Below are 132108 nucleotides of genomic sequence, written 5' to 3'. Positions count from 1 at the left end.
TTTGAGCTCCTTCGGTCACACCCTCCCTCGTTTGCTCTCTGTAGGTCACACCCTCCCTCATTTGAGCTCCTTAGGCCACACCCTCCATCCATATCACCTGATGTGCTGAAATCCAAAAAGCATTCAAGTTTGTACAGCTTGGAGTAGGAATACATAAGTAAAAATGATGATAGTCAAAATACCCACTTGCCTAATAATTGTGCACCCCTTGATACAGGGTGTTGGTCTCCTTAGGCCACACCCTCCACCCATATCACCTGAAAGGCCACACCCTCTTCCAGTATCACTGAAATCCAATAAGCGAAAATTCAAGTTTTCGAGTCAGAATACATAAATAAAAATGATGATACAGTCAGAATACTCACTTGCCTAATGATTGTGCACAGTGTAGTGCTAATTGGCAGCCTGTAACCATTAATGAGAGTTTGAATTGTCACGCAGCAGCAGCAGCAGCAGCCTGCCCATAATTGGAAAATAAGAAAAAAAATATCTGAGGTCACCCTTCTGAAGTTGTGACACTGAGCCCTTTACAGTATGGCGGCTCACACTGCTCTGCAGTGAACAAATGCTTTTGCTTACATCTGTTAAATGGTCTTTAATATTAGCAATATTGGACGTCATTGTCAAATGTATGGAGGGTCACTTATTCAAGGAGGTGCTCGTGCCATTGTCCAGCTTTTTTGACAAATTTAGAATATCCCAGTGGCTTGACCGTCAATCACAGATTCTACAAAGAAGGTTAGATGGACCTTTCTGATCTTCATGTTCATACAATGGCTTCATAAATTCTACTAAAGGGACGGCAGGACCTTTCCATAGTTCATGTTGTGTATATTCTTCAAGAATGGCCCAGTGGATTACAAATTTTACACAAAGGTCCAAGTCTTTAGAGTCCTGGTGCTTTCGGTTTAGGAGACACGGCCGTTCTCCAGTGACCTGAGATGATGACTCGACTCATCATGTGTGTCTCTTCAGAGAGTCCCTGCGTCCCGCTGGTTTGACTTTGTGTTGCTCGTGGAGTCCCGAATGAGGCACATGACCTGCATTGTGAGGGAGTGTCAGTTGTGGCACTGCGGCCGGCCGTGTGGTGTGATTACCCGAGGGTGATCCGACTGACTGTTGAGGACCCGAGTGGCTGGACACCTAATACCTGGCTTTCTGGAGGGCTGTGGACCAGAATCTCGAGCTGTTTGATCATATGGAGGGTGTACCAGTGCCTGCATCCCAACCTGACCAGTTAGATGGGCCTTTCTGCTCTTGATGTTCATGTCCTTGGTCGTACTATAAGGGGACTCCAGGGACTGCTCAGTGGCTTTGATATTGTGAAGATGACCATTTCTAAAGGGTCCAGTCACGTCCACGCGGTGGATTCTCCATCTTTGAGCTCTAGTGGTTTTAGAATCATCACACGGTGTTTTTGGGGGCTTGTTTAATTTTTGCTGAAGTCTTTCCTCTCGGCTCTTAGACCCCACGTGAGCCGTCCAGCCTGGCTGTGGATCCTCGTCCCGGGACGCGATGCTCTCGACATGCAGTGGTCCACGGAGGTCGACTCGCACCACAGGACTCCCATGGGCTCGAATGATCATCTTGACCGATTTTTTTTTTTTTATGATTTTTGTGCGCCTCTTAAAGTAAGGAAGAGAAAAACAACATCAGACCGAGTTTATTTGTTAAATCATTTAATTTCCTTTTTATATTAACATTATTAATAACGAGCAAAAAAAAAGAAAAATCGCACCAAAAACAAAATCTAATAAAAATCTGGGCAGCAATCAAGCATACGGTACACTTGGACTGGAGACCACAAACCTCGGGAGTTACGCACCCATAAAGCAAACTGGGAAGGGGGGGGAGCCATCCTTAACAAAGAAGTGAGCAGCGCGCCCCCCACTGGCGACCAACGGAGACACGGCACAGTCTGTAGAAAACGTGAACGTCTCGGGGACCCGCTGCTTCACTGGCAGTGACACGAGGGTCACCGGCCTCAGCACAGTTCCTCCGCCATTCGTCTTTTAATCGTGTTTGGCAAGTCCTCTTAAGGTTGGCAGTAAGACGAGTGCCACTGAGGGCAGAGCAGAGCTGGCAGATTGTTGTGGTGTCTGCCAAGGAGGATTACGGTCGACGATCTCCTTTGTGAAAATTCTACACCCACCGAAGTGAGGTGGGACTGCTGGGAGCGATGGCTTGTCTTCCCATTTCTTAGTTTTAGTGTCCTCTGTTCGTCAGGCACAGACGGGCTGGATGGCTCCTGATTAGTGCAAGTAGCGGAACTGGAATTATTTTTAAAAAAAATGGACAAAGTGGGTGGTAGAAAACTGGGTTCAAAAATGGAATTGCAGAAAAAATCGTGAAGAGGAGCGACTGGCTGCTTTAGAAATACATTGCAAATGGTCTAAAAACGAAGGGCAGTCCGAGGGTGGGCTTCTGTCGTTTTTGGAGTTGTTGTCCCAGGACAAGACGTTCACCTCCAGCCAATCGGGTTTACACCGAGTGCTCGAAAAGGGGGCTGGGGGGGAAAAACAAAAGATCTCGTCACCGGGGGGCCTTTGTAAAATCGTAACGTGTGTACCAGCTGAGGATGAAGTCCCTCCTGTGTGACGTCACAGCCTCAAGTCTGAAGCCGATTGGTCGAAGGTGAATGTCTGTCCTGGGACGACGAGATCAGAGCCACCTGACAACTAAGGCACAACGAAATTCGGACTTCGGATCAAAGCAGCAGGGCAGGTCCTTTGGGTGGTCGGGGGACACCGAGAGGGGAAGTCTGAGCGGTCAGTGGGTCTGCGCCATCTTCTCGCCGTCAGGCGTTGGGTCTCCCTTTTCCAGCCGTGACTGTTCTCAATGCCAGCAGCTACTGGCGGGTAACGTGGCCTGGGTGAGGACCTGAGCGTCCAGCCGTAGCGTTGCTGGGTCGTCTCTGATCTCATGGCAGCTGACGGACTTTAGGCTTCCAGGGCGTCACAATTGGGCTACCACCTCAAAGAGTAGGGAAAGCCCCCAATTTAGGTCCACTGAGGACTGAATTTCCTTTCGTAAGATGGAGTGCCCTGCCTGAACCACGGTGCCAGCTGGAGCCGCTTCACCCTCTCCATGGGTGGCGTCGATTGATTTCTCCCGCGGACTGTGTGTGCCTCGTAGCGACACCCATGGAGCCATCTGTGGAGTGGCTAGTTCTGTATTGATCGGGGGGGCCACTTGCACTTGTGTCGCTAATAGCGACGGTTTGATGGCAAGCTGGGGGACGTCGATATCCGCGAAACGTCGTGGCACCCCTGACCTGTTCACATCTGCGGATTTCATCGTTTCCACTACCGACAACGGTGCCAGGGTTAACGTTGCCTTTTCTCCGGGCGCCCCTCTAATCTTACAGGCCCTCCACTGGGGTCACCGCCTCCCCACCCAAACAGCAAACGTTCATACAGTTAAGAAAGTTCTCACAATGTTCATTTTGAAATTTGACAGCTAGGAACATCATAACCATTGGGGGCCGTACGAAGGGTCACACGTGGCTCGTGCTTAAAGTCGGGCCGACTCGGGATGAAGGTCTGAATTATCCCCAAATGTAGCAGTGACCTGTCCTAAGTGCCAAGATGGGCCGTTTACATTCCACGTCCACAATTCATTCATTTTGTTGCACTTCTTCGTGCGTTAAAGCTGTTGAACAAATCGAAGAAAACAAACGAGAAAGCGAATGTCCACTCCACGTGGAGACCCTCACTCACTTCAACGACGTACGCCAATTGGGTTTTTTTCCTTTTTTCTTCAGTTACTATCTGATCCATCTTATTGAAAGGATACGTGTCTGTCTGGTTGTTGTGTCTCTGCCATTCCAACAGGTGGCGCCTCACAAACATTAACACTGTTTTTACGAATGACATGTGACAGAGACGTTCACGTTGAGGGCTACGAGGATTATTTAGATTTCAACTTGTCTTAGACGGGTAGTGCAGCGCGTCCACCTTAATAAGAGGGTCAAGCGTGTGTCTGTCGTTCCAACAGGTGGCGCATCACAAACATTTAACAATGCTTTTATGAATCCCATTTCAAAAGGCATATAACAGAGACCTATGAATTGCAAAAATGTTAAGGCCGATTACTTAGATTTTAACCTGCCTTCGGTGGGCTTCACAGCTAGTTACCGTTAAGCGTTTTCTCTCAATATTTTGTCTTTGCTTTCGGCCTCCAATGCATTCATTTTTCTTTCAGTTGCTATGGAGATGTAAATTCAAATGATAATGCAAGGCCCACCGTTCTTGAAAATGAAGAGGACAAACGTAAAAGGGCGAAGACAATAAAATGAATGGTGCAGCCCACCCTACAGTATATGGGAGATGATATCTGCATAAAATGAAAATGCAACCCCCCGCCGTTTGCAATGTCGTTTTCAGCCTGAACTGCAATGAAGCGTGGCGCTGCTGCCCGTCTGAGTTCGCTTCTCGGGTCCTCTTTACGTGGAGTCTGCATGTCCTCCCCGTCTCTGCGTGGCTTTCCTCCCAAAGTCCAAAGACATGCAGGTTAGGTGGATTGGCGATCCTAAATTGTCCCTGCGGTGGGCTGGCACCCTGCCCGGGGTTTGTTTCCTGCCCTGCCCTGTGCCCTGTGTTGGCTGGGATTGGCTCCAGCAGACCCCCGTGACTCTGTAGTTAAGATCTAGCGGGTTGGATGATGGATGGATGGACGGACTGCAATGAAGCTGCAAAAATGAAACATTAAATGCAAGTAAGCGCTGGCGCCACCTGCTGCTCCCTGCATTTTCATATTCAAGTGAAGAGCGCGGGGTCAATGGGTGGGGCTTGGCACCTCGATTTCCCACAATTCTTTGTCCTTTGCCACTGCAGAGCCACTTTGATCGACAGAATTCTCGTCGCTTTCGAGAAATGAAGCTCCAGTTGAGAGCGACAGTTCAGGGGGTCTTGGAGGGCTCGATTTCCTAATTAGACGCCGATCCTCCTCCCTAACAGACCCTAATTTAATCGTACGGCGTGTTAATCCGATGTCCCATTAAGCGACTTCTAGTCCAACGTGACGACTGCAGTTGTGGATCTCGTTTGCCGGAGGGCCCCCGATTACACGACTCGAGTTTGTAGGACTTTCCAGCACAATTTCGCACGCTCGCCCTTTTATTTGAGAAGGGTCCGGCTGCAGACCTCCAGTGGCAGACCCCTCAGGTCCGCCTTGTGTTTGTGCGACGGGGGCTGCTGGACGCGGGAAAGCTTTATGGATACGAATTTGATCCCACTTTCCTATCGTTGCACATAAAACACGACACATCAGACAGACGACGGTCTTCTCTTTGGTTTGGGGGTCCAGAACCCCTTATTCCTCATCGCTGCATTTTACACATTGTGCTTTTTATTTGATTTGATATACAATCGTATTTCCGCGTGATGATTTTTGGGGGGTCGGCCACTCTACGGCGCCCCCTAGAGCTACTTGTGGGTGAATGCTCTTTGGCTATCAGCTCTTTGGGCACGCAGAACTCACCCCACCGAGTTAAGACCACCCGACTGGACGGCTGGGGACGTCGGACTATACGACCGTAAATCGTTAGTCGCCTGACTAACCCGGATTACGTAAAATGAGGTTTATGACCAAAAATCGCTGGATAATGTGGCGTGGGCTTCAGCGTTGTCAGCCCGCCACGTCGTACTTTGCTCGATGTTTTCCTCATTGAGGGTCCCTTATGAGTCGACTCTTCTGCTGCCATGACCCACTGTATTAACCCCCCCGTTTGTTGTCTTCACAAACCCACTAAGAGAATGAATCGAGCGCATTCGGCGGCCCACTGTCGTTATACACAAAAGCAACTCGCGACTTGCCAGCAGGGGGCAGCCTGTGACCCCAAAAGTGAGTCGACAAAAAATCTGACTTGTAAGCTGAAGAAACTCGAGCGATTCTCAGATATCTGAATAAACCCGACGGCTGCCGATGAGTACCCGCAGGTTAGGGTTTGGGTTAAATGGAGACCCCCGGGTCCTTCGTCATTTAGATCTTATTGCACAAAGAATATTTATGCTTCATAAAGTTGAGATCCCCACCAACACGACTAAAATAAGGCAATTTCTTAACGAGTGAGATGACGAAAATAAAGTATAAAAATATTAACGTGCACAGTATGGAACTTCAACTGCCAGAATCGACTTCTCGTGAAGAAACTGGCTTGGACCGGCTTTGCAGACCCCCTGCTACTGAAGTGGTGGGGACTTCTGCCCACCATGAAGTGTCAACAGTCGACATTTCCTACCCAAACAAGCTGTGGAAAGACGAGGAGCACAACTGCTGCCATTGATGTAGCCGGGTGACGACGAGGTGACGGGAGTCTCCACCGGGGGGCGCCAAGGCATTGCGGGTTAGGCTCGCTCACTGGGTGGTCTTGTTTTGGCACAACTTTGTTATTAACCCGTCAGGAGGCGACAGAGGTTCATATTGCATATGGTGAGTCCGTGCCAGGCAGCCAGTGCCCAGGTGACTTTTTAAATACGAAGCCTGATGGCCCAAATACTGGAAAATAAAAAGCTTGGCAAAAAAACACATTTACTTTTTGGGTGGTACGGTGGCGCAATGGGCAAGTTAGGAGACCCATGTTCTCCCCGTGTCCTCCCACAGTCCAAAGACATGCAGGTTAGGTGGATTGCCGTTCCTAAATTGTCCCGAGTGTGTGCTTGGTGTGTGTGCCCTGCGGTGGGCTGGCATCCTGCCCGGGGTTTGTTTCCTGCCTTGCGCCCTGTGTTGGCTGGGATTGGCTCCCCGTTACCCTGTAGTTAGGATATAGCGGGTTGGATAATGACTGACTGACATTTACTGTTCAAGTTTCAAAAACGCCCTCCACTGGTCAGAAACCTGGACATCGGGCACGTCACTTAAAGTCACCTGCGTGTCCCTCAGCACCACTCAACTCAATGCAAGGAGGGTGAGATCTGCACAACTTGGCGGGGCTGCGGCATCACACCACCCGGTCCTTAAGGCCTGGCAACTCGAAGAACGGCAGTCGGCGATGAGACGCCACTCGCTTTTTGATCGAGTAACCGAAGGAAACGATAAGTTAGCGAGACTTTGTAGAAGTTTCCTTTTTCTCTGTCTTCTCATTCAGTCCATTTCACTCTTCTGTATGACATTCATCCTTTCATGGCTTACACTGACGGTTACATCACGGCGTGTGTCCCTCCATCGTAACTCCAGCGACTTGATCTGAACTCGCAGGTCTTTGTACGGTCGAGGCCTAAAGTGTTGAGAACGACACAAATGAACGTCTGCTGCCTCGGTGTTTTCAGGTCTTTGTGTCTGATGTTCCTCTGGTGTACTAAAGTTGAATGACAAGCAGTTCAGAAGTTTCAAAGGCTTTGATTGACAATGACGTGACGTTTAAGCACAGAGTCCATATTTGCAGTGTCGGCCCTTCTTTCTTTTTCAAGACCCCTCTCAGCAATTCACCCTGGCAGGCTGGCAATCAACTTCTGGGCCCAATCCTGACTGGTGGCAGCTGCCCATTCTCACAGAATCAGAACTGGTGGGTTTGTGTTTGTCCACCTGCATCTCTTGACCACAAGTTCTCAATGGCGAGTATCCTGGCCATGGACCCCAAATGTCGCTGTTTTGTTCCCCGAGCCCCTCAGTTCTCACTTTGCCCTTCTGGCCCGTTGCTCCATCATGTTGGTCACCAAACAGTTTTTGGATGGTTGGCAGAAGTTGCTCTCGCAGGAGACCACTGGTCCCATTCTTTATTCAGGGCTGTGTTCTTAGGCCAAATGGTGAGTGAGAAGCCACCCCACGTGACATGGGTGGTCTCAGGATGCTTTACTGTTGGCCTGACGCAGGACTGATGGTAGCGCCGCTCAGCTTCTCTTCTCTTCAATTAGAAAGGGGATTCATCAGAGACGATGACTTGACCCGGCAGTCCAATCCCGTCTGTCCCTGATGTTTTTCTTGACTTCTCTGCTGCCCTTCTTGATGCCCACCAGGCCTTCCTCCCCAAGTCTTCTCCTCACTCACAACTGACCAAGCTCTACCCACAGCTGAATCCACTTTAGGAGACGCTCCTGGACTTTTCTTGGGCACCCTGGCACCTTCTTCACCCCTCTATTGTGACGCCATCAGTGTGACAGAGTGACCTCCAGCCTCGTCCTCGACTCCCCTGACTTAACAAGAGGACCACTGAAGTGACGTCAGCAAGTTCTTTGATGGCAGGGCTGGCATGCAGTTGGTTTTTTGGGGATGAAGTTCATTTTGAAGGCAAAGAGGGACTTTGCAGTTAATTGCAATTCATCTGATCGCTCGCTGCCATCATGAAAACTGAGGCAGCAAACTTAAATTTCATATTGGTGTCATTCTCCAAACTTCTGGCCACGAGTGAGTGCGTCTTCTCGTTCGTTCTTTCCATGTCTACATTGATGTGTCTGATGAGTGCGGCGTGACACGTCGCCGACTCCAAGAGAGAACTCGGAGAAATAGTTGGGGCACCAGCCGGGCAACTGCTGTCATCGCCAAAATACAAAGAACAAAATCTAAATTTTCTCGTACAAACAGCCGGGTTACGACCCAAAGCCAGCAGACTCCAGCTGTAGACCCCCCACCCCACTCCGTTGTCACTTTCTGTTACAAATCAGTGCTAAGACTCCCAGTTACACTTTGGTTAAGATTTGGGTTATCTGGCTCAAGTCAAGTCAACCATGTGACAAGAACCTGCAATCCCATTGGCTGTCCAGTGAAGCGGTGGAGGACTGCAGCTCGGAGGTCCCAAATCGTGTGACGGGGAGCTCCGCCTCCTTCGATAACTCGGCCACCAATCCTTTGGGGCCCACCTGCCTTATTAGTGCCTCCACCAGAAGGGGCGGAGCCAACTCGCTTAGGCGTCATGCTGGGGGCGGCCCTTCTGAGAAGCAGACAGTCTTACAGACACGCCCCCCCCCTCGTCATGGGGTGGTACTGCTTACCTAGCCAGAGCCAGAAGGGCGATCCCCCACCATACAAAGACACACGTCTGTGACAGCGTCTAAGGAGTGAGGAAGTCTGACCGATCAGATACAAGTGACGACGATAAGCTAGCGTGTTAGTTGAGGGAGCCGATCATCGTGACAGCAGTCGGTGGTCCTATTAGACCGTCCAGCACGATGTTATGTAACACCACAACTGTGACCTCGTCTGACTTTTATTCTGTCACATCACCGGCCATCGAGCCTCCCAGACTTGCTGTCTGGGGTTTTTGGTTTTCTCTCCCTTGTTGTCAACTGGCCACCTCACCACAATACGAGCCATCATTTTATATATATGTCTACGGGTCTTCACTGTGTATTTTATAAAACCCGCTACTTGTAGTTTACGTGTAAACTTGTTACAAGCCTCCGAGTCTACGCCGAGTGAAGAGTGCAATCCGAAAATAAAGTGAAATTGAATTTAGGGGCAAAGCAAGAGCTTGTAATCGAAACCAAAATGTGGACGAGGAGTCGACGTTCAGCACGAAGCCTTTAAATCTGCAAGTGACGAGTGAGTACACTCCTAGCAACCAGCTGGCATCATAACAACACCACACACACAAAAAAAAAAAAACCTAGCGCCACCCGTTGGAAAGAAATTCAGAAAATGACGATGCGAAGATGTCACCCTGCTAAGGAATACAAAAATATACAGAGAGTGAAAATCCAAATAAAAATGAAACAGAAAAGAAGCAGACCACAACCCGAGAGTGAGGACTTGCTCTGGCGCCCCCTGTGCCAGCTACGATTCCAGCAACAGAAAGAAAAAAACAGGATGAGACAATGCATGGATGGCTTAATGTATAATTACAAAATGATTTAATTTTTTTGCTTTCAAACAAAATATTAGTGTTGATGTGAGAAGAATGGCGTCGCGATGTCAGCCGTCACATTGTTGAAGCGAGCTGGCCACGTCGTATCATCTCGTTCCCATCATGCACTTTGTCACGGAATTCAGTTTTGTTCTTTGATTTCGCTCGTTTTCTGTTTAAGGATTCGGAGCCCACGTGGGCACAAGCTATGGCGTAAAAACAACAAAACGTGGTAATGAAGCCTTCCCCCCCACACTTTTCTGCGCGGTTCGCCCAACGTCAATCTTACGGTGAGTAACTGATTGACCTGCGCTCATCGATGACTTTAAAAACAGAATAACTCACAATATGCAGATTACCTGCGGCGGGAGCTTTTTCTTGACATCACTCCTCGATTAACGACATCCCGACTATAGATGTCACGCTTTAACGATGGAGCTTCCATTGAGATACGATAATTGAAATCGAAAGGATTACTGTTTACATATTTCAATAATTATTCACATGTGTTGTATGCCTTACGTTAACATTACATTAGGGTAGCTTAGGGTGGGTTACGTCAGGTCAGGTGTATACTTGATGGCATTTTCACCGCACACTCCACATGTCTTGCATCTAAAGACAATGACATCAGAGACTGAGGCCTCTGCGGTGGGCTGGCGCCCTGCCCGGGGTTTGTTTCCTGCCTTGCGCCCTGTGTTGGGATTGGCTCCAGCAGACCCCCATGACCCTGCGGGCTGAATAATGGATGGATGGATGCACTGAGACCCGCCCCTGCTGCCCTGTCACGCCATCCCCAAATTCTTCTCAGGTATGTAATACCACCCCAGGTCGACAGGGGGCCACGCTGATGCTAACAGCCTTGTCTTTTTGTCCCCCACCCATGGTCTTGAGTGCGGTCAACTAACTCCGCCCATTCCAGCCACAGAGCTTCAGAAGGATGACCTCCTGGACGGAGGTATCTTTGACCAGAGAGAGACAACCGAGGAGCTCCTGAGTTTAATGAGTAGTCCAGCGAGCCCACTTGGCTAAGTGTTTTATCGTTTTTGTTAATTTTGTTTTAGACTCGTTACCAAACGTGGAGGTCCGCATCTGCACCCCAGAGTACTCCCGTTTGGTTGACCCTTCTTCCCTCAACCACCGCACCCTCGCGTAAAGTCGAAATTGATGAACTGGGCGGGTGCCGTCACTGAGCGAGACACGACTGTAAATATTCCACTTTCATGCTTTTATATCTTGTGAAGACAAAAATCACTTCAAGTCGTTATCTCAATATTACAATATAAACCCATAAAAAAAACAATTTCTGCCTGGTGGGGTCTGCTTACCTCCAGATAGGTCTATTTGTATGTGGACCCCCCCATTAAGTGCTTGGAGTGAGTGGGCCGATTCACATTTTGGTTAAGCAGCACTCTGCCCAGGCCGCAGTGCTCTCCGCTTTTAATGGCTTCCCGATCGTCTTAGTGCTCCTTTTAGATGTAAAGACGAGAAAAAAAGGATTTATTAGGGGGTCCGGTGTCATGGGGGGTTGAGTCATCTAAAAGCAGGCCAGGCAGACGTTTCAAAGGAGTGACGTGTAAGCCAATGGCGTAAGAGGCTTTTGTCTCGGTGCGTGACAAGTTCAGGAGCCACTCGCTTTCCAGCAGATGCAGATGGCGGGCCGCGCCCTTCACAAAAGGCGACAGCTGCTCCCCCATGACAAATGTTTCTGGTAGGCTTGGCATTCTCACATGGTAAATCCACAGGATCCAAAATAAATATCGCTTGCTCAGCTTTAACTCCCTGCAGATCTTTCAGTGTGTAACAAGTAAGAAGGCTCAGGGAAGCACCCGCCAAGAGTGACCTGCAGTAGACCTCCTGCGTCGAATTCCCCAATACCACGTTGGCACGCCTCTGGCAGGACACTTTCTCTCCCCCCTCAGTGTTATCAAATAATTACAGCATCGTGAAATGAAAGACAACAGAACAATTCAAATGTACATTTCAGCCGTTTCGCCCCTGCTCTTTCACTGGGCTACGGACTTGCAGGGAAACTTCCCGGTCTTGCTGGCTTTCCACCGGAATCGAAAAATTCAGTTTACGTCGGGTAGGACCGCCCCACATGTCAAGACAACTGGCTTTCAGATGCGTCCCAATGCGTAATACCACATAGGTTAATAAGTGTGGATTACAAATCACTAACTGGAAAAATGTTAATAGCAAAAACATCGAGGAAATGTGAAGCGGTGGCCTCTGCAACTTCCAGTTCTTTTTCCGAAAAGCCAAACGTGTTCCTCTTGAGGGTTCCTCTAAAATGCACCCCACTCCAAAAGTCATCGATAATCGTCTTTCCTTCCTACGGCAGTTCTGATTTCACCTTGACGTAACACGTTTGGATTTGGAACATCAAAGGCTACGTGCAGCGGCTCTTTGTGCTTTTTCTGTCAGCCCTCCCCGCCTCCTCCAAAAAGGTGGGAGTCTACGCTAGAAGAAGGGTGTTATTGTCGGACGAGGTGGCACATTTCTAAAAATAAAAGTTGGCGAGGACCCTACCGACGATGATTGTTGTTTTTTTTTTTTTTTTTTTCGAAAGCAGGGAGAAATCTACTTGACGTTGAAGACCATGAGCGGCCGTTCTTCTCGTTTTTGCCAGGGGCTTTTCTTATTTTCTCCCTGGTCGTCTCCCCCTTCCGACTGGTCGTTCATTTCATCTTCTGGGCTGGTCATTGAATCTCTTCGGATCTCGCTGTTACTGCTCCTGGAACTGTTGCCCCGGCTGCGCCCTCTCCTGGGGATGGTGGCTCCTCGAGCCTCTAGACTTTCGTCCAGGAGAGGAGTTAAGGAGTTATCCTCGGGGGAACAAACTGCTGTCCTACTCTCACTGCTGCTTTGCTCCGTGTCGTCCATGTAGGCCAGCTTTGAGTAGGCCATGCTTCCATGGCCGTGTCTATCTCGCTCTTCTTTGATTCTTCTCTGGGGTTTGACCTCATTCACATCTACGCCCGAATCCAGACTGGCGTCATTGCTGCGGCTGCGCTCGTTTCCCTGGAGGTCAATGTAGGAGTGCCTGACGTGCGAATTGGACCGGCCATCCAGGGACACGAACCAGGCCCTCGGATGCGGTTTGACGCCAAGCTCCAAGAGTTTCTTCTCTGTCAGCGTTTGAAGTTCTCCGTTCATCTGAGCCATTGTGGAATCGTTAAAGAGCACGGGAATGCGAACAGGCCCAGTAGACGGATGAGGTGCCCATCCCCGGCCTTCGGGGTCTTCATTCGAATGACTCGCCTGATGTTGCATCTGCTGCTGCTGTTGTGGAGTCAGACCGTGAGCCATGGACATGCCAACCTGCACTTGTATTCCTTCCATCTCTTGCTGCTGGTCCATCGTCATCCCCACTGCCTGCTCTGGGTATTCAGAGGTCAGTCTTATATAATTAGCTGGTATGACCAGCGTTGGCATCATTTTTCTATACATATTGTCTTTCATGTGGTCAATTGATCCACAGAATATTAGCTGACCGGGATGAGACAAGGATGTCGGTCGTGCCAAATGATCGACGGACTGAGACATGGTGAAGTCTGGTGGCCGGCCGTCTCCCTTGTGTCCCTGGTAATTATCGAAGGGCGGCGGCAGCGGAGGAGGAGACGGCGGGTCTTGCGTGAAGGCCTTGTTGTCGTTGACGATGTGCCGATGGAGGGTCTCTGTACTCTTGTCCTCCATCGTCTGTTGGGATGCCATAGAGCTGTAACTTCTTCTGTAGTCGTCCAGCAAGGGGTGATCAGAACCGGAAGGGTCGAGGGTGCGCGCGACTTTCATGGGGAAGCTCTCGATGATTTTCTGCCGCTCGTCTCTGAAGACCCCTCTCCGCGTGACGGTGTCCGTGTTCACTTTGCAATGCCTGATTTTGTGAGTGGGGATCTGCTTGAAGAACTCCTCCCGAGAACTCTCAAAGTCCTGCGAATTGGAAAAGCCCGACTTGAGGATAGGCGTGTGGGTGTCCATGTCCCCGTTGGACGAGGCCGTCTCGATGTGGCCGCCGCTGATCAGGTTGATGTGCGAGGTCGACGTGCACTGATCTTTCTTTGAGGGGTCGAGGGTGGCGGATACCTGCATTTTACGGTGCTGCTGCCGGGGTTTGAGACATCTCCTCCTGCAAGAAACGAAAAAATGTAAAAGTGAACAAACGAGGACCCGAGGGGGTGAGCCAACCGACGCCAGTTCACAGCAAGAAGAATTTGAAACCAGATCTGTGAAGCAGACAGAAACGTGCAGCCGCAGTCAGTTGTGCTGCCATGTGTGTGATCAAGAGTTTAACTGACAGAAGAAACACACAATTACACAAGGAACCGAGCTGCCACCTCACTCAGGCCTGCCTGGAGACCCGCGTGGAGTTTACATGTTCTCCCCGTGTCTGCGTGGGTTTCTTCCCACAGTCCAAAGACATGCTGGCTAGGAGCTTTGGCGATCCTAAATTGTCCCTAGTGTGTGCTTGATGTGTGCCCTGCCGGGTTTTGTTTCCTGCCTTGCGCCCTGTGTTGGCTGGGATTGGCTCCAGCAGACCCCTGTGACCCTGTAGTAAGGATATAGCGGGGTGGATAATGGATGGATGGATGGACGAATAAAATAGTGTAAAATGTTTCATTTCTGGTTTTGACTATGCTTGGTTTTATCAAACAAAAACAAACCCAGACAGCAAACCATGAAGTGTGTTCAGCTTTCCACTAACAAGAAACTCCAATTATATCCAAACTCATCAAGTGTACAGTTGTGTCTGATTGGGACGCAAAACTGAACTCCACAGTAGCTCTCTTAACTGTACCATAATTACTAAAACGAAAACTGAAACTAATAGATATAAAAATGAAATAGAAATGTCTTTGTGAAGGGCAGCACGGTGGCACAGTGGGTAGCACTGCTGCCTCACAGTTACAGTTCGGTCCATAAATATCTGCACAGAGACAACCTTTTTTCTAATTTTGGTTCTGTACATTAATTACCACAATGAATTTTAAATGAAACAACTCAGACGACGTTGAAGTGCAGACTTTCAGCTTTAATTCAGTTGCATAATGAGAGGCAACTAAAGTATTTATTAACACAATCCTTTCATTTCAGGGGCTCAAAATAATCGGACAAATTAAATAACTGGAAATCAAATGTTCATTTCTAATACTTGGCTGAAAACCCTTTGCTGGCAATGCCAGCCTGAAGTCTTGAACTCCTGGACATCACCAGATGCTGGGTTTCCTCCTTTTTAATGCTCTGCCAGGCCTTTACTTTCAGTTGCTGTTTGTTTGTGGGCCTTTCTGTCCGAAGTTTAGTCTTCAACAAGTGAAATGCCTGCTCAGTTGGGTTAAGATCAGGTGCCTGACTTGGCCACTTCTTTGCTTTAATAAACTCCTGGGTTGCTTTGGCTGTATGTTTTGGGTCATCACGTATCATGAAACGCCCGCCGCCCAATCAGTTTGACGTCATTTAACCTGATATGAGCAGACAGGACGTCTCTGAACACCTCAGAATTCATTTCTGTCCTGTGTCACATCATCAATAAACACGAGTGTCCCAGTGCCACTGGCAGCCATCACACTGCCTGACTCCACCGTGTTTTACAGATGATGTGCTATGCTTTGGATAATGAGCTGTTCCACGCCTTCTCCATCCTTTTTTCTTGCCTTCATCATTCTGGTGGAGGTTGATCTTGGTTTCATCTGTCCAAAGAATGTTTGTCCAGAACTGTGTTGGCTTTTTTAGATGTTCTTTAGCAAAGTCCAATCTAGCCTTTCTATTCTTGAGGCTTATGAGTGGCTGGCACCTTGCAGTGCACCCTCTGGATTTCATGTCATGCAGTCTTCTCTTTATGGTAGACTTGGATATCGATACGCCGACCAAGCCCTGGAGAGTGTTGTTCACTTGGCTGGCTGTTGTGAAGGGGTTTCTCTTCACCATGGAAATGATTCTGCGATCATCCAGCGCTGTTGTCTTCCGTGGACGTCCAGGTCTTTTTGCGTTGCTCAGTTCACCAGTGCTTGCTTTCTTTCTCATGATGTACCAAACTGTAGATTTTGCCACTCGTAATATTGTAGCCATTTCTCTGATGGTTTTTTCTGTTTTCGCAGCTTAAGGATGGCTTCTGTCACCTGCATGGAGAGCTCCTTTGACCGCATGTTGTCTGTTCACAGCAAAATCTTCCACATGCAAACACCACACCTCAGATCAACTCCAGGCCTTTTATCTGTTCATTGATAAGACATCACGACGGACTTGAACACACCTGGCCATGAAATAGCCTTGGAGTCAATTGCCCGATTACTTTTGAGCTCCTGAAATGAAGGGATTGTGTTAATAAATGCTTTAGTTGCCTCACATTTTTATGTAATCGTTTTGTTCAACCAACTGAATTAAAGCTGAAAGTCTGTGTCTGAGTTGTTTCATTTCAAATTCATTGTGGTAATTAATGTACAGAACCAAAACGAGAAAAAAGTTGTCTCTGTCCAAATATTTATGGACCTAACTGTATGTGACCTGGGTTCACTTCCCAGGTCCTCTGCGTGGAGTTTGTATGTTCTCCCCGTGTCTGAGTGGCGATCCTAAATGGTCCCTACTGTGTGCTTGGTGTGTGTGTGCCCTGCGGTGGGTTGGCACCTTGCCCGGGGTTTGTTTCCTGCCTTGCACCCTGTGTTGGCTGGGATTGGCTCCAGCAGAGAGTTAGGATATAGCAGGATGGATAATGGATGTCTTTGTGAAATAAAAACTAAAGCAAAACTAAAAATACACGATAAAAGGAAAACTAAAACTAAACTGAATTTCCAAGCAAGGTCAGAAAAAATCAAGAAATCAAAACTAATATAAAGAGGCAAAACTCTCGTAGCCTTGGTCCACACCCTACCTGCAGTAATAGAGAAGTAAGCAGAGCAGGATGAGGACGAGGAGAGCCATTGACCCCAGGATGGCAAGCAGGAATATGGTGTGGTAGGTGGTAACGTCACGAAGTCCTGAGGTGTTCAGTGGCATACCTGCAAAAAAGAAAAAAAGAAACCCCCATTCAGTAAGCGCACAGCCCCGTGTCCTGGCGTCTGTCTGAGCTCCGAGATCGGTAAAGAGCTGCTGGGATGTTCTGATTCGTCCTTTACGTCTTTTCTGCATGTGCTCTGACGCGTCTTCCACAGACTAATAAAGACGCCGAAAAAATGAAATCAAAGAAGGAATGGGGGTTCGGCGCTGTAGAATAGGTGTCATGTGACCAAAATGTCTGCAATGCGCACTTTCATCACGATGTCCAAATGGTCAGATTTGTAATTTTAAACTGTGATGCAGAGGTGGAAACATCAAGTAAAACGGGGTCTTCTCTGTCCCAAACGTTACGCAGGGCACTGCAGTTGCTCCTTATTAGACGGAAATGACAAAGAAGCCAGCAGCTCTCCATCTGCCTTGTTTCCACTTCCACCGGTGGGGATTCACTGTGCACCTCCTGAGAATTTAGTCAAATATTCAGAAAGAAAGTGACAGACTAAGAATGACTCCTCCATTTTAGGCTTCAAATCATTTGGAAAAGAAAAAAAAGAAATCTATGAAGCAAGGACGACCTGATGTGGCTGGAGATAAAACCCTAACAAGCCATGAAATGAAATCATCGGCGAGGTCTGTTTTCTAATTAAAGTCACTGCCACCCTTCAGGACCATCGATGTTGTCCACCCCTGCTGCAGTCGATAAATGGCCACTTCAAGAGTGATATTTGAAACCTGAGGGAGAATATCTGTTATAAATTATACGTTATGTACAGGATGTCGATTGAGACGTAGAGAGAAGACCAGAAGGAGTTGCATTGCGTCTTTGTGGACCTGAAGAAAGAAAATGACAGGGTGACTGAGAGGAGCTGTGGTATTATATGAGGAAGTCGGGAGTGGCGGAGAAGTACGTGAGAGTGGCACAGGATATGTACGAGGGACGTGTGACAGCGGTGAGGTCTGCAGTAGGAGTGACGGAGGTGGGATTACATCAGGGATCGGCTCTGAGCCCCTTTTCTTATCTCCAGTGGTGATGGACAGGTTGACAGACGAGATCAGACAGGAGTCCCCGTGGACTGAGATGTTTACTGATGACATTGTGATCTGTAGCGAGAGTAGGGAGCAGGTTGAGGAGACCCTGGAGAGGTGAAGATGTGCTCTAGAGAGGTCAGTAGGACCACCCTGACAGAATACATGCGTGTGAATAAGAGGGAGGTCAGTGGAATGGTGAGGATGCAGGGAGGAGAGGTGGTGAAGGTGGAGGAGTTTAAATACTTGGGATCAACAGTACAGAGTAATGGGGAGTGTGGAAGAGAAGTAAAGAAGAGAGTGCAGTCAGGGTGGAGAAGAATGACAGGAGTGATTTGTGACAGACGGGTATCAGCAAGAGTGACAGGGAAGGTCTACAGTACGGTAGCGAGACCAGCTATGTTATATGGGCTGGAGACGGTGACGCAGGAGACAGAGCTGGAGATGACAGAGTTAAAGATGCTAAGATTTGCATTGGGTGTGACGAGGATGGACAGGATTAGAAATGAGGACATTAGAGGGTCAGCTCAAAGTCAGAGAGGTGAGATTGAGGCGTTGGTTTGGACCTGTGCAGAGGAGAGATGAGGGGTATAGTGAGAGAAGGATCCTAAGGATAGAGCTGCCTGGTAGGAGGAGAAGAGGAAGGCTGAAGAGGAGGTTTATGGATGTGGTGTGAGAGGACATGCAGGTGATGGGTGTGAGTGAGGACAGACAGAAAGATATGGAAGAAGATGATCCGCTGTGGCAACCCCTAATGCGAGCAGCCGAAAGAAGAATAATTTAGATCCAAATCGTACTCGGTAGTATGTATGCCCCCCCTCGCCCTATGCCTGACAACGTCCTAATGAGACAACAGATGGTGTCCTGCGGGATCTCCTCCCAGATCTGGACCAGGGCATCACTGAGCTCCTGGGCAGGCCGAGGCGTCGGATGGACCGAAACATAATGTCCCACCCAGAGGTGTTCTATTAGATTGACGTCAGGCGAGTGAGCGTGGGTGGGGGGGCAGTCAATGGGATCAATTCCTTTATCCTCTTGCCACATGAGGCCGGGCATTGTCGTGCACCAACTAAGAAACCAGCATAGAGTCTGACAATGGGCCCAAGGATTTCATCCCGATACCTAATGGCAGTCAAGGTGCCCACCGTTGTCTAGCCTGTAGAGGTCTGTGTGTCCCTCTATGGATATGCCCCCCCAGACCATCACTGACCCACCACCAATGTCACAAGCAGTATAATGTTTTCCACAGCTTCTCCAGACCCTTTTACGTCTATCACATGTGCTCAAGGGTGAATCTGCTCTCACCCGAGGACATGCAGGCGATGGGTGTGACAGAGCAAGATGATGAGGACAGAAAGATATGGAAGAAGATGATCCAGTGTGGCGACCCCTAATGGGAGCAGCTAAAAGAAGAAGAAAAAGAAGGAAGACTATCTGAGCGTGCATACGATGTACTTGCTCAGATGACACTTTCATCCAAGGTGACTTACTAGACATAGATTAATTTACTTGATGCCTTCGTCCAAGGTGACTTACAACATTTATGACACAATTGGTTACATTTCTTTTGGCTTTCCAACTGGAGACACTTGACCTGCTAGGTGTCACTAGCAGGATTTGAACCCACAACCTCAGGGTTTGAAGTCCAGCGCCTTAACTGCTACGCCCTCCCAGCCACACTCTTTACTTAGCGACGTCTTTGGGTGACATTTACCGTTTGTGTGTGTGTACACAATGTGATCAAGCGATGCACTGGGGGCTTTTCAGTGTCTGTCACTTTTTAAAGGGACTCATGAAAACGGAAAAAAAAAAAAACTCCACTGCAATGGAGCGACCTGCTGAATTTAAAGTAGACACCCGGCCAAGATGAAGTCTTGTGATTTGCCACTACAGATTTCTGAACGCTTGAGTTGAGGGGCTGCAAAAAAATTTTTAGATTCTGTTACGTAACAAGAGAATAGCAAAGGCGTCTTTTGCCCTTCGTTAACACTTAAAAAGCGCCAATGATGTGTGGGCAGCTTTACTCTGGGGGGCTCTGCAGTGGTATAACTCAGACCTGCTTCTCCTGATGTTACATATGGGCAGATTGGTGGCAGTTGAAGTTTAATGTCAGTAAATGTAAAGAATTACACATAGGAAGGAAAAATGTGAGGTTTGAATACACAATGGGCGTCTGAAAATCAAGAGTCCACCTCATGAGAAGGACTTAGGAGTCGTAGTGGACTCTACGCTATCACCTGCCAGATGGTGTGCAGAAGCCATTAAGAAGGCTAACAGACTGTCAGGTTATATAGCGCCTTGATGTGTGGAGTACAAGTCACAGGAGGTTCTGCTCAAGTCTTTATAACACACTGATGAGGCCTCATCTGGAGTCCTGTGTGCAGTTTGGGTGTTCATAAGGACATAACAGCACAAGAGAAGGTCCAGAGAGGAGCGACTGGGCTGATTGAGGACTACAGGGGATGAGTTATGAGGGAAGATTAAAAGAGCTGAGCCTTTAAAGAGATGAAGAGGAGACCTGAGTGAAGTGTTTCAAATGATGAAGTGAATTAGTACAGTGGATCAGACGGTGACTTTAAAATAAGCTCATCAAGAACACGGGGGACACAGTTGGAAACTTGTGAAGGGGAAATTCTGCACAAACATTAGGAAGTTTTTCTTCACACAGAGAACCACAGACACTTGGAATAAGTGACCAAGTAGTGCAGTGGACAGTAAGACTTTAGGGGCCTTCAAAACTCGACTTGATGTTTTTTTGGAAAATGGAGTGGACAGGACTGGCAAGCTTTGTGGGGCTGAATGGCCTCTTCTCGTCCAGATTGTTCTAATATTTGAGTAGAAGGTCTGTGAATTCTACATACTGACAACTAATTTCATCAGCATGTCAATCCTCCGCACTGCACCGACATGAATGACCATTTGGCTGATTTTAATAAGTGTGATGAACATCCAAAGCAGTTCTTGTCACAGAACAGTTGGCGAGTCCTGTGTGTAGCACCTAAACTAAAGTGTCAGCTATATTCGGTTTCAGAGTAAGTAATAGAGCCCCCCCCAATGCCCACCCCCAGAGCTCCTTACCTCCAGCTCCGGTAGAGACAGCGGCGACCCAGTAGCCAAGCTGTGGGGCGATGAAGCTCCATGTCAGATGCGTTCCTTCCTTCTTAATGTATCCCGTTCCATTCCTGATCCAGATCCCTGCAAGAACAGTCGGGTAAATAACGACTTCCCGTATCCTAGCGACGCTGATTTTCTTGCATTTGGCTGCGCTACTGGATGTCCGATGACAAGGCCGCCTGTAGGGGACGCGGAGCTTAAGGGAAAACCTTTGTGGTTTTAATGGCCACTTAGCCCACGTAACGCAAAAGAATTCAAAGTCGACTCACAAACATGGGACGTTTCGGACTGTAAAACCGATTAGCAGGAAATCTGCACATTGGCACAAAATAATAATAATAATAATAATCTTTTACATTTATATAGCACTTTTCATAGTGAGTGGTGAGCCACTTCAACCACCACTAAAGTGCAGCATCCACCTGCGTGATGCAACGGCAGCCATTTTTGCAGCCACACATTGAGACACAGGGGATGATTAGGGGGCCAGAATGGCCAGGACTTCTTTACGAAGGACCTTTTATGACCTGAACTCACATACAGAATACTCAGGATAAGCGCCCCCTACTGGCCTCACCGACACCTCTGCCAGCAGCAACCCAAGCTTTTCCTGGGTGGTGTCTCACATCCAACATACTGGCCAGTGCCTGAACACAGCTTAGCTTCAGGTGGGTGACCTCTTCTGAAGCGCAGGGGGTGTTTATTGGTATGAGGAAATAAACATAAAGCTGAGGAGAAGCTAACTGTAAATTCTGGTAATGCCTTGTCACACATGTCCCCCGATGAGCGCGACTTGAAGGGATGTGCACTACCAGTCTGGGCTGAGAGGGGGCGCTGTCGCTAATGGTATCCTCTCCTTTTAACAAGCCAAGTGAGGACACTCCTGTCCAGAGCCAGTTCTCACTTTTGTCTTATGGCCTGTTGCTCCATCATGTTGGTCACCAAACTGTTGTTGGATGGCTGGGAGAAGTTGCTCTCAGAGGATGTTTTGGTCCCATTCTGGCCTGACACAGGACTGATGGTAGCACCGCTCATCTTCTCTTCTCTTCAATCGTAAAGAGGATTCATCAGAGACTATGACTTGACCCCGGCATTCCAATCCCAGAATGTCAGTCTGTCCCTGATGTTTTTCTTGTCTTCTTTGCTGCCCTTCTTGATGCCCACCAGGCCATCCTCCAAAAGTCCACTCCTCACTCACACCTGCCTGCTGCCATTCCTGACCAAGCTCTGCCCTGGTGGTGCCCACCATCCACTTTAGGAGACGCTCCTGGCACTTGCAGGACTTTCTTGTGCGCCCTGGCACCTTCTTCACCTCTCTGTTGTAACTCAATCAGCGAGACAGGGTGACCTCCAACCTTGTCCTCGTCTCACCTGAGTTAACAAGAGGACCACTGAAGTGAAGTCAGCAGGTCCTTTGGTGGCAGGGCTGACATGCAGTTGGTTGTTTTTTGGGGATGAAGTTCATTTTCATGACACAGAGGGACTATGGAATTCATTGCAATTCATCTGATTGCTCGTCAGAACATTCTGGAATTGATGCAAGTTGGCATCATAAGAACTGAGGCAGCAAACTTTGTGAAAATTCATATTTGTGTCCTTCTCAAAACGTTTGGCTACGACTGTACAGTCACAAAATCTCGTAACAACCCAATGAGACAGAAAAAATGTGTGTTGTGTGTTTTTTGGGGAGCACATCACAACAGAACCTGACTTTCTGTAGCATCAGATTTGGCACCCGACGGCATCAGTGGACGAGCGGTAAACATGAATGGATTACATGTTGTGCCCTGAGTGCTCTCTGCGGTCCAGCGCTACCTCGAGAGCATCGGAGTCGAAGTGAGTTTGAAAGAACTGGCAGCTAAATTCATGAATGACGTGTCAGGAGGGCGGCCATTAAAGAGAGCGGATAATGAAGAGCCACGACAGACGCGGACTTCAGTACTCCAAACACCCAAATCAACGGGCAAACAGGGGTAAAAAGTGCACAGTCATATAAGCGCACAAGAAATAACCGCACACGGGAAAAACTGCACGTGGATAAATGTGCATACGGCAGAGGCATATATGCAAAGAAGAAAAAAAAGTTTCTATTATACATTGCAATAAACAAAATTGTATAATTGTTCACTAAACGTATTTATAAGCTTGTATGTTTTAATTTGTGCTAATTGGGGTTGTGGGCTGTTGGATGGTCCATAAAATAAAATAGTCATTAATCCTTTTATTACTGTCATTGTTGTGCCTATAGATAGATAGATAGATAGATAGATAGAAAGGCACTATATGATAGATAGATAGATAGATAGATAGATAGATAGATAGATAGATAGATGAAAGGCACTATATGATAGATAAATAGATAGATAGATGAAAGGCACAATATAATAGATAGATAGATATGAAAGGCACTATATGATAGATAGATAGCTAGATAGATAGATAGATAGATAGATAGATAGATGAAAGGCACTATATAATAGATAGATAGATAGATAGATAGATACTGTGAAAGGCACTATATGATAGATAGATAGATAGATAGATAGATAGATAGATAGATAGATAGATAGATAGATAGATAGATAGATAGATAGATACTTTATTAATCCCAATGGGAAATTCCCATACTCCAGCAGCAGCATACTGATAATAACAATATTAAATTGAAGAGTGATAACAATGCAGGTAAATCAGACAATAACTTTGTATAATGTTAACATCGCATAGTGTGGGGTCTCCTCAGTCTGTCAGTGCAGCAGGACGGTGACAGCAGTCTGTCGCTGAAGCTGCTCCTCTGTCTGGAGATGATCCTGTTCAGTGGACTCTCCATGATTGACAGGAGTCTGCTCAGCGCCCGTCGCTCTGCCACGGATGTCAAACTGTCCAGCTCCGTGCCTACAATAGAGCCTGCCTTCCTCACCAGTTTGTCCAGGCGTGAGGTGTCCCTCTTCTTTATTCTGCCTCCCCAGCACACCACCTCGTAAAAGAGGGCGCTCGCCACAACCGTCTGATAGAACATCTGCAGCATCTTATTGCAGATGTTGAAGGATGCCAGCCTTCTAATGAAGTATAGTCGGCTCTGTCCTCTCTTACACAGATCATCAGTATTGGCAGTCCAGTCCAGTTTATCATCCAGTTGCACTCCCAGGTATTTATAAGTCTGCACCCTCTGCACAGTCACCTCTGATGATCACGGGGTCCATGAGGGGCCTGGGCCTCCTAAAATCCACCACCAGCCCATTGGTTTTGCTGGTGTTCAGGTGTAGGTGGTTTGAGTCGCACCATTTAACAAAGTCCTTGATTAGGTTCCTGTACTCCTCCTCCTGCCCAGTCCTGATGCAGCCCACCATAACAGTGTTGTCAGCGAACTTTTGCACATGGCAGGACTCCGAGTTGTATTGGAAGTCTGATGTATGTTGGCTGCACAGGACCGGAATTACATAAATTATAAATATATATAAATTACCATTTCTAGGAAATTATTATAATTTACAATAGTTTTCAGAATTTATATTATACCTTCTTATTCCACATTTTGGCAAATTAGGGTTTAATAGTTTTGATTACGGCAAGTAAGTAAAGGTCGTCCTATTAATAGGCCACACAGTTAGACTTTTCTTTAATCTTCCCTAACTTTCGAGCAAGGCAAGTCGACATTTATTTTTTTGAATAAGCGAGATGGAGTTTTCGACCAGTCAGAAAGGCAAGCAAATTCTCGGTTACAAGGGATTTGAATATCTGCGTTTTTGCACAACAAATGGAAAAGATACTTGGAGGTACCGTGAGAATCGATCAACAAACTGCCATTCCTTAATGAAAACGAAGAACGCAGACACTGTACAAGAGCCAACCAGTCATTGTTTTATTATCATAAAAAATGTCTAGCAGTATAGGTGGAGTATATTTTATGTTTGTAATAGTTGCAAGTCGCCGCCGTGTGCTTTTTTCCCGTGTGCGCACTTTACCGTATGCGTATCCTTCCACGTGCGTTTTTTTCCCGTGCGCTTATATGACTCTGCGCTTTTTCCTGTGGGCTTCTTTCCGGGATTCGAATCAACAAACCGACATCAGTAAAGCACAGACGAGGCAGCGCAGCGTCTGAACAAACAGCTCAAGGATGTCCACACGAGTGTCTAACAGGAAACACAGACCTGCACTTCCAGCTGTTCACAACCTCTTAAAACCGTAAATACACTTCACGCGTCCGTGTTATCTTACTCCTCGAGAATTTTGTGATTTTTTTTTTTTCAATGAAGACCTAATTTTATTTGTTATGAAAATTGGCTCATTTCACTATCAAAAAAAAAAGGAGGCCCTGACGCCTGGTAACCCGGCTGCCTTTCAGGCAACTCCTTCTCGGCCTCTTTTCATCGCGGAGCTCTTCCTCATTTTTTTTGGGTCATGAAATCCCTTTTTCTTTTTTCACATAAAGTTTGTTTTGACGCCCTTTCTGTTCACAAGCCGAGGTTGGTGGTGACCCTCCTACTTGTGGGGCTTTTTTAAAATTTATTTTATTTAGGACTCTGAAGTTTCTTTGGAAGGCTTCAACACCTTTTGGGCCTGCTAGGCCTGAGGCAGGCAGGTGACTTGGAGTTGGGTTTAAAGCCCATTTGGGGTGAGGCCTATCCAGGCAGGCAGTGGAGCCTTTAGTGAAGCCTTCTGGAGACCCCACAGCGCTCATTCGCCATGTTGGAGACTCCATATCACAACAATACGACTGTGAAACGTCACACACTGTTTACAACTACATAGCGAAGCTTCTCATTTCACAAAATCACCATCTAAAAGTCGCCAGTAAAATAAAACACCAAATTAAGAGTAGAGGGACATTCCTAAACAGCAAATCCAGAACACTTCCTTTATGTTATCAAGTCTGTACTTTTTAAGGAGGTCACCATTTCTTTTATAGAAACAATGGTCTTGCAAACAAAGTGTGAAGTTGTGTTTCTAACCGACTTGACGAAACACTCCACACATTTCATAAGAAGGTCAGCCAATCCACCCTACTAAAAGGAGACGTGTCTGTCTGGTTGTTATGTCTCTGCCACTGCAAAAGATAGCACCTCTGAAACATTTATAATAATGGAATGTACTGCATTTGTTATTCCAACAGATGGCGCATCACAAACATTAACACTGCTATTACGAATCTCATGCAAAATGGCACATAACAGAGATATAGGAATTTCTTGGTACACTGCAGACATTAATGCTGAGGTCTACATTGACTACTTAATTCTCATCCTCTCTTAGATGCATAGCACAGATAAGTGTCTGTGTATCCAGCTGCCTCTGTCGTTCCAAAAGATAGAACATCTTGAGCTTTTATAGTAGTAAAAAGTATTGTATTTGTCATTCCAACAGATGGCGCATCACAAACATTAACACTGCTTTTACGAATCCCATACCAAATGGCATACAACAAAGATGTAGGCATTGCACTTTTCTTTCCAACAGAGGGCACATCACAAACACAAAAATTGCTTTAAGGAATCCCATACCAAATGGCACATAACAGAGACGTAAGATTGCGTGGTGCTCTGCAAACGTTAATGCTGAGGTCGACACTGAGACCGATTACTTAGATGTCAACCTGTCTCAGATGAGTAGCAGATACTGTAAGTGTTTGTGTGTCTGTCTGTTTGTCTATTCGGTTGCTATGTCTCTGTCATTCCAAAAGATGGTACATCTCACACTTTTATAGTGATGCAATGCATTGCAGTTTTCATTCCAGCAGATGGTGCATCACAGACATTTTAATAATAAAATGTTTTGCTTTTGTCCTTCCAACAGATGGCGCATCACAAACATCAACACTGCTTTTACAAATCCCATACCAATTGGCATACAACAGAGATGTAGGCATTGCACTTTGCGTTCCAACAGGGGGGCACATCACAAACACAAACACTGCTTTTAGGAATCCCAAACCAAATGGCGTATAACAGAGATATAAGATAGCATGGTGCGCTGAGGTGGACACTGAGACAGATTACTTAGATGTCAACCTGTCTCAGACGGGTAGCACAGATACTGTAAGTGTTTGTGTGTCTGCCTGTTTGTCTATCCGGTTGCTATGTCTCTGTCATTCCAAAAGATGGTACATCTCACACTTTTATAGTAATGCAAAGCATTGCAGTTTCCATTCTGACAGATGGTGCATCACAACCATTTTTAGTAATAAAGTGTATTGCTTTTGTCATTCCAACAGATGGTGCGTCACAGACATTTTAGTAATCAAATGTATTGCTTTTGTCTTTGCTTTTATGAGTGCCACATTATATGGCATATAACAGATATATAAATTGCATGGTGCATTGCAGATATGAACGCTGAGGTCTACGTTGATTTCTTAAGGTATTCCCACCCCAGCACCATTTAATAGTTCCTGTAATTATTGGCCTCAGAAGCTGTTTGCCTTGGAGCTTCACTTACCTGTCTTAGAGTCGAACCACCAAGCCGGGATGGTAGTGCTGGCTCTTACAGGACTGTCACCGGGAAGTGGGACTGAGATATGGATGGGCCCCGACACTTGGACCGTTGTGCCGTTACGTGTGAACACGTGAGCACTGAGTGCAGCTACGGGGGTCAAATCCAGCCAGCTGCTGTTCAAACCTGAGGGGTGGAAAGGAAGAAAAAAAAAAAACGTGAGGATTTCTCAAGCTCAGTCATTTCTTTCTCATGAAGAGGGGGATTCAGGTGCACAGATGCAGCTTGATTTGCTCATCCACATTAAAACGGGGTGGGGTGGGCAACCCCTTATAACCTTTCTCTGAAAATTTCAACATGAAAGAGTCTCGGATTACACTGTGAACTTTCCAAAATTCACAAAAATACATAAAACGGATAAGGAGGTTGACTGTGCTTCTGAATGTGAGAAGTCGTCAGGCTGTCCCAATCAGCCACAGGTTAGCGCATTGACAGCCTGGGAGTGTCGGGACGTTCCTATACGGGCCAAAGGAGAAATGACAACAAAAATAAGAAGCATTGTGTTAGAAAACGTTGGCAGGACATGACATCCGGGGACTTCCAGTAGTTAGCAGGTTTAAAAGTTCATTGAATTTTTGCTGATATCACATTTATGTTTAGTAAATACCTTTGTAACAATCAATCATATCAAAAAATAACAATAATAGTATAATGCGGGTGGCACGGTGGCGCAGTGGGTAGCACTGCTGCCTCGCAGTTAGGAGACCCTTAAGGGTTCGTTTCCCGGGTCCTCCCAGCGTGGAGTTTGCATGTTCTTCCAGTGTCTGCATGGGTTTCCTCCCACAGTCCAAAGACATGCAGATTAGGTGCATTGGCGATCCCAAATTGTCCCTAATGTGTGTGCTTGGTGTGTGTGTGTGTGCCCTGCGGTGGGCTGGTACCCTGCTCGGGTTTGTTTCCTGCCATGCCCTGTGTTGGCTGGGATTGACTCCAGCAGAGCCCCATGACCCTGTATTAGGATTGAGTGGGTTGGATAATGGATGGACGGATAATATAACGCAGTGTTTAGTAAAACTTTTATTTTCGTGACCCAATCAGACCTCTCCGAGTGCCTTTGTGACCCAGACCATGAGATATGCTGCTGACGTTCATCTGGAGGTTTGAGTGGATCCCCCTTGTAGAATCCTCACCAACAGACATCCCCGTCTTTGGGGGGAGCTTAGCTTGACAACCCCATAACAGTCATAGTGGAGTAATGTCAATTGCTTAAAGTTGCCATGGCAACCAACCACAAGACACTTCGCAAACAGAATGCGATGGTTTCCAATTCACTATGACGGTGAGTGACGACCCTGTGCGGCCCAAGGGGTGGGGGGGACTTACCTGGGACCCTTAGTTTAAGAAAGTATAATAGGCATTAAAAGACAAGTGGGGTATTTTTTGCAAGTCGAAGTTACTTCTTCACAGACATGCCACGTGAAATTGTAATCTAAAGTTAATTGTCTTCTATAAATTGTAAAAACTGCAACGTGCCCAACAAATCTGGAATCTCTTTACGTGCCGTGCACCTCCACGTGATATGCTTACCATGAAAGGTGCCATAAAAATAAACAGTAGTAATTTTTTTACTTTTATACCAAGTGCTCACAATGAAGTATCAGCGCTGTCTGTAATAAAATGCAACTTTCATGTTTGTAAAAGAAGGGTAAATTCATGTACGACTTATGGCGCTTGGCATTTGTGCTGGCAGCAGGGTGAGAGCCAAAGCAAGGACTGCAAATTCTGACCGCGCATTTCTAAAACTAAGAACACAGAATATCAACACTTAACGAACACTTGCTTTTGCTTGTTTTGCACACCTAATTTTAAACAGAAGATGGCGCCAGATACACAGAACGGCATGGCACTGCACTTCTGTCAGACTTCATTTCTTGCAGGGCAGGGGCTAGCATTGCTCTGATTATTTGGGTGGCACACAGGTTATATAACAGCACACTGGCACAGATGTTAGTCTGAATGCCTGTCTGCAGTTAGCATGTGCTGCCCCAATGTGTCCGCCTGGGTATTTTTCTTTCATGTCAACTTTTTACATCCCATCGATTTAAGTGTCAGGTTAAAACTGGCACTCTGTAAGTGTGGGTATGTGTGTGAGTGTGCCCCCTAATCGACCAGTGTGCCATCCTGGCTTCGTTTCAGGACTGGGAGCCTTTGACTTTCCATAATCCTGAATTAAAATAAGTAGATAGCAGCAAATCCTGGGACTACTCAAGCCTCGCGCCCGCCTTGCCTTAGCTGTCCTCGACCTGAGGGGTCTTGTGGTGAAGTTATGGGACTTAATTCCCCAAACTTGCTGGTTTAATTCTCCACGTGTGACCTTAAGCAAGTCCCTTAATCTGCCGATGCTTTAAGTGTGTGTAAACTGAACACTAGTGAGATGTCCTACGTCTTTGTATGTTGTGCTGGGTAACTGGATTTATGGAGTTATCAAAAAGCGTTAATTAAACATAATAAGAAAAAATCAGCAAGCACTTCTCATGCCAACGATACATTTAATGGTCTTCAATACTCCAAATCAGGGACGTGCAGTCGGCGGGGTTGGGAGGCAGGTTATGAAAAGGAAAAAAACTAATAATGATAATATAAAATAAATGTGTCCACTGGCCTGAGCTTTAAATTTGTTTTCTGTATGATTCCAATAACTTTGATTGTTTTTATAGTCAAAATCGCGGAATTGGCGCATTTCCTGTTCAAACACAGTGGAGAAACGCGAGGGGCGGCAGCAACAAGCCTCACTTCACCTCGGGCTGGCTCTCCCTCACCCAATGATGGAGTTAATGCCTGCAATTGGCGCGTGCCTGTCGCTGTCTCCCTGTATGTCACCAGTATAAGGTTTGCAGACACGTTTATTATACACCCTGACTCTCTAATCTCTTTAATGAATGTGTCTGACTTATTTAGTCTCGCTGATCGGACATCAAACTGCAGTGAAATGGCACAAGTTGAGGCAGACAGTACCGTGCCGCCCTGAAGGGGGCGCATGTGAGCCCAACAGGTGCTCGTGTCTGCTGTTCGTCTGCGCAGAGGCGCCAATAAGTTAGCGAGATCAGAAAGTCAAGTGCACTGCAGCGCTCCGCTTATTTTTAATTTTTTGTTTTCCGACTGTCTGCCAAAATGGAAGATTACGATTTTTAAAACTAAAGGAAAATAAGGAGGACATTGACGGAGATTTTCGTGGAAAAGGACAGGCGCATGAGGTTCATGAACTTCATTTACAAAGACGGTAAACGGTTTTCAATTTTATAAAAAAAAAAATGAGATCAGGCTAAGAAAAAAACAATCCAGTATTAAAAAAACAAAATTTTAACCTAAAAAAAATGTTGACTAAATTTTGAAATAAAATATTCTTTTGATTTTCTTGTTATCCTTTTATTTGTATTAAAATTCATTAAAACATCAGAATTTAAAAGCTTTTAAAAACAACTAAATATTTCAATTAAGGTCAAAATTAAAATGTGTTTTTTTTTTTTTGTACACCACTCTATGCTGTCATTTGTATTAAATGAGTGTGAATCGTGGAATTGCAACAGCAAATTTAGAACACGTGAAGGTGAGGAGCAAATGCGCTCTCTCTGCTCTTTCTCGCCGTTCTTATACGCCTTACCTGTGTGTGTAAAGAATGCTGATGAGATGTGAAACATAACCAGAAGGCAATGCGCATGTGCCAGTTGAATAGCGAATGAGCGACTCTTTTGGATTCATAGATTTGTAAATCTCACTCTGAAGGAGTCAGCGCCTCACCAGCCATGAACCTCACCGCACCTCACTGCTCCAAAGGCAGTCTAATGCTCCACGTGCCTCTTTATTTATGATGGCTGAACCGGTGGGTGAGAGCTGAACCCGCTCCTCAGGACGCTTTACCCATCCTGGGACAGCACGATTATAACATTTGCTACCAATGCCTAGAGTGGCAGAAAAACGATAAATAAATAAATGATCCCGAGTGCGAGTGACCAACTTTACTTCCCTCCTAACCACACAACAAGGACACAGCACATCAAACAGAACCAGAATGAGGACTGAAAACAGATGATTATTATCAACAAATAAACCGACAGAGATGTGGGACACGAGACCCCGATGAGCTGCAAAGCACCTTGAGCATGGGAAAGGCGCTATATAAATAAAATGTATTATTATTAACAAATGAATGGGCTATTTACACAAGTCCCAAGCTGCATGTTTTCCCTTAAAGAAAAAAAAGTTCCTCTAACTCAAAAAGACCTCTTGGCTTCCATGAATGAACCCGGGGTCACCTGTAGGTGGCACAGTTTATTTTTCTGGCGCTGTGCCTCGCCTCTCTTGTCCCCTCCCTCTTATCACTGCGCTTTCATCCTTTTAGGTGGGGTCAGCCCCGCCCCTTTTCAATTTTATTGGCCCTCTCAGTCAGGTGCTCGATTTCCAGGTAATTCATTGGTTCCCAATACCTGTTTAGATTTTTTTTTTTTACTGTAATGATGATGAAAAGGTCCAACCCAACAATGTCACCCACCACAAATGACAAGGTGTCACACACTAACGGGCACCTGATGAGCTCATTTACGATGGGGCTGGCCAAGTTCAGGGACTGCTCCATCTTGTTTTCACCCACCTGTCCCATTGCCCTCTAGTCCGATCAAGTAGGGGAAGCCCCCGATCTCATATTCACTTTTAGCCGTGGTCAGGACTGCTGACAACTCGGTGTAAGTGGAGTTTGGTGGCAGGCGAACCGTCTTCCTCTGGAACTGGATCCATGGCTGGTTCCTCGAACCTGTAAATAGAAACAACCACAAGTGTTACAGTTCCCTGTTTAAACAAGACCCCCTCATCTGACCAAAAGGTGTACCGATAGCTTGACTCAAAAAGTGACAGAAGGTGAAATCAGACCCTGATGGGGGGTCTTAGTGTTTAGACTGGATGTCTTTGGAAGCTGTCCATTCTCACTGACCATCTGCCCATTCTGGGGTTGATTACTTTCTTTGGTCATTGGACCTGAAACATCTTCATAATATTCTGCTCAAAAAAATGAAAGGAATCTGAGTATAGCATCAAGTCAGTGACACTGGGGGGCTATTAATCTGCTCAGTGAAGTATCAGAGGGGCTTGTTCATCAGTTTCAGCTGCTTTGGTCCACTAGAGGGGCAACAATGAGACGACCCCCCGAACAGGAATAAATGGTTTTAACAGGTGGAGGCCACTGACGTTTTTCCCTCCTCATCTGTTTTGTCACTCGTTTTGTATTTGGCTACGGTTATTGTCACTACTGGTAGCATGAGGCCATACCTGGACCCTACAGAGCTGGCACAGGTAGTCCAACTTCTCCAGGATGGCACATCAATATGTGTCAATGCCAGAAAGTTTGCGGTGTCTCCCAGCACAGTTTCAAGGGCATGGAAGAGTTCCCAAGAGACAGGAGAGCTGGACAGGGCCCATCGTAGAAGGTCCTTAACCCATCAGCAGGACCCACCGGTATTTGCTCCTTTGGGCGAGGAGGAACACGATGAGCACTGGCAGAACCTACAAAATAACCTCCAGCAGGCAGGTAGGCCACTAACGTGTGAAAGTCTCTGAGCAAACAATCAGAAACAGACTTCATGAGGGTGGCCTGAGGGCCCAACGTCCTCTACTGGGCACCATGGAGCTCGATTGGCACTTGCCATAGAATACCAGAATTGGCAGGTCCACCACTGGTGCCCTGTGCTTTTCACAGATGAGAGCAGGTTAACCCACATGTGACAGACGTGAAAGTGTCTGGAGAAGCTGTGGAGAACGTTATACTGCCTGTAACATCGTTCAGCAAGACCGGTTTGTTGGTGGGTCAGTGATGGTCTGGGGAGACGTATCTACAGGCTAGACAACGGTGGGCATCTTGACTGCCATTAGGTATCGGGATGAAATCCCTGGACCCATTGTCAGACTTTATGCTGGTTCCTCCTGGTGACACGACAATGCCCGGCCTCATGTGGTGAGAGGATGAAGGAATTGATACCATTGATTGGCCCCCACTCTGACTCGCCTGACCTCAATCCAATAGGACATCTCTGGGTGGGACATTATGTTTCAGTCCATCCGACACCTCAGACTGTCCAGGAGCTCAGTGATGCCCTGGTCCAGATCTGGGAGGAGATCCCCCAGGACACCATCTGTCGTTTCATTAGGACATTGTCAGGCATTGGGCATACAAACTACTGAGTACGATTTGGATCTAAATTCTTCTTCTTCTATCGGCTGATCCCATTAGGGGTTGCCTCACCGGATCATCTTGTTCCATATCTTTCTGTCCTCGTCATCCTGCTCTGCCACCTCCATCACCTGCATGTCCTCTCTCACCACATCTATAAACCTTCTCTTAGGCCTTCCTCTTCTCCTCTTTCCTGGAAGCTCTATCCTTAGCACCCTTCACCCAATATACACAGCATCTTTAACTCTGCACAGGTCCAAACTAACGCCATCTCCACTCTCTGACTTTGTCTCCTAAGCGTCCAACCTGTGCCTCGTTCCTCATCCCGTCCATCCTCGTCACACCCACAGCAAGTTTGAAAACCCACTCCACTCCAGTTACTTGTGATCTTTTCTAGGGGTCTCAACAGGCCGTGTTTCGAAGATCTGTGTAGAAGAAGCAACACTCAATCTCTTGTCACACCTGGTTTGCTTTACTTGGTGACATCTCAAAGGCACGCAGGGGACAATGGCTTTTCACTTTGTCACTTTTTACAGGGGGCACGTAGCAATCATCTGGAAGAGGACCAACCAATGTGTCCATGTTTCAGAATCCTCATTAATATTATTCCCTCCACAGATTAGAATGAGAATAAGAAGAACAAGGAGACAGGACTGAGCACCGGACCAGTAAGCAGGGGATCAGTGAGGACGCCTTGACGATAAGAGACTGTCAAACCTAATGTGGCACATCACGGCCCTCTAATTCTGAGACTTCATTTTATGGCCATCAAGGCTCCTCCGCGGCTGCAGCTGTGTGGCCTGTCTGTCTGCTCTCTTCAGATTTATCGCAGATTAATTTGCACTCAGTTGTACTCGGCGTATAAATCCTGAGAGCAAACACTAAGACGGCATGTGACGGGGCCCAGGAATGCCACAAATGTGCCCCTTCTCGGCTGGCAGAGTCCAGGACCCCACCCTGCGTGTCTGGGACGAAAGGAGAAATGAAGGCATTTGGTCCAGCTGTTCCAAATCTCCTGGGGGAGGACAGAGCTCATTCCAGGGGATCAGCGAGATATAAAAGGAGATCGTGATGGCGCGCCTGGCCTGCCAGAGAAGTGCGGGAACAGGCCGAGTAAGAGAATTCTGAATGGAGCGCAACACGGACGGCCGGCTGATGAAAAATACGCCAATGTTTGCTGAAATGGCTTCAGAGTCGGCCGTCAACCATTCAGTGCTGTGCTTAGGTGGGATTTTAAGGAGCACAGTGGCTTAGCAGTAAGGAGGCTATGGGATCGCTTCCCAGGTCCTACCTGTGTGGAGAGAGCTGTGACTAGTGAGAAAGGCGCTTTATACATTGGCACAGGTGGCTGGGGGGGGGCGGGCGACCCAGCCCAGGAGGACTTACGCCTCCCCCAGACCACGTGGGGGCAACCCACCCTAGTGGCTATGGGGACCACGGATACAGAGCTTTGAAGCTCAGCCCTGTAGGGGCCCATGGTCACCGCCAGGGGGCACCCCAATGCCTATGGAGCCCTGGACCTCAGCACTTCCACCACACCCGGAAGTGCTGGGGGGAAGAGGATCGGGGACACCCGGAGTGCTTCCAGGTGTGCAGCCGGCACTTCCGCCACACTGGGGAGTGCCGGTAGAAGATTGTCAGGAGGCACCTGGATTATAAAAGGGGCCGCCTCCCTCCGTTCATTGGCTGGAGTCGGGAGGTCGAGAGACGAGGACTTGGAGGAGGCGAGGAGGCAGCCTGAAGAGAAAGAGGCATAGTGTGAGAAAGGGGTGGACTTTTGGGTACTTTGGGGTTGTGTGGCACTTGTAAATAAATGTGTGGCGGTGCTTAACACAATGTCTGCCTGTCTGTGTACCAACTACTGGGTGATACGCACACAAAACAACAACAACATAAGGCCTGGGGGGCTCAGTATGGACTCATTGGTTTACGACATTTTGATGTTTATTATTTCATGATTTCATTCAACTTGACCTCTCTGTTCGTCTGCCTCAAATTTTGCAATTCATTTTTTACCCACTTTTACTGAACCGATTTCCTTCAAACTTTGCATGCATGCCAATCACCGCTGACAATGCAACACTTTATCAGGTGTGACCCGGGATCTGTACGTTAATTATGTCAAATTGGAACTTCTCATTTCCTCATATTATACTTTTACACACATATTGTGATAGACGACCAGGGTCCTTGTCCGGTTTGGACGACCCTTCTGAGGAGAGGACCTGGGGAGAGGACATGTCAACAGCAGTACCTCCCATGGGACACAAGAGGGCAGTCCCCTGGGTTGCATCGGGGCCACAGGCTTGGAGCTTAGAGGCGCAACCCTACTGTGGACAGCTCCACATCCTTGGCATGCAGCACTTCCACCACACCCAGAAGTGCTGCCGGAAGAGGAGCTGGATTCCCATGTAGCACTTCCGCCACACCAGATACCAGAAGTTGATCGGGGAGCACCTGGAGTACTTCCGGGTGCAGTATAAAAGAGGCCACCTCACTCCATTCGGGGGCCAAAGTCAGGTGGAAGAGGGCGGAGCTTGTGAGGAAAAGAGTGATGGCAGCCAAGGAGAAAGAAGAGAGAGAGAGAGAGAGAGAGAGAGAGAAAGAGAAGAAGAAAAGGGGCTGAGCTTTATTGGGGTTTGTGCACTGTGTGTATTGTGGCTGAAAAAAGAACAGAACAAACGTGTGTGTGTGTGTTTTGGTGTCCTGTGTCTATCTGTAGCCGGGCTGATATTTCACAATATATATATCGTGAGTGCCAGCCAGGGTTATAAAACACACGCGTTTATTACAAATTACCCCAACACAGTCCACAGTGCTCCCGAACCAGTCACCCCAAATTACAGGCCTTTAAACGTCCGTGGGCTGCCTTCCTTCTCTCCGTCGCTGGAACTTCGTCCTACTCCAGCACCCAACTCTCACTCCCCGACTGTAGGGAGGCGGCCCCTTTTATTAACACCCGGATGTGCTCCAGGTGCTCGTTGATGTCCTTCCGACAGCACTTCCAGGTGTGGCGGAAGCAAAGATTTCCCGGGCTCCAGAACGCTCGGGGTGCCCCCTGGCAGTGGCTACGGGCCCCAATGGGTTTGAGCCTCCTCGCTCTATTCCCGTGGTCCCCTCACTATTCACGCCGGTTGCCCCCATTGTGGCCCGGGGGACATATAGACCGCCTCCCGGTCCTTCCGAGGCATCCCGGCTGGGTCTGGCCCCCAGCCTCCTGCCACAATATATACAGTATCTCGCAATACTAAGTACACCCGTCACATTTATGTAAATATTTTATTCTATCTTTTCATGGGACAACACTGAAGCTATGACACTTTGACACAATGTAACGTAGTCCGTGTACCACTTGTATAACCGTATAAATTTGCTGTACCCTCCAAATAACTCAACACACAGCCATTAATGTCTAAACCCCTGGCAACAAAAGTGAGTCCACCCCTAAGTGACAAATGTCCAAACTGTGCCCAATTAGCCATTCTCCCTCCCCGGTGTCATGTGACTCGTTGGTGTCACAAGGTCTCAGGTGTGTTAAATTTGGTGTTATCACTCTCACACTCTCTCTCTCATACTGGTCACTGTAAGTTCAACATGGCACCTCATGCCAAAGAACTCTCTGAGGATCTGAAAAAATGAATTGTTGCTCTCCATAAAGATGGCCTTGGCTAGAAGAAGATGGCCAACACCCTGAAACTGAGCTGCAGTACGGTGGCCAAGACCATACAGTGACAGGTTAAACAGGACAGGCTCCACTCAGAACAGGCCTCGCCATGGTGCCCGTGCTCAGCGTCATATCCAGAGGTTGTCTTTTGAAAATAGACGCATGAGTGCTGCCAGCATTGCTGCAGAGGTTAAAGGGGTGGAGGGTCAGCCTGGCAGTGCTCAGACCATACGCCCGCCGCACACGGCATCAAATTGGTCCGTATGGCTGTCGTCCCAGAAGGAAGCCTCTTCTAAAGATGATGCACAAGAAAGACAAGCAGACTAAGGACATGGATTACTGGGACTGATGAGACCAAGATCAACTTATTTGGTTCAGATGGTGTCAAGCGTGTGTGGCGGCCACCAGGTGAGGAGTACAGAGACAAGTGTGTCTTGCCTACAGTCAAGCATGGTGGTGAGAGTATCACGGTTTGGGGCTGCATGAGTGCTGCCAGCACTGGGGAGCTACAGTTCATTGAGGGAACTATGAATGCCAACATGTACTGTGACATACCATACTGTGATCCCCTCGCTGGGCCGCAGGGCAGTATGCCAACATAATAACGACCCCAAACACACCTGAGGGTAAAGGTGCTGGACTGGCCAAGCATTGTCTCCAGACCTAAACCCTATTGAGCATCTGTGGGGAAGGTGGAGGAGCGCAAAGTCTCTAACATCTACCAGCTCCGTGATGTCGTCATGGAGGAGTGGAAGAGGATTCCAGTGGCAACCTGTGAAGTTCTAGTGAACTCCACGCCCAAGAGAGTGAAGGCAGTGCTGGAAAATAATGGTGGCCACACAAAATAGTGACACTTTGGGCACAATTTGGACATTTTTCACTTAGGGGTGTACTCACTTTTGTGAGATACCATACACCAGCTGTCCCCCCCAAGGCTCCGGTAGTGAAACAGGACAAACTTTAAAATCAATAAATAAAAAATTTTAAAAATTTGTATTGAGAAGAATTGATATTGATAGCTTTCATATTCAAGGCCCTCTTCGTATACAGTATTTTTGGTTTTACTATCAGGGTAAGAATGTAGCTGTGATCTCGTTGTCAAAAATGTATAAAGTTGTCAAGGTATCTCTGACCAAGCGGAAGGTGGGTACACTCTGACATCAAACACTGACACTGTATCTGATGGTGTTCAGCTCTGACAGGAGAACGTCCTCCGCGTGGCCGTGACATCTCTGCCAATCAGCAGCTTCCCTCTACAACGCACAGAGCTCTGATCTCTCTCTCTCTCTCTCAAAAATGTCCAACGTTACTCCTTAACAATCTCTAGATGATAATGTCCGCTAAACAAACAGGCATCGCTAGCTAAGCGAAGACATGTGGCGAGAGGTGCAGCAACTCGAATGGTGGCTGGCGCGTGAGTGAGGAGGGGCCTGCGCAGTTCGCCACTCCTGAGGTCCCGCCTCTCCATCCCTTCGGCCCGCAGCCTCTCTCTCAGATTTGCGTGAATAAATCGTTAACACAACCGAACTTTCATTCTTACGGCAATGAGAGAAGTCGCAAAATCAACCGGAATGTTCAAGCAAATTCTAGAAAAAAAAAAGATCTAAATCCGTTAAGTAGGTGCAAAGCGGACAGACATACAGACATATGTTGGATTTTACATATATAAATATATATACAGTGGGTACGGAAAGTATTCAGACCCCCTTCAACTTTTCACTCTTTGTTATATTACAGCCATTTGCTAAAATCATTTCAATTAATTTTTTCCTTCATTAATGTACACACAGCACCCCATATTGACAGACAAAAAAAAAATTTTTGAAATTGTTGCAGATTTATTAAAAAAAAAAAAAAACTGAAATCTCACCTGGTCCTAAGTATTCAGACCCTTTGCTCAGTATTTAGTAGAAGCCCCCTTTTGAGCTCATACAGCCAGGAGTCTTCTTAGGAAAGATGCAACAAGTTTGGGGATCCTCTGCCATTCCTCCTTGGGGATCCTCTCCAGTTCTGTCAGGTTGGATGGTAAACGTTGGTGGACAGCCATTTTTAGGTCTCTCCAGAGATGCTCAATTGGGTTTAAGTCAGGGCTCTGGCTGGGCCATTCAAGAACAGTCACAGAGTTGTTGTGAAGCCACTTCTTCGTTATTTTAGCTGTGTGCTTAGGGTCATTGTCTTGTTGGAAGGTCCCAGTCTGAGGTCCTTAGCACTCTGGAGAAGGTTTTTGTCCAGGATATCCCTGTACTTGGCCGCATTTATCTTTCCCTCAATTACAACCAGTCGTCCTGTCCCTGCAGCTGAAAAACACCCCCACAGCATGATGCTGCCACCGCCATGCTTCACTGTGGGGACTGTATTGGACAAGTGATGAGCAGTGCCTGGTTGTCTCCACACATACCGCTTAGAATTAAGGCCAAAAAGTTCTATCTTGGTCTCAAAAGACACCTGAATGACTCTGAGATGGTGAGAAATAAAATTCTCTGGTCTGATGAGACCAAGATGAGCAAAGGGTCTGAATACTTAGGACTAGGTGATATTTCAGTTTTTCTTTTTTAATAAATCTGCAAAAATTTCAAAAATTATTTTTTTCGTCTGTCAATATGGGGTGCTGTGTGTACATTAATGAGGGAAAAAATTAATTTAAATGATTTTAGCAAATGGCTGCAATATAACAAAGAGTGAAAAGTTGAAGGGGGTCTGAATACTTTCTGTACCCACTGTATACATACATACATACTAGCTGGCATGGATTCTGGAACTTCAATCAATCAATCACATCAGTTGTAATTAGCAGCTCCTCGGAGGTTTCGTTTTCCCGATGCACTCGACTCACTTGCGTGTTAAGTGGCGACAGTTTGACTTTGGCGACAGAGTCGCTTTCTTTGAGCTTCATGCTTTAGCCTTGCACTTCCGGGCCAGACAGACAGACGCACTTCCACACGTAGATGTTTATATATAACATATGTATGGATTTTGGGACTTGTGAACTCTTTGGAGACCCTCGACAACGGGATGACACGCAGAAGCGTGATTGCCGCGTCTATTGAGAGTTGCTTGTCCTTCGCTGGGGCAACCGCTGATTCGCAGCCCCACAGAAACAACTACAAGCTGACTGCTGCCACATGCAAAGCGCCAGTTGCCTGATGGGTGATGCAGGGAACATTTTAACTTGGCAGCTGACCTGAAAGCCTGCCTGTTTGCTGTGTCTGTGTATAGTAGAGTAGTAGATCTGTTACAATAAACAACCCTGCTGTTCCTGTTTCGAGTTGAATAAAGTGAGTTTTGCTAAAGTACTGAGACTCGGCCTCAGCCCCTTTTCCCCACACGCTATGCGGCTGACCCCCCATGGTGATGCGTTTGGTGTTCTGACACAATGCCAGGCTTGCTGATGGGTGGCACTGGGTTCAATATGCTGGCGGTGACACTCCACTCTTAGACGGCGATTTTTAAGGTAACAATACTACTGCACGGATCTTTCTGTTGACGTGAGGACACTGTGTCCGTCTGTATGTCCGTCCATGTGTCAGTCTGTGTGCCCGTTTGTGTGTCCGTCTGTATGTCGGTTTATGTGTCCGTCTGTATTTTGGTCTGTGTGTCTGTCTATGTGTTGGTTTGTGTGTCTGTCTGTGTGTGGGTTTGTGTGTCCGACTGTGTGTCTGTCTATGTGTCCATCTGTGTGCCCATCTGTGTGTCGGTTTTTGTGTCCGTCTGTGTGTCCATCTGTATTTCGGTCTGTGTGTCTGTCTATGTGTCCATCTGTGTGCCCATCCGTGTGTCGGTTTGTATGCCCATCTGTGTGTCGGTTTTTGTGTCCGTCCATGTGCCCATCTGTGTGTCCATTTGTGTGCCCGTCTGTGTATCGGTTTGCGTGTCCGTCTGCGTGTTTTTGCGTTTCTTTACGTCTTTGTGTATTGATGTTATAAAGAGTACTGAACCCCTTTGTTCTAAATCAACATTCACTGTAAAATGTCTAAGAGCCAGTGTTCTCTGCTTAGTTTAAAAATGTGCATTTCAGGTCCTCCTATATCACTACATTTGATCTCCCAGTGTGCATTATTAATAAGGAGAGAACATTTAGCCGAGAGACTCCTCGTGCTGATGTGTCCCAGGAGATTCTGTGCTCCATTATTATGAATTTTATTGATCTGTGAGTCACAGAGCAGACCAAGAAGTTTCAGTAAGGATCAGAGAAAAATAAATAATACGCCTTTTTTTTTTGTTGTTTCTTATATTTCTCTTTTCTTGGCGACTTCTTCCAGAAGAAAACAATAATTAAATTAAAAAATAAAAGCCAATCAAAGACAATTGAAGGAAGGTCATCTGATAACCAAACGTATCGACTTGAGCCGCCACAGAAGACTCTTGAGATCCTGCAGCACGTTATAAACAGGGGATTAAAGTTTAGATATTTAAACGCTCTCTAATCGAATTTAGAGCCCCCCGCTAAGCTATTTTACTTCACAGGTGGTCATTTTGTTGTCTTCATTACGTTAAGAGGCAGTGCAATTTGAAATGCACCTTTTTAGTCGAGGGTGGCACGGTGGCACAGTGGTAGCATTGCTGCCTTACGTGTGCCCAGCCCCACAAGTACTTTCCCTAAATCCTGCTATGATTCTTTAATTTTATTTCAACGTACTAATGGAAAAATAATAATCATTCACATTGCCTCACAGCAAAAACCACCCTGACGTGACAAAGCTGTCACATAATTATGAATCAGTGGTGACTTATAATGAATGTACGGTAGCGTCTCAGCCGTTGGATGCATTTTTGTTGTTTGCATCGCTATAGTAACGCCGTTGTCAGGCTGCATCAGCTTGTTCCTGAGTCGCCAGCTGTATTAGTTGGCATGCCATCATACAAATGAGCAGTTTAGTGGCAGCCGCAGGGGCGCTGATAAAGCTTGCCCACGTCTCAATTCCAACACCTGCGGCAGCAGCAAGTGGTTCTAAGGATAGTGAACTACCTGAAGTGGACTTGGCGCAGGTAAGCACTGGAGCCGTGCTACAAGGTCAATACTCATAATGGCAGCAAATGACATCTTTAGGACTAATGAGAACATGATTATCATAAGATCAAAATGAACGCACGCAGTGTTCTTGGGCTTTTAGTGTTTCAGTAACTATGTGATTACAGTAAAATGAGCGAGAAAGAATTGGGCTGTGTCGAGCTCATGGCTGCTGCGACCTCTGTAACCCACCCGATGTCACTATTTTTGAAGCATCGGATCTTCTTCCGGCACAATCAGGAGAAAGCTTCAAAAGGAGACTTCATCCGCCCATCATTAGCCACTACACCACACTGCCGGCACCTAAGGAGCTTTCAATTTAGGTCCTGTCACTCTTCAAAAAGTGGCACTGAAGTACGAGTCTGCTGGAGGGAGCACAAGACTGCGGACATCAAGATTCACGGAGGACATTTATCTTTTACAAAAATGTTAATTATAAAAGCAATAGAAGAATTTGGCAACAAATGGATTTCTTCCAGACCAAAAACAAGCCAAGCATTTTCAGTCAAGTTCAGATGTTGCATGAAGTTAATATGTCAGTTTGAGGGACGGCCAGACGTCCCAGCTAGTGTGGACATCCACACCCTTTCCTGTCCCACAGGATTTGATAGCAGAAGGCCAGGGAGGGAATAACAGTATCTCCTTTCCGTAACAGGACCTGGATATGGAAGAACGTTACAACAGATACAGCGGGGCTGGAGGTCTAACAATCCGGACTTGGGAACAGAGAATGACAGCACCATGGGCAGAGCGTCCTCCTGTACACTCGGTGGCAGCATCCTGTCTGGCAAACCCCATTATGGATGCCCCCAGGCCAGCATGCGAGTTTTGTCAGGTTCTGTGGGGGCCACCAGGGTGAGCTGTCAGAAGATAGTAACCATACAAGGACCACTGTCGTCCTGCCAGACCCAGAAGTGTTTCCTAGAGTGTTTTCCTTTCCTGTTCAGCCAACATACATTGGACTTCCAATACAACTCGGAGTCCTGCCACGTGCAAAAGTTCGCTGACGACACTGCTATGGTGGGCTGCATCAGGAGTGGGCAGGAGGAGGAGTATTGGAACCTAATCAAGGACTTTGTTAAATGGTGCGACTCAAACCACCTACACCTGAACACCAGCAAAACCAAGGAGCTGGTGTTGGATTTTAGGAGGACCAGGCCCCTCATGGACCCTGTGATCATCAGAGGTGACTGTGCAGAGGGTGCAGACCTATAAATACCTGGGAGTGCAGCTGGATGATAAACTGGACTGGACTGCCAATACTGATGCTCTGTGCAAGAGAGGACAGAGCCGACTATACTTCATTAGAAGGCTGGTGTCCTTCAACATCTGCAATAAGATGCTGCAGATGTTCTATCAGACGGTTGTGGCGAGCACCCTCTTCTACGTGGTGGTGCGCTGGGGAGGCAGCATAAAGAAGAGGGACAAACTGGTGAGGAAGGCAGGCTCTATTGTAGGCACGAAGCTGGACAGTTTGACATCCGTGGCAGAGCGACGGGCACTGAGCAGACTCCTGCCAGTCATAGAGAATCCACTGCATCCACTGAACAGGATCATCTCCAGACAGAGGAGCAGCTTCAGCGACAGACTGCTGTCACCATCCTGCTGCACTGACAGACTGAGGAGACCCCACACTATGCGACTCTTCAATTCCACCCGGGGGGTAAACTTTAACATTACACAAAGTTATTGTCTGTTATACCTGCATTGTTATTACTCTTTAATTTAATATTGTTTTTTATCAGTATGCTGCTGTTAGAGTATGTGAATTTCCCCTTGGGATGAATAAAGTATCTATCTATCTATCTAGAGACCAGAAGTATACTGTGGAGTGGTCTGCCTGTTTCTATAAGAGATGCCCCTTCGGTCTCAGCTTTCAACTTCACTTTAGCACACCCTGACTAGAGCTGCTGATTAACTGGACAGACTGCATCTCTGTTGTTGGTCATTAGCACTAAAACATAAGTAACATGATAATCATAATTGGATACTAACCCTCACCTATTCCGTTTCTCTTCTCAGTACTCACATGTGGCACTTGGTGCCACGGCCCACCTGCCAAGTTGTTCTACCCGTCTGAGGTAAAGTCATCTCTGATGGAGGATCACAGGTAGAAGGGGTCCTTTCATCGGATTGGCTGGCCCAGCTGTTGAATGGCCAATAAGGGGAGACATCTTGATGGCCGAAGTCTCCAGGACTCTGAACAAATCCAAATCATATTATGGGATATCATCTGCTATTGAATTCTGCTCCGTACGTGTAACATTTCTATCGCGCTATTGTATTGTATTGAGGATGACCCACAGCACGCCCAACCTACCTGCAAAGGGGTCTCTCATTGAACTGCTGTTCCCGAGGTTTCTTCCATTTTTTTCCCTACAAGGGTTTTTTTGGGAGTTTTTCCTCGTGTTGTTAGAGTCAAGGCTGGGGGGCTGTCAAGAGGCAGGGCCTGTTAAAGCTCATTGTGGCACTTCTTGTGTGATTTTGGGCTATATAAAAATAAATTGTATTGTACTGTATTGTATTCCTGGGTCTGGAGTTAAAAAAAAGCCCCCCACTCACACACTCCCCTGGGAGAACAGAAGGAGAATAGAATATGCAAAGAGAGGGACTGTTGGGATTACGGGGGGCTGTACTGTAGTGTGGGAGAGCTGCTACAACACTGAAGGAAGGAAGTTATTGAAAATAAAAGGGCTGGATTTGAACCCGGGACTCTGTGTGTGGACTTGTGTCCAGGGTTTGGAATGTCCCCTCGTGGCCACAGTCAGTTAACCAACCGTCACTGAAGTTGAAGGCAAACAAGCAGAAATAACAAAAAAAAAAAAGATGAGTTGAAAGCTGGGAAGCAAACCTTAAGGAAGGAAATCATCAAACGTAATGCAACGCGAGTTCTTTTTTCACTTGTCCATCCCAAAACATCCATGACAATAAAAGCAGCGCGCAGGCCAGAAAGAAATGCTGCCAGCTCCCATACCTGGCAGGCGGCGCCATCACATGCGCGTCTTTTTTCATTACTTGGCTTCAAGATGAGACCCCTCAGACACGGCTGTCTGGACTGACTGAAGCAACGTGTCACACGTCAGCAGGAAGGCACAGGACTGGAGTAAACGCTACACTCGGATAACAGGAACAACTGACATTCGAATAAATGAAACCTGGGCAGTAAAGAAGACCATGTAGAGTCCAAATGCCGCCACCTTCACACAGGCTCTTTCAGCTAAATGAGCCTAAAACTGAACTCGCGCTTAAAAAACATATGCAGCATTATTCATGTTACTGCTCAACAGACACCACTCGGAGGTCACCTACCAGGAGCGCCCAGGAGAACTTGAACAACATCATCAAAGAGAATTAGAGTCGCTGGCCTCTGAGGGAGAAGGTAGAGGCTCACCGAGGCATACACTGCAAAAGAGAGAAAGACAAGACAGGAGAGAAATGAATCAGTCAGCGGCCAGTCTGTCCACCACACTGTCATACAATACGCCCCTTCATAGGCGCCCAGCACCAGCTGGCAGCTAACAGTAACCGACATTCAGCTCTCTTGAGATGTAACAGTCTGCATCATAAAAGTTTTCATTGTAAAGTTCTAACTAAAAAGATGCTGCCCATTAAATTAAAGATGGGGTAAAACTAAAGCTCCACTTGTTTTAAATGAGGCACTCTGTTTAAGGTGCGGCTATTTCAAGACAGGGACAGGGGAGAGCCACAGGGGTGAAGTGGGAGCCTAAACGTTAGGAGGAGATGGTGGGACAATTCAGGGACAGAAAAGACTGCGATGGCTTGAATCAAACAGCATAAACACCGCTGAACATTGGATCTGATTTAAAGAAGACAGTCAAGGCGAGATGAGATTATTGCCATAATATTCAACAGCGCAATGAAAATTGTATTTGTGTGTATTCTCAGAGTAGTTGATGATAAAATACAAAAAATAAATCAATTAAAAAGCATACATAACATGCAACATACATACAGTATATACACTTACATACCACATCTATCTATCTATCTATCTATCCATCTTTTATATAGTGCCTTTCATACAGTTCCGATCAAAAGTTTAAGACCACTTGAAAAATGGCAAAAAATCATATTTTGCATGGTTGGATCTTAACAAGGTTCCAAGTAGAGCTTCAACATGCAACAAGAAGAAATTGGAGTGAGACAAAACATTTGTTGAGCATTCAATTAATTGAAAACAACGATTAAAATGAAACAGGCTGTTTGTGCTTCAAGTGTTCTTAAACTTTTGATCAGGACTGTGTCTATCCATTGTCACACATGTGCAAGTAGGAGGCAGCTAAAGGGTCGGAGTAATTGTAATAAAACATCCGACCGGGGGCGGCGGAGTGCGCTGGCTGTCTTTCTCAGTTCCCTACAGACCTTTCCCGGGAAATCCTTCAAGGTTCCGGCACCTCAGAAGACATCACTTCCGGAGCCGGCCCCTTTGCTGACATCACTTCCAGTCCAGACGACATCACTTCTAATTCCAGCCCTTTTGGTGATGTCACTTCCTATACGGGCCTTTAAAGCCTCCATCTTTGTCTATTGTGATTAGTTCTGTTTTGGACTCTGTTCTATGCACCTCGTGCTACTTATTTCAACCTTTTGCAGCAGGGAAAAACAATATACGGGTGGCTGCCCAAAACCTTTATGATCTCTTGGACTCCTACTTGTTACACCATCTATCTATTATATAGTGCCTTTCCTATCTATCCATTATATAGTGCCTTTTATATCTATCTGTCCATCTATCTATTATATAGCGACTTTCACATCTATCTATCTATCATATAGTGCCTTTCATATCTATCTATCTATCATATAGTGCCTTTCATATCTATCTATCTATCTATCTATTATAAAGTGCCTTTCCTATCTATTATATAGTGCCTTTCATATCTATCTATCTATCGTCACACACATGTAAGGGAGACAGTTTATGGGCTGAAATAGATGCAATTACTGTCCAAACCAGGGGTTGGCGCTGCCCTCTAACTCTTTTCCACCCAGTAACATCATTTCCAGTTCCAATTCTAAATCCAACGTCTTCATGACATCACTTTCTGCAAAATCTACTATATCTACCGCCATCATTTACACTTTTGTCAGTTCCGATTTGAACTCTGCCTGTAAAAACGTCAATTCCTTTGCTTGTGTTACAGTATCTTCAAAATCCCCCCAAACCTTTGACTGTGTTTTTGTCTTTATTTTGCAATATATATATATATATGCACAGTGGGATGCAAAAGTTTGGGCAACCTTGTTAATAGTCATTATTTTCCTGTATAAATCGTTGGTTGTTACGATAAAAAATGTCAGTTAAATATATCATATAGGAGACACACACAGTGATATTTGAGAAGTGAAATGAAGTTTATTGGATTTACAGAAAGTGTGCAATAATTGTTCAAACAAAATCAGGCAGGTGCATAAATTTGGGCACCACAAAAAAGAAATGAAATCAATATTTAGTAGATCCGCCTTTTGCGGAAATTACAGCCTCTAAACGCTTCCTGTAGGTTCCAATGAGAGTCTGGATTGTGCTTGAAGGTATTTTGGACCATTCCTCTTTACAAAACATCTCGAGTTCATTCAGGTTTGATGGCTTCCAAGCATGGACAGCTCTCTTTAACTCACACCACAGATTTTCAATTTTATTCAGGTCTGGGGACTGAGATGGCCATTCCAGAACGTTGTACTTGTTCCTCTGCATGAATGCCTTAGTGGATTTTGAGCAGTGTTTCGGGTCGTTGTCTTGTTGAAAGATCCAGCCCCGGCGCAGCTTCAGCTTTGTCACTGATTCCTGGACATTGGTCTCCAGAATCTGCTGATACTGAGTGGAATCCATGCGTCCCTCAACTTTGACAAGATTCCCAGTCCCTGCACTGGCCACACAGCCCCACAGCATGATGGAACCACCACCATATTTTACTGTAGGTAGCAGGTGTTTTTCTTGGAATGCTGTGTTCTTTTCCTCCATGCATAACGCCCTTGTTATGCCCAAATAACTCATTTTAGTTTCATCAGTCCACAGCACCTTATTCCAAAATGAAGCTGGCTTGTCCAAATGTGCTTGAGCAGACCTCAAGCGGCTCTGTTTGTGCTTCCTCTGCATCACTCTCGCATACAGCATCTCCTTGTGTAAAGTGCGCGAATGGTTGAACGATGCACAGTGACTCCATCTGCTGCAAGATGATGTTGTAGGTCTTTGGTGCTGCTCTGTGGGTTGACTCTGACTGTTCTCACCATTCGTCGCTTCTGTCTATCCAAATCTTTCTTGGTCTGCCACTTCGAGCCTTAACTTGAACTGAGCCTGTGGTCTTCCATTTCCTCAATATGTTCCTAACTGTGGAAACAGACAGCTTCAATCTCTGGGACAGCTTTCTGTATCCTTCCCTAAACCATGATGGTGAACAATCTTTGTCTTCAGGTCATTTGAGAGTTGTTTTGTGACCCCCATGTTGCTACTCTTTAGAGAAAATTAAAGGAGGAGGGAAACTTACGATTGACCCCCTTAAATACTCGGATTCACCTGTGTATGTAGGTCAGGGGTCACTGAGCTTACCAAGCCAATTGGAGTTCCAATAATTAGTTCTAAAAGTTTTGGAATCAATAAAATGACAACGGTGCCCAAATTTATGCACCTGCCTGATTTTGTTTGAACAATTATTGCACACTTTCTGTAAATCCAATAAACTTCATTTCACTTCTCAAATATCACTGTGTGTGTCTCCTATATGATATATTTAACTGACATTTTTTATCGTAACAACCAACGATTTATACAGGAAAATAATGACTATTAACAAGGTTGCCCAGACTTTTGCATCCCACTGTATATATATATATATATATATATATATATATATATATATATATACACACACATATATACGTACAGTATATATTGTAGATGCCACATGGGCTGGATGGGCATCCAAGCCAGGAGAGGGAGCAGACCTGGAAGGAACGGCCGGAAAGGGTGGACGGACAGCCCATTAAAAAGAAAAGATATCACCGGGGGTTTTTTATTCCCCCAGCATGCTTGATGGCAGCAGCCCTGGTTATCAGTGCCCAGTGGGAAGTCAGCAGAGCATGCCAGGAAATGTAGTCCGGCAGAGCAGCCCTGCTGGGGTCACGGGGTGCCACGAGAGAGCGCTGCAGGGAGACAAGCTCCCTACTGTGATGAACCTCTGTGTGACCCGGAAGTACTTTGATCGGGCAATCACCATGTCACAGGAAGTTCTCCCGAGTCTGTATAAAAGGGACCGCACTCCCTAATCCAGGCAAGTCGGAGCTGGGAGGTAGAGAGGCAACACTTGACTGGAGGAGGAGAAGGAGGGCAGTGAGATGGTGAGAACTGTGGAGAGGAAAATCTGGATTATTTTGTGCTTTTGTTACTATTAGAAGATCAAAGGTGAATAAATCGACCTTTATTTTGAAGCTGGAACTGTGCTTGTGTGTTCGTATCAGGGTTTGGGCTTGCTGACGCCCAAGTTTCCATCACAACTGGCGTAGTCGGCAGGATTTTCTGGCTGTCGGACTGGCAGAAGACTTGTTTTAATACATTTGTTGAAAGTGGAAACCCCTATATATATATATATATATACATATATATATACACAGAAATACTTTGTCTTCTCTCTCTGTCCTTCCCTTGGTCACTGCCTCCACTCCTCCTTCTAAGCTTTGTCCTCCTTCCTCCCGACTCTGGCTCCCTGAGTTGAGGCAGGCAGCTCCTTGTATGCAGCACCTGGGAGTACTTCTTGTGTCCTGTACATGTGACCCCGAAGCACTTCTGGGTGAGGTGGAAGCCTGACAAAGTAGAGGTCACCAGTTCTCACAGCACCCCCTGGCGGCACCCGCGGAACGTAACAGGGTTGAGCCGAAGAAGTCCATGTCCCATGATGCCTTGTGGAAATTTGGGGTACCATTACAAACCTGGAGGGGTACTGCCATCTAGCACTCAAGGAAAGACAATGCTCCCTGCATGCTGTCTTCGCCTGTCCATCCATTTTACGGGCATCCCGGCTGGGTTAAGATTATATAACTGCTCAGAAAAATAAAGGAACACTTTGAAAACACATCAGCTCTTAATGGGAAAAATAATTCTGATAGATATCTCTACTGATATGGACTGGGTAATCTGTGAAAAGCACAGGGCGGCAATTCTGGTATTCTATGGCAAATGCCAATTTGCTCCACAGGGCCCACTAGAGGATGCCGGGACCTCAGGCCAACCACATGAAGTCTGTTTCTGATTGTTTGATCAGAGACGTTCACGCCAGTGGCCTGCCTGCCTGCTGGAAGTCATTTTGTAGGCTCTGCCAGTGCTCATCCTGTTTCTCCGGTCCTGCTGATGGGGTAAGGACCTTCTATGAGAGGCCTTATCCAGCTCTCCTAGATTAACTGCCTGTCTGTCTCCTGGAATCTCATCCATGTGCTGGGAAGACACAACAAACCTTCTGGCAATGTCACATATTGATGTGCCTGCCATCCTGAAGAAGTTGGACTACCTGTGCCAGCTCTGTAGGGTCCAGGTATGGCCTCATGCTACCAGTAGTGACACTGACCATAGCCAAATGCAAAACGAGCGACAAAACAGATGAGGAGGGAAAAATGTCAGTGGCCTCCCTCCACTTGTTAAACCATTCATTCCTGTTTTGGGGGTCGTCTCATTGTTGCCCCTCTAGTGCACCAAAGCAACTGAAACTAATGAAAAAGCCCCTCAGCTACTTCACTGAGCAGATCAATAGCCCCCCAGTGTCATTGACTTGATGCTATACTCAGATTCCTTTCATTTATTTGAGCAGAATATTATGAAGATGTCCATGGTCCATGGGATTGTAGCCAACGACCAAAGAGGGTAATCGACCCCAGAATGGGCAGATGGACAGTGAGAATGGTGGACAAACACCCATGGACAGCTTCCAAAGATATCCAGTCTAAACTCTAAGACCCCCCATCAGGGTCTGATCGCACCTTCTGTCACTTTTTGAGTCAAGCTATCGGTGCACCTTTTGGTCAGATGAGGGGGTCTTGTTTAAACAGGGAACTGTAACACTTCTGTTTGTTTCTATTTCCAGGTTCGAGGAACCAGCCATGGATCCAGTTCCAAAGGAAGACTGTTCACCTGCCACCAAACTCCACTTACACCGAGTTGTCAGCAGTCCTGACCACGGCTAAAAGTGAATATGAGATCGGGGGCTTCCCCGACTTGATCTGACAATGGGACAGGTGGGTGAAAACAAGATGGTGCAGTCCCTGAACTTGGCCAGCCCCATCGTAAATGAGCTCATCAGGTGCCCATTAGTGTGAGACACCTTGTCATTTGTGGTGGGTGACATTGTCGGGTTGGACCATTACGGTAAAAAAAAAATCTAAACAGGTATTGGGAACCAATGAATTATCTGGAAATTGAGCAACTGACTGGGAGGGCCAATAAAACCGAAAAGGGGTGGGGCTGACCCTACCTAAAAGGGTGAAAGCGCAGTGATAAGAGGGAGGGGACAAGAGAGGCAAGGCACAGCGCCAGAAAAATAAACTGTGCCACCTACAGGTGTTTTGGGGGTCGTCTCATTGTGGCCCCTCTAGTGCACCAAAGCAGCTGAAATTGAGTAACAAGCCCTCTGCTACTTCACTGACCAGATCAATAGCCCACAAGTGTCACTGACTTGATGCTATACTCTCATTAAAAAGGGTTCCTTTGATTTGTTGAGCAGTTTATATACGGAATATACTAGACATTAAGCCCGTTACAATAACGGGCGCTAGAACAGTAGTGCATAAACATTAGTATGAACAGTCTATATTAAATGGCAAGGGACCTTGTATGTGGCTGTAATATGCGTCACTGTATTGTGTGCCTTTAATTTTCTCTCTCAGTAATACTGGTTTGTATTTCCGTAAAATGCCTGTAATTTTGTATGACAGTAATACAGTGGAACCTCGGCTCACGACCATAATTCGTTCCAAAACTCTGCTTGTAACCCGATTTGGTCGTGAACCGAAGTAATTTCCCCCCATAGGATTGTATGTAAATACAATGAATCCGTTCCAGACCGTATGAACTGTATGTAAATATATATTTTTTTAAGTTTCTAAACACAAATATAGTTAATTATACCACTGAATGCACAGCGTAATAGTAAACTAAATGTAAAAACACTGAATAACAGAGAAAACTAACACTGCAAGAGTTTGCGCTACAGCCTTATGACCCGCTCGCTAAAAACACTTTTTGTTAATGAGTTTTAAGCACAGGGAAAAAAATGAACATTTGAAAAATCCGTAATTTAATAAACAACCAAGAAAAGTAACATTGCAACAATGCACGCGCGCGCCTGTGTGTCTCTCTCGCGGGCCTGCGTGTGTGTGTGTTTCTCTCTTAAGCGCGCACCTCTGTGTCTGTCGTGTGTGTGTGTGTGTGTGTCTGCCTCACGTGCACCTGTGTGTGTGTCTGTCTGTCTCATGTGTGTGTGTGTGTGTGTGTTTTGCCCTGTGTACGACATGTGTTGTGATTGTATAGGAAGCGTTTAGAGAGAGAGAGAGTGCGCGAATGAGAGAGAGAGAGCGAGCCCAAGCAGAAGAAGTAAACATTACAGAATTACATTTCCTTGTATATGACGCGCACCTGATTTTCTAATGCTAATTGTTGGGAAAAAATGTGCACGTGGTACACGCCTAAATATGGTATATATATATATATATATATACATAAATATAAAGTGATCTTTATTTAAACAGGACACCTTATACAGGTCACAATCCTCCAAAACAAAGACTTCCACAATAAATCCTCCGTTTATCCACTTCCTCCAGAATCAACTCCCCTGGATGAGGCTGGGTGGCTTCTTTTATGCCAGACCCAGGAGTAGTTCCAGTGTCAAATGTCTACAGCCTGGAAGCACTTCTTAAAGCTCCCTCTGATGGGACCCACACACACCAAGACTACATTTTCCAGGGTGCCCTCCGGGAGTATGAATGGGAGCGCCACCCGAGGGAAGCTGCCACCTAGCACAGTTGGGGACTAAATAGCACCCAGAGACAGCTCTTCCTAGTCCCTCCATTTCTTCCTGGCCAGGAAAGGTACTGAATAAAAATCTGTCTGGGACGCCTGTCCATCCACCTGATGCCTCCTGGCCAGGCAAGACATCTTCCTCGATCCTGTCTAGGATGGCTGTCCATCCTCCTAGGCACTTACAATATATACAGTGACCAAAAGGGGTATCCAGACAGCCCCCCTAAACAGGAAACTAAAGTCACATGGCACCGACGTTTTGAACTGAAGATCTGCCCCTCCACCTCATTCATTGGTCAGCTGTCTAGTCATCGATTCAAAAAGAGCTCAGCGTCTGAGGATGACCTTTATACCTGTCACACTGTTTAACTCTTGGGTCCTCGCCCCAACACTCCAACTACAGCAATGGCGTCTTAACGGTGGGACACTCGAAAAGGTAACACCTGTCAAAAAATGGTTCAAAATAAATGACTAAATCCAAAATTTAACACTGTAGGAAGTAATTAATGAAAGTGGGATCTGCACTGGTATCTAGAATGTTGCCACTTCAAATCCCACTCTGCTGGGACCTTGGGCGAGACCCTTAACCTTACTTTGTAGAATGACTGACCTCCTCTGACCTCCATAGCTCATATGAAAAGACAATTTCCCCTCAAAGATTAACAAAGTACAGTACAATCCCTCTTAAACGAAAGCCCACAATGTGATCTTTAATCACAATGCCTGAACTGTATGATTTGTAATTTTAAGAAGGGAAATCAAAGAAAAAGGGGTCTTTCTTCCAAACATTATGGGGGGCACATATATTTACGGAATTGAAAAGATCCAGAACTGAACTCTCTGCCCTTGGCTCTGGGGTCTGTTCTTGAGTCAGCACACCCGCCGTAATCCTGCACTTCCCAAAACAGTGAGTCACGATTCCAGGACGGAATTTCACATCACCCTCTGTGTCAGCATAAATTCTGAGCGCATCACTGCTCAAAGTTGGTTTAACATTAAAACTGGCACATCGCTGTGTACTGAATGGTGATGGTGACAAATGATGTTGATATAAAGGGAAGACAGTAGCTCTGCCAGTATAAACATACCAGCCAGCCCCAGAGAAATGAGGAGCACCAACCCAACAGATGGGATAGCTACTTACAGAGAATTCAGAAAGCACTGAGATCCCTTCACTTTCCACTGTAGATGCCATATGGGCTGGACGGGCATCCTGGGCAGGAAAGGGAGCAGACCTGGAAGGAAGGACCAGAAAGGGTGGATGGACAGCCAATTAAGATGTTGATGGAGGTTTTTTGCTCCCCAAACACGCTAGATGACAGCAGCCCCGGAGTTCTGTGAACAGTTGGGAACTAACATGGCATGCTGGGAAGGTCCATAAAGTCCTAATGTCTACCACAAAACTGTGTCGCTTATTCCACGTGTCTGTGGTTCTCTGTGTGAAGAAAAACTTCCTAATGTTTGAACGAAATTTATCCGTCACAAGTTTCCAACTGTGTCCTCATGTTCTTGATGAACTCATTTTAAAGTCATCGTCTCGATCCACCGGACTAATTCCCTTCATCATTATAAACACTTCAGTCAGGTCTCCTCTTAATCTTCTTTTTCTTAAACTGTAAAGGCTCTGATGTTTTAATCTTTCCTCCTAACTCATCCCCTGTAGCTCTGAATGAGCCTAGTCGCTCTTCTCTGGACCTTATCTAGTGCTGCTATGTCCTTTATGTAGCACAGAGACCCAAACTTCACCCAGGACTCCAGATGTGGCCTCACCAGTGTGTTATAAAGCTTGAGCAGAACCTCCTGGGACTTAAACTGCACACATCAAGGCGCTATATAACCTGACATTCTGTTAGCCTTCTTAATGGCTTCTGCACACTGACTGTTGGTTTATAGCTTACAGTCCACTACGACTCCTAAATTCTTCTCATAAGGTGGACTCTCGATTTTCAGACCTCCCACTGTATATTCAAATCTAACATTTTTAGCTCCTATATGTAATACTTTGCATTTACTTAAAAATAAACTCCCTTGACTTGTACTCCACTCATCATGGCACTATATAACCTAACATCATATTAAGATGTTTTGATCACTTCTGTCCTCTGCCTACACATAGACAGTGACCAGGCCACTAGGACTCCCAGGTCCATCTCAACGGAGACCCAAACTGCACCCAGGACTCCAGATGAGGCCTCACCAGTGTGTTATAAAGCTTGAGCAGAACCTCCTGTGACTTGTACTCCACAAGGCGCTATATGACCTGACATTCTGTTAGCCTTCTTAATGTCCTCTGCAGACTGTCTGGCAGTTGATAATGTCAAGTTCACTATGATTCGGAAGTCCTTCTCATAAGGTGGTCTTTCAATTTTTAGACCTCCCAATGTGTATTCAAACCTCATATTTTTACTTCCTGTGTGTAATACTTTACATTTCATTCCATTCTGTTTTCTTTTTCTTAAACTGTAAAGGCTCAACTCTTTTAATCTTTCTTCTTCACTCATCCCCTGTAGCCCTGAATCAGCCAAGTCACTTTTCTCAAGACTTCTTCTACTGCTGCTATGTCTTTATGGAGACCAAAACTGCACCCAGGACTCCAGTTGAGGCCTCACCAGTGTGTTATAAAGCTTGAGCAGAACCTCCTGTGACTTGCACTCCACACGTCAAGGTGCTATATAACCTGACATTCTGTTAGCCTTCTTAATGGTTTCTGAAATACTGTCTGACAGTTGATAATGTCAAGTCCCCTATGACTCCTAAGTCCTTCTCATAAGGGGCACTTTTGATTTTCAGATCTCCAATTGTGTATTCAAACCTCACATTTTCACTTCCTACGTGTAACTCTTTAAATTCACTGACATTAAATTTCATCGTCCACAAATCTGCTCAAGCCTGTCTCTTGTCCACTTCCTACATGTAATGTAAGTAAATGTAAAGTATTACACTTAGGAAGTAGAAATGTTAGGCTTCTTTGTGGTCCTCCATGATTGTCCATCTTTGGCTCGTTTTGGGTGTTTTTCTTCCTTGTCCTCCTCAGCTTTTTTAACTTCTTGATTTTTTTTTTACTCCTTTTCAGTCATAAATAAGAAACTCATTTCATTAGTTCCTTTAGATGCTAACATCTCCCCGGCATCTCACTGCAAAAACCAAAATGAGGGTTTCATAAATATCTGGAAGAACTTATTTCATATCTTAATTCTTCTAAAAGTTTTTGCTGCTTGTATTAATTCGTCTTCTTCCTACTGTACAACATTGGAAAAATCGATTCTACTTATAAAATAAGATGGGAAGGCACACCACAAACGCAAAGTAAATGATTTGGATGTGAGCGTCAGTAGGGTTGTGCCCTTACATGAATTATTTGATAACATTTCAGTAATTATTTACCGCTCTGATGCTGATCTTTCTAAAACAAGTCATTACAATAGCAATTGGCGAGAAGAATTCATAATTCATTTCAGAATTACGGTATTAGAGGGTTCTTCTATAGAGTCTCTTTCATTTGCACGATGTGCCTCAAAAACTCATCAGCACATCGTCATCTCATAACAACCTTAAGTTTCGAGTTTGGGATTTTTCCATCCAGCCATTTTAGTTCTAGGCCACCCATAAGAAACGGTGACACACAGACACACCCATCATCGAGATATCGACATTTTCAGTACCAGGGCATCCTAAAACGGAGAGATCCGCTGAAAACCGGAGATTGAACTTTTTGACAAATCTAAAGCTTCTGCTCCTCCTCCGTAGACGATAGGTTAAGGTGGTGGAGGGCACAAAGCAAAAAGGACCACGAAGAAAGATGTGTGTCATAAAAACCAAGCCATGGCTGATACCAGGAAGTCTGAGAAAGCCAACTAATTGGTGAATGGCTAGGACAGAATTAAACAGGTTTGATTTTCCCATTAGAGGGAGGGGCAGGCTCTACATGCAGGAGAGCTAACAACCAAACGGACCAATGAGTGCTCATCTAGAACTACAATACACAGAATGTACCGATAAGAAATTCGGAAGACGCGTGTTTCGATCCTCACAAACAGAACGGAAACTCGTCTGTCTGATGTCTCGTGTTTTGCATACCATAACAGAATGGAAAAAAAGAATTCGAGGGCAGAGATGGCTGCTGAGCTCGCTTCAATTGTTAACCTTTTATAAAGCCAACACGCTATTGGCTGTCAGTAAAAGGGACGAGAACAACTGCGCTAAACATTTGGTGCTCGGTCATTAAATGTGATCTTCAAGTCATGTAATTTGACACGGTGCGGCAATGAGATAAGTTGTGTGATCGGCACAGCATAGTGACCAAACACACAATTATTCAACTTAAAATCCTTAATCGAGCACATCAATCTCGTTTAAAATTGTCTAAAATGTTTCTAGGATAGGATCCAACCTGCAAACGCTGCAATCGAGCTCCGGCCTCATTGGGCCATATGTTTTGGGCCTGCACCGAATGAATATCATTTTGGATCAAAATCTTTAAATGCCTATCAGGCAGCCTTGGAGTCACAATCCCTCCTAATCCACTAACAGCTGTGTTTGGCGGGCTGACAGAGGGGCTTAAAGTGGAGAAGGACAAACAAACTGTGATTGCCTTTATTTCACTATTGGCACAGACTTGTCTCGCTCACCTGGAAGAATCCTAGCCCACCTCTGTTAAGTAAGTGGGGAAATGAGGTTATATACTATAGTGGAACCTTGGATTGCGAGCATAATTCATTCCGGATTCGCGCTTGTAATCCAAAGCACTCGTATTTCAAATCGAATTTCCCCATAAGAAATAATGCAAACTCAGATGATTCGTTCCACAACCCAAAACTAACCATATAAAAATGATTAATACAAAATATAAAGTAAAAATACATCAAACAAAGTAACCTGCACTGTACCTTTGAAATGAATCGTGGCTGGTGTGAGAGAGACGAGGGAGAGGAGGAGGAGGAAGAGGGTTATTGTGTAGGACGACTTTTACTCTAACTAACGGAATCCCTGTTATCTGTTGGCTCACTGGAATCTTTAACAAGGAAACCTCTCCAGTGACAGTTGCGTTTGCCTGAAGAGTCACTGCACTTGGACACAAAATAAAAAAAATGCTTAACGCACTGTAAGGTTTCTAAACTATTTTGGGATTCCACCCCAATGAGACGACACGCGGAAGAGCGTCCCGAAGCAACTGCATGCTCCCAAGCGCTGTTAACAGTTCGCCATAAAAGCGAATCCAAGAAGATCGCGGACATGCTTTTGATGGGTGATACAAGGAACATTATACAGTGATATAAAAAAATTTGGGGACCCCTCTTAATTCTTTGGATTTTTGTTTCTCATTGGCTGAGCTTTCAAAGTAGTAACTTCCTTTTAATGTACGACATGCCTTATGGACACAGTAGGATTTCAGCAGTGACATTAAGTTTATTGGATTAACAGAAATATCCATCATAACAAAATTAGACAGGTGCATAAATGTGGGCCCCCCAACAGAGATATTTTTTGCAAATCTAACAGCCTCAAGACGCCTCCTATAGCCTTTGATGAGTGTCTGGATTCTGGATGGAGGAATTTCTGACCCCATTCTTCATACCAAATCTCTCCAGTTCAGTTCAATTTGATGGACAGCCTGCTTCAAATCATCCCATAGATTTTCAATGTTATTCAAGTCAGGGGACTGTGACGGCCATTAAAGATCATTGTACTTCTCCCTCTGCATGAATGCCTTTGTAGATTTCCAACTATGTTTTGGGTCATTGTCTTGTTGGAATATCCAACTTTGTGACTGATGCTTGAACATTATCCTGAAGAATTTGTCGATATTGGGTTGAATTCATCTGACCCTCGACTTTAACAAGGGCCCCAGTCCCTGAACAAGTCACACAGTCCCACAGCATGACAGGATATAGCAGGTGTTTTTCTTGGAATGCGGTGTTCTTCTTCCGCCATACAAAGCGCTTTTAGTTATGACCAAATAACTCCATTTTTGTCTCATCAGTTCAAAGCACTTTGTTCCAAAATTAATCCGGCTTGTCTAAATGAGCATTTGAATACAACAAGCGACTCTGTTTGTGACGTGAGTGCAGAAAGGGCTTCTCTCTCATCGCCCTGCCATACTGATGTTCTTTGTGCAAATTGCTCTGAATTGTAGAACGATGTACAGATACACCATCTGCAGCGAGATGTTCTTGCAGGTCTTTGGAGGTGATCTGTGTGTTGTCTGTCACCATTCTCACAATTCTGCCTCTGCATGTGCCGCTCCTGTATTTTTCTTGGCCTGCCAGACCTGCTGGGTTTAACAGCAACTGTGCCTGTGGCCTTCCATTTCCTGATTCCATTCCTTACAGTTGAAACTCACAGTTTAAACCTCTGAGATGTCTTTTTGTAGCCTTCCCCTAAACCAGGAGACTCAACAATCTTTAGTTTCAGATCTTTGGAGAGTTGCTTTGAGGATCCCATGCTGTCTGTCACTCTTCAGAGGAGAGTCAAAGGGAAGGAAGCACAACTTGCAGCTGACCACCTTAAATACCTTTGACCACTCATGACTGGACACTCCTGTCTGTGAAGTTCAAGGCTTAATGAACTCAGCCAACCAAGTAATCAGCATTGAGCAGTGACAGGCATTCAAATCAGCAAAATGACAAGGGGACCCACATTTGTGCACAGCCAGTTTTTCACATTTGATTTAATTTCATACAACTAAATGCTACTTCATTAAAAATCTTTTTTCAGAAAACACCACAGTACTCCAATGTTCCTAGGAAATGAAAGACATGCCACTGTTATCTTTCTGGTTGAAAGGAGAGTCAATTATTATGCAGGCTGAGAGGGGTTCCCAAACTTTTTCAGGGCACAGTATTACTAGACCACTAACCTGGTCACGACCCTGCCCGACGGCTGAGTATCTGTATAGGAGAGCGGCAGATCACACTACAATAAATAACAGCGCTGTTCCTATTTCACGCTGAATAAAGCTGGTGTTGCTAAAGTACTGAGACTCAGCTTTGTGTTTTGGGGTGCAAGACAGGGACTCACATGTTACAGCATCCACACGTGGTCACCGTGCTGTAGTAAACAGTATCCACTCGTACGGATGTGGAGTATACAAATGAGACAAGCCGACTGAGACCGAGCATGGGAGTCGATTACCCAGAATCACGCAGCGAGAGAGGGAGAGAAGAACCATCAGCTCGGTTGTGATCACGTGACGCTCGGCAGACAAAGCGTGTACGGACTACTTGCATTGCAAGACCTCGCTCGTTAAGTTAAAATCTATAAAAAATTTTAGCTTGTCTTGCAAAACACTCACAGAACAAGTTACTCGCAATCCAAGGTTTTACTGTATTTGAAATTGGAAAAGAAATCAAATTCTCACTTAGAGGATTTGTGCAAAACTTTTTTAAAAACTGGCAAGGATCTAATCAATAACTTTTTCAAATAAGCTTTTATTTTGTGGAAAAGGATTCTCTTCCCGGTTATCTACTCTTAAAGTTTCACTCTGGCTGTTAGCCTTCCTCTGGTGGACACTGCAGATTACCGGTCACTCAACTAATTCAAGCTCTTCTTTTCTTTTTTTTTTTCAGCTTACGAGTGATGAGACAATCAGATGAGTAACAAGTATGTGAATTTATACACTGCAGGGCCTCACGGAACATAAAACAGAATGATGTTTGTCATAAATAAGTAATTTATGCTGATTTAAGTGTGAAACCATTGCTTTTTAGGAAACAGAGTATTTTGGAAAAATATTCAGCCCTGGGACGCAAGAAAAAAAAATAATAATTAGCCCTAAAAGGGTAAACCGAAAGGTTTTTATATCTGAATTTCTAAATATAATAAATTCTAGAGGTTTCCAAATGATTCATCTACAGTATACCTTTAAAAATGCTAAACGGTTTGAATATGAGTTCTTTAATTTGGAATCCGTAGTTTATTTATAGCAAGATAAGATCCGCAGATTTGGAATATCTGGACTTCAAAGCCATAAACACGCAGGCCTAAATACATTCAAGTTAAAGGTGGAAAAGTGCAATTGTAAACTCGAGACGTGTCCAAATGTCAAAAGTCACTCAACAGCAAGAAGAAACGCAAAAAGGTACGCTTACCGAGCTGAACAGGAATTTCCTGGAAAGTATTCTCAGGAAATCATAAATATGCTTTGACTCAGGGAAAATCCTCTTATTTGGATTCTCAGCATTTATACAGATGGCAATCTTTAATTCTGTCTTTATGTAGGTAATAATGCACCCTGCTTAGTTGGTAAAGCAAGGACGTATGAAATGGCCATACAGCAGCTGTCCACACACACACACACACAGAGAGAGAGACTCACGCTAGGCCTTACAGGACAATAAATGAACACACAGAGGGGAAAGCACAGCCATTTAACTACAACTTGTCCATTAAAAATATCCTGGTGGCTCAGAGTCTGGGAAGGGATTTAAAAAAAAAAGATCTCTGAACAACTGGACGTTAACCATTCCACAGTCCAGAAGATCATCTACAAGTGGAGAAGCTTGTCCAGGCCAGCAAGTTCACCATGAGAGCAGAAAACCAGATGGCTAAAGAAGTCTCCTAAGAAGTCCAGAGTTTCATCAGGGGTCCTACAAGTAACTCTTGAGGCTGTGGGTGTCAAAGTGCACAAACCTACCATTAGGACGGGGCCACACAAAGTAGATTTACATGGGAGATGTGCCAGGAGGAAACAGGAAGCCAGGGCAAGACCAGGACATCTGGAACAATGTGCTCTGGGCAAACGAGGCCAAGACAAGAGTTATCTGGCCACCGTACCAGAAGACATCTTATGTAAAAACCAAAGTTAGCATTTGACCAGAAGAACCTGAATCGTCAAGCAGGGTGCTGGAAGTGGTCTGATGGTGGGCTGCTTTGCTGCATCAGAGCCTTGGCGGCACAACATCTCATAATCCACTAGGAATTCTTCGTTGTACCAGAGGGGGCTTGAGGATAATGTGAGACCACCTGTGAGAAGATTCAAAACTCAACTGAAAGTGGACCTTGCAACATCACGATGATGATGATGATGATAAATGTACCAGTAAATCCACCAAAGAATGGCTGAAAAGAAAGAAATGGAGGGCTTTGGAATGGCCAAGTCAAAGTTTGGGTCTGAATCCCATTGAGATGCTGTAGGGATGGGGTTTGGGTATTTGAAATGGACTGAAGGCTCATTCACAACATGGAAAAGTAAAGAAATTCGTTAAGGAGCTCCCATGTCACGTAAATGTGCTGATCAGAGTTAAATGTAACAATCTTGTCATTAAATAAAAACAAAGCAAACGTGACACTTAAAAGAAAGGGGGGTGGGTTCATTTGTAAGATGATTGATTATAAGCAGTCCACAGCAATCGGGGCTCATGTCGACAAAACAGAAACACACCCTGCTTAGTTTCTAAAGCAAAGATGTGTGAGATGGCCAGACAGCAGCTGTCCACACAGAGAGACTCGCACTGAGCCGTACGGGACAATAAACAAACACATAGAGGGGAAAGCACAGCTATTTCACTACAACTTATCCATTAAAAACATCAGGGTGGCTCAGAGTCTGGGAAGAACATTTGCAAAACAAACTCAACAGAGGAAATAAATAAATAACACGTGTCTGTCAATATCGTCATTTTACTGCATTGGACTTTCCTGTTTCTGTCTGTCCTGTAATATCGTGAGCTCGGTGCCATTCTAACACCGTCCACCTCGTTAAGCTCCTTGCTATTAATTTTGACGTGGAACGCCTTCCACCTTATCGAACAGATTAAATTTAAGTAATAAAACATTGATATGAGGCATGGTGGATGGCAGGCTTGAGGTGGCATCCCACCTGGGATAGTAGATGATTCATCACCTGACCAGGATGCCACCGTACTGAAGAGCCAAGAAGAAAGGCAGGGGCAGGAGGTTGGCAACCTCTGAGTGAATATGCTGGTGCTGGTGTGCTGGGATGTGCAATTGAGGAAGAGGGGGAGATGATCTATTTAGACCAGTGGCTCCCTTAGTATGCTAGATGGCAGCATCCCTGGGCTAGGATTTCAACATGGACACCCACAGGGCATGTTGGGACCTATAGTCTCGAGGGGTAGCCCTTTTTGGGGTTCTGTGTGGTCCACCAGAGGAAGATGGTGAGATTAGTAATCCCTACTTTGTGGGGCTTCCGTTTGACCTGGAATTAATTCCAATGGGCAATGCCCTAGCACTAGATATATCCCTGGGTCCAATATAAAAGAAGCTGCTCCACCTCATCCAGGCGAATGGGATTGGGGTGCTAGAGGACGGACAAAGCTCGCCTGGGAGATGAGGAGAAGAAATAAAGAGAAAGAGAGAGGGGGGGAGGAGAGAGAGAGACAGAGAGAGAGGGGGGAGAGAGGGGGAGAGAGGGGGGAGAGAGAGAGAATGGTTTTGTGCTTGTGCCACTACTAGAAGGAGGTCTTCATTTGTTCAGTAAACCTTGCATTTGCACCTGGGACTTGTGTCTGGGGTTTTGGGATGCTGCAACATCCCCTACTGGTTACAAAGGCTGTCAAATTAGTTACTTTTCGCCGGGCTCTAAATATTTACCTACAACAGCAATGCTGCCAGCCATGGAAGTTATTGTAAAGCTGTGACAACCACAAAGTACGAGGGATGTTCAAAAAGTTTCTGTCCTTTTTATTTTTTCATTGGAAACAGTGAAGGCGGGAGGAGTCTGAGAGTGTCATGTGATGAGGGTCAGCACCATGTGATTACACAACATGCCTACCGCAAAATATTTTTTATTGAGTAACAAACAATCATTAAGACAAAAAATGGAGAAATCCTGATTATTCACCCCTCCACCCCGCCCCAAAATCAATATTTTGCAGAGCCCACCTTTTGCCGCCAGTCTCCTTTTGAATGTTTCTATTAGCTTTGCACAACTCACCACTATGATTTTTTGCCCATTCCTCAAGGCCAAACTGTTCCAATTCCTTCAAGATTGATGGGTCACGTTGGCACCCGGTAATCTTTAAGCCCTTGCCACAGAATTCTCAATAGGCCATTCCAAGACATGTAAACGGACCCCTTTAAACCACTTTTTTAAAAAGTCTTCATTTTCAGCCGTTGAAAATGGCCGGGTAGTGTAAACGCAAGGTGAAAATGTTGTCAAATGTATACGTTTTTAAATAAAATCACGTTAGTGTGGTCAAGGCCTAAGTAAAATATAAAGTCCTTGTGAAAAGCTACCAGAACACGGTGGTGCTGCTCTTATCTAGCTTTTGTTTTGTTTTTTTTTTATCGGTAGCCATGAAACAAATGCTACACGTCCAGAGTTTGCAGCAGATTCTGTGTGTCAAAGCACAGGAAGAAGATAAAAATAAACTCAGCAACTGCTGGCAGTCTTAAAAGTGGAGTGGCTATGAAGAACAAAAAGGGTGGCCTTGTTTGCCTTTTCGGGATTAACGTGGGCAGAGCCGTCAGTTCACAAACGAATGGCTAATATGGCTGGAATTTGCCGTCAATCAGCCCTAAACTAGTCGAAGCTGGTTTGACGGTGTTGTCATTAATGTCGCGGCTCTAATTCACCCCAATATACTGAGATGGATTAAGCAGGTTTGATAACATTATGTACAGTATTATGGCCGAGTGCAGGAGTGGCAGGTCATGGAAGCAGAGAATAGTTGGGACACCAAATGGGTCGTCCCGCTTAATAAGGAAGTCCGACAGAAAATCACACCTTTTGGCTTTTTGGCAAAAAAAACGACAAAAGAAAGTCGGCACATTAAGGCGTTACATAACCTGACATCCTGAACACCGTCTTTAAGTTGATAGTGATGAGTCCATGACGACTTCTAAATGCTTTTCATAAGGGGTACTTTCACTTTTCAGACCTCCCACTGTGTATTCAGACCTCACATTACTTTACATTTACTGACATTCAATTTCTTCATCCACCAATCTGTCCAATGATTCAATGGATGGAAGATTATTAGCCTGATATCATCTGCAAAATGAACCAGGTTGTTACTTCTATTCCTATCCAAATCAGGTAAATACTGGGTGAGCAAAAAAGAAGAACCACATTTCAAACGTTTAATCTACAGAAACGCTACAAGATCAAATAGATTTCATTACGACACAAGAAATTGGATCCAAAATAGTTTTTCTCCACTGTGTTTTAAAAAGGATGTCTTCGAGGTGGTGGCCATCATTAGCGATACACTCTTGGAGACGATTTCTGAACACTCGCATGACTCGTTCGGTGATTTCGAGGGGAATGGCGTCCTTGAGGGCTTCAAGGTTTTCAGGTTGGTGTGTAGATACCTTCGACCTTCGGAACCGAGATCAGACGAACGTGAAGGCTAGTTTTTATATTTTGTGGAATGAAAATGTGATCACAAAAAATTGGCCATTTTCTGCCAATGCTTACATAACCGCCTGCCCAGACGATTCCAATATTCTCCCTATACTTCATATGCGAGAAACTAAAAAAGATGGGAAAAAGAATAAATATAAATAGAATTACAGTAAAAAAAAAAAAAGTAATATAAAGCTAAAAATGTTCAAAGAACAAAAGAGGATTTGCCTACACAAAGGCGATTTAAAGAAAAGTTCCAACACGTGATTCTGAAGGCAAATCCAAAGACAGAAACAAACTTAAATTAAAAATCCGACAGAAACTCGGAGACCCACTGCTAAGATCCTCCATCCGACTGCATAAAGAGCCAGAGGGCGGGCCCAGCAGTAGTGACATCACGGTGGCCCCGCCTCTTGGGGCTCCACCCACAGAACAAACAGAATGGATGCCTATTTAAAGACACAGTGCATTCATGTTAAATCATAAATGAACATACAGTAATGGGAACTACATCAAGATAAGCAAAATAATAATTCAAATGTAAGAAAAAAAAACACAATACAAAAATGAATAAACAAACACAAGCTTTTGGGAGGGGGGATCTTGAAACAAAACCCAGCCATTTTTAAAAACAACATCCCTGTGTCTCCCCAGCCCTGTCAAGAGAGGTGAATGTACAGTAAAAAAAGGCGCAGGGTGGCATTTTAAGAAGACATGTTTGTTTTTTTTGGATCAACGATACCCAGCTGGCCAATTCCTTTGGCCTCTGAGCCTCGATGTGCAGAAAATGTTCTGTTTTGCTTTGGCAAATCGTTTTTCACTACAGATGCTTTGTAATTAGTGAGTGTGAATTGCAATTTGTGTCCTAACTAAAACCTTTAATGTTAAACATCCTCTTGTCTTCTGGCCTGTTTTTGTTTTGAAGGCCTCACGGCCTTTTCACCATACCCGTTTCCTCATTATACAGCAAAAAATAGTTGCAATTATTCCAGTTTTTATATTTTGTGGAATGAAAATCTGATCACATAAAAATTGGCCATTTTTTGCCAATGCTTACATAACCGCCTGCCCAGATGATTCCAATACTCTCCCTACACTTCATATGCGAGAAAGTAAAAAGATAGGAAAAAGTATAAATATAAATTGAAACCAAATCATTACAGTAAAAAATAGGAAAATAAAGCAAAAAATATTCAAAGAACAAAAGTGGATTTGCCTATACAAAGGTCGATTAAAAGCAAAGTTCCAACACATGAATCTGAAGGCAAATGCAAAGACAGAAACAAACAAACTTAAATTAAAAAAACTAGCAAATCCAACAGAAACTCAGAGACCCACCGCTGAGATCCTCCGTCCGACTGCATAAATAGCCAGAGGGAGGGCCCAGGAGTAGTGACATCACAGCGGCCCCGCCTCTTGGGGGCTCCACCCACAGAACAAACAGAATGGATGCCTATTTAAAGACACAGTGCATTCATGTTAAATCATAAATTAAAATACAGTAATGGGAACTACATCAAGATAAGAAAAATAATAATTCAAATTGAACAAGATTCTCAATAGAACAATGAATAAACAAACACAAGCCAGGGGGGAAAAAATCCTGACACTAACCCAGCCATTTTTAAAAACAATTAAAACAACATCCCTGTGTCTCCCCAGCTTTGTCAAGAGAGGTGAATCTACAGTAAAAAAAAAGGTGCAGGTGGCATTTTTAGAAGACACATTTGTTGTTTTGGATGAGCCTTACCCAGCTGGCCAACTCCATTTCCTTCTGAGCCTCGATGTGCCAGGTAAAAGCCTGCAGTAAAAACACTGGGAACCCATTTTGCCTTCTTTCTGCAATGACACATGTCAGAATGTATTTGAGCTCCTCTACTTATTGCAATGTCAGCACTCAGTGGGCTCCCTGATTGGCTTCTCCCAGGAGAGATGACTCAGTTTAAATCGAAAATTAACCTTACAAGGCAGTCTGCTGTCTGCATCATGACATCCGTCACAAGACACTCGCAGATGAGCTTTATTGTGCGGCCCAAATTTCAAATTTGCCAATAATGTCGCACAGGGTTAGTCTAAACCGTCGGAAGGGGCAGTACAATACAAACGTAATTGTGCCTGTTATATAAAAATGAATATATGATTAAAAATGTACATTAAAGAAGGCTAAATTGAGTAAATTGATCTGGAAGTCAAGCAGCTACTTTGTTTTCTTTGTTTAGCTATGAAAAAAGCAAAGAATTAGCTAAACATCTGTCATGAAAAGGTTGGACAAAGGCATATCTTTGGGCATCGTCATTGTTTAAATTAACACTAAGAACACTCAAATCGAGTGGTGCTGTCGACCCAGGAGAACGACACGAGTCAAAATGAAATGTTGGGTTGCCACCCATGCCCCCCGTTTATTGAAATGATAAAAATAAAAGGTGCATGATGGGCACTAGAAGGAAGGAAAGGCAAAGTCAGCCATCAGCCGGAGAAACGAGGCTCTGTAGAGCAGCATGCAGAAACCATTAAGACGGCTAACAGAATGTCAGGTTATATAGCGCCTTGATGTGTGGAGGTCATGCTCACACTTTATAACACACTGGTTAGGCCTCATCTACACACACACACAGACAGACAGACAGACAGACAGAAAGACAGATAGATAGATAGATAGATCGATCTATTATATAGTGCCTTTCAGATCTATGTAAGGACACCATGGTACAGCAGTAAGGAGACCTATCATATAGTGCCTTTCACATCTATCTATCTATCTATCTATTATATAGTGCAACCTTCCTGTGTAAAATGTTGTGGCACCAGATGCACTCCCAGGTCTGGCATAAACGAAGCCCCTCTACCTTGCCCAGGGTGAGTTAAGAGAAGAGGAAGACAAAGATCGCTTGGGAAGGAGTGGAGGAAGAGTAAGTGTTGGAAAGACGTATTCTGGAAGGAAAAGCCTGTGAAAGGGTATTTGTGAAGAAATAAAAATCTGGGTTGCCAAAGTGGTCACAGAAATGAAATACAGAAATGTAAAAGCATGTTGAATCAGAAATACACTCCGAGGTCCAATAAAGCTAAGTGAGGTTCATTCTGGAGAGACAGAAGTGTCATTTGAGTTGTGCCAGGAGCAGATGCACATATCTAAAGTCCCCATGGATTTCAGAAGCCCGCTGCTCCAAGATGGCACATTTATAAGCCTGTGGCACAATTAGCTACTTTGCTGCAAGCAAAACCAAACTTCCAGCAAAATTCCTCCTCTGTCCACAGTGAGTGATAAACATTAAACATCTTCCATGTAATACAAATGTGCCTGCTGTATCTTTTTTTTCATGACATTAGACAGTGTGACGATAATCCAAAGAGTAAAATCACATCGCTGCACCCAAAAGTAGTGCTTAATTCACTTTATTTCTAGCGATATCAGAATGTATTTATTATATGGTGACATCAAAATAAATGACAATTTCATATCTTTGAAAATGTAACAATTGACATTTCCCCAAATACAATGAAGAGTATAAATCTCAAATGTTTTCACTTCTTGTAACGTCAGTACCTGCTGTATGTTCTATGAGAAGAACTCATTGACGTGACTTTGTAATCACAGGCAGAACACTGGGGTTACTTACAGGGAATTCGGTTGGCATGCCAGGGGGCGGAGTTGGTCACAAATCCATGCTTAGAAGCAGTCACAAGGACCCACGTCCCCGGGTGATACGGGAAGGTAATCATGACCACTCCATCGGCTCCTGCTGTTCCAGATGCCAAGGCAGACTGGTTTCCATAAACGTCTACAGAAGCACTGGCTAAAGGGGACAGGTCGCTGTTGTCGTAAACTTGGACTCTTATCAATACCGCTGTGGAAATAAATAAATAAAAAGAAAAAAAAAAAAAAGAAGGGTTAGGGCAAAGAAAACAGATTTTCACCAACCTTATTTTCTTAGCATGTTTTCTAAAAATGATATTATGTACTGTCACACACATGCACAGAGGAGGCAGCTAAAGGGCCTAAACGAGAGTAATTACATGCCAGACCAGGGGGTGGCGGAGTGCACTGACTGTTTCTCTCACTCCTTTGCAGATCAGTTACAGGAAATTCCACCTGGCCACAATGATGCCACTTCCAGTTCCGCCCCCAAGATGACATCACTGCCGGTCCCAGGCTCACTGACGCCACATCTCGTTCCGGCCCCAGCAATGACATCACTTCCTCTGCTTTGTCTTAAAACTGCCATCTTGGTGCCAGTACGGCCTTGTTCACACGGGCGCTAAAATCGAGCGTTTTTTGCGTTCAGTAGCGTCCGGTGAGCGCGGATCAAGCACCGAGTGTTTTCTACACGTAGGAGTCAATGAGAGTGTTTACACGGGCTTTGGTGACGTGCGTTTGTCCGGCTGCGCGTTTATACGGCATCAACAAAACGTTGCATGCAGCTTTTTCTTGGCGTTCAAAACCCAACGAACGCAAGGAAACCGCTTCTAGTTCGTTTTCTGCGCGCTTATTTTACGCTTCGGAGGAGCGGGGTGGGGTGCATTTCAGTGCATAACACCGGTGTAAGCGCACACTCGACTACTGTTTCCTTACCTCAAAGTGACACGTAGTCTCTCTTCGGGGCTAACACCAAGTCGCATATTGGTTGATCGGCGTGCAATGGGGCATTGCACCAGCTGCAGCAGACAATCAAAAGTGGAAACTGACATCCGACAGTAATTAAAACCTTGCGCGGAAATTTTCGCATTTCTTCATAAAGCACAAAAAAACTTCCTTTAACCCGACGTTGTGCAGTCAGAGGATGAACCCAGCAGCGGCGGCGATTTTTTCTCTCCCTACGTCAGATTACAGTATTTTTAAAACAAGAAGATTAATATCTAACATAACAAAATGGTCCATATTGAAAGGAGGCACCTCAAATAAAACGACAAGGGCTTTCATATCCAGTTCCCGACACTGCCTCCACAGGTTAACACACAAACTACAATTTGGGCTGCAGGCTGGCGTTAGACAGAGACAAACGAACGCCGTGCAGAAGTCAATCGATCGCCACCACAAAATGCAACATAAACGTCTAGGACGTTCAGAGCAAGTTCGTTTATCCAAAAACTTAACGCCTGTGTGAACAAGGCCTAAGTCATTTCTGTTCTGGACTCTGATCTGTACGCTTCCATTCCGATTATTTATTCCATTTGCAGCCAGGAAATAATATACGGGTGGCTGCCCCAAACCTTTCTGTGTGACATTTTTGTCGATTTGTGACAGTACCCATCTGATGGAGTGCTTTTGGATCATTCAAAATTCAACTCATATGCCCGTTCAAAACTACAACACTTAATTTTATTTTTTTTTTTTTTACATCTTCTTGCCTCCTCCAATCTCATGCCAGTTTCTCAGACGCATCGAATTTTGTTGCAGCAGCAGAGTTACCAATTTCTTTCGCCACCTCCAACGGCTTTTAATTTAAAACCAGCTTCATATTTCTTCTGATCGTCGATATGGGATGCTCTTACGATAAAGGTGTATGAGGATGTGAGATACAAAAATCACACAACAGTGCAAACGTCACTTTGGAATAGTTTGGGTATTACCGTGTGGTCACGTAAGCACGATACATAGAAAGGAAAGGCCGTGTGCTCCGTGGTTTCTCTCTCAGGTGGGCATTAGCATATCATAATCTCTTGGACCAATAGCGTGACTTTTCCGCATTCGACTTATAAAATACCACAAATTATTATAAGGTAAAATCAAGCCCCCGGATTCATCCATGGGAGAACTTAAACGCGAGTATATATAGTGTAACAAATTGACTCCAGACAGTCACAAAGAGGTTTGGGGCAGCCACCCGTATAATATGATCTTGGCTGCAAAAGATTTGAAAAAGTGAGTTGTTTATAAGACAAAGTCCAAAACAGAACTGAATAAGTGGAGGTGAGATGGTGGTTTTAAGGGCTAGAAGAGGAAATTATGTCATCCATGCCGGAACGGATTGTGACGTCTTCGGGACCGGAAGTGGCGCCAGAACCTGGCGGGATTTCCCAGGAATGGTCTGCAAGAGACTGAGAGAGACAGTCAGCACACTCCGCCACCCCCTGGTCTGACGTGGTATTACACTTACTCAAGCCCCTTTAGTTGTCTCCTAATCTCACGTGTGACAACAGTAAGTTACGTAATACTTCATCGGGAGGAGAAGGGGGCGCTGCTGCCAATCATGTCCTCTTCCTTTCAGTGTCCGGTGAGGGCAATGGATTCCGCCCCTCCTATAAGTTCAGAGGCTACCGGAAGGAGGTGTCACTCTCTGATTAGAGCACCCTGCAGGGCGGAGCTTCATCCTCGTCAAGTGCCCTATACGACGAAGCCCTAAAAAGACATCTGTTTACCTTAACGTTAAAAAAATTAAATGTTTAAATGGTTACAAAGAGGTCGGTGCCCCAACATTTACCCTCTCCAGCTTGTCACTCCACCTCTCAACTACAAAGGTGACAGTCACTATCAGCTTGTCATCGATTCTGTTACCAAGCGATATTTAGAGAGACTTGATTGTGAGAGGTCTGAGCCAAATGAGCAAGCCCTATTTTCTTAAATCTGTCCAGATCTACTAGGTGGGCTCGGCCCTGTGCAAGTCTGGCTGCATTTACAATTCCCCTTTCAAACTCAGTGTACGGCTGCTCAGGTTTAAACGAAGTGTCCAATCTGCTCGCCTCCTCAAAAACAGCCAGCTGCAGCGTATCGATCAGCCGGACGGAAACGGTGGCAGCCCCTCATTTGGTTATTTTCAATTTTTTACTGGTTACCATGGCAATGACCTCCTTTATCAGGATGCCTGCCTCAGGAGAAAGTGAGGCCTTTAAACGCACGCCGCTGCTATGAAATTCTGTTTAAATACATCAAAACAAAAAAAAAAAAAAATGTCTAAAAAAAATACAAAGGAAGTCATCGCAAAAAAAATGCTGTTTTCTACAAGGGCTAATGCTCTAATATGTTGACTACTAGGCCTGTTGTTCAAATTCTTCCTTTAGTAATCATAGCAGCAGAGCACATTGACTTCCAACCAAAGGAAAAATCGTCTTATAATTTAAGAGCCCACCACTGAATACAAATAATAATGACGACAACTCTGAGACACGGGTAATAGAGAAGAGAAAATGGCTATCGGTGGCCCCCGATCTGAGCTTCCAGCAGTTGAGCATCAGCACAGAGTCTTGAGACCCGAAAAATCGATCATAAAATCACACCCCAACGTAAACACCCGTTCAAAAATGTGACACATACATTTTTTTTTTTTACATCTTCCCTCCTCCAATCACGGACCAGTTTCTCAGACGCATCGATTTTTGTTGCAGCAGCGCAGTTACCAATTTCTTTCAACACTTCAACGACTTTTAATTTAAAACCACCTTCATATTTTCTTCTGATTGTAGATAAGGGAGGCTCTTACGATAAAGGTGTATGAGGGTGTGAGATACAAAAACACAAAACACTGCCAACGTCGCTTTGGAATAGTCTGGGTATTACCGTGTGGCACGTGGCAAACATATAAAAAAAAGGCTGTGTGCTCCGTGGTCCCTCTCTCAGGCGGGTGTTAGCACATCGTAATCTCTTGGACCAATAGTGTGAGTTTTTCGCATTCAACTTATAATGACCAACATTAGAAAATACCGTTTAATGGTAAAATCAAGCCGTGACTTAACCGGTCCTTAAACGTGAGTATATACGGTACTAGCAAAATACCCGCTTGCGGAGAAGTACTGTGTTAAAGAAGTTATGGAAAACAAAAGGAAACATTTTAAAAACAATGTAACATAGAGATAGACAGATAGATAGATAGATAGATAGATAGATAGATAGATAGATAGATAGATAGATAGATAGATAGATAGATAGATAGATAGATAGATAGATAGATAGATAGATAGATAGATATTAAAGGCAATAGATAGATAGATAGATAGATATTAAAGGCAATATATAATAGATAGATAGATAGATAGATAGATAGATAGATAGATAGATAGATAGATAGATAGATAGATAAGATACTTTATTAATCCCAAGGGAAATTCACATAATCCAGCAGCAGTATACTGATACAAAAAAAAAATTCAATTAAAGAGTAATAAAAATGCATGTAAAAACAGACAATAACTTTGAATAATGTTAGCATTTACTTTCCCGGGTGAAATTGAAGAGTCGCATAGTGTGAGGGAGGAATGATCTCCTCAGTCTGTCAGTGGAGCAAGACAGTGACAAAGTCTGTCGCTGAAGCTGCTCCTCTGCCTGGAGATGATCCTGTTCAGTGGATGCAGTGGATTCTCCATGATTGGCAGGAGTTTGCTCAGTGCCTGTCGCTCTGCCACGGATGTCAGACTGTCCAGCTTTATTCCTACAATAGACTCCGGGTCGTATTGGAAGTCAGATGTATGTTGGCTGAACAGGACCGGAGAAAGTACAGTCCCCTGCGGCACTCCTGTGCTGCTGACCAGAATGTCAGACCTGTAGTTCCACTATATAATAGATAGATAGATAGATAGATACTGCACATACTGAGGTATGTGATATACATGAAAGGCACTATATAATAGATAGATAGATAGATAGATAGATAGATAGATAGATAGATAGATAGATAGATAGATAGATGATAGAAATGAAAGGCACTATATAATAGGTAGTTAGATAAAACTTAATTTGTCCTCAGGGGGAAAGTTGATTTTTACCAAAACTCTTTATCCACACTAAAGTCTGCGCACACACCAGAATGATTAAGAAAATTAAGAGCAATACAAACAATGCAGAGTGTATTTGTCCCCTGCAGATTGACATTTAGAATTTTTCTTTCATTCATGTTTTCCTGCTGCTCTCTTACTCTGCCCCTCGTGGTTTGACTTTTGTTCCATTCGCCTGGCACTACAGGTGTGGCATTCTGAAGACGTTAAGAGAAAACTGGTATGAGTTCTAACAATGAAGACCACTAAAGACAAATGACGGCTATTAAGGAGTAAAGTAGATTTTGAATTTTCTTGGCGCTAAACGCCTCATATACACGTTAGCCCTTGCAGCCGTTAGAACTTCTCTGCTGTTCTAATATTTCCACTTTCTCAACTTTTTTATTCTTTACAACTGCAGCTGAAGCCTGACAGCAAACAGTTCATCAGAATAACTGAATGGCACAACTAGTGAGGCCAAAGCCAAAGGGAACAAAAAGGGACTTTGTGAAATACGGACACAAAATCTAAACAACCTGTTGTGACTCAGCTTTTGTATTTTCGGTTGCCGTCCCTCTCGACAAATAAAAGCCCAGTGTCCTTGAAAGTCTTTCAGTTGTTTATCTTTTTTTCTGTTTAAAGTAGGCCATGGCAAGTAGTCATGGGAACTGGAAACGTCTCCTAAATTACAAACAAGCCTTTAAGGGAAACAAGGAGCCCAAGCTTCACACTCTGCATGTGACGGACGGAAGGGAGATACACTTGGCATGTTCTGCTGATCCCAAACAAATATCTTTGCTTTTCATTTTCACTTAATTTTTTAACAGCTTCAGAATTTCATTTTATTTCTTTCATGTAGCTGAAATTTGTCCACATAATGTGTAAAAATATTAGAACGCAAAAATAAATGCCATGGCAACGATGCAAATGCTTTACCTTTACTTTACAAAAACATAATTAGGCTTTTCGGGAAGAAAAAAAACAATCTTGCCAGGGTTTATTACTGGGTACAAATGACACCGCTGTGTGCCAACATTTAGGATTACAATGAGGATGAAGAGCTGGAAATTTCCTCAATGCAAAATAAAACAGTGGCACCATTTCTTAACAAGTGTTGTGAGATGACAAAAGATGGGAAAGGCGCTATATAAATAAAATGTATTATTATAATCTCGCTCCATCTTATATTTCAGAATGGCTCTCACCTTCCACTCCAAATCGTAACCTTAGATCGTCTAATGAGGGTCTGCTTAGAATTCCAAGAGCTAAACTTACAAGAAGTGGTGAGGTGGTGAGCCTTCTGCTGTTAGGCACCTAAAATCTGGAATAGCTGACCGATAGAAATTCACCAGGCTAATACGGTGGAGCACTTTAAAAAACTGAGAAAAACGCATTACTTTAAGGAATATAACAAAAGTTAGACCCCTTATAACATTGCAAGATGCTGAAAAATTAGTTCACGCTTTTGTTTCTAGACGACGTAATTACTGTAATGCACTCCTCTCCGGACCACCCAAGAAAGACGAGTGCAGAATGGAGCTGCCGTAATCTTAACTAGGAAAAGAAAATCCGAGCACATCACCCCAGTCCTAGCGTCACTACACTGGTTACCTGTGCCATGTAGAATTGACTTTAAAATACTGCTGATGGTTTACAAAGCTTTACATAATCTGCTCCAACCTAAATCTCAGAATGGCTCTCACCTTACACTCCAAATCGTAACCTTAGATCTTCTAATGAGGGTCTGCTTAGAATTACAAGAAATAAACTTACAAGAAGTGGTGAGGCGGCCGTCTGCTGTTAGGCACCTAAAATCCGGAATAGCTGACCGATTGAAATTCACCAGGCTGATATGGTGGAGCACTTTAAACAACTGATAAAAACTCATTACTTTAACATGGCTTTCTCAGAGCTCCATTTTAGTATAATTCTGATATTCTGTATATGCATTTAATTATCATTATCAATAGCCAACCTGCGTACCATACGCCGCATAATCAGGCCGGTTTTTTAATAATTTTTAAGCACAGGGAGAAAATTTAACATTTGCAAAATCGGTAATGTAATAAATCAGCAAGAAAAGCAACATTGTAACAATGCACGGAACGAACCAACACACAATCGTCCGTGCGGCGTGGCGAGGTGGGAGGGGGGTGTGTACAAAGTGAATGAGCATCTACATCTTGCTGTATGTAGCGTGTACAATACTTTGCTATGGTGCACACGGTCGTGCGTCGTAACCGAAAACTCGTTTTTTGAAGACTGCTCACTTCATTGAGTTTTAACCTCAGTTGTAAAGGAATGTTTTAATGATCCCATGGGATACCCCTCGCAAACAGTTTTACACGCTGCATATGGCGATTCACCTCCGAGAAACACGCCTCTATGAACAGTCAAGCGTGTGGGAGGGGGTGTGTACAAAGGGTAGGGACGAAAACAGTGGGAGCGTATGAGTCGCACTTAGTGGCAATTCCACGGTTTGCAGCCCGAATGGGGTTCAACGGCTTACCCACGCCTAGACACACGCTCAATCTCATGCATAATTATTTATTGAATGGTAAACACTTCTGGAAAGACACGGTTGTCTAAAACAGGTTAGTGTGAGAATACAACAGTAAGTGAATGAAAAGATGGAACTCTGGAGAGAGCAAAATACAACACAATAGTGAACCTGCGGCATAACAAACGCCGCATAATTATTTATTGATGGTTGAACACTTCTGGAAAGACACAGGGACACCCTCGCAAACTGTTCTACGCCGCACAGCGAATGACATCCGCGACAGACAAACTGTTCTACACGCCGCATACAGCGAATCACATCCGCGACATGATTTTTCCTAGATGGTCCTGTCGCGTCCAGCCTCGTTCTCGAAGCATACACACCGCCTGGTCATGTGTCCGCTCGCAAGAGAAACTCACGGAGAGCGGCCCACCAGCTGCCTGTGTGTGTGCCTCTGTCTGTCTCTGGCGCGCTTTCTCGCGCTGCCTCTGTGTGAACCGGTCAGGCACAGAGAAGGTCAGCTGCTGACAGAGCGTCTCGACTGTTGCAGGGCCTGCATTGGTGAAGCAGGTGAGACGGTAATGAAACAGAGGCACAGGGCTTATTGGTTTTTAAAGGCTGATTCCTTCATTGTGCTTTAACCTCAGTTGTAAAGGATTGTTTTAAGGATCCCATGGGATACCCCTCGCAAACCGTTTCACACGCTGCATATGGCGATTCACCTCCGCGAGAAACACGCCTCTATGAACAGTCAACATAGCTCGGAGGTACATGACATTAACCTGACCTGCACTGCATGTGGCCTCTACGACAGACGAACATAAATGACGCCGTTTTTTCTGTGTCGTCGCATCCGAGTTGGTGGGCGTGGCCCTGCGAGTCGTCATCGTATCCAATGGTCTTGGAGTTGGTGGGCGTGGCTCCTTCCTGTGTGCGCCATAGGTGTCTCACTTGTCGGCGGCTTAGTGAATCCACGCCCCTTCCGGCGTGCTTTTCATAGTTGTCTTGACTTAGTGAATTATATATATAAATTCCTGGTGGCACCGAAATCCGTACTAACCCCTACTTTCTCTTCCGTTCTTTTTTCTGTTTTCTGGAGCGCCAATCTGCGCACCCACCACCCGTGATGTCCCTACATTGAAGGCTGAAGATCCACATGACCGGCATCATCAAGTTCTTCCATGTGAACCCTGAATACCATGAGGACTGATTGTGAGGTTGTTTATGTTAGGTAGAACGCCTAGAGGGGGCTGGGTGGTCTTGTGGCCTCTGAACCCCTGCAGATTTAATTTTTTTTACTTGAGCCATCTGTTTTATGTTTTTTTTGTCTTCCCTGGGGCGTCACAGTGGTGCAGTGGTAGCGCTGCTGCCTCGCAGTAAGGAGACCCGGGTTTGCTTCCCGGGTCCTCCCTGTGTGGAGTTTGCATGTTCTCCCCGTGTCTGCGTGGGTTTCCTCCCACAGTCCAAGGATATGCAGGTTAGGCGCATTAGTGATTCTAAATTGTCCCGGGTGTGTGTGTGCCCTGCAGTGGGCTGGGGCCCTGCCCAGGGATTGTTCCTGCCTTGTCCCCTGGGATTGGCTCCCCGTGACCCTGTAGTTAGGATATAGCAGGTTGGACACTGACTGGCCCTCGGACCTTACTTTTTATTCTATGTTAATTAGCATTGCCTAATTTTATTTTATATAATTTTGTCCTTTTTCTCTTTCTTCATCATGTAAAGCACTTTGAGCTCCATCATTTGTAAGAAAATGTGCTCTAGAAATAAATGTTGTTGTTGTTCCGTGTCTATAATACCAATCTGTGTAAATGTAGGGAGGGAAGAAATGTTGGAACACATAAGTAAAATAGAATTTTGTTTTCATTTTTTTACATTAATAATGACAAACTGGTAGCGTGAAGTGTGTAATGTGTGACAACTGAAGTCCAAATATCAAATAAACGTGTTCACAAAAGGTATAACAAAACAAGTGCGCTTTTATTCTGAGGATTAAACTCAAGAAGAAGAAACCGTTCAATGTACATGCTGCTGTCAACGTGTAAAAATTGAAGCGCAAAAATCAATCGATACGCAGACTTCTAGTGTTAAGAGTGCTGGAGGATGACCTGGCAGGCTCACCTGAAGTACGTAATACCACCGCGGGCCTAGAGGGGTCGCCATCGCTAACCACATCATCTCTCTCTCTCTCCACAGTCCAGAGGAGACGCCCCTTGAAGGTAACTGACTCCGCCTCTTCCCGACGGGGCCTCTTTATCAGATTCGAGGGCGCCAGAAGGAGAGTCAGTCTATGATAGCCACAAGAGAGAAGGACCACCCACCCATATTTTATGGAGGTCCGTGCAGCCCGGTGCCTCGAAACCAAGAAGCGCTTCATTTGGCATTGTGTTTGATTGACCGTGTCGTGCTGTGTTTTCATTACAACCGATTTGTTTTCTAGACTTCACGCCATTGAGCTCGTTTCGTTTTTCTTTTGTTATGAGCTGCGAGATGAAATGGTTGGCGCCCCAGCTTTTATTTTTTGGGCACTCCTTCCATCACAAAATGACAAGACGTATCTGTACTGTGTGGCTCACTACTACGCATTTTGAGTGACCATCCAGAGGGGACTGGGCGGTCTCTTGGTCTGGAATCCCTACAGATTTTATTTTTTTTCTCCAGCCTTTGGCGTTTTTTTTTTTCTGTCCACCCTGACCATCGGACCTTATTTATTCTATGTTAATTAATGTTGACTTATTTTTATTTTTATTGTGTCTTCTATTCTTCATTTTGTAAAGCACTTTGAGCTACATTTTTTTTTATGGAAATGTGCTATATAAATAAATGTTGTTGTTGTTGTCACATTGTAGCACAGAACTATTTCCTGAAATAAACCCACCTGCTGCTTCAACATACAAAAATGCTGTTAGTGCAGGCTTCTTTCATGCCCCCAACTACAGGGACCCCGTCTGAAGAAGTGATTCGCATTTAGAGACCCTTGTGCAATTACAGAGTGTCAGCCCGGTAGCCTCCCCGGGTTTTAGCAGTGCCCCGGATTCTCACAGGGTGGCATGGGAAATAGAGTTCTTTGACTCAGCTCCGTTGGGTTCTGTGGGGGGCCGCCAGGGGGGTGCTGCAGGGTCTGAGGAGTCTGAAATGGGAGATAAAAGGGGTGCCTTCCTGCTTGCCTCAGAGGGACGACGAGCCAGAGTCGGGTGGAAGGTGAATGAAGCTAATGAGGAGGAGTCGGTCTAAAAAGGCACTTGCCTCCTAAACTCCTGTTTAAACACACAATCAAAAATAAAGCTCATTTCTCCGCTAGCTTTACTATGAAGTGTTGTGTACACCGTAAAGTGACATGGTATCTAAAATTCCCCAATATTAAAACATGACACAAATTAAACATCATTTTTTCCCCCCTTACACACCAGAATCAAGACTCTGTACCTTGTGCTCTTCTACACTTGCTATTCTGTACCCTGAGGTAAAACAGCCCCCGTTTATTTATTAAAGCTGTCAGCAGAGCTGAGGAGCAATCGAGGCCAGTGAGGCCGTCGACTGCAGTCAGCCATGCGCTGTGCCCAGTGATGCACCATTCGGGAGATCACAACGCGGGTCTCTTGTTAAGTAACTCCGAAGCTGACAAATCCCTTGTTATCTTATAGGATGGACCAGTGAAGAGGATCCTTTGGAGTTTGATTAAGATGGTCAGCGGACTGAGCTGGAAAACTAATGAGGTCTGACTTTCAGCACTTGACTGGACCCTCAGGCGACGAGCTCCCCTCAGTCACTTCTATTATCAGGCCTTTATGAAACCAGACAGCATCCCACCATGTGAATATTTTGAAGGGGGGGTTACTTCTGCAGCCAGTATGCAAATCAGACCACTCCCATCAGTCACATGTGTACGGAATGGCAGCTACACCACAAAGACCCGAATAGAAGAACCAAATAACTTCCCCCACTCGACAGTTAAATAATCAAAAAGCAAACAGTTTATAAAATAATAATAATGTGTAATAATATATATATATAATCCTCGATCGCGGGGGTTGCGTTCCAGACCGCCGCGATAGGTGAAAATCCGCGAAGTAGAAACCATGTTTGTATAGTTATTTTTATATATTTTAAGCCCTTATAAACTCTCCCACACTGTTAACGTTATTAGAGCCCTCTAGACATGAAATAACACCCTTTAGTCAAAAGTTTAAACTGTGCTCCATGACAAGACAGAGATGACAGTTCTTTCTCACAATTAAAAGAATGCAAATAGATCTTCTCTTCAAAGGAGCGCCAGGAGCAGAGAATGTCCGAGAGCACGCGAGAAAAAAGCAAACAATCAAAAAATCAATACGTGCTTTTAAGTATGCCGAAGCACCGCGACAAAGCTGCATTTTGTAGAGGAGCGTCAGTATCTTCTAAGCAAACTGCCTCTGTGCAAACAGCCCCTCTGCTCACACCCCCTCCGTCAGGCAGAGAATGTCAGAGAGGGTGAGAGGCAGAGACAAGCAAACAATCAAGCACCACGCGGGAAGCATATCTTATAGCACTGAGGAGTTTTAGTTAATATGTAATACGTGCTCTAATTGGGTAGCTTCTAACCCATCCGCCAATAGCGTCCCTTGTATGAAATCAACTGGGCAAACAAACTGAGGAAGCATGTACTTTAAATTAAAAGACCCATTGTCCGCAGAAATCCGAACCAGCGAAAAATCCGTGATATATATTTAGATATGCTTACATTTAAAATCCGATAGAGTGAAGCCGAAAGTCGAATCACGATATAGCGAGGATTACTGTATATATATATATGGGCGACACGGTGGTAGTGCTGCTAGGAGACCCGGGTTCGCTTTCCGGGTCCTCCCTGCGTGGAGTTTGCATGTCCTTCCCGTGTCTGCGTGGGTTTCCTCCCACAGTCCAAAGACACGCCGGTTAGGTGGATTGGCGATTCTAAATTGGCTGTAGTGTGTGCTTGGTGTGTGGGTCCTGCGGTGGGTTGGCACCCTGCCCAGGATTGGTTCCTGCCTTGTGCCCTGTGTTGGCTGGGATTGGGTCCAGCAGACCCCCGTGACCCTGTGTTCGGATTCAGCGGGTTGGAAAATGGATGGATGGATAGATATATAGTGAAAAGAAACAAACAACAAAACAATATCTATTTCACTCTCTCCAAAGCCCCCACACCTGCGTTGGTTTCCTGCCTTGCACCACGTGTTGGCTGGGATCGGCTCCAGCAGACCCCCGTGACCCTGTAGTTTGGATATAGCGGGCTGGACAATGACTGACTGACTGAAAGCAACACACAACCCCAAAAGTGAACGCCGCTGATCAAAGCACTACATTGATGGATTAAAGGCCAGATGACCGTCATCATCAAGTTCTTCCATGAGAACCCTGAATACCAGGGGGACTGATTGAGGTCACTGATGTCAGGTAGAATGGCTAGAGGGGGCTGGGTGGTCTTGTGGCCTTGGAACCCCTGCAAATTTTATTATTTTTTTTCTCCAGCTGTGTGAAGTTTTTTTTTTTTTTTGTTTGTTTGTTCTGTCCTCCCTGGCTGGACCTTACTTTTATTCTATGTTAATTAGTATTGTCCAATTTTACTTTTATATTTTGCCTTTTTTCTCTTTCTTCATCCTGTAAAAGACTTTGAACTACACCATTTGTATGAAAATGTGCTCTAGAAATAAATGTTGTATTGTATTGAATTGTATTGTATTGTAATGTACAGTGGTACCTCGGTATACGTCCTTAATCCGTTCCAGATCCTTGGATTTATACTAAACAGGACATATACCAAACAAATTTTTCCCATAAGAAATAAAGGGAAAATGATTAATCTGTTCCCATGAAAAAAAATCCTATTATTATAGGCATATTATACACTGATGGGGTTGTATAAAATAATTTAAACACTGCTTAATACTAAAACACATAAATACAAAAGCAATTAGAAGAAGTAAATGAAAATGTAACCTAAATTTACTTTTTAATAACGTCTGTTTTTCACAATCGTTCTCGGCATACGGTATGCAGCAGCCAAGTCCCGGATACGCATACTTTCCAACAATCAATTCAAATTTACGCGAAAAAACGCAAAGTCACGTGAAAATTCACATAAAGTTATAGAGCGGGTATGTTCACTGAATGCTAGCAACTGGCGTACTGACGCACGTGGGCAGTCGTGGCTTTGTCTCGAGGTAAACAAGGGCAGCGCGCGGTGTTCTAGCACGTAAGTCGTATTCCAAACTAAGAAAATTTTTTTACGTCACGTCCAAACAGGATGTATACCATTGAAATCCACATTCAGATCACAGGGTAAGCGCCCCCTGTTGGCCTCACCAACACCTCTGCCAGCAGCAACCCACCCAAGCGAGGTCCACCCTAGGTGGTCTCCTATCCAAGTACTGAGCGGGACCTGGACACCTCTTCTGAGGTGCAGGGGGTGTTAGAAATTCTGTTAATGGATTGTCACACATGTCCCCTGATGAGCTCGACTTGAGGTAATAAGCACTGCTACTGCTGGCCGAAGGGGTGCGCTGTCGCTAACGGTATCCTCTCCTTTTAACACAGCCCACCAAAGACGGCGAGTGAGGACACCCCTGTTAGTCCTGTCCCTACTGGTCACTTCACCGTATAAATCTGCAGCCCTCTATGCCGAACAAGACCCCCGAGTTCGATGAGAGCTGCAAAGCCAAGACAGAAGAAAGAGCTGGAAGGGCAGTTGGCTGATTTTGAATCAGCATCTTGGCTTTGTATTTCTCCTTGTGTGTCTGTTTTGCTTTTCTTTCTTTTGTTCCTGTTATTGATGTTCTGAACACACAACGCAGTGAGGCGCTATACAGGCGTATAGCCGTTGTTATCAGAGTCGCTTTTCCTCACACACTTCTGCTGACTAATTTGTTGGCTGAAAGTCCTCAGTGTTGGTGTCAGCGAGGGAATGGGCAGCGTTGTTCTTAATGGCGCTGGGTTTTGTTTTACTGTAAACCTCTCCTTTGCCACAACCTCCATCCAGGGGGTCCAGAAAGTGGCCTTGTAATTATCTTGCTCATTCGGTGGAGATTAATAAAGCATCTATCTATCTATCTATGTTACGTTATTTTCAAAATGTTTCCCTTTCTTTTTCATAACTTCTTTAACACACTACTTCCACTGCCAAGTGCGGTATTTTGCTAGTACCGTATATACTCACGTTTAAGTTCTTCCACAGTTAAGTCGGGGCTTGATTTTACCATACAATGTCCGGTATTTTCTAATGTCGGTCGTGTAAGTCGAATGTGAAAAACTCAAACTATCAGTCCAAGAGATTACGACGTGCTAACATCTGCCCACCTGAGCGAGGAACCACGGGGCACACGGCCCTTTTTTCTATGTATTGCGCCTCTATCTTCTCTTGAAGTCATCTTACCAGTTGTACTTGAATTTAGGAGTCTGGCTGCTGTATTTTGAATGAACTTGTACAGTATGTGAACAATATAGGCAGCCTGACATGAAAGCCCAGTGGTGCTCTTGAGACCCCCTTGGTGTTGCACTGAGCTGAGAACCAGCAGCGTGCTCTCTGGAGACAAACCTGTAGCTTCACAGAGTTTAGAAATCAAGTGTCTTCATTCATGAGGTGTTAATATGCGCTGTTAACAGGCAGACATCTTGGAAGTGCTAACCCTAGTGTGGCCTGCAGGGGGCGCACCAGCCATCCAAACACAATACAGACAGACAGACAGACAGACAGCAGGCACAAGTTCCAGCACAACACACGTTCTCTTTGACTCTCCACAGCAGCAGAGTGCAAAACACTCAAAGCGCCAATAACAACAGCCCACTACACTTTCTTTAATTTCTCTTCTTCTTCTTATTCTTCCTTTTTCTCTCTCTCTCTCTCATTCTCCTCCACTCCTCCTCTCTCTTCTTCCTGACTCTGGCCCCCGGTGTATTGGCTCCTTTTAAGCCGCACTCGACAGCACCCCTAGATGGCCCGTTAGCATGTTCCGGAAGAACATCCCAGGTGTGGTGGAAGCCCACCATAATAGGGCTCTGCAGCCTCCGCAAATTTCCCTGTTGGGCTATAGCAAACTCCATCTCCCAGCATGCCTTGTGGGGAATCCGTGGTGCTGCAGCAACCCAGGGTGGCTGCCCTCTAGTGGTCCGGGGGTGATGATGATGCACTGAACACACTGTTTCTCTCTCTTTCGCTCCCTTGATCCTTACACCCAGCTGGCATTCCAACCAGGTGACACTAAACTTTATACTCTGACTGCCATAACCTCAGTAAAGCCCGCTGCCTGAGATCTCATGGACCACGGTCCATTCAGTACACGTGCTTTCTGTGAGTGCCATTCATTAGATATCAATAAACTAACAGCACAGTAGACTAACAGGCAGAGCCGGGCCTTCATATGCCGTATATGACGGTACCTCAAATATGAGTGCATGGAACAGAAAATGTGTCCCATAATGTCAAAGCTTTTAAAGATAATGTGACATCCGAGACACTCTGAACATTGTTTGTGGCTGGCGTGGACGGGTTTACTTACAGCTACAGCTGCTGGGTGTACTGCCAGGTTTAACACTCCTTGAACCTTCTCACAAACCGAAGCCAAGGCAGCTGCCTCCATTTATTTAATCTCCTCTCCATGTAAGGACGTCAATCGGCCTTGGGACAAAACCTAAATAAATGATCCTGTCTTGTCTGCTCTGGAAAATTCCAATAGACAACCCAAACAAAATCGAGCTGCAGATCTCGCAAATCCATACTGGTCTCCTGTGGACTGGCGAAAGGCTATTCTGAAATCTAAAAACAGGCAGAGGTGGGTTAAGATGTACCACCTCATGTGCATTAAAAAACAAGTTGGGAAGTATGCACTGGTATAGCGTGTTGCAGCACCCACTGCAAGTCAAAACAGCTCAGGATCCCGGTTGGCAACCCCCCAGGCAGACACGTGGTCCAGTCCGACCCCCCGTAAATGACATTCTATCTGCCGCAGCCAGGTGTTACCTGGGCGACCCCTTGGCCTGGTCCAGCCACTTGGGTCCCCAACAGTGATAATCTTATGAGCCAGATCACACTCGGGGAAACGCCGTAGTGCCGTAACTGACGCTCCCTCACAACGCAGATCATGTGCCTCATTCAGGACTCCATGAGCAACACGAAGTCAAACCAGTGGACCCCAAAGACCCTCTGAAGAGACACACATGAAGGAGTCCAGTCTTCATCTCAGGTCACTGGATAGTGTCCATGTCTCACAAACAGGAAGCACCAGGACTCTAAAGACTTGGACCTTCATCCTTTTGCAGATATCGGAAGCGCCACACAGCCCTTTCCAGCAACCTCAAGAACCCCCCATGCTCTCCCAATCCGTCTACGGACTTCACAGGAAGAGTCACCAGAGACATGAATGTCACTGCCAAGGTAAGTAAACCTCTCGATGAGGTCGACATTCTCTCTGCAGACAGACCACCTGCTGATGGCGTGCCCAAGAGGTCATTAAAGGCCTGGCTGTTGGTTTCTATCAGGAACCTCGCAAGCCCAGACACTCAGACCCCTCACTCAGTCTCTCGAGACCTCCGATCAGAGCTTCCATTGACTCAGCGAAGATCACAGCATCATCAGCCATGTCAAGATCTGTGAATCTTTCTTCAGCTACAGATGCCCCACAGCCACTGGACCACACTGTCCAACACCAAGTCCATACAAGCACTGAACAGAGTAGGAGCTGACGAACCCCCAGAATCAACTGGGAAAAATGCAGCAAAAAAAAATCAGAAAGAGGACACAAACGCATTTGTAGACAAAACTACGACAGAAGGAGACAAAACACACCTAAAGCACGCCGACTGTGTTTGTACACACATACAGGCCACTAGGGCAGAAGGCTGACAATTTAAGATGGCACTCTGATTGAACTGAAATATATCAAAAAGTTATATTTTAATTACAGCGCACGCGTTCGTGCCCTCACCCACGTTTTGCATATGCGACTCACATGTACAGGGAAACCATGTGATGACTGCAGGCCGTGGTAACGTTAAAACAAATCTCTTCTTATTATTAACTAACTAGTGGGCTTCGCCCCCTGCTCGCTTCGCTCGCCGACCCCCGTGTTTGGTTTTCCGGATACACACTTGTAAGATTTTTCTTTCTTTGAATTGTTGCTATTTCATTAGTTTCACTTTTATTTCAGAACTTTTGTAAAAAAACAATATTTGGAATCTTTTGAGTCCCAACATGCTGAATCTTTTTAATGAGGACAGTGAGTCGTGTGTTTAATGACTTTGTACCGTAATTCAGGATACGTTTCTCTGTTTGGAATTTCAGCACAGACAAAACGATCTTCATCATCAGCAGTTAATTTTTTTTTTTTTGCAAAGTAACCAATAAATACATGCGAGGTAAACCACGTTTTTGAAATTCTCTTGACTTAAACTTCAAAGCCTTACAATATTTACATACTTCTGACATTTCACCTGTGTCCATATATTCGATCTTTATTCACCTTTTCGTTATTTCTCCGAGTAATAATTTCTCTTTCTTTGCGCTAATGCGATCTTTACTTTCTTTGTTTTGACACAATCGTTTTTTTCTGCTTTCATATTCTGTATCTTGCTCTTCATGTGTTTTGCGCCTACATCCTTTTTTGAGTCTTTTGAATTCCATTTTCATTTTTCTAACCTGCTCTGCCTGTGTTTGACCCCCTTGTTTTTTAACCTCTTTATGACGCTTTTACTTTGTTTTCTACTCTTTGTCTTTTATTTCTGACCTCAATTTATCCTGCTTTTTTTTTTTTCAATGACACCTGGTCCATGATGATTATTTTCCCTTTTTTTCGAGTAATAATTTCCGTTTGTTTGCGCTACTGCAACATTTCCCAAAATCGGTCCTGGGGACTCCCTGTGGCTGCAGGTTTTTGTTCCAACCACATTGCTAATCCATGACAACACCTGATTACACTGAGCTCATTTAATTAGCTGGTACTTTTTTTTTCTTTTATTCGACATTCAGAAAAGTACAGCAGCATGATTTTTTACATTTATTAGACATTTAGAAATATTTCTGCATTTGCTATAGAGTTAAATGCTTAACTCTCTTTTGTTGATTTCATTATACTTTGCCCTTTCTCTGTGCAGTTTTTCCCCCTGTGTTGTATCTTATTAATGACAATTAAAAATGAGCAGAGCAGGCATGCTGGCAAACAACACTGAATAATCAAAGGCTGCAACTACTTTAGAGTCAGACCCACTAATTAGTAAATAATGGATTAAACAATTAGAACACCTTGAAAAATAGAATCAAAATCAAGATGAAAATACTGTTAAAAAGAAAAAAAAAAACATTATTCCAAAATAACTGCTTGGTACATTTTAATATATATATATATATATTGTGACAGATAGGGGGCGCTGTCGTCCCCTTGAACCCTCAGACCCGACGCCAGACACCAGGTAAAAATCCAATAATAATTTGTTTTATTATAATAATGTGCACAAAGCACCCTCCACTCCACAATACTCATAAATAAACACCAACCAATATTCAATAAACAATCCTCCTCTCCCAGACGCGTTGCCACCCTTCCTCCCAACTCAGCTCGCCCCTCTGGGATCTCACACAGTCTCTTATAGTCCTTGACCCAGAAGTGCTTTCAGTCCATGTTACTTCCTAGCACTTCCGAGTCAGATCAAAACTCTTCTTTTTTCATCCCGGAAGTACGTCATTTCCTCCGTTGCTGTGATTAATACGTACTTCTGGGTTATAGGTAAAATAGAAGTCTCTGGGCCTCCCTGCAGCGTCCCCTGGTGGCCCAGGGCTGTACAGGAAAACTCCAATGTTCATGAGACCCTGCTGGAATTCGGGGTATCTCCATGTCGCAGGGAGGGCTCCTCTGGCGGCCTGGGGGTATTGGCTGGGATGAATGGCCGGCTATAGTCCACTATAGATATATATATAGATATATATATATAGATATATATATATATATATATATATATATATATAGATATATATATAGATATATATATATATATATATATATATATATATATATATATAGATATATATATATATATATATATATATATATATATATATATATATATATATATATATATATGTGAGCTGGAGGGCTGATCGCACCCCAAATAGAGACAGACGCCCTGGGAAAACCACAAACCCTGAAACACTGACTACACATTGCTCCTTATCCTTGCACTATAACGTAATACAAGCCTCTCGGTACTCTGCCGACTTATAAGCCTTGCAGCCTGTCAGTTTGGAATTGATTGTTTGCTTTTATCTCTCTCTGCTCCTAGCGGAACTGTCATCTCTGACTTGTCATGGAGCACGTTTAAGCTCATGTGTTTGCAGTGTTGAATAAAAATCCTTCTTTTTCTACGACCTTCTGTGTCTCTGTGCAAATCTGTGACCCAAGCGTGACAAGTGGTACCAGGAGTGGTTGCACAGATGGATGCCGAAGACTTATTTCAGAGTCTAAAACTTATGCACTTAAAGACTGGAAACTAAACATGGATGACCCAATCCGTGCGCAAATTCAAGATTTGATACATAAAGTGCACTGTTGGTTTGAAGGAGACGTGATGGAAACAGTTGTCGTGAATATATTACTGGCGGCATACCTGAAGTTCTTGAGATGAATTTCTACGCCATGATATTAAATCATTAACGATTATGTCCAGACGATTAGAGGGTTCACAGTCCACTTGGAGAAAGAGCGGTGGATTTCGTGCTGCTTCGCAACCTGTGAACGAACGTCCAGGACATTCTCATCGCTTCGATCGACAAGCTGCAGGACCTGAAAATCTAATGGGGTCAGGTAGGACCCGGGAAATCCAGTCGTAGATGGGACGCCTGTTTCTGGGGAGACAGCGGCAACAGCGGTCGAGAAACCGTGGACACTACAGAGCACGCCGACGCGGACGCCGCAGAGGATATTTCGAACGGAGCCGACCGTAGATGTTTCCGATGTGATCAGCTCGGCCATTTGGCAAGAGATGTCGCTTGTCTCCAGCTCATTCAATGGAGATTGGACTGGCCGAGATTTGTTGCTCAACTATTACATATCCGGATGGAAAAGATGGCTTGTTGATCCCGGTGAAATTGGGGGACAGAGAAATCTCAGCATTGTTAGACTCGGGAAGTGACCTTTGTATTGTGAGACGAGACTGTCTTAATGAACAATGCCTTAGAGACTGTGAGACTGTAAAATACGCTGTGTACATGGTGATGTTAAAGATTATCAGACTTTACTTCTTCCTTTAACTTATAGGGGGTGCCACTTTAAGGTTTGGTCTGCCGTTTCAGACTCGTGCCCTTGGCCATTACTCATAGGACGGAGAAATGCCCTTTTTCCGAAACTGATTAATAAATGTAAGGGACCAGTAGTCCAGTCCACTAATGAACTTAGGTGGGGGAGAAGAAGAAGAAATAAGACGAAGAACTGGTAGCGGCCGGGAAAATCTAGAGCCCAACTTAGATATTGAACCCGATCTCTCCAGCGAGACGGAGGAGGTCACCCCCGACAATCTTCCAGAATGGGCTGGTACTTCTACATCTTCCCAGATTGCAAACGCCTCGAACACAAACCGAGTGTTAACGAACAATCAGATTTTGTGCGTTTGCAGCATACTGATAGCTCATTAGAATATGCATTTAAACAGGCTCTTATTACCAAGAGCGTAATTCGGGGTGTGAAAACCCACACTTTATAGAAAAGGACGGTTGCCTTTTCAGAGTGATCTCAGATCATTTGGAGGGGGAATTTATTGAACTACTGGTGGTACCTGAAGCACATAGGGAAACTGTTTTGCATCTGGCACATTCACACATCTTGGGGGCACCTGGTGCCGACAAAACTAGAGACCGGTTATCAAAATGATTTTATTGGCTTAATATGGGAAAAGATGTTGATTTTGTACTTCATGTCCAGACTGCCAGATCGTCTCTGCTTATAAGCCTCCTCGGCTCCCCTTTGTCCTATGCCCATATTGGAAGTTCCCTTTCAGTGTGGGATTAGATATTGTGGGACCATTACCTAAGACTAAGGATGGGTACCAATATTTGCTGGTGTTGGTTGATTATGCACACGATATCCAGAAATGATGCGCTGAAAAGGCCAACTCTTCCTGTAGCCAAAGCACTATGTGAAACTTTTACTCGTATTGGTATCCCTAGAGAAATCTTAACTGATCAGGCACACCTTTCACTTCTCGTGATGAAACAATTGTGTGACAGCTTTGCTATTAAGAAATTGAGTACTACTGTTTACCATCCTCAAACGAATGGTTTAACCGAGCGATTTAACAAAACATTGAAACAGATGATCAGGCGAGTTGCTCATAATGATCCCACAACATGGAACACTGTCCTACCTTTTGTTTTGTACGCGTGCGAGAATCACCACAGGCGCCCACTGGCTTGAGTCCCTTCGAGTTGTTATTCGGCAGGCGGCGCAGGCATCCTGGATGTGGTATGCGTGAGGAATGGATAGGAAACAGAGAGCAGCTAAGGTCCAAGCTTTGCAGATCGACTAATTTCGTTGCAAGACAGAATTTCTATGCTTTCCTCTATTGCTGTGGAACACCAACAACGAGAACAGGAAACTCAGAAGCGCTTTACGATAGGCGAGCAAGCTCCGTGAGTTCAAACCTGGCGATCGTGTTTTGGTACTGGTTCCCTCGGATCCACACAAATTCTTAGCTAAATGGCAGGGCCCGCCATTATTGAGGAGCGTATGAGTCCGTAAATTACAAGGTTAGAATACCCGGCCGGCGCAAACCATTCCAGATTTTACACATTAACCTCTTGAAGGAATGGCACGACCGACAAGAGGTTAACACTTCCTTGGCTGCTGTTTCTCAGACCGATGTTACCATTGGTAACGATCTTACTGACACGCAAAAGACAGAACTGTTATCTTTGATAGAACGGAACACTGATGTCTTTTCAGATTTACCAGGCAAGACTAACATTACAAAACATAAAATTACCACTGAATCTGATGTTCGTACAGATGCGCCGCTCCGGATACCGGAAGCGAAATATTGTGCAAAGAGGTAAAAAGATGCTGACACTGGGTGTAATTCGTGAAAGTAAAAGTGACTGGTGCAGCCCAGTCGTATTAGTCCCAAAGCAAGACGGTTCGGTTCTGTATCGATTTCAGACGCTTGAATAAGGTCTCTAAATTCGATGCTTATCCCATGCCCCGTGTCGATGAACTGTTGGAAAAACTGGGTCAGGCGAGCTATATCTCCACGCTAGATCTCACGAAGTCTATTGGCAGGTGCCTTTAGAGGCTAGCAGTTGTGAGAAAACGGCATTTGCACTCCTGACGGACTCTATGAATTTACAAGACTCCGCTTGGTCTTCACGGGCACCTCTAACTTTTCAGCGTATGATGGATCAGATCCTCGTCCTCACTCTGAATATGCTGGGGCATACCTTGACGATGTCGTGATTTTTAGCAATGATTGGAAAACACACTTAGAGCGGCTTCAAGCCGTTCTTGAAAGCTTGAGACAGGCTGGCCTTACTGCTAACCCTAAGAAATGTAAACTAGGCATGTCCGAGACTCATTACTTAGGCTATTCTATGGGCAAGGGTTTACTTAGGCCACAATTAAGGAAAATAGAAGAAATGCTTGTTTACCCGAGACCTGAGACACAGAAACAAGTACGCTTTCTGGGCTGCTGGTTACTACAGAAAATTCATTCCAAATTTTGCACATAGAGCTGCTCCTCTTACAGAACTTACTAGAGGCAGAAAAACCGACCTATCTTGTGGACAGAAAATTGCTAACGTTCTTTCAACGATTTAAAAAAAGCATTGTCTTCTTACCCGGTTCTAAGGAACCCGGATTTCACAAAAGATTTTATCTTGCAAACAGACGCGAGTGCATTTGGTGTGGCAGTCCTGTCACAAATTTTGATGGAGAAGAACATCCAATCACATATTTGAGAAAGAATGCTTGGCAATTAGGTGGGCTGTGGAAGCGCTTCGCTATTACTTGTGGGGACGGAACTTCACTTTTGGTAACTGATCATGCTCCACTTCAGTGGATGTACCGACAGAAAGATACAAACTCTCGCCTAATGAGATGGTTTCTGGGTTTACAACCTTACAGTTTTACAGTAAAGCACCGACCAGGTTCTGAACACGTCAACGCAGATGTATTATCCCGACTACATGAACATGAACCTGGTACAGAGAGTCGCTTGATGGAATTGATTGTTTGCTTTTATCTCTCTCTCTGCTCCTAGCGGAACTGTCATCTCTGACTTGTCATGGAGCACGTTTAAGCTCATATGTTTGCAGTGTTTGAATAAAAATCCTTCTTGTTTCTACGACCTCCTGTGTCTCTGTGCAAATCTGTGACCCAAGCGTGACAAGATTATATATATATATATATAATATATATATATATATAAATATATATAAATATAAATATAAATATATATATAAATATATATATATATATATATATATATGCCAAACTTAGTTTTCTAATTTCTATATTGTTCCCTGAACACAGAACTTGGAAAATAACAATCACTTAATTAGCCCAGGAGTTCAATTAAAAACAGAAGCTGGTGGGAACAAAAACCTGCAGCCACAGGGAGTTCCCAGGACCGAGTTTGGGACACACTGCGCTACTGCGATCTTTACTTTCTGAGCCTTTTGAATTCCACTGCTTTCATAATCTCTAACCTGCTCTGTATGTGTTTAGCGCCAACGTCCGGATTGGACCTGTTTTTTTTCCAGTTCCACTTGTTCTGGGGTGATTATTACTTTCCTTATTTTCTGAATTTGCACCTCGATTATTCTTTTCTCTCCAGTGCCTTTGAGTCTCTTTTCTTCTTCGCTTAGTCGACGACATCTCATTTATAACGTACTTTCCTTATACGCTTTATATGTGCTGAAAACCCATTGATATGTGTCTGCTGAAAGCCAAAACACGACTGTATTGCTGCCCGTGCTCTTATTTGGTTGTAATTAGGGCGTGTATTGTAGGAATCTCATGTTCTACGTCATCGCGAGACGGTCCTGGGTTAATCACCTGGCACAAAGTCTCATGTTTAAGGTCCCTGCGAGACGCTCCGTGGCCAATCTCTTTTGTCTTGGGTCTTTTAATTGTCTTCCGTGATCTTCACGTGAAGATCACATCTCGTCGCCCTAGTCTTTCTCTCCCAGGATTTTTTTTTTATAATAGAGAGATATACCGCCCTAAAATGACTCATAAAAGACAAAAACTTGGACGAATGAATAAGGATCGTGCTGTGATTAGCGTTATGATGTGTCATACGTCAAGTGTCCAAAGACATTATCAAACTAAATATCAGTCTGAGAACTCTGATGAGAAAAGTGAAGCAATAAAAAGGGCTTCAAGAAACAAACTACTGTAAACACTCGTTGATCATTTCTCCCGGATGAAGTTGGGGCTTGATTTTGCCGTATAATTAACGGTATTTTATAATGTCAGCTGTATAGGGTGGTCCAGATCTAATTATGCAACTTTTAATGCAATGCAGGAAAACAATGCAAGACAAAAGAATTGTTCGAAATATCTTGTAATAAACGAAAATGGAGTTGCATTGAATTAATTCACTGATGTCCCATGTGATGTCCCACTTGTCCTCCATTCAGTTGTGAATTCTCTATGTAATAAACTTAATAGGTTATAGCGTAATGAAAATTGCATAATTAGATCTGGACCACCCTGTATAAATCGAATGCGGAAAACTCATGCTATTGGTCCAAGATATGCTACCTGCCTACTTGAGAGAGTAACCACGGAGCACATGGCCTTTTTATTTCTATGTATTGTGCCTACGTGACCACACAGTAATACCCAAACTATTCCGTAGGGACATTTGCACCGTTTTGTGTTTTTTGGATCTCACACCCTCATACACCTTTATCGTAAGAGCATCCCTTATCTACGATCAGAAAAAGTATGAAGATGGTTTTAAATTAAAAGTCGTTGAAATGGCGAAAGAAATCGGTAACTGCGCTGCTGAAACAAAATTTGATGTGTCTGAGAAACTGGTGCGAGATTATAAGAAGCGAGGAGATGTGAAAAAAAAAATGTAAGTGTTGTATTTTTGAACGGACATATAAGTTGGGGTCCGATTTTATGATCGATTTTTTAGGTTTCAAGACTTGACTTATATGCAAGTTAGTGCTGGGAGGTATGACCAAAATTCTATATCACGGTATTTTTCAAAATTATCCCGGTTTCACGGTATTCAACGGTATTATTTTACCCCATGCATGAGTGAATGTTAACCACATTTTCCACTGCAATAACTGCAGTAGACTGGCTAAGAATAACCTATTCCACTGTCATGAGAATTGTACAAACAAACATTTCAATGTGCACACAAGTATTAATACAGGTTTGCATGGCACCATAAAGTGACAGTTTTCAAGGGGGTGGCACTAATGAAGAGAAGGAATCACATTGCATGACAGTTGCAGTCAAAATATAGAAACCTTTTACTGGACAAATTTTGCAAACAACTTATAATTACTATAATGTTGACAATATATTTTCAACCATCCAAAGAGGGGTTTAGACTTAAGGTGTTTTGTCAAAAGTTGTATTGCACTGAACATGTCTTAGAAAAGGAATAAATAGTAAATATTTTTTGTAAACCAACTATACTTTCTGTTAATGTTAAGAATCTCTGTCCACTGACACGTTAGCTACAGTTAGGTCCATAAATATTTGGACAGAGACAACATTTTTTCTCATTTTGGTTCTGTACATTAATTACCACAATGAATTTGAAATGAAACAACTCAGAGCCAGTTGAAGTGCAGACTTTCAGCTTTAATTCAGTGGGTTGAACAAAACGATTGCATAAAATGTGAGGCAACTAAAGTATTTATTAACACAATCCTTTCATTTCAGGGGCTCAAAAGTAATTGGACAAATTAAATAACTGGAAATAAAATGTTCATTTTTTTGAAAACCCTTTGCTGGCAATGCCAGCCTGAAGTCTTGACCTCCTGGACATCACCAGATGCTGGGTTTCCTCCTTTTAATGCTCTGCCAGGCCTTTACTTTCGTTGCTGTTTGTTTGTGGGCCTTTCTGTCCAAGTTTCGTCTTCAACAAGTAAATGCCTGCTCATTTGGGTTTTTAAGATCAGGTGATGACTTTTTTTTTAATAAACCCGGGGGTTGCTTTGGCTGTATGTTTTGGGTCATTGTCCATCGATTGAAATCCCCCCGAATAGTTTGCGTTTTTTAACGAAAAAAGCGAAGTACGCCGCCCCTCAAATTTTAGGCTGCCTGCCTGTGTCCATCTCAATAAAACAAGTGTCCCAGTGCCACGGCAGCCATCACCCCGCCTGCTCCCCCTGTTTTACAGATGATGTGCTATGCGGATAATAAGTTGTTCCGCCTTCCCCACCCTTTTTTTTTCTTGCCTTTATTTTCGGTGGAGGTTGATTTTGGGTTTTCATCTGTAAAAGAATTTTTGCCCGAACTGTTTTTAATTGTTCCGAAAATCAAAATCAATCATAATTAGCTCCAGGAGTTCACTAAACAGAAGCTGGTGGAACAAAACCTGCAGCCACAGGAGTTCCCAGGACCGATTTGGGACATACTTCGCTATGATCTTAATTTCTGCCTTGAATTCACTGCTTCATAATCTTTAACCTGCTCTTGTTGTGTTTGGGTCAACGTCCGGATTCCACCATTTTATTGCCAGTTCCACTTGTTCGTTGAAGATTAACTTTCCTTATTTTCTGAATTTGCACCTCAATATTCTTTTATCTCCAGGCCTTAGAGTCTTTTCTTCTTCGCTTAGTCAGTCTACATTATTAAAAAACTTCTTATAAGCTTCATTTGTGAAAACCCATTGATATGTGTCGTGAAATGCCAAATACTGACTATTGCTGCCCGTGGTCTTTTTGGTTAGTAATTAGGGCTTTGTAGGAATCTTTTGTTCTGCATCGCATGCGGTCCGGGTTAATCACCTGGCAAAAGTCCATGTTTAGGTCCTCATTGGTTTAGACTCCGTGGCATTTCTTTGTCTAACGGGTCTTTTTAATTGTCTTCGGATTTCCTGAAGATCAAATCCGCCGCCCTAGTCTTTCTCCCGGATTTTTTATAATAGAGAGATATACCGCCCTAAAATGACTCAAAAAGAAAAAGCTGCGAATGAATAAGGATCGTATGATTAAGCTATGATGTGTCTCACGCAAGTGTCCAAAGACATTATCAAACTAAATATCAGTCTAGACTCTGATGAGAAAAGTGAATAATAAATAGGGTTCAGCAAACAACCTTTTGTAAACACTCTTTGATCATTTCTCGTGAGGTTGATTAAGTTGTCTTGATTTTACCAGATAACTGTGTATTTTATAATGTCAGCTGTATAGGGTCGGTCTAGACTATTATGCTAGCTTAATGCAATGCAGGAACAATGCAAGACAAGAATTGTTCAAAGTATCTTATACAATCTAAAATGGAGTTGCATTGAATTAATTCACTGATGTCCCTGGATGTCCCACTTGTCCTCCGTTGTGAATTCTCTATGAATAAACTTAATAGGTTATCTGAATGAAATGTATGTCTTCATCTGGACGACCAGCTGTATAACGTGATTCCGAAAACTCATCTATTGGTCCAAGATATGTAATTTTGCCTACTTAGAGAGAGAATTCATCAGAGCATTATGGCCTTTTATTTCTATGTATTGTGCTTCTCACTGACTGAGCTCCAGTAATACCAAATATTTCGTTAGGGACATTTGCACTGCTTTTGTGTTTTTGACTCACATCTCATACACCTTTATCGTAGACATCCTTATCTACGCATCAGAAAAGTATGAAGATGGTTTTAATAAAAGTCGTTGAAATGGCGAAAGAAATGGGTAACTGCGCTGCTGCAACAAAGTTTGATGTTCTAGAAACTGGTGTAGATTATAAGAAGGAGGAGATGTGGAAAAAAAATGTAAGTGTTGTATTTTTGAACGGATATAAGTTGGGTCCCGATTTTATGATCGATTTTAGGTTTCAGACTTGACTTTATGCGTTAGTGCTGGCGTATGACCAAAATTTTTTATCACGGTATTTTTCAAAATTATCCCGGTTTCACGTATTCAACGGTATTATTTTACCCATGCATGAGTGAATGTTAACCACATTTTCCACTGCAATAACTGCAGTAGACTGGCTAGAATAACCTATTCCACTGTCATGAGAATTGTACAAACAAACATTTCAATGTGCACAGTATTAATACAGGTTTGCATGGCACCAAAAGTGACAGTTTTCAAGGGGTACTAATGAAGAGAAGGAATCACATTGCATGACAGTTGCAGTCAAAATATAGAAACCTTTTACTGAAAATTTTGCAAACAACTTATAATTACAAATGAAATATATTTTCAACCATCCAAGAGGGGTTTAGACTTAAGGTGTTTTGTCAAAAGTTGTATTGCACTGAACATGTCTTAGAAAAGGAATAAATAGTAAATATTTTTGAAACCAACTATACTTTCTTGTATTAAGAATCTCTGTCCACTGACACGTATTACAGTTAGGTCCATAAATTTTTGGGACAGAGACAACATTTTTCTCATTTTGGTTCTGTACATTAATTACCACAATAAATTTTTGAAATGAAACAACTCAGACGGGTTGAAGTGCAGACTTTCAGCTTTAATTCAGTGGGTGAACAAACGATTGCATAAAAGTGAGGCAACTAAAGTTTTTTTAACACAATCCTTTCATTTCATGGGCCGAATTGGGACAAATTAAATAACGGGAAATAAAATTTCATTTTTGAAAACCCTTTGTTGGCAATGCCAGCCTGAAGTTTTGACCTCCGGACATCACCAGATGCTGGTTTCCCCCTTTTTAATGTTTGCCAGGCCTTTACTTTCAGTTGCTGTTTGTTTGGGCCTTTCTGTCCAAGTTTCGTCTTCAACAAGTGAAATGCCTGCTCAGTTGGTTTAAGATCAGGTGACTGACTTTCTTTAAAACCCTGGTTGTTTTTGGCTGTATGTTTTGGGTCAGTCCATCTGTATCATGAAATGCCCACCCCAATCAGTTTGACGCATTTAACCTGATATAAGCAAAACAGTAGCCTGAACACCTCAGAATTCATTTGGCTGCTTCTGTCCTGTGTCACATCATCAATAAACACAAGTGTCCCAGTGCCACTGGCAGCCATCACCCCGCCACCGTGTTTTACAGATGATGTGCTATGCTTTGGGAAATAAGTTGTTCCACTTTCTCCATCCTTTTTCTTCCCATCATTCTGGTAGAGGTTGATCTTGGTTTCATCTGTCCAAAGAATGTTTGTCCAAAACTGGTGTTGGCTTTTTAGATGTTCTTTACAAAGTCCAACTAGCCTTTCTATTCTTGAGGCTATGAGTGGCTGGCACCTTGCAGTGAAACCCTCTGGATTTCCTGTCATGCAGTCTTCTTTATGGTAGACTTGGATATCGATCGCACCAAGCCTGGAGAGTGTTGTTCACCTGGCTGGCTGTTGTAAAGGGTTTCTTTACATGGAAATGATTCTCATCATCCAGCTGTTGTCTCCCGTGGACGCCTCAGGTCTTTTTGCTTGGAGTTCACCAGTGCCGCTTTCTTTCTCATGATGTACCAAACTGTAGATTTTGCATCGTAATATTGTAGCCATTTCTCAGATGGGTTTTTTCTGTTTTTGCAGCTTAAGGATGTCTGCTGTCACCTGCATGGAGAGCTCCTTTGACCGCATGTTGTCTGTTCACAGCAAAATCTTCCACATGCAAGCACACACCTCAGATCAACTCCAGGCCTTTTATCTGTTCATTGATAAGACATAACGACGGACTTCCCACACCTTTCCATGAAATAGCCTTTGAGTCAATTGTCCATTACTTTTGAGCCCCTGAAATGAAGGGATTATGTTCAAAAATGCTTTAGTTGCCTCCACATTTTTATGTAATCGTTTGTTCAACCAACTGAATTAAAGCTGAAAGTCTGCACTTTAACCGCGCCTGAGTTGTTTCATTTCAAATTCATTGTGGTAATTAATGTACAGAACCAAAATGAGAAAAAAGTTGTCTCTGTCCAAATATTTATGGACCTAACTGTATATGGATTGTAATGGCGTTGGTTATCTTGATCCTCAGCCTGTTTTTTGTCGACGCAGTTCCTCAACAAACACGTCTACAAGTGACGACTGACTCGAGTGTCCTCTCACTTTTCAGTTTCACCTGAGGATGTGGAGGGTGCCAATCTTAGTTCCATAATTCACGGTACTTCAAAGCACGCCTGCGGCTAAGGTGGTGCAGCAATTGCTCGTGCTGCCACCTTTGGCTGACAACTTTAGCTTGACAGCATTTACAGTAAATAGTTGTTTGGTCCACATCCGCCTTTTAAAACCAAAGTATCTACAGACAACAGACATGGCCCTTTTTCGCAAAAGTTCATCTTGTCATCATGTTCAATTTTATCATCTGCTACAGCGTCGGTTTCAGAAGTTCTCTGTCCATTTTCACTGCTCAATACCTCCACTAACGATATACTCCGTTGCAAGCATGTTTAGTGGTGTAGAAGTGAAAATGTCCCCTTATACAGTTTCTCATTGCCACGCTACTTAACGTTGTTTAGGCTATTTAAACCGGTTTTACAGTATAGGAAAAATCCATATCATAAAAAAATAATAAGCGTTTCGCTATGAACCGGTATACCTCCCAGCACTAATGCAAGTATATCACGGTACTTATTTTAGTCAAAGAATTGGAACCAAAAATATAAAGCCACCGAATGTAGTTATAAAAAATTTGACACAAAATTCTTTTCACGTATGATCCAAAAGTACAGGATTTTCAAAATATTGAATGACAAATAATATAGGATCCGTTTATAATGGGCTTCAAAAGTATATAGGGTTAACTAACTGTGGCTTAAAACCTGGGCACGTGAGGCGTTCGCCTCATCTTAGAGGAGCCACCAAGATATCTGCTAAAGTTAAAATGAAGTAGATGAGCAACAAACACCCCTGTAGAATACAGGAATAAACTAATGGGAAAGGCCAGACACCCTCCTATGAAGCGGAGCTAAAATCAGTAACGAAATCCGAGATCACCTCATTTACAAGGCAATATTCAGATTAATGGAGAGTCAAAGAAGTCAGAAAATACTGGGGCACTCATTGACTGGATGAAGCTCTGCATATTATAGAGTCAGATGACGGATGTATTAGATGAGGTGATGTAACACAAAAAGCAAAAGAGCAGAGGAAATGTTTGACTTGTTGCTCACTCCATGGACTGAGACATTTCTGCAAACCCGTGTACTAGTAAAGAATCATTCTGCCTTTTTTTCTGGTCTCTGTGAATGCCTTCTTTCAAAACTGAGGAAAGTTTTTCACAATAGACAGACAGACAGACAGACAGACAGATAGATATGAAAGGCACTATATATTAGATAGATAGATAGATAGATAGATAGATAGATAGATAGATAGATAGATAGATAGGATAGATAGATAGATAGATATGAAAGGCACTATATATACATAGATAGATAGATAGATGAGATAGATAGATAGATAGATAGATAGATAGATAGATAGATAGATATGAAAGGCACTATATATTACATAGATACATAGATAGATAGATAGATAGATAGATAGATAGATAGATAGATAGATAGATAGATTAAAGGCACTATAGGATAGATAGTATGACAGGTGGTGATGGCCATTACCAAGCTGGGACGTTAGCTGGATGGAAGGACCAGGGCAGCCATGGCAGCATGGATTCCTGCAGGGCATGTTGGGAAGCTGGAGTTTGGCACAGCCCTTGGGTTCCGTATGGGGGCTGCCAGGGGAGCTGCAGAGCCACACTGGCCTTCACCACACATGGGAGTGATTCATGGTCTGATTAATGAGCCACCTGGAGCAATCCCAGGCGCAGCTTCAAAGGAGCCACCTCGCCTACTATGGGAGTTACAGTTGGGAGGAAGAGGGACGAAGCTTGCCAGCACGATGAAGGCAGAACAAGACAGAAGAAAGATGACGTGCCATGTGTATGGGACAATGTCTTACTGGGCTGTGTACTGAGCACTGCAGGTGGGAAACAATGAAAAGCATTTCCTCTGTAATAAAGGCTTGCGCTGTGCTGCTGTCCTGCACTTTGGTCTGCACCTGTCTGTGCCGGTGTTGGGACAGCTGGAGAGCCCTTGGTTTCCATGATAGATAGATAGATAGATAGATAGGTAGATATTGGCACTAGTGAGGGAACCAAAACATAAGGTAACTAATTACTGTTTATGAGATCAATACAAAATTAAAGGCACAGTAGTCCCGTTTCTCAAAAAGCAGCAGCCATCACACAGCCAATCATCAACAGAGGGAACTACAATCCTATGAACGAGACCCCCAGCTGTCAATGAGACCAAAAGGGGGCCAGGGGAATAGCTAGGCATCATGGGTGAATAAAAGTGTGAGATCAGCCCTCTCATTTCTGCTTTGTAGGGGTCGCTATTAATAAAAATGCATTATTACCCCCCGCGCCTTGAGTTCTTTTAGGCAGGCAAAGGGCTCCTCATGGGATCCATATTTTCACAATATGCTCCTCACAAAGCCATCTGTTTTTCATCTTTTTAAATTGTCTTTAGCCCTTAATGGTACTGTGTTGCCTCTTGAAACTTCCAAAGCTTTTAAAACGGTTAAAAGCTTTTGCATTTTGGCCTCTTAAAAGTTTTCTAATTGCAAGAAAATAAAGCCCTGCAGGTTACAGAAAGTTTTAAAGGACACTGAATGGCAGAAAACCAATGAACCAGTCGGCAACAGATCATTACAGTCTTAGAAGAAAACCTCACTGAACTTCTAACGACAGAAGCCACGACATGCAATTAACTTTTATACACTGGACCAGAACTGCAAACGCCAATAAAGAGATGGGGTGCATGAAAACCCCCAAGAATGTCACCTTTAAAACATGGGGTACGAAAACAGAGAAGCAACATTATTAAAGGAGAGAATCACAACCCTCTGACAAATCGGCCCATTCTCAGTTCTGTCTGTCTGTCTGTTATATAATGTATAAGTGCCTAGGAGGACTGACGGGCATTCCAGCCACGATGGAGGAGGATTTCTTACCCTACCAGTAAGCCATGAATGAAAGGGTGGCCTGGTTTTAGACAATACCCAGCTAGGCCCTATAATTAATATAAATATTATATAATTATAGACCCAGGTTCGCTTCCCGGGTCCTCCCTGCGTGGAGTTTGCATGTTCTCCCTGTGTCTGTGTGGGTTTCCTCCGGGTACTCGGTTTCTCCCACAGTCCAAAGACATGCAGGTTAGGTGCATTGGCGATCCTAAATTGTCCCTAGTGTGTGCTTGGTGTTTGTGCCCTGTGGTGGGCTGGCCCTGCCCAGGGTTTGTTTCCTGCCTTCGCCTTGTGTTGGCTGGGATTGGCTCCAGCAGATCCCGTGACCCTGTAGTTAGGATATATGAGTTGGATACTGGATGGATGGATATAATTATCTATACTAATAAAAGGCAAAGCCCTCACTCACTCACTCCACTCACTCACTCACTGACTCATCACTAATTCTCCAACTTCCCGTGGGTGGAAGGCTGAAATTTGGCAGGTTCATTCCTTACAGCTTCCTTACAAAAGTTGGGCAGGTTTTATATCGAAATTACTACACGTAATGGTCATAACTGGAAGCAGTTTTTCCATTTACTGTAATGGAGATGAGCTTCAACGCGCTGGGGAGGAGTTTCGTGTGACATCATCACGCCTCCCACGTAATCACGCAGTACATAGAAAACCAGGAAGACCTCAAAAAGCGCCAAGAAAACATGCATTATATAATTGAGAAGGCAGCTAAACAATAAGAAGTTTAGCGAGTGACATATACAACCATATTCATGAGTTCTGCTACTGAAACAAAGCACGATGTAAACCTACACTTTAAATTAAGTTCATAGACAGGTTGCGCTGGCGTTTGTAATTTAGTGCCTGCCCATATAAGGCCGTCCGTCAGCGGCAATCCAATAGCAAACTGCCACGGGTAAATATTCACGGGTGAAGGACTGTGCTTATGGAGAGGAAGATGAGATGGTCAGGGTGGTGTTTGACACAAACTCAGCTTAAACTGCGTAGAGAAAGTTTTAAGTGCCAGGACTAAGGTAACATTAAATAAAGCTATGGACATAGCACGAGATGGCACCAGCACAGCTGGGAACCTTCGATGCATGTACACCGAAAGTGGCTCACGGAACTGGACGCGAGTGCACAGATAAAAGCAACAGTTCCAAAGAGCTCTGAACAAAACCGAATTACACAATTGAAAAGGCAGCAAAAATATGAAGCGTCTGATAAGCATATTCATAAATGCAGCTACTGTGGAAACAAAGCACACGGTGGAAAAAGTCAATGTCCCGCTAAAGGAAGACAGTGTAAAAAAAAACCCGTGCATGCAGTGTGTCAGGTCTCAGATAAAGAAGAAGACGAGCTGTTTATTGATGCAGTAAGAAACGAATCGATGAATGAAACCTGTCATCTTTACAACGATTGACAAACACGGAATGTAACTTGAACACAACACATCCTACAAATACGAACCTGATTGAAAGAAATAATGATAATCAAATCCTTGATGACAGCAACACTCAGTAACACTCACAAAACAAATACTGTATATTGACAGTCATGTTAGTTATTTTAAAATGTTCCCTTTTCTTTTTCTACCTTTTTAACACACTACTTCCTGCTGCGATCTGGTATATATATATGTATATATATATATATCCCGATCTACATACTCGAATAATGGATACTTTATTGCCATCAATGATTGTTTTGGTAAAGCCATACTCAGTGTATTCATTAGATGAGCGGTAAAAAGTAAGAGGCGAGGGAGGATGACTCATTGAGGCATGCAGGCTGTAGTCTTGGCGTCAACTCTATCTGCATTGCGATCACATTTGAAAAATATATCTTTTCAAGTTCTATTTAGTCCATATGTGTCAAACTCAAGGGCCGCGGGCCACATCCGGCCAGGAGCGTAATTATATCCGGCCCGCGAGATCATTTTATATACTGTATTATTGTTATTAAAGCCCGGGTATATGAAGCGCTGGTAACACAATAAACTACAGATCCCATAATGCAGTGCTTCAGCTGCCTTGCGAACACCGCTTACTACACTTATTGCGCGACTGAGTTTGCACGGCGCTTTGGTGACTTTGAAGAACAAAAAGTCCGTCTACATGCGGCTCGAACCTTGTGCATGTTTGGTAGCACATATCTGTGTGAGAAGCTCTTCTCAGTGATAAAGACTAACAAAACAGCACACAGGAGTCGCCTCACTGATGAGCACCTGCAATCCATCCTGAGAATCTCCACAACACAGAACCTCACACCAAACAGAAACGAACTTGTGGCCAAAAAGATGCCAGGCGCCCAGCTCTAAAATGACATATGAGCAAAGACAACTGAATGATTTGATTTGTTATTGCACGTAAGGCGGAGTCAACCGTTTTAACAAACAGCGATTGCACTGATACTGAAATAGCTGTGTGTGTATATATTGTCACGCTTGGGTCACAGATTTGCACAGAGACACAGAAGGTCGTAGAAAAAAAAAAGAAGGATTTTTATTCAGACACCGCAAACACATGAGCTTAAACGTGCTCCATGACAAGTCAGATATAACAGTTCCGCTAGGAGCAGAGAGAGATAAAACAAACAATCAATTCCCAAACTGACAGGCGCGTACTCCGCCGACTTATAAGCCTTGGCGCCCTGTCAGCGCCTCGTCGGCCAGGCCTGTCAAGGGCATTTCTCCGTCCTATGAGTAATGGCCAAGGGCATGAGTCCGAAACGGCAGACCAAACCTTAAAGTGGCGCCCCCTATAAGTTAAAGGAAGAAGTAAAGTCTGATAATCTTTAACATCACCATGTACACAGCGTATTTTACAGTCTCACAGTCTCTAAGGCATTGTTCATTAAGACAGTCTCGTCTCACAATACAAAGGTCACTTCCGAATCTAACAATGCTGAGATTTCTTTGTGTCCCAATTTCACGGGATCAACAAGCCATCTTTTCCATCCGGACATGTAATAGTTGAGCAACAAATCTCGGCCAGTCCAATCCCCATTGAATGAGCTGGAGACAAGCGACAATCTCTTGCCAAATGGCCGAGCTGATCACATCGGAAACATCTACGGTCGGCTCCGCTTCCTCAAATATCCTCTCGGCGCCCACGCCGGCGTGCTCTGTAGCCTCCACGGTCTTGTCGACCGCTGTTGCCGCTGTCTCCCCAGAAACAGGCGCCCCATCTACGACTGGATTTCCCGGGTCCTACCTGACCCCATTAGATTTTCAGGTCCAGCAGCTTGTCGATCGTTTACGAGAATGTCCTGGACGTTCGTTCACAGGTTGCGAAGCAGCGAAATCCACCGCTCTTTCTCCAAGTGGACTGTGAACCCTCTAATCGCTCTGGACATAATCGTTAATGATTTAATATCATGGCGTAGAAATTCATCTCGAAGAACTTCAGGTATGCCGGCCAGTAATATATTCACGACAACTGTTTCCATTACGTCTCCTTCAAACCAACAGTGCACTTTATGTATCAAATCTTGAATTTGCACGCTTATTGGGTCATCCATGTTTAGTTTCCAGTCTTTAAGTGCAAATGTTTTAGACTTCTGAAATAAGTCTTGCGGCATCCATCTGTGCACCCCACTCCTGGTACCACTTGTCACGCTTGGGTCACAGATTTGCACAGAGACACAGAAGGTCGTAGAAAAAAAAGAAGGATTTTTATTCAGACACCGCAAACACATGAGCTTAAACGTGCTCCATGACAAGTCAGATATAACAGTTCCGCTAGGAGCAGAGAGAGATAAAAGCAAACAATCAACTCCCAAACTGACAGGCGCTGCATAGGGCTTATAAGTCGGCGGAGTACGCTGAGGCTTGTATTACGCGTATAGTGCAAGGATAAGGAGCAATGTGTAGTCAGTGTTTCAGGGTTTGTGGTTTTCCCAGGCGTCTGTCTCTATTTGGGGTGCGATCAGCCCTCCAGCTCACAATATGTATATGTATCTATATGTATATATATGTGTATATATGTGTGTGTGTATATATGTAGATATGTATATGTATGTATATATGTGTATATATGTGTGTGTGTGTAAATATACTGTATATATATATATATATATATATATTGTCACAAAACGAGTCAAAGACAGAAAAAGGTTTGGGGCAGCCACCCATGTAATTTGGTATCCCGGCTGCAACTTCGTTTTCTCTCAAAATAATCAGCACTGAAGTGCTTACAACAGAGTCCAAAATAAGACTGACACAGAAGGGAAAAGGGAAGGCTTTTAAAGGGGAGACAGGAAGTGAGGTCATAATGGGTCGGCACGTTCATTGTTCATTGGTTTATTCCCGGATGTGACATCAGGGGGCCGAGCTGGCAAGGTCTGTCTCCATTGGCTCGGTCCCAGAAGTGACGTCCAGAGAGACAGGTGGAACCTCCCGGGTTAGGTCTACAGGGAAGTGAGAAAGAGAGTTAGTGCGCTCTGCCACATCCCGGCATGGCTCAGAACTGCCTTCACTCGAGCCCTTTAGCTGCCTCCCATGCGCGTGTGTGACAATATATATATATATATATGACAACAACACTCATCACTCACAACAGTGACAAAACAATTACATTGACAATCAGGTTACGTTATTTTCAAAATGTTTCCTTTTCTTTTCATTGCTTCTTTAACACACTACTTCTCCGCTGCGAAGCGCGGGTATTTTGCTAGTAAATAATATAAGGAGAGTTCACAGGCGGGCAGTAGTTCATCCCCGAAACCAACAGGTGGCAGTGTTTCTCAACAAATTGACCCAGTTTGGACACCTGCAAGGCTGCATGGGAACTGGAGCATGGAAGTACAGCCCTGTAAGGGTCCTTGGGTAACGATAGACCCTTACAGGTCCTCAACAATGAGCCGGACGACCCTCAGGTAATCGCGCCACGTGGCTGTAGTGCCGTAACTGACACTCTCTCACAATGCAGGTCATTTAGGACCCCTTGAACAACACAAAGGCAAACCAGTGGTGCCTAAGGACCCTCCAAAGAGACACACATGAAGGAGTTGAGTCTTCATCTCCGGTCACTGGATAGCGGCCATGACTCACAAACAGGGAGCACCAGGACTCTGAAGACATGGACCTTCGCCCTTTTGTAGATATCAGGAGCGCCACACACCCCTTTCCAGTGACCTCAGGACCCCCAATGCTCTCAGTGTTTATTATCACTGCTTTTTAGGTTTGCTGCTTTCCCACAATTACTAGTTAGAATGTGAAATGATATCCTTTAAAAATAGACCATTAATATTTATACTCCAAATGCTAATGGCTTGGCATTTTGTACAAAAAAGATGGCAAACGTGGGATGTGAAATATAACACATAATCTCTTGATCTCCTGCATTACGCTCTTATAACATTATGTGCTTTTTTTTTTTATTAAAGATGTAAATTCACTTCTCTAATGAGAGGATTTCATAACCAGTGGTTGATTGAAATCACACCAATTGATGAAAAGTGCCTGATACACTGAACCAAATCAGGGGTCAGGATGGGGAGTATGCACTGGTTTACAGCGTGCTGCCACATCCACCACACAACGAAACAGCTGGTCTAGTCCCACCCTCTGGAAATGATCTGCGGCAGTAACGTGAGGGTCCCCTTGGCCTTCTCCAGCCACCCGGGTCCTTAACAAAGAGCCGGATCACCCAGGGGTAATGGCACCACATTGGCGTAGTGCCACAACTGACGCTCCCTCACAATGCCTCATTTGGAACCTCGTGAGCAACACAAAGTCAATCCAGCGGGACCCAAGGACCCTCCAAAGAGACACACATGAAGGAGTCCAGTCGTCGTCTCTGGTCACTGGATAGCGGCCATGTCTCAAAAGCAGGAAGCACCAGGACTCTGAAGACTCAGACCTTCGACCTTTTGCTAAGATATCAGGAGCGCCACACACCCCTTTCCAGCAACCTCATGCCCAATTGCTCTCCGAATCAATCTACTGACTTCATATGAAGAGTCACCAGAGTCATGAAGTAAACCTCTCGACGAGGTCGACACTCTCTCCGCAGACAGGAGGCCATTAAAGGCCTGGATGTTGGTTTTAATCAGGACCCTCACAAGCCCGGTCACTCACACCCCTCACTCAGTCTCTCAAGAGCCCCCCGATCAGAGCCTCCATTGACACCGTGAAGATCACAGCATCGTCAGCAAAGTCGAGATCAGAGAATCTCTCTTCGCCAACAGATGCCCCACAGCCGCTGGACCCCACCATCCTGCACAACACCCAGTCCATGCAAGTGTAGCCAACTGCAATCTGTCTTTCTCTGTCAGTCACGTCACAGGTACGCAGGGTCGAAACAGAAGTTTTCATTTTCCCTTCCAAAAGACAAAAAAGGAAAAAAAAAAAAGAACAGGGAGTCACATTAGCGGCTTCTCCCCTACGCCCCCAACAACATCCACTGTGTTGAAAGCCAAGAAACGTCGTGCATGCTGGTTGTGAGGTGTAACCCTAATTAACACCCGTACTACAACATATTACACAACTGGTATACTGCTATTTACAAAAATGAAATAATTTTGGGGAAGTTCATAACTAAAACCAAACAAAAGTATCTTTTGATATAATACGCTACCATGGCTGTCCCTTTGTCTGTCCAGGATTTTAAATCACCTGTCACTCGCAAACCGTTTGACCTATTGACTTGAAATTTGGTACACATATACTACGTGACGTCTACTATCTGCTTTCAGGGCGATGATTGACCTCCAAGGTTATTCCTCTTTTTATTTTTATTGTATGTTATTGTAGAATCAACTCTCGGCAGCGGCCAGCAGGGCGGCGCCGTTCTCATTCCCTACCGCCGACCCTTCCCCTTCACATCTTAAATCATTCTTGAGGCAGATTGAAGTACCAGCTTAAGTGAAAAATTAAGGAAAATGTACTAAGTAATTGCAACACAAACACCGATTTTTAACACGAAAAGATACCGACGAAAGAAGAGAAGAAGCAAAACACAAAGGATGTGACAAGCAGGTGCTATTCAATGAAACAAACCAGCAAAGGAAGCTCCTCATTTTCCAACATTTTAAGAAACACTAACTGGTTGTTGGAGCAGAAAGGAAGTTTGAGAAGACATGATGGGCCAAATTTAGATTTCAAAGTAGATACCAGCAATCCATTTACTGGTGACTCAAAATCATCCCAAAGAGAAATGGCATTCAATTCCGTGTGGTCATTATCTTATATTATTATTATATATTATATTATCTGGTCACACTGCCACATATGCAGTATACAAGCACAGTTTTTTTTTTCCTTTTAGTCTGTAATCTGTTCATCCGTTGACACAGTAATCCTAAAAAGATGATTAATTTTGGGAGAAGCTCAAGTGCAGCTGAGTGGTACAGTGCTGCGCTGCCGTCCTACAGATTCAGGGTCCCGAGTTTGAATCTCACGTCACGGTGTTTTCTGTGTGAATTTTGCACATTGTCACCGTGTCTATCTAGGTGGGTCCTCCGTCAGGCATCATCACAGAAAAGGCTAATATTGTGTGGATTGCACATCAAAGAGGGCCATGCTTGGTCTTTACAATGCACAGGTGAGGCTTCACCTGGCTTACTGAGTTCTATATATCCATCATATAGTGCCTTTCACATCTAACTGTCTATCTATCTATCTATCTAACATATAGTGCCTTTCAGGTCTATCTATCTATCTATTGTGGAAGTCGGCCTGGACACAGACAGGTCGACACGTCAAAGTCACTCAACACACAATAATACATTCCTAATATTTACAATAAGTGCCACACAACCCCCAAGTCCCGAAAAGTCCAGGCCACCAAGCAAATGTCTTCTTCCTTCAGGCCACCTCCTTGCCTCCTCCCAGACATCGTCCTTTTTCCACCCGACTCAAGTCCTCATATGAAGGGAGGCAGTCCCTTTTATACACACCCGGATGTGCTCTAGGTGCTTCCCGGCAATCTTCCACTGGCACTCCCCAGTGTGGCGGAAGTACCAGCTGCGCACCCGAAGCACTCCGGGTGTCCCTGTTCCTCTTCCCAGGCGCTCCCAAGGCATGGTGGCGCCCCCTGACGGTGACCACGGGCCCCTACAGGGTTGAACTTCAAAGCTCTGTACCCACGGTCCCCATAGGCACCAAGGTAGTCACCCTCAAATGGTCTGGGAGAGGCGTGAGCCATCCTCCAGTCTTCCTGGGCATCTATTATATAGTGCCTTTCACATTTATCTATTATATAGTGCATTTCAGGTCAGTCTATCTATCTATGGAAATGGTCATGTGACCAAGACCATAATGTTATCCAGGGGGTGACCGCCCCCCTCCTTCTTGACCACACATGCCCCCACTGGTATATCAGAATTCTGTAGGGGGTTTTCTTTTTTTATATACTAGTTTATAGCGATGACACCGTGCAGAGGAGGTGCGGACTGACACAGTGAGACGTCACCGGTGTGTTCAGTTCAGAGGTGGCCTCTATGTGGTTGATGGAGGTTCCCGTCTAAGTGCCAGAAATTGTGTGTTCCCGACTCACTGCCCTCAGTTCCCCACAGTGCAGGCCTTCAAACTGGAACACCACGTCAGACTGTGCATGAGAGTTGAAGCCAAGAAACTGAAGTGGGCCCACCCTGTTGACAGAGACCTCAGTTACAAGTGAAGGGTGGGAGTTGTTGGGGTGTCGGCCTCTTATTGTGTTTTTTTTTTTGTAACACTTGCACAAAGTTTATGTTATCTCTGCACTGAAGTTTTTTCTTTACTTTTGATTTTTCGAGTTTCACCTCTCACTTTCTTTTTCAATGCTAACTCCATCGATGGATTGTTGACACCAGTCAGGTCCACATGCTCCTTAATAAGAGCCAGTGTTACAAGTCTTGATCCCCAGGCTCACGTTCACTTTTTTTTTGTTTTTTTGTTTTCACAGCTTAAATGTGCCGTTTGCCAGTGGAATGGACAGCTGCTGCTTTCTTTTCAGCTGTTTAAACAACTCGAGGAATTCCTCCTCTGATCTTAACATTGTCTGCTGAGAAATGACGCAGTCTCTGGCTGACCTGCCCTCGACGCCAATGCAGCTTTCTAAATAAGCAGCTCTCTGGCACACACACACACACACACACACACTCACACACAGGCATGTGCTCGCTGATTGCTCTGGAATTGTGAGACGTGTGCCTGTTTGCTGGCGTCTCTTTAAACCTGCTCCCTGTCATGCGCTCACATTTGTCCAACAAGCACAGCATGAAATGTCAACAAAACTCTCAAAGTTGGGATCTGAAATGAGGGCAGTGGAGTTAAGAGACGGCAGCACTACACGCTGCTCCATAAACCGCTCCACAACATCTACCAGCCTTTAATTTTTGTGCTGGCTTACAGGTTTTGCAACTCCAGAGACAGACACTGAGATACCTTTTATTAAGGTCGACTAGCTGAGCCCCCGTCTAAGACGGGTTGATTTCTAAGTAGTCAACTTGGACCTCAGCATTAACATTTGCAGTGCGCCATCTAAAATCTAATAATAAAACACATTACTTCAAATGTTTGTGATGCACCATCTGTTGGAATGAGTAGACCTCAGTATAAACGTTTGCAGTGCAGAAAATACTGAAATGTATTTTACAATGCATGCAATAATAAAATGCATTACATTTGTCATTCCAAGATGGTGCATCACAAACATTTGTACTAATAAAATGCATTACTACAAATGTTTGTGATGTGCTATCCTCTGGAGGGACAAATGCAATGCATTTTAGTACTAAAAAATGTTATGATGTGCCATCTGTTGGAATGACAGAGACATAGGATGGATAAAGAGACAGACACACAGACATTTATCATTTCATTAAGGTGGACAATCTGAGCTCCCTGTGTGGCAGACAACCAGGGATCCTGCCCCGCCGGGACGCCTGGAGGAAGGACGGACCGGGAGAGTGGCACTAGTCTTCCATGGGCGCCTGGACGGTCCTAGAGCCCTGGAGGACAACGCTTCCGCCACTCCAGGAAGTGCTGCTGGACTAGGGATGGTGTATGCCCGGAGTGCTTCCGGGTGCATGGGCGACACTTCCACCACACTGGGTAATGCTGCGGGATGTTCGGGCAGCTGGAGCACATCCGAGTCATCACTCCATTCGGGGAGCCGGAGTCGGGTGGAAAAGGACGGAGCTTACGAGAGAGGAGTGGAGGCAACTGAAGGACCAAGGACTGAGCAATCATGTAAACAGTATACATAGTGTGGAATAAATGTGTGTGTTGTGGACATTTTGGTGTTGTGTCTCTCTGTGGCCGGGCCATCTTTTACACCTGTCAAAGATGGACTGAAATGTAGTTAATCAACGCAGACCTCAGTGTAAACGTTTGCAGTGCACCATCCACTGAAATGTATTTTGCAGTGCATGCAGTCATAAAATGCGTTGCACTTGTCATTCCAAGATTGTGCATCACAAACATTTTTAATAATAAATTGCATTGCAGTGGTCATTCCAACAAATGGCACATAGCAAACATTTTTAGTACTAAAATACATTGCATTGGTTATTCCAACAGACGGCGCATCTCACACGCAATTTTAATAATAAAATGCACTGTATTTGTCATTTCAATAGATGGCACATAGGAAACGTTTTTAATAATAAAATGCATTGTAATTATCATTTCAACAGATGGCACATCACAACATTTTTAGTACTAAAATGTGTTGCATTGGTTATTTCAAACGATTGAAATGACAAATACAGTGCATTTTATCATCATTTTATCAATAATGTTTATGGAATGACAGAGACATATCACGTTATAAAGCCGGAGTTTGACTTTTCAGATTGTTATTTGTTGGTCAAGCAGAGGATGCGCAAGAGGTGCCTCTTGCATAACCCATCACTTCATCGCTTTTGAGTACGAGACTCATGAGGTGCGTTTAACAGGATGGGGCAGCATGTCTAGTCTGTCACTAAAGGATGACAATCAATGGGAAGTGCGTGACACCGCCGAGGCAGACGGTCAGCTCCACAGCTCCGCTCTCCACGCCGTTTGGATTCTTTAGACACAATGGCCGGCTGCCTGCTGTCTTCTACATCAGCTGTTAACGTGGCACTTTGTTTTTTTTTTTTCTTTTGTAAGAATAGTCATTAAGTGCTGCAAGTACATTGAGTTTTGTAAGTTGCCTTGAGTAGAGGCATCTGGTGAATAAAAAACAAAAACGTAATAATAAAATAATAAAAAAAAATGTAAATAATCAATGCAGACCACAGCGTTAACATTTGCAGCACACCGTTCACTGGTATGTAATAAAATGCATTGCATTTGTCATTCGAACAGATGGCGCATCACAGATAATACTAATACGTTTCATGACGTTCTCCAGCCCCCTTAAGATTATAAACATGACTACTGCTAATAAAAGCTGCTCGGCAGCCCCTCTCACTCACAACTGCACGAGTGCCCCGCTGCATTACATCGGATGTTGTGCTCAATGTTCGTTGCTGTGTTAACTGCCTTTGTCTTTTATTCATTGTTGGCTGTTGCCATTGTCACTCTTCTGTAAGGGAATTTCAACAGGCCATGCACCGGAACTCGAAACATAATGACAATAAGATAGATAGATAGATAGATAGATAGATAGATAGATAGATAGGCACTATATAATAGATAGATAGATAGATAGATAGATAGATAGATACTATATAATACATAGATAGATAGATAGATAGATAGATAGATAGATAGATAGATAGATAGATAGATAGATAGATAGATAGATAGATAGATACTATATAATACATAGATAGATAAATAGATAGATAGAAAGGCACTATATAATACATAGATAGATAGATAGATAGATAGATAGATAGATACATAGATAGATAGATAGATAGATAGATAGATAGATAGATAGATAGATAGATAGATAGATAGATAGATAGATAGATAGATAGATAGATAGATAGATAGATAGATAAAAACAATATCAAGTTACAGTTTAGTGAATATACATGACTACTCATAGCCTATAAGCCCATCAAACAAAGTGCTTTTACAAGGGCTAACCAGGCCCCAAAAAACAAACTCATAGCACACTCGACAAAATGAACATTTATACTGCAGAATCCTCAGCACCGGCAAACAGAACTTGTATGGGATCAGCAAGTATGAGTGGCCAACATAAGAGACAAATCAGTGGAATTACGCACGTCTCCGTCCTGATCAATACAAATTAGACCCTCATTAAAGTATCTCGGCTTGGAACTGATTTGTCTTTTCTCATACATTATCACACTATTATGTTGTACAGAAAACGTTAAGAACTGACAGCGAACTTGAGATACAGTCTATGTCTTGTTACAACACCAATAGGGCGGCACAGCGGCACAACAAGAGGACCGGGTTTCAAGTCCCGGGTGTTACCTGCGTTCAGTTTACTCCCACAATCCAAAGACATGTAGGTTAGGTCTGCCCCTGCTAAACTGGCCCCTGATATGTGTGTTCACCCTGCAATGGACTGGCACCCTGTCCAGGTGTTGGTTCCGCCTTGCATCCAATGATTGCAGGGATAGGCTCTAGCTGACTCGCAAGCCCACCCTGGGTAAGGCAGTGTGGTGCAGTAGTTAAGACTTTGGATTTCAAACCCTAAGGTTGTGTGTTCAAATCCCACTACTGACACCACTGTGTGACTCTGAGCAAGTCATATGACCTGCCGGTGCTCCACTTGGAAAACTAACAAATGGAACCAGTTGTATCATAAATGTTGTAAGTCACCTTGCATAAAGGCATCGGCCAAATAAGTAAATGTGCCAGGATAAGTGGGCTCAAAAAATGGGTGGATGACTGATGATAATATATATGAGATATACAGCTTACAATATTGATTTATTGAGCTTCTGCAAAAAGCCAAATTGGAGCACATGAAGTTCTCTCATTCATATTGTCACACACGTGTGACTGGGAGGCAGCTAAAGGGCCTGAATAATGGTAGTTCCATGCCAGACCAAGGGGTGGCGAGGTGCACTAACTTTCTCTCTCAGTCCTCTGCAGACCACCCATGGGAAATCCCACATGGTTCTGGCGCCAGTGATTACATCAATTCTGTCGCTCGCACCAATGATGACGGCACTTCTGGTTCTGGCGCATATGACGATGTCACGTCCGGCCCCAGTGCACATGATGCCATCACTTCCGGTCCCAATGACTTCACTTCCCGACTCTGCCTTTAAAGCTGCCATCTTTACAGCCTTAAATCAGTTTTGTTATGGACTCTGACTTGTGAACAACTCACAACATAGTACCCATTTGCAGCCAGGGCATAATATATGGGTGGCTGCCCCAAATCTTTCTGATGTCTCTGGTTGATTCTTATGACAATATATGTATATCTATATATAAAATTCAACATCTATCTGTCTGCTTTTCACATGAGTTCTACTTAACGAAGTTTAGATCAAGTTTTTTTCTATAATTTGCTTGAACATTCTGGTCGATTTTGCGACTTCTCTCATCACACTAAGTATTAGAGTTGGCTTGCAGGAGCATTATACTCACACTAATCTGAGATAGAGGCTGCGGGCCGAGGGGCGGGACCTCGGGAGTAGGGAGCTGGGCGGGGCCCTCTTCACTTACGTGCCAGCCTCTGTTCAAGTCGCTCTGCCCCTCGCCACGTCTTGGAGCGCACCATTATCATCAGCAGACATTATCATTATCATCAAGATTGTTAAAGAGTAATGTTTGACGTTTTTGAGAGAGAGATCAGAGCTACGTGTGTTTTAGAGGGTATCAATTTTATTCTAATTGTCCTTCCTGTCCACCTGACCCCAGTTCCATCATTTTGGGGGTGGCACAGGCTTCCAGACCCTGGTCTCCAAGAAATGTCCAATGATCTCAGGTCTCCAGATCTTCAAGAAACATCTAATGATGTTAGGCCTCCAGCAACTGATCTTCAAGAAACATCTAATAATCTCAAGTGTCCAGCCCCCGGTCTTCAAGAACCAATTAATGATCTCAGACGTCCAGCCCCTGATCGTGAAGAACCAATCAATGATCTCAAGCATCCAGCCTCTGAGCTTCAAGAACCAATCAATGATCTCAGACGTCCAGTCCCTGATCTTCAAGAACCAATCAATGATCTCAGATGCCCAGCCTCTGATCTTCAAGAACCAATCAATGACCTCAGGCGTTCAGCCCCAGATTTTCAAGAACCAATCATTGATCTCAGATGCCCAGCCTCTGATCTTCAAGAACCAATCAATGACCTCAGGCATTCATCCCCAGATCTTCAAGAATCAATCAGTGATCTCAGGCGCCCTGCCTCTGATCTTTGAAAGCCCAGATTCCCCTTCCTCCTGTTCTGCATTCTGACACGCATGGACAACTGGCGCGAAACTCCATGGGGAATTGGAGGATCCCACTCCAATTACTCAACCACACAAAAGCTCCACAGGGGACTCATCCATTTTTTTCTTTCAAACATACTTGTAAGAATAGCAACATTACCAAATGGAAGGGCTAAGTCCCTAGTAAGTGCTAGAGCTTGTGACACGCTTATCTGACCGGAGTTGGCAATTATGCTGGACATGATGATTCTCTACTGTTATAAATATTTGTTCTCTAGTTTTTACTTTCTTTTGTAACTCTGTTTAGCTGCTGTTATTATCAGGCTCATTGAGCTCCCTTCATATACTGTATGGTAACGTGCTGTATGAATAAACACAGATGTTGTTGTCAGTGCAACCCCACAATGCAATGCTGAGAGGCGTATCATTGCCAGTTTGAAATCATCACCCATAAAGCAGGACAGAAGATCAAAAGAAATAATATTCGGACCAAAAAAAAAAATCTTACATTTTATATTATTTGTTCTTCTTTAGGCTGCTCCCATTAGGGGGTCGCTACTGCGGATCATCTTTTTCCATATATTTCTGTCCTCGTCATCTTGTTCTGTTACCCCCATCACCTCCATGTCCTCTCCCAGCACATCCATAAACCTTATCTTCTCCTCTTGCCTGGCAGCTCTATCCTTAGCAGCCTTCTCTCAGTATACCCAGCATCTCTCCTCTGCCCAAACCAACATGATCTCGCCTCTCTGACTTTGTCTCCCAACTGCCCCACCTGAGTTGACCCTCTAATGTCCTCATTTCTAATCCTATCCATCCTCGTCACCCCCAATGCAAATCTTAGCATCTTTAACTCTGCCACCTCCAGCTCTGTCTCCAGTGCCACCGTCACCAGCCCATATAACAGAGCTGGTCTCACTACCGTCCTGTAGACCTTCCCTGTCACTCTTGATGATACACAAATCACTCCTGATACTCTTTGACAGTGGAAAAAAAAATATATAATTCTTGCTTGGAGGATCTGTCCAAACCCTTCTTTTTTAAAATGGCAAAACTTTAGGGGTAAAAGGATTTTCCCTTTTTGTGTTTTTATTTACTTATTGTTTTTTTTCTTATGCTCTTGGCCTTCCTCTGTTTCTCTTAGGTGGGGGTTGAATTTTTGCTCTGTAAGGTTTTGAAGTTACATGTTATAGAAACAAAAAAACAATTTTGCTTGCTTATATACAATGTTTCTGAAAAGAAATTATTAAATACATTTTTTTTAAATAGTCATTTGACTCGATACAGAAATAAAGAGTAATTTTTTCATTGCACAGATTCTACAGACGGACGCGACTGAATTCCAAGCCTGAAATTTTTACTTTTTTAGGTTTACATGCTATATACAAAAAAAAATTGTTGCTTGCTTGCATAAAATGTTACTATTTTGAAATGAAATTACTACATCATTTTTTTTTAAATTAATCATTTGACTCCATACAGATTAGAGTAATGTTGTCATATTTTACTTGCACGTAAATGGAAGCTTGGTGATGGGGTCACAAATCTACTATCGCGTTAGATTCGGATTCAGATTCTAGGATGTCCAAAATGTTGAGAAAAGTTTAGCATGCCCTCTGTATGCAATCGTGATTTTCACGTCTTAACATTTCAATTTTTGTTGACAAATTGTGTATTTGTTTTGTGTTGTGTCTCACTCTTGGATGACTACACCCACCAAAGACTAACTTTGTCTTCTCCTTGCCCCACAGCACCAAGAAGGCATTTGACCCCCACCCCTTCCAGTATATCCGCCCTATAACCCCGGGTCTCCCAAACGGAGGCGTCACTTACTGACAAGAGCAGCCCACCAGACGGACGTAACTGAATTCCAAGCCTATAATTACCGAATTCTTGCCTACGGGATGCACACCACAGAGCGTGATCTCTTTTCATTTTTACATTTCATTGTCTGCGGGAACCACAGACCCAACTGACCACTCCGAACTTTCTCATGCTGTCTGGAGAACCTGTCATTCCCACACCTGGGCACAACACACACTTAACAGCATTATAGGCCCCCGGGCAAAGCAGTGCACTGAGGCCCCTAACTACACAACCACTCACAGGAATAAAAATTTAAATGGTCGATACAATGGAACATATAACGTATATACTGGCGTTTAAGAATTGTGAATTTAATAAAGTATCTATCTACAGTATCTATCTATCTAAGTTCTCCCGTTATGAGTCGGGGCTTGATTTTACCATTGTGGCAAGTGCCTGGCGGTGGCACCTGGCCGGGACGCCCAGGAGGACCGGAGGAGGGCTTACACCTCCTCCAGACCACGAGGGGGCGACCACCCTGGTGGCTTTGGGGACCACGGAAACTGATCTTAGAAGCTCAACCCTTTAGTGGCCCGTGGTCACCGCCAGGAGAGCCCTGGTTCTCAGAACTTCCTCCACACCCGGAAGTGCTGCGGGGAAGACGACCAGGGAGATCTGGAGTGCTTCAGGGTGCAGAGCTGGTACTGGGGAGTGCCAGTGGAAGATTATCGGGAAGCACCTGGAGCTCGTCCGGGTGATTATAAAGGGGGCCACCTCCCTCCGTTCAGTGGCTTGAGTCAGGAGCGGAGAAGGACGCAGCTCGGGAGGAGAGGAAAGGAGGCGGCCTGAAGAGAGGCATCGTTGTGTAGTTGGCCTGGACTTTGGGGGAGTTTTGGGGTTGTGTGTTTCACTTGTGTAAATAATGTATAATAAACGTGTGTTGGGTGAACCATCGGTGTCCGCCTGTCTGTGTCCGGGCTGCTTTCCACACCGTATAATTTCTGGTAATTTATAATATATAGTCAAATGCGGAAAACTCCCGCTATTGGTCCAAGAGATTATGATATGCTAATGTCCACCTGAGAGAGTAACCACAAAGCACACAGCCTTTTCTTTCAATGTATTGTGCCTGCGTGGCCACAGGGTAATACCCGAACTATTCCGAAGAGACGTTTGCACTGTTTTGTGTTTTTTGTGTCTCACACCCTCATACACCTTTATCGTAAGAGCATCCCTTATCTACGATCAGAAGAAAACTGAATGAAGTGGTGAAACAAATTGGAAACTGCGCTGCTACAATAAAAATGAGAAACTGTTGCGAGATCAGAGGAAGCAAGAAGATTCAAGAATGGAAGCGTTGTATTTTTGAACAGGCGTACAAGTCGGGGTCTGATTTTATGATCGATTTTTCGGGTTTCAAGTCCCAACTTATAAGCGAGAATATACAGTATTTATTGTATTGGTACTTCCAACAAAATCAGTGTTTAAACATTAAAAGAATATGCTGTGCAGCAACGATTAATCAACACAAACATTTGAACATACAAATGCTACTCAATTGGTAAACCAGCAAATTGTGCGTTTTTCTGTATTGTGTCACGCTCTTGGATGACTACACCCACCAAAGACTAACTTTGTCTACTCCTTGCCCACCAGCACCGGGAAGGCATTTGACCCCCAAACCCCCAAGTCCGTCCACCTTAAAACCCTGGGTGTCCCGGAAGGAAGAGTCACTTACTGAAAGAGGCGTCACTTAATGACAAGAGCAACCCGCCAGACGGAAGCAACTGAATTCCAAGCCTGAGTTTTTGCTTTGTTAGGTTTACATGTTATATGTAAAAACAAAATTTTGCTTACTTGTACACAATATTATTTTTTGAAATGAAATTATGAAATAAATCTCTCTATTCAAAAAAAAAAATCTTGGTGGAAGGGAGACCAGGGAGACGATACGTGATCTTCTCGGAAAACACTTAAAAGACCCGCGACATGAAAGAGATTGGTCACGTAGCGTCTTGCGGGGACCTTAAACATGAGACTTGGTACCAAGAGATTGCAATTTCAAGTCCCGCAAGAGCCACTTTAACGTCACGCGAGACAAGGCAGTAAGACATTTAAAACAAGTTCACAGACATCTAAGCTAGCAGTTGTTGGAATGCTTTTGGCAGGCAGACATCATGTGCTCCCAGCACTTAAAACAACTGCAAGCGACAAGCAGAATATGCCAGCAGCAGGAAGCCAGCTGATGATCCGACCGCTTCTCCTTAGTGTGCGTTCAGCCAATCCGCATTAACGACACGAGCGGTAGAGACACAAGGTGGCAAAAGGACAGCTGCTGTGCAGGCTTTTAAATGATCGACGCACAGCACGACAAGCAAACAACGCAGCGAGCCAGCAGCAATAAGACATAAGAAGACCCGATGGCATCTCCTTAGTGTGCGTTCAGCCGCAAACACGCACAACGCGAGCAGCGTTATACGTCCTGCGAGAAAGAAATTTAACGACACCCAGGGCCAGAAATAAAGGACAAGTATTGTTTTAAAGTAAAAGTGAAAATAATGCAAATGTATGTAACAATTCCCGTGAAAATAATCTCTCTTTAAATTGTATATCCGCTAAACCAAACCCGGGAGCCGTCGAGCGAAGCGAGCAGGGGGCGGGCCCCCTAGTTTTTAAAAAAATAATCATTTGACAGATAGACTAATTTTTTTGATATTTTACTTGCACGTAAACGGAGGCTTGGTGATGGGATCATAAATCTATTATCGCGTTAAAAGAACACGCTGTGCAGCAAAGATTAATCGACACAAACGTCTGAACATTCATCCATCCATTACCCAACCCGCTATATCCTAACTACAGGGTCATGGGGGCCTGCTGGAGCCAATCCCAGCCAACACAGGGCGCAAGGCAGGAAACAAACCCTGGGCAGGGTGCCAGCCCACCACAGGGCACACACACACCCACACCAAGCACATACCAGGGACAATTCAGGATCGCCAAAGCACCTAACCTGCATGTCTTTGGACTGTGGAAGGAAACCCATGCAGACACAACGAGAACATGCAAACTCCACACAGGGAGGCAGCAGCGCTACCCACTGCGGCACCGTGCCTCTCAACGTCTGAACAATAAAACAAAATTTCAACATATAAATGATACTCAATTGGTAAAGCATACATTTATTTCTAGAGCCCGTTTTCATGCAAAATGTCTTACAAGAAAAAGAAAGAAAAACAATTATAAAAAATGAGGCAATACTATTTAACAAAGAATAAAGTTATGTCCGATGGCCAAGGAGGACAGAAAAAAAACAAAACAAAAAAAAAGAACTCCAGAGGGCTGGAGAAAAAAAAAAAAACAAAATCTGCAGGGGTTCTGAGGCCACGAGACCACCCAGCCCATACTGGGCATTCTGCTTAATATCAATGATCTCAATCATTCCTCAAACCGACAGAGATGGCACAGTATGAAATGACTTTAATTATTTATCATTAATCAAGTGTTCAATGCAAACATTTGCAAAATTTCTTTGCAGAGAATTGAGCTGAAGTGACGTTAACATCTATGCTTTTACGTTACGTAGTGCGTGCGATCCGTACACATACAGGCACGTGAGGTGACAGAGGTGACCGTGATACTAAATCAGAGGCGAATACCAATGTCCACTTGTAACACAATAACAAATATTTATACTTTAGTATAGTAGAGTATTTATAGTGGTGTGAAAAACTATTTGCCCCCTTCCTGATTTCTTATTCTTTTGCATGTTTGTCACACAAAATGTTTCTGATCATCAAACACATTTAACCATTAGTCAAGTATAACACAAGTAAACACAAAATGCAGTTTTTAAATGATGGTTTTTATTATTTAGGGAGAAAAAATCCAAACCTACATGGCCCTGTGTGAAAAAGTAATTACCCCCTTGTTAAAAAATCACCTAACTGTGGTGTATCACACCTGAGTTCAATTTCCGTAGCCACCCCAGGCCTGATTACTGCCACACCTGTTTCAATCAAGAAATCATTTCAATAGGAGCTGCCTGACACAGAGAAGTAGACCAAAAGCACCTCAAAAGCTAGACATCATGCCAAGATCCAAAGAAATTCAGGAACAAATGAGAACAGAAGTCATTGAGATCTATCAGTCTGGTAAAGGTTATAAAGCCATTTCTAAAGCTTTGGGACTCCAGCGAACCACAGTGAGAGCCATTATCCACAAATGGCAAAAACATGGAACAGTGGTGAACCTTCCCAGGAGTGGCCGGCCGACCAAAATTACCCCAAGAGTGCAGAGACGACTCATCCGAGAGGTCACAAAAGACCCCAGGACAACGTCTAAAGAACTGCAGGCCTCACTTGCCTCAATTAAGGTCAGTGTTCACGACTCCACCATAAGAAAGAGACTGGGCAAAAGCGGCCTGCATGGCAGATTTCCAAGGCGCAAACCACTGTTAAGCAAAAGAACATTAGGGCTCGTCTCAATTTTGCTAAGAAACATCTCAATGATTGCCAAGACTTTTGGGAAAATACCTTGTGGACTGATGAGACAAAAGTTGAACTTTTGGAAGGCAAATGTCCCGTTACATCTGGCGTAAAAGGAACACAGCATTTCAGAAAAGAACATCATACCAACAGTAAAATATGGTGGTGGTAGTGTGATGGTCTGGGGTTGTTTTGCTGCTTCAGGACCTGGAAGGCTTGCTGTGATAGATGGAACCATGAATTCTACTGTCTACCAAAAAATCCTGAAGGAGAATGTCCGGCCATCTGTTCGTCAACTCAAGCTGAAGCGATCTTGGGTACTGCAACAGGACAATGACCCAAAACACACCAGCAAATCCACCTCTGAATGGCTGAAGAAAAACAAAATGAAGACTTTGGAGTGGCCTAGTCAAAGTCCTGACCTGAATCCAATTGAGATGCTATGGCATGACCTTAAAAAGGCGGTTCATGCTAGAAAACCCTCAAATAAAGCTGAATTACAACAATTCTGCAAAGATGAGTGGGCCAAAATTCCTCCAGCGCTGTAAAAGACTCATTGCAAGTTATCGCAAACGCTTGATTGCAGTTATTGCTGCTAAGGGTGATGGGTGATGTTATTAGGTTCAGGGGGCAATTACTTTTTCACACAGGGCCATGTAGGTTTGGATTTTTTTTTCTCCCTAAATAATAAAAACCATCATTTAAAAACTGCATTTTGTGTTTACTTGTGTTATATTTGACTAATGGTTAAATGTGTTTGATGATCAGAAACATTTTGTGTGACAAACATGCAAAAGAATAAGAAATCAGGAAGGGGGCAAATAGTTTTTCACACCACTGTATTTATTGGCAGCAAGTCACAACATACATTGATTAGTATGGGGTTCCTATGCTCATGGGACCCCCCTGGTGCAACTGCCCAGTATGCCCATGCGTTAAGATGGCCTTACACACGCCTAGAAATGTAAAGGTTGACGTGGACGGTGGAATTAAGCCACCCCTGGACCAATCTGCAGGTTGTTTATTTCATTCGACCCAATGTATTTAGTTTCAAATTAAAAAATTATTTAAGTTGTTGACTGGATTCAAGTTTCTGCTCATTTTTTCTCTGCATTTATTTGTGTGCAGAACAAAGTTAATTCTAAACAATACAAAGCCCTTACCCTTAAAATTTGCTTCACAAAGTGTACCAAATTATTGCCCCTTACATTTGATTGCATCGTATCGTAAAATCTTCTGTTGAGGGATTCCTGTGGTATCACTGAAGCGAAAATTACATGAAGTTCACTCTTCAAAAGGAAGGTGCCAGAGTGGTCCTTTAGAGCGATGCCATAGGGGAGCCATTTTTGATTCGCAAAAGACCCATCACGTGAAGGTTCCAGAAAGACCCTGCATTTATTAATTTAGAGCCAGAACAGGCGCCATGCAGTAAATAACATTATGGAAACCAGTAGAAGTAGTAGAGTGTTGTATGGCGTTAGCCATTATGGATGCAATAAGAAGCCAAGCAAAAAACACCTTTTATTGGCTAACTAAAAACCCAAAATGGCTCCTGGTTTTAGGAGGATTCTTGCTGCTTGCGTTCCAGAAACCATGGGTTTTCTTAATCTGTTTGTGTCCTGCTGAGTGGTGGCTCTGAGGTTTAGGGGTCTGCACTGGCAATTGGAAGGTTGTCGGTTCGACCCCCGTAAATGCCAGAAGTGACTCTACTCCATTGGGCCCTTGAGCGAGACTCCGTCCTGGGTATGATGTTAATCTGAATCCAGCCCTGAAACCTGGGAGTTGGTGGCAGAACTGGCACTCTGGCCACCATAAAAAACCTCACCCTGCTCCATTCCATCCGAACTAGTGTGGTGCTGAGGTGTCACCCGTGCGGGTCCTAATTTGGGATCCTGAGGTGGTTTGTCATGTGGTGAGTGTGGCAATGAGCTGTATCAGCGTGTACTCCTAACGTCTCTCTCTCTTAGTGTCCTGCAGCCCACCATACTATAAAGATTTTGCAAAATACAAAGGACCAACTTCATATGCCAAGATCCCATCGCAGAATGAAACGGCGCTTTGTAAAGCAATGGGAGTTTTACAAGGAACCACGCCACATAGTAAAGAGCCACAAAGTGGCGTTCAATCAATCAATCAACATTTATTTATATAGCACATTTTCATACAAAAAATGTAGCTCAAAGTGCTTTACAAAATGAATAGAAAAATAGAAGACACAATAAAAAATAAACATAAGTCAGCATTAATTAACATAGAATAAGTAAGGTCCGATGGCCAGGGTGGACAGAAAAAACAAACAAAAAAAAAACTCCAAAAGCTGGAGAAAAAAAAAATAAAGGACCAGCATTCTTTCAGAGCATACTGGATGGACCATTCCAGGCCCATTTGTGTTTTGCAACCAAGCCCCCCACCATCACCATAACCTATTACCTATGGTGGAGGAGTGAAAGCTTTAGGTGCGTCAAAAAAATTTGATCTCCGGTTTTCGACAGATCTTCCCTGATACTGAAAATATCGATATCTCAGTGATGGGCGTGTGTGTGAGTTTCTTGAAGACGGTCCAGAGCTAAAACGGCTGGATGGAAAAACATCAAACCCGAAACTTAATGAGATGATGATGATGTGCTGATTACATTTTTTGAGGCAAATCGTGCAAGAGAAAGAGGCGCTGTAGAGGACCCCTCAAATACCGCAATTCATTAGGAATTCTTCTCATCGATTGCTAAAGCAATGACCGATTTTATGATCAGAAACTTTAGCATCAGAGCGGTCAATAATTACTGATTTTTTAAGAGAAGACTTCGGGTAACTTGGTTCCCGGGGTGCAAAGCCTACTGACGCTCACGTCCAATTTTTTTCATTTGGTGGTTGGAAATTCGGTGCCTTCCTAGTTGCCGCCGCCCTCTTCAAACACTTCTGCAAGCAACTGGTCATGTCATGCAGATAGAGAAGTAAATATTTTTGCAATACAAATCATGTCTAGTGTCCCACCGAATTAGCGACTAATTTGGCAGCTTCTCTGCTCTAACAAGTGGTTCTTGAAGAACAAAATCCACTTTGAAAGTGAAGTTGGAAGAACACCACCTGAGGTGAGTTTAACTTTAGTTTTCTGTTTTTGGTGCCCGGATTGGCACTTGTGGAGGTGGCTGCCCCCACAAGACCCCAATTCGGAGTCAACAAACCAAGCCCGCGCGTCTTTTGAGGTTTGTGAGAAGACACAGGCCCACCAAGAGTTAAACCCGCTCTCGCACGGGGAGAACGTGCAAAGTAAAAACGGAAAACGACCGGCCGAGAAAATGAGAAGCCCAAAGTGCACGATACAAGCGCAATGAAAGCAAACAAAAGCCCCAAGGCGACGTGACGGCAGACTAACCTCAAGTGACAATGACTCTCAAAACACACGCGCCAGCGGCGTCCTCCCCGAGCATCCGTCCCCGCCGTTCGCCTTGAACGTGTGGGCGCCAACGCCGAGGGTAAAGACGGGGAGGGGGCGGGGCGACAAACCCCAGCTGAGCGGCCGCGTGCCCCCAGTTTGCCGCGCGCGCGCCACAGGTCAGGCAAAGGGTGGGAGCGAGCGAAGCCCACAAACGCCCAGCCCCAGCTCGGCATTTCCCCACAACGTGTCACCACCGCCGGTAATTGGGATCATCATGTGGTTTGTGCGGTGTGTCGGTATGGCCGCGTGGTGCGCGCTTTATCAGAGGTGGTCGTTGATTGCTCCTTACCCGGGTGCGCGCGCGTGTGTGTGTGTGTGCCTGATGGGGTCCAAACACACGCACATGGAGTCGAATTAAAATGCCAGCGGCGGACGCCTCAGCCTGAGCTCCAGTGTAAACTACACCCCCCATTCTGGCAACATCCATGATGTATATATATCAAGCAGCGATGGCAGGGCGTCCCGACACGCCCCGCACTCACCTCGCACCAGCGACCGGGGCTCACCGGCGCGATGACCCCCTGCCCAGGGCTCACCCACACCCCTCTTACTAAAAAAAAAAAAAATGAAGAAGAAGATCCGTTATCACTTCATTCCGAGCCAGTCGCTTCATCGCGGCCCCTTTGTTTGGATACAACCGCTCGCCCACCTCAAGACTGCATCGCCACGACAAAACGTCGATTTAGCCCGAGCTAGAAGAACGCGGAGAACCGCTTACGTGATGCCCATGCGCATCAACAAAATAACAATGAGTGGAGGCAAAACGAATGGAGGTAGAAAGAAAGAAATAAACAAACAAAACTCACCCAGCGTGCCCTCCTGCGACAAGGATTTAGCGAAAGATGTGCCGGCGCTGCTCGAGAAAAGCAGCAGCAGAAGCAGAACACGACTGTGGCTCAGAGGTGGCATTCTTAAAGCAGCGTCACAAGTCCCTGCCAGGTAGCCACCCGTCCATGTTGGGTTTTGGGCTACGAGTGAGTGCCTCGCGCTCGCGCCGTCTCTGTTACCAGCGCCGTCCCTCTCTCTCTCTCTCTCTCTCTCTCTCTCTCTCTCTCCCCGATCGCTCTACGGCTCCATTGTCTTACAGCGGGGTGGGCAGATGGGTTGGCGAGAGAGGAGGAAAGGGGGGAGGAGAGGGTGTTGTATATTGGGGGATAAATGGCGCAGAAGATGGATCTGCTAGCACCCTTCTCTGGTGAAAGTGGGGAACTGCATCTGAAGTTAGGGGCGCCGGCACGAAACTGCCCAGGTTGGGATTCGTCTGTGTCCAAATAGTTCATTGGACAGGACTATCGACTCCTTTCCACGCCTTTTCCATACACGCCGAGCTTTTTATATAGCGCCTTTCACGCCAATAAACGTTAGCACCATTTTTTTTTTCATGGCACTCAGCGTAAGCAGTGTGATCACACCTTGTTAAGCAAGTTCATGCAGTTTTCTCTGATTTAAATATGCACATATCGTCAGTTATTTGCAGCCCGGCAATGAACAGACTGAAATGTCTGACATCTGCTTTCTACTGTCGTTTAGTAGCTTAAGGACCAGGATGTGACAGCCCTAAAGGAGCCACTTCAGTCCCCAGCTGTGAGTTACCCTGTAAACCTGAGCCGGACAATTTATGTGTGTATACGAATTGAACTGCATCGCTGTAACTATATAGTGCCTTGGAACAGTGTTCAGTTTAGAAAGGCGCTCTACAAAATGAAGGCTGTTTGGTTTGCTCTTGTTCATCTCCAGGGATTCAAGGGTTTATCAAGCAGACAAGTCTCAGATAGGACATGAGAGTTATGCTGCTTCTTCATTTCCAATCAGCCAGTCATTTCACTAAATCAAATCTTTTATAATACTGAATACAAGCACCAAATGTTTCTCATAAGCCATGTTATATAATATTCCCAACTGATTCTTCCCTTCCATAAACCAATTTGCTTGGCATGCAACAATAACCTCTGCAGTAGATAGGAAGTATGTGTTTATATTTAATATATTATATATGTGTGTGTGTGTGTGTGTATGTCTGTATGTATGTATGTATTGTGTCCACCAGGGGGTGCTCCAGCTCCCCAAAAAACTATATATACCATATATATATATATATATATATATATATATATATATATATATATATATATATATATATATATATATGTATGTATATACATGTATTTATACATACCTGGTAGGTAACCACCTATACAATCAGATTGTGATTCAGATTACGAATGCTATGAATGTAATTACCCCAATCTACATGCTGTCAAATGAACAAACTACATGCCGTGGCGCAACGTTAGAGGCTTCTCCTCTGGCGCTGACATCCGAGGTTCGGTTCCTCGAGTGGGGGGTGCAGTGAGTGTGTACGCCTGATGAGCCCAGAATTAGGACAAAACACGTGTTGCGTACTGTTTGCATTATTTGACAATAAAACTATTTCACCCATCTATATATACTGTAGATAGATAGATAGATAGATATACTGTATCTATACTAATAAAAGGCAAAGCCCTCACTGACTCACTCACTCACTTATCACTAATTCTCCAACTTCCCGTGTAGGTGGAAGGCTGAAATCTGGCAGGCTCATTCCTTACAGCTTCCTTACAAAAGTTAAGCAGGTTTCATTTCAAAATTCTACGCGTAACGGTCATAACGGTCGACAACGTTCGCCAGTTGAACTTTCTTATTCATGGCCCCATCTTCACGAAATTTGGTAGGCGGCTTCCCTGCGCGAAACGAAACCAATGTACGTACTTATTTCGGTGGTATGATGCCTCTGTCAGCCGCCATATTGAACTTTCCAACGTCACTAATTCTCCAACTTCCCGTGTAGGCAGAAGGCTGAAATTTGGTACTTATTTCAGTGGCATGATGCCGCCATATTGAACTTTTCAACGGTCTTTGTTACTTATGGGCCCATCTTCAAGAAATTTGGTACGCTAACTGAATCCTACTTACGTACATATATACGTCCATAGCCTGAAGCTCAGTCACCGTGTGAGGCGGCGTTGGGTCCCCCATCTCAACGCCTCCCATGTTGTTGGCTGCCTGCCTATATAAGGCCGTCAATCGCTCCGGTCTCTTCATTCCCTTCCTTGTTTGATTCACATCTCCCTGCTGATAACTGCAGCCTTTTTATTTAATCTGTGGCTCCTCCACTGCTTTATTGTTCATTTATTACGATTATAGTTATTGTGTAGGTATTTTAGACTTACTTTACATTGTTCTGGTCCCCATTTCCTTTATCATTCCAACCGTACCCCCATTAACATGTCTATTGAGGTGATCACCATCGATCAAAGAACTGTCACTTACCAAGTGGTTTCCATGCCCAGATATGCCACCTGCCTTTTCCATTCTCTTTGTTACATATTGCACGGCCATATCAGGCTCACTCTTGATATCCATTGTGTCTTATGTATTGAATGACTGGGACAGGTTCAAGGTGTGGACTGATGACAGTACAGGAGATAATTAGACTACACAGGAGCACTAGAAGAGTGAAATGCTTAAGCCCTTCACCTATGGATCTGCATGTGAGTTGATGGCTGCCGCTGAATTGTTCGGTTGTCGCTTTCAAGTGTACCGAAATGGCCAAATATTTTACACCTTTCGACAACTGCCAATGCCTCTTAAACATCTTAGATTGACAGGTGACGATTTCAGTAGTGGACACTTTGATGTTTATGAATGTTTAAACTCTCAAAAGCTGGATGTGAAGTTATCGATGAAACCAGTTGTGTGCTTACAACGCTTGACAGATGCTGAATGTCACTTCAACACAAGTCCTACAAATACGGTCGTCATTGAAACAAACCATGAAACTCAAACCGATTATGACAGCAGCAATCCAAGCTGTGAGATTTGAGACAAGATTACTGTTCACATGGCCGACTGTACGTTACATGCTCAAGAGTAAGCTCAGCGCACAGCTTGGTCAGATTACAACCGGAGGGCCGAACTCACAATGTGGGATACAAAGAGATCCTTAACAAATCATTATTGGGATATTTACACTCAGTTTAAAAAGGTTTAATTTTCTTCTTAATAAAAATTTTAAGGCAGTACTTCGCCGCTGCGAAGCGCAGGTATTTTGCTAGTATATATATATATATGTGTGTGTGTGTTTATGTATGTATTATGTCCACCAGGGGGTGCTCCAACTCCCCAAAAACCTATATACTGTAGGTTATATATATAGTGGTCCCCGGCTGGGATGCCCAGGAGAACCGGAGGAGGGCTTGTGTCTCCTCCAGACCGCGAGAGGGCGTCTGCCCTGGTTGTGTTGGGGGCCTCGGGTAAAGGGCTTGGAAGCCCAGCCCTGTGGGGACCCATGGCCACTGCCAGGTGGCGCCCCGGTGCTTGAGGAACCCTGGAGCCCAGCACTTCCGCCACACCAGGAGGTGCTGGGGGGAAGAAGACAGGAGACACCCGGATGGTTTCCGGGTGCACAGCAGGCACTTCCGCCACACAGGGGTGTGTCCAAGGGGGAGTGCCGGGAAGCAGCTGGAGCCCATCCGGGTTCCTACTTAAGGGGCCGCCTCCCTCCAGTCATTGGCGGAAGTCGGGTGGCAGAGAGACGGAGCTGGAGAGAGGACTGGAGGCGGCCAGGAGAGAGAGGCATTGTGAGGCCTGGACATTTGGGGGAACAGCGCAGAAGTGCACTGAGATAAGGACTGTAAATATTGTAAATAAAAGTGTGTTGGGTGCAAAAGCGATGTCCGTCTGTCTGTGTTCGGGTAACCTTCCACAATATATATATAACAAATATATATTTATATATATATATATATATATATATATATATATATATATATATATATAATATTTTTTATTTTTTTGGGGGAGCTGAAGCACCCCCTGGTGCTATATATATACAGTATATATACTAGCAAAATACCCGCGTTTCGCAGCGGAGAAGTAGTGTGTTAAAGAAGTAAAGAAAAAGAAAAGGAAACATTTTAAAAATAACGTAACATGATTGTCAAAGTAATTGTTTTGTGTATTTGGCCTTTGACTGGTGTAGAAAAAACCTTTTGCAGCCAGGGACAATATAAGGGTTGCTGCCCCAAACCTTTTTCTGTGTGTCAAGGCTATTCATTTCACAATATATATGTTATATATACATATAATGGCGGACAGCTGGGGATCCTGCCCAGCTGGAACGCCTGGAAGGACCAGGATTGGGATAATACCTCCCTGGGGCCACGAGAGGGCAGCCACCCTGATCTGCATTGGGGCCACGGGATCAGAGCT

At 44.4% G+C, this 132108-nt stretch overlaps 1 protein-coding gene across 2 annotated transcripts; it reads right to left on the bottom strand.

Moving 5' to 3' along the window:
- Positions 1–12325: 12325 nt before the first annotated feature.
- Positions 12326–127901, bottom strand: fam171a2a (family with sequence similarity 171 member A2a). 2 transcript variants are annotated; one of them, XM_039739171.1, is made up of 8 exons: positions 127662–127901; positions 69171–69398; positions 45533–45625; positions 31983–32141; positions 27341–27520; positions 20870–20986; positions 16644–16770; positions 12326–13907 (listed from the first exon to the last, which is right to left on the bottom strand). In XM_039739171.1, the coding sequence occupies exons 1-8, from the start codon at positions 127762–127764 to the stop codon at positions 12362–12364; spliced, it is 2553 nt and encodes an 850-aa protein (XP_039595105.1). In that variant the 5' UTR covers positions 127765–127901; the 3' UTR covers positions 12326–12361. The 2 variants fall into 2 exon arrangements, with proteins under 2 accessions (XP_039595105.1, XP_039595106.1); XM_039739172.1 differs by lacking the exon at positions 69171–69398 and having other exon boundaries at positions 127662–127898.
- Positions 127902–132108: the final 4207 nt, after the last annotated feature.

Source organism: Polypterus senegalus, chromosome 17 (assembly GCF_016835505.1).
Source record: "Polypterus senegalus isolate Bchr_013 chromosome 17, ASM1683550v1, whole genome shotgun sequence".
Taxonomy (NCBI): Eukaryota; Metazoa; Chordata; class Cladistia; order Polypteriformes; family Polypteridae; genus Polypterus; species Polypterus senegalus.
Note: the sequence above shows the minus strand (reverse complement) of the source record. Positions and strands in the feature narration are given on the sequence as shown.

What these genes read in the sequence shown, in the direction of transcription:
- fam171a2a (XM_039739171.1), bottom strand. Translation starts at nt 127,764, where the DNA reads ATGCCACCTCTGAGCCACAGTCGTGTTCTGCTTCTGCTGCTGCTTTTC. An exon ending in AGTTCTCCTGGGCGCTCCTG is followed by an intron (nt 32,142 to 45,532) that starts GTAGGTGACCTC and finishes TTCTATTTACAG; the next exon opens with GTTCGAGGAACCAGCCATGG. An exon ending in TTACTTCTCTATTACTGCAG is followed by an intron (nt 13,908 to 16,643) that starts GTAGGGTGTGGA and finishes CGTTTCTTGCAG; the next exon opens with GAGGAGATGTCTCAAACCCC.